Below are 126,490 nucleotides of genomic sequence, written 5' to 3' on the forward strand. Positions count from 1 at the left end.
AAATGTGAGTACATATGCTTGTACCTACACACACACACACACACACACACACACACACACTGATGCCCCAGAAACAACAAATTACTTCCCCAAATATTTTATTGCCTCAACTTGCAAAATACTTCTATTATTTCTGCCCACTTTCTTTCCTAAAAATACATATAATTTATCTCCAAAACTGAATTAGATGTTATATTCTCTATGGGAGCGCTCCCCAGAGTTAGTGTGCATCGTTCCTGCCTGGATCTTGTTAAATGAAGATCTCTTTAATAGCTGAGAATGAAGCCTTCGACTGTTTGGTCATAGCCTGGCTGTGAGGAATTAGGTGCCAGGAAACTTCCTCCATGTCATCCTGGCCTGGGCCAATTTTGTCACCTTTTTCTTAGAGTCTTCTTCGACAGACAGCACTTTCATTGTTTTAACTGCTGTGTTCTAACCTTACGCGATGCTGCCTCTGACTTCTCCGCTAGCAGCTTCTGGTCTTCTGTCTTAGTTTCTGTGAGCATCTGTACCCTGTGCCTAGTGCATGGCATTCGGAAAACACTTGATGACGTGTTGGGTGCATATGACACCACTGAGGGCTGAGTAGTTTTTACTTGTGAAAGATGAGACTGTTAGGTCCTAAACTGGGGACAAATGGCTAACTGAGGTGCCTACTGAAACCGACCTGACCTACCGGTTTCTCTCAGCATCCCTGAGTCTCTGGCACCCCCCCCCCCACTATCCTAAACTTCTGCAGCCCAGGGGTTGGGATGTCCTTCTTTATATAATCCAGCCATTTTGGTTTCCCTTTACTCTCCTGGCTCTTCTGGCTTTCCCCTCTCTCCTCCCCTATCTCCTCGCATGACCCAGCTCAGGGTCATGTTCACTTTGGATTCTCCCAGATGTCTCTGCCTCTGGCTGTGCTCTCCCACATATGTACAATAAACCTTCTCCTCTGCCATAACTAGGAACAGCCATGCCCTTCCTTTTTATTTCTTTACTATGTGACTATTTACATTTAAGCAACAAGCCACAGACCTTACATTTGTAAAACATATAGCTTTATTTTTGCCATATGCTACTGTTGACTTGTGGCCTCTACAGAGGGTAAGACCTATCTGCAGTAATTTTAATCTTGAACACGAGCAAATAAATACTCTTCTGATCCAGGTATAAATATATATTTCCAAACATTACAAATCACAAGACCTACAAAGTACAACTCAAACCAAAACCTTTCATCAAGAATTCTCTGTGAACACAGGGTATCCTTTGCAAAAATGGAAGACAGAAACCAGAAGAAGAGAACCCTGTGTAGCCACACAGGACACTGGAGTGAGCGGTGCCCACATTCCAGCAAAGCCTCTGTGCATCTGAGGTTAAGGAAGACAATTCCAACATAAGGGGGCCAGTTTCCTACACCACACCACAGACATCTCTCAGTTCCATTGTTTATCTTCTAGGTTGAATGTCCCAGAAACTGTCTCCTAATTACAGGTTCTGAAAAGAGAATGCACAATAGGCCAAGAAGTAAACAGGGATGATTGTGGGCCAGTTGAGGAAGATTGTTTTCTGAATGACAGAGCTTTATCTGGACACAGTGATTATGGCCGCAAGTGATGCATTTGTGTCTTAAGCCAGCCCAAATGCCATGTGGCTCTGCTTATTTCTCTAGGAGCACCACGGGGAGAATCAAGTATGTCCGTCTGCCACCAGGGAATAGTCCTCTTCACAAGAGATCTACAGGTCAAGGGATAATTACAGCAAACCTCTGCAGGAGACTAGTTGAAAGCCCCCTTTGAAGCTCTTGTATAAAAGGAAGGCCTCAGGCAATGTGACTCTGGTAGGTTGGGAGAGGGAAGGGGTTAATTTTGAGTAGCTCCAAGGTTGTGAACTCAGATCCAGGTGAGGATGAAAATGGAGAAAGAGAAGAGCTTACGTCCCTAGTGCTCTATGCGGGAGCGACATCACTGGCTGGTGCTGTACTGCTTAAGGACTCTTGTACTAACCTGCTCAGCAATCCATTCTCAGTAGGAGGCAGTGTTGAAATAAGAGGCTGCACTGGTGTTATGTTTGAATGGTATTTCAATCTCTGTCCTTCCCAGGTCTGTCATTCAGGGCAACTGTCTGCCTTTTCAAAGACCAAGTCCACTTTCTGTAAACACCAATAATACTGTGTTGTTGGGTTGGTATGAACTGTGATTCTCCAGGAATGGCTTGTACCCAGGATATATTCATGTCACCTGTGTAAGTGCCAATCCACAGTAGACATCGTGAGCTGTTTGGAAGTACCTCCCAGTGCTTGATTCTATTTCCTTCCAGATAGTCTGGGCAAGAGCAAACTCCTTCTTTTGCTAAGATCTTGAGTGTCTTGACATCTCAACCTTAAAACTGCTAGACCCCAAAGGCCTAAGAGAACCCCAAAGTTTCAAGGCCACACGGACCAGCACAATGCTACCCTCTGTTGGCTCAGATGGGCAGTGCAGAGTATATGCCACTCCTGAGAGGCTGGGACGATGAACATTCTGGAGTCATTGCCTCAGCGTTCTGCACAGAACAGGAGATGTAGTCATCCACGTGGTTCACTACAAAACAGGGTCATTGAATCAGTGACGACCCAAAGCCTTGTTTTGTACCTGTTGATAACCCACCATCAAAGTCCTTCTCATTTCTGACCAACCTCAGACACCCAATGGTCCAGCCACGGGGTTTGAATAGGCCATCCCACTCTACCAACCCAATGAAGCTTACTATGCTCCATTAAAGAGAGGTGGCAGTGTGCTCTGAAACCTCATGACATCCGGTCTCTGGCACAAGCAGCCACTCCACCTCATGTGTGGCAGGAAGCTGTGGCTGACAGCCTCACAGCAGTAGAACACTCTGGCTTAATCACCTCTTGTATTTCTTAGAAAAAGAATGAATCTTCCAATTCTTCCATGCACAAATGGGGATATTGTGCCATTGGGTCAAATAAAAGGTCCCTTGAACATTCGACCTATGTTTAAAATAATAATAAAAAGAAGAATGTGGCCCACATCTGCTTCTCCCTACTGCTAAGAAAGGGAAGAAACGCTTCTAAGAGCAGGCGATGGGGCTTTGAGGACAGCATATGACAAGAGGCTAGGGTGGGGTAGACACAGAGACACTGCTACAGTTGTGGCCTAGCTGTTGGCTCCGTGGCTGGCCATCCAGCCTCATCTAGGATGCTGCAGTCGGAGCTGCATAGGAGCTGGCACCAAGGTCCAGGCACCTCTGGTGGTCCTGCGCTGGTGGCAGCTTTTAATGCTCTGGAAAAAGGTAATTTTTCCTTCACTCAGGATCCACGGCTGTGGCTGGTCAATGAGTCCCTGCTAAAGTCCAGATTCTGCGATTTCAGCCAGGTGACTTAACAGCTGGGAGAAGGGTGGCCGGTCTTCTGGTTTCTGGAGAGTAACAAAGATATCACTGTAAGTTCCTCACATCCGTGCATTGAGCTAAGTGCAAAGCAGACCCAGATTCAAAAGCACTATCCTTTCTAAGTTTAGAATGTGATTCCTCACAGGCTGTATTGAAGGCAGGATGCCCTTACTGTCCACAATAGAAAGTCTGAGACCAGATGACCTAGTTTTAAACTCTCAGCTTCTTCTTCTTCTTTTTTTTAAATGGAGATCAACTCAAAGCTTTGCACATGTAACTCTGAGCTGTAACCCTAGACACTTAAATCTCAACTCTGCCACTTACTTGTCAGTTGTGTGATACTGGACAGATGGACAAGCTTTCTGAACATCAGTTTTCCCATTTGTAAAAAGAAGGTAAAATCTAGCTCATAAGGTGATTTTGGGAATTAAATAAATCATGCATAAAATATTTCCTAATAGCACCAAATAACAAAAGGAAACATTTGTGTTTAAAGCTCACACAGTATGTATGGGATGTATATGAGGAAAATATAAAATTCTGATAAATTAGAGATGATTAAAGTCAACACTAGTGCTAAGTAAGTTGTCACTTCACGACTAGGTCTACAGATTCAATGCAATGTCAACCAAACCTCCCCGCTAGTTATTGTCGGGTATCACAAGCTGACTCTGAAACATATATGAAGAGGCAAAAATCTTAGAGAACTATTACAATGATGACAAAGAAAAGCAGGGTTGCGAGACTGATACCACCCAACCTCAGGGTTTGTTCTAAAGTTAGAATATTCATGATGGCGTGACATTGGTGAAAGAATTAACAGTGGATCAGGGGCCCAGAAACACAGACCACAGTGAGCACAGCAAGAAGACGATGGAATGAATTAGAGGCAACAAAGGGAGCTGTAACTGCTCACCCATATAGGAACCAGCAACAGATCTTAGGCTGCTCACAAAAAGTAGACCCTAGTCTATCATAGACCTAAATGTAAAAGGTAAGACTACATGACAAGTGGTTTAAAGGGGAAATGGTGAAATTGGGGCCATCCCTGACTGGGGGTGGGAGAGGAAAGTCAATAATAGAAAGGATGACAGCAAATAACACCCATGGTGTCTGGACAAAGCCATCAGGAACCCTGTTATTTATTTACCTAGATTTATATGCAATACAACAATGTCTGCGTATATACATACAGTTTAAATGAAGTTATACCACTTGGGCTGGCAATTCTCCCCACCAAGATCCATAGACTATCTAACAAAGACCCAAATACTGAGCATAAGAAACTCTTTTAGAGTTGCTGGTCATGGGGATCCAAGAGACCCTCCCAAACAATGCAGACTTGCTGTTGCCCTTGGTTACCTCCCATAGGTTGAAGGCAACTGCCTATTTCTGAAGAAGACATCATGCACTTTGGACATAAGACCCTGAGAAGTCAAGCTGGATCTAACTTGAAAGATTCCTATGCAACCTTCCAAGGGAGGGAAGAAATGAACAGCACTGGGAGGCAGAGGCAGGCGGATTTCTATGAATTCGAGGCTGGCCTGATTGACAAAGTGAGTCCAGGATAGCCAAGGCTATACAGAGAAACTCTGTTTCGAAAAACCAAAGCTCAAAGCCCACCCACCCCCACAAAACAACAACAACAACAACAACAACAACAACAACAACTATCCCTTTGCAACAGATGAGGAATGTAACAGAAAACCACAAGTGGCCAAATGCAGGGAATAGGTACATAGCCCCAACTACTACATCTATAACCCTAGGACTCAGGGACCACAGGCAAATGAGTGGATGCTGAGAGTGGGAGAATCAGTCTTTCCCAGGCCTGGGTCCCCTAAGTGGTTACCCAAGACCAAGTGGGTCATCCCTGACATCTTATACATACAAGTAACATTAAGTGGGCCGAGAAGGTTTTGTTTATATATTGAATTGAATCTCGTGTGTGTGTGTGTGTGTGTGTGTGTGTGTGTGTGTGTGTGTGTGTATGTGTGTGTGAATTACAGTTAAAAAGAGGCCATGATGCAAAGAGGGAGCAAAGAGGGAGGCATGGAAAGGAGTAGAGGGAGGAAAGGGAAGGCGGAATATGATGAAATTACATTTTAATTTTAAAAATAATAAAGCTAAGTTCCCATGAGATTGTATCGGGAGAGATCTTGGTGACTTGGGTTTTGTGATGAGTTATTAGCTACAACTTCAAAAGCACAATTCATAAAAAAAATGTTGAACTTGTTAAAACTGGAAAAACTTCTGTTCTGTAAGAGAGATTATCAAGTGGGCCAGTGAGATGGCTCAGCAGGCAAAGGCACTTGCCACCAAACCTGACAACTTGAGTTCAATTCAACCCCTGGGACCCACAGGTGGAAGGTAAGAACTAACTCCTGCAAGTCGTCCTCTGACTTCTACAGGGACATACTAACAATGTATGCACACACATACATATACACACACACACACACACACACACACCTGTATACATATACACACAAAATAAATTTAAAATGTAATTTAAATGGTGACAATGATGATGATGATGTCTGAAAAGACGTATCAGCCATTTAGAGCGCTTGCTGGGATCAGGGTTTGATTCCTAGCATAGACATGGCTGCTCACAACCATCTGTAACTACAGTCCCAGGGGTTCTGAAGCCTTCCCTCTTCTGTCCTCTATGGGAACTGCAAGCACACGGTACACAGACACATGTACAGGCAAAACACCCATATACATTTTTTAAATGAAAAAAATTAAAGACATTATTAAGAGAATGAAAAGACAGGCCTTGAGAAAACTGTCGACCCAGAGAAAACATTTGTAAAACATATGAAGATAAGGAACCCTTTTAAAGCCTACTAACTATAGAAAATAAACAATCCTATTGAAATGCAGGCAAATGATCTGAGCAGGCATTTCACTAAGATTATAGATGTCAAATAAACCTAAAAAGGTGTGCAACATGACAAGCCATTAAAGAATGGCGATTGAGACAACAGGAAATATATGCCTTCCCCTCCTCTATAAGAATGGTGAGGTGAGCCGGGCGTGGTGGCACACGCTTTTAATCCCAGCACTCGGGAAGCAGAGGCAGGCAGATCGCAGTGAGTTCGAGGCCAGCCTGGTCTACAAAGCAAGTCCGGGATGGCCAAGGCTACACAGAGAAACCCTGTCTCGAAAAACCAAAAAAAAAAAAAAAAAAAAAAAAAAAAGAAAAAAAAAAAAAAAGAAAATGGTAAGGTGATGCCCCACACCCCCAGTACTGCTGTATACAAGAAGCATCAGGACTGAGCATGGTGGTGCACACCTTTAACCCCTGCACACTGAAGGCAAAAGCGGAGGCAGGTCGATCTCTTTGAGCTCAAGGTCAGCTTGGCCTATACAGTAAGTTCTGGGAAAGCTAAGGATACATAATGCCAAACAATGTGATCCAGCAACCACTCCTAGGCATTTACCCAACTGAGCTGAAAACCATACATAGGCTCACATAAATGGATCTATTTGTTGTTAATCTTTACAGCAGGTTTACTCATAATAGCTGGAAACTGAAAGCTACTAAGATTTCCTTTAGTAAGTACATGAATAAACAAACTATGCCCATACAAGAGAGTACTATTCACCGATTTTAAAAAGCAAGAAAACATACAAAACAACATTAATTGCATATTACTAACTGAAGGAGGCTAGTCTGAAATGGCTACAGTTGTTGAATTCCACTATGGGACCTTCTGGAAAAGGCAAAGTTATGGTGATAGAAAGAGGGTCATTAGCTGCCAGGGTTTGAGGGCAGAGATGAACAGGAGATGCATAGGAGATTTTTAGGACAGCAAGACTATTCTATATGATCTTATAATGGCAGGTATGTGGCACTGTGTGTTTGTCAACACTTCAGTTGAGTGCCAACAGTGAGCCTTAATGTAATCTATGAGCGTTGGTCAACAACAACGTGTCAGCAGGTGTTTCTTAAATGTGCTTCAAATCAACCGAACTCTTAGAAAATGCCAACAAGCGGAATGAACGGAGGTGGAAGGGAAATATGAGAAGAACTTGTACTGTTTGCTCAGTTTTTCTCTACACACATAGAATTCTATGATGTTAGAAAAAAATTAAGAGGAGAGTTGAGTGACTCTTTCCTAGAGCAAGCCACACCTACACCCTCTCTCGGGTATGTCCTTCTTGTGCACCTTCTCCTCTGTGTAACACATCTGTGCATCAGATCTATACTAAAGCTGGGTACTGTGGCTCATGCCTGTAGTCCCAACACGCAGGGAGACTTTGCTGTGAGTTTGAGGTCAGACTGGTCTACAAAGCGAGTCCCAGACCGCAAAGGCTGCAGAAAACCTGTCTCGAAAAATTAAAAAACAAGAAACAAAAAACCAACCAAACAAACAAAAAACGCCAACCCCTAAACCCATACTAAAAGTGTCCGTTAGGGCTGGAGAGATGGACCAGAGGTTAAGAGCACCACCTGCTCTTCCAAAGGTTCTGAGTTCAATTCCCAGCAACCACGTGGTGCCTCACAACCATCTATAATGAGATCTGGTGCCCTCTTCTGGCCTGTGGGTGTACATGCAGACAGAACATTGTATACATAATAAATAAATACATCTTTTTAAAAAAGTGTCTTTAATGAATTCTGCTTCATAAAAAACAAAACAAAAACAGCTAAAAGAGACCTTGAGGTGGTTGAGTATGCCTTTAATCCCAGCACTTAGGAGGCAGAGGCAGACAGAGGGTCTCTGAGTTCAAGGCCAGCTTTGTCTACAGAGCAAGTTCCAAAACAGCCAGAACTATCTTGAAACTTCCAAATCTGTGCTAATAGAGAAAAAAGCCATTGCTAAATGAATATTAGGTACTGTTCTTTCAACATTCAAGATTTCTCCCAGTGAGTAAAATCTGTTTTGTGTTCCTATTTATGCCTTTTCTTCCTTGTTTCTGATTATAAATTCTCGGGGAAATTTACAGATTAAGTGTTATTTAATTGTCTTATAAATGAGAGAAAGGAGGACTGTCCAAGGTTGATGGTAAAGGACTGTTAAGATCGAGCACACCTGTCTCTCCTGGACTTTTTGATACGCTGTCTTGCCGTTGTTCAATAATCTGAGGGTCTTTAAAAAAAGAGTAACCCCCTTATGGGCACACGTTCAGAGAAAAGGATGTCAGTACAGTAAAGACATACATGCTTGCCAACGTTTTTAGTGGCACATTTCACAACAGCTAGCACATAGTATCGACTTAGGCATCCATCAATAGGACTTCAGTCAACACAATGAGCAGATAAGAAAATCATTACATATATATATATATAATGTAACGTGAAATTTTATGAAAGAATGAGATCATGCAATGTGTTGCAACATGGTTGAAACCAGAGGATGTGACACTGAGGGAAAGATCAGACACAGGAAGACCCTCATATCCTCTGTCATATGTGGAAACTAAAAAAAATCAGTGTGAAAGGGGAACAGTGATTACCAGAGGCTGGGAAGCTGTGAGGACAGAGGCAGGGAGAAGGCTGGGTAACAAGCATGAGAACACTGTCCGATAAAGGAGAAAGTTCTTGTGTCGGATGCCCAGTGGGAGAGTGCAGACCACTAGCTGTATTTTATGAGTGGCTAGAAGGGAGGAGCTTAAAGGCTCCACAAGTGGCATAATGATGAGAAGAAATCACTTTGACTCTATCACCCACACATTCAATATACATTGATCATACACTCAGTGCACACTGACCACACACTCAGGACACACTGACCACCACACACTCAGCACACACTGACCACCACACACTCAGCACACACTGACCACCTCACACTCAGTACACACTGACCACCACACACTCAGTACACACTGACCACCTCACACTCAGTACACACTGACCACCACACACTCAGCACACACTGACCACCTCACACTCAGCACACACTGACCACCATACACTCAGTACACACTGACCACCACACACTCAGTACACACTGACCACCACACACTCAGTACACACTGACCACCTCACACTCAGTACACACTGACCACCACACACTCAGCACACACTGACCACCATACACTCAGTACACACTGACCACCTCACACTCAGTACACACTGACCACCTCACACTCAGCACACACTGACCACCATACACTCAGTACACACTGACCACCACACACTCAGTACACACTGACCACCTCACACTCAGTACACACTGACCACCACACACTCAGCACACACTGACCACCATACACTCAGTACACACTGACCACCTCACACTCAGTACACACTGACCACCTCACACTCAGCACACACTGACCACCATACACTCAGTACACACTGACCACCACACACTCAGTACACACTGACCACCATACACTCAGTACACACTGACCACCACACACTCAGTACACACTGACCACCATACACTCAGTACACACTGACCACCACACACTCAGTACACACTGACCACCATACACTCAGTACACACTGACCACCACACACTCAGTACACACTGACCACCTCACACTCAGTACACACTGACCACCTCACACTCAGTACACACTGACCAGCACACACTCAGCACACACTGACCACCACACACTCAGTACACACTGACCACCTCACACTCAGTACACACTGACCACCACACACTCAGCACACACTGACCACCACACACTCAGTACACACTGACCACCATACACTCAGTACACACTGACCACCACACACTCAGTACACACTGACCACCTCACACTCAGTACACACTGACCACCTCACACTCAGTACACACTGACCAGCACACACTCAGCACACACTGACCACCACACACTCAGTACACACTGACCAGCACACACTCAGCACACACTGACCACCACACACTCAGTACACACTGACCACCTCACACTCAGTACACACTGACCACCTCACACTCAGCACACACTGACCACCTCACACTCAGTACACACTGACCACCTCACACTCAGCACACACTGACCACCACACACTCAGTACACACTGACCACCACACACTCAGTACACACTGACCACCTCACACTCAGCACACACTGACCACCTCACACTCAGCACACACTGACCACCTCACACTCAGCACACACTGACCACCACACACTCAGTACACACTGACCACCACACACTCAGCACACACTGACCACCACACACTCAGTACACACTGACCAGCACACACTCAGTACACACTGACCACCACACACTCAGTACACACTGACCACCATACACTCAGTACACACTGACCACCACACACTCAGTACACACTGACCACCACACACTCAGTACACACTGACCACCACACACTCAGTACACACTGACCACCATACACTCAGTACACACTGACCACCATACACTCAGTACACACTGACCACCTCACACTCAGCACACACTGACCACCTCACACTCAGCACACACTGACCACCATACACTCAGTACACACTGACCACCACACACTCAGTACACACTGACCACCACACACTCAGTACACACTGACCACCACACACTCAGTACACACTGACCACCACACACTCAGTACACACTGACCACCACACACTCAGTACACACTGATCACTGATATATCACACTGTCCTCCATACGTATGTATAATGAAAACCTAATTATACACATACACATGTACAAAATCCTGCCTGTTTATTAGGTTGATCCTTGGTCCCCATCGTCCTAGGACATGTCCCTCTCCTTGTGAAGGAGGCCCTGGAAATGTGTGTTATGATCCAGGGGAGCCTTCTGGTGTACTGACCTCCTTCCAGCAATGATTCATGATCTGGTAGACATGAGAGGAGGCCAGGCGGGGCTTGTATAACCGAAAGCCAGTGCTGATGTCTTCCACGACCTCCGAGTTGCTTCGGTTTTCATATGGGATTTTGCCTTCACTGAAGACTTCCCACATCAGCACACCTAGAGAAACAGTGAGCAGAGCAACAGCTAAGGGCAAAGTGTACAAGCACTAAAGAGACTCACAACCTACCAATGACAGAGTCCTAGAGAAGTACAGTATCTGGCCCATCCGAGGCTTATCAGGCCTTCCCTTAAGAGATTTATTTATTTATTTATTTGTGTGTGTGTGTGTGTGTGTGTGTGTGTGTGTGTGTGTGTGTATGAGTGGATACCATATGTGTGCATGTGCTCAAGGAGTCTAGAAGAGGCCACCAGATCTTCTATGAAGCACATGAATATATGTCTAGACTTGGGTTTCCTTTGTAAGCGTGCACACACTCTCTCTCTCCTACATAGCTATAAATACATACATACACACAGACGTGTGTGTGTGTGTGTCTGTGTGTGTAGATGCAAATATTCCCCAATGCAAATCTAAGCCATTTTTGGTGCCAGGCATTTCAGATACGGAACCTTAGTTTGTATTATAAAGACTGAGGAGAACGCATCTTCCCACAGTATGTGTCCCTGTCTGCCACTCGCAGAGAAGCTGCCCCAGCTTGTCTTTATCATGTACTGACAGATTGCAGGCTCTCGGGGAGGTTGCTGGTGTCCTAACCAGAGCTTTGCAAAGAGTTAAGTCTAGAGGACTGGACAATGGAGTTCCCCAAAGTCTGATCCCCAAATACCCAAATAGTGAAGAATCAACCAGCTCCTAAACTTGTTCAAATGGCACATTTCTGGACCTCATCCTAAAACCCTCCTCCTGAGTCATTATCCTGTAGGCTACTCTGAAGTGCCCGAGGACCTGGGAACTCAGAATCTGACTATGAGAAAGCCTGTTCAGTGTCCCAAGGTACCAGGCTTGCTAGTGAGGAGTCTTTTGAGAGTGAGTTGTTGCTGCTGAAACACAGTTTGGGGGTGACTGCTTTAATGTGAGCCTTCTGAAGCATGGGTGAGGCAGAATCCATCAAGGCTACCGACCAGCTCAAGAAGCTGGAGGCAAGGGGTGGGGCGCGGGGGCGTAAGTAACACAGGCTGCACTTACAACAAAAACCCATGGGGCTAAGGCAGGCAGGAGGTTCTCAGCCTGCAGCTTGCTGTGGCTTCCTTCCTTCCTTCCTTCTTTCCTTCCTTCCTTCCTTCCTTCCTTCCTTCCTGTCTGTCTTTTTTTCCTTCCTTCTTACCCCCATGATAGGGTTTCTCTACGTAATGCTGGCTGTCCAGGAACTCTCTAGGTAGACCAGGCTGGCCTCGAACGCAGAGATCTGCCCGCTTCTGCCTGCCGAGTGTTGTGGTTAAAGGTGTGCGCCACGATGTCCAGCTGAGGCTACCTGTTTCTGTTCTTCACCTGTCTGTCTGCCAACCTCCTTCCCGGACTTTCTTTAAATCACACATCTCAGGAAGGGATGTATTTTAGAGTAATCTTCTGGAAAGCAGTAGACTATCCTCAGGCTGACATGCTATGACTTTACCCACTCCATTTTGAGTCTGCAGGTGAAGGTACGGGTGTGGCTAGCATACTAAGCATCACCGTGAGGCCCTGCCTTCGCAATATCAGTAGCTCTAGCACTCATGAAGAGCTGGCCATGCATTGACCCTAGTCATCTATATTTGTGAACAGTTGTGCCAGGATGTTGCCAGAACAATCTCCTCCAAGTTCATTCTTGTAACGTCCACCCTGTTAACAGAGTAACAGCCCAGCCTGAAGACAGGGGGAGGGTGAATTAAGGAATAGATCAGGAAAGCCCTGGGCTCTTGGAAGTGGGCACTCTGAAGTAAAGAAGGTAGCATCACTAGTCTCACCTTGGGATTTTTGATTCGCCAGCATCTCCTTTGCTTGTGCTGCTTAGGTTGTGCCCTAGCAAACCTTTCATATGCAATGGCAAGATCAAGCTAAAACAGTTTCTCTCCAAAGTGTCATCTTTACAGCCATCATATCATAACTTTCATGCACATTGTTAGCGTGCAGAAATTATGAGTTAGTTTGATGTCAAGCCCAGCAAGTCACTTAGCCTTTCCCACATGCTGACGTCATTCATTCATTCATTCATTCATTCATTCATTCACGCCCAACTGCCTTTGTTCTCCCTCTAAATCAGTAACTCTTGTTTCCCTGGACACAGCTGACTTTTTGCACTTGTTGGTCCCTCTTAGGGACACAGCTCCATGATTTTGTGAATGGAGACATTTGTTCAAGAGTTATCTCCTAGAAAGGCCTTTTCAGACCATTCTGGTTAAAACAGACCCTTCCTCCACCCTAAATACTCTCTGTACCATTGCCGTTTTGTTTGACTCACAGCACTAGCTGACTCAAACTTGGTAGGATCTATCTGCTAGCTTGGGTGATAGTCACCTGTCTCCTCTTCCCAAGCATTAAGGTTTAAGAGGACAGAAGTCTCCTCTGCCCCGTGCCCTCCTGTTCCTTCAGATCCTGGTACAGAAGAGACACTCAGTAAACCATTGCTTCCCGAGGATTAAGTATGGGATGCAATGGTGGAGGCTGATCTCACACAGACCCTCAGTGTCTTCTTTCTCCATACATGGGTTGGAATGAAGTAGAATTGTTTGCATTTGAGAAAGAAATAGCTGTTTCAGCTCACACAGAAGTGGGGTCAGGATGACACTTACCAAATGACCACACATCTGACTTGCTGCTATAGCGACTGAAAGAGAACACTTCTGGGGATGCCCACTTCACTGGGAATTTGGTGCCCGTGGAGCTGGTATACTGATCATCAAGGACAAACCTGGGAAGAAGCGAGGAAGAGGTCAGAGCACTCCAGAGCTGAGCCTCATTCCTGATGGTCAGCTGACACCACATCCCTGTGTTACCTCGTCATCCCAAAGTCGGACACCTTGATGACCTGATTTTCTCCCACCAAACAGTTTCTGGCGGCCTAGAGTAGAGACAGGTGGGCAAAAGAAAAATGAAGCTGTGGAGGTTATACCCAGTAGAGGAAGCGTCTCCCATCCTTAATCTTTGTTTTTCTGTGCCGCTGCACTGAGGCATGGCAGAGCCTTACAGACCTTCGGCATCGCCAACAGCCTGCTGAGCTAGCTAGCTGAGTGTGCAAGCCCCTTTATCAGGCTGAGGGGCTTATCTGGATTCGTGATCATTAGAGAAACCCAGCATTGTGCAGCCAGCAACTCACTGGAGTGCAGGCAATGCAGACATTGGGGCTGCCTGCAGTCTCCCAAGTGATTAGTATTTAGAAGCCAATCCCTGTAAAATTTCCCTGACTAGGGAGAGTCCCTGGCCCCTCTCTGTATCCCAGAAGGCAGTCTTGGAAGAGCTCTGGGAGACAAGAGACAACCCGTGGGGGTCTCACACTTAAAAGTACCTCCTTGTTCACATGGGGACTCACATGAATATTCGTGATCCCCCACCGTCGGAGGTTCCCAGGCTGACTCTCAGGTTAGTGTAGTGCAATTTTAGCAGAAGAACTGTGCACATCAATGAGAGAAGGGGTGAAGAAAAGGGGGTGCATATAGACACAGTGAGGTTATAGTCAGCCATAAGGAGGAATGGAATGAAATGATGTCATTTGCTGGAGAGTGGGATGGGACTAGGGATCATCTGGTTGAGTGAAATAGCTCCCCTTAAGGACGAACAGCATGTGTGTTTTCCCTCACACGTGGGATCTAGATTTAAAATAGATAAAACATTCAGGTAGGAGGGGGGCTGTTTGGGATGAGGAAGAGAATCAGAGAGATCAGGGACAGAGATGGTACAGGACAGCTGAATATGATTAAAGCATAAGATACACACACAGGAAAAAGTCATAAGGAAACCCATTACTTCATACAGCTAACGCATGCAGACAGTATGTTTTACAAGTTAAACTGTCCCTGCCCATTTCCTTCATTTTTCCAGGGGGAAACTGAGGCACAGAGAAGCTAATAAGGAGTGCTTGTATGATCTGCTCTGGAAGAATGTGAACTGAGCACAGAGAGCATATGACAGGGAGAGGCTGGGCTTTAGTTCCCATCTGAGCACTTCCTGCCTAGGGACTTCCTGAAGAGGATGGAATAGGGAGAAGATGAAAGGACAGAAGGCCATATGGGCCATGTTACTTAGTGATGCTCTCTCAGTCTAGGCAGTGCCACACTTCAGGGGACTATGTGGTCCTCTGTCCTGTCCTTGCAGGTGTTGGCCCCAGGCCCTAGCTCATACCAGGTCTCTGTGGATGACACACGCCTTTTCCAGGTAGGCCATGCCCTCACACACATCCAGGCACATGCCCAGCAGGGTCTCTGCAGCAAAGAGCCCCCGCTGATTTCGCAGGTAATCTGACAGGCAGCCATGCTCCATGAACTCAAACACCAGGCAGATGGGGGCTTGCTCCAGGCACACCCCATACAGCTGTACCAGTTTTGGGTGAGAGAGTTTCCTGGAAGAAAGAGGCAGAGATAAGATGGCCTAAATTCAGTTTCCACAAGTGCAGAGCATATTATGGCACCGAGGTAGATGAGTCACTTCACCCGATTCATGGTTCTGAGAGCAGAACCAAACCTCTAGCCCAAACCAAGGAGAATCATGAGAGTCAAGGTCTGAGGAGAGCAAGGAGTCAGCTGTATGAATGAAGGTGGACTGAGGTCAGTGTGGGCCAGAGCAGAGATAGTAGTAGAGATCAGAGAGCCAGACTATACAGCAGGTCCTCTAGATCACGCTGTGCTCCCTCCCTCCCTCCCTCCTTCCTTCCCTCCTTCCCTCCCCCTCCTTCCTTCCCTCCTTCCCTCCTCCTTCCCTACCCCCCTCTCTTGTCCACCTTTTCTTCTGTTTAATTTTTTTCTCTGTTTTTGAAAATAGGAAAAAAAATTTAAGACAGGGTTTCTCTGGGTAGACCAGGCTGACCTCGAACTCACAGAGATCCACCTTCCTCGGCCTCTCTGAGGGCTAGGATTACAGACATGGACCACTGCATCCAACTGAAAATAGATTTTTTTCTCACACACTATATCCTGATTATGTCCCCCTCCGGCTACTCCTCCCCTCCCAAATGGATCCATTCTCTTTCTTTCTCTCATTAGAAATCAAATAGGCTTTTAAGAGATAATAATAAAATACAATAAGATAAACAAAAACTAACACATCAGAGTTGGACAAGACACAAACAGGAAGGAAACAGCAAAGAACCACTTGTCCACATGCCCAGGAATCCCATAAAAACACTTAAATGGAAGCCATAATATATGACCTGGTGCAGACCTGTACAGGCCCTGGGCATGCTGCCCCCACCTCTGTGAGTTCATATGAGCTTTGCTCACATGGACTTTTTATGGCAGCATGTATGTGTGTGCCTATATCAATCTCCTGGAACTGTAGTTATACATGGTTATGAGCTACAACCATGCTCTTAACCAGTCTTTCTCCAGTCCCCTACCCTTCCTTCCTTCCTTCCTTCCTTCCTTCCTTTCTTTCTTTTTTTGAGATGGGATCTCTCTGGCTTGGAACTAGCCAAGTAGGCTAGGCTGGCCAGCAAGCCCAGGATCTGCCCCCGCACCCTCCCCAGACTGGGATTCCAAACACATGACATTATGCCCAACATTTTTTTCTTTTTAATAACATGGTTTCTGCAGATTGAACTCGAGTCGTGGTGGCTGTGCAGCAAGTACTTTACCAACTGAGTCGTCTCCATCTCCTCAGCCCAAACAAGGCTCTATTTATCCCTCTGAGTAGTAGGATTCTACTTCGGGGACATAACACACATCACAGAGGAAATTAACAAACAGAGCCCAGAGCCTCCTCCCCAGGATGCCTGCATGCACACCCCTGCTCCAACTCACATCATGACTTCTGCCTCCTCGATAAAGTCTTCTTCCGACATCGCCCCTTCCTGAATGGTCTTGATGGCCACCTTGCTCTTGTTGAGCCAGCAGCCAAGATGCACCAGCCCAAATTGCCCACTGCCAATCTCCTGCACGAAAGTCAGCTCTGAGGGGTGGATCACCCACTTCCCTGGGACAGAGAAAGGGAAAGAGAGAGGGCTCTTAGAGTGGGCAGTTAGATAAGGTGTGACGCAGAAACATACATAGTCTTATCTAGCCCCTGGTTACTACAACTCAAACATGGCTTAGACTGTCACAAGTGATAACTGTAACATAGAATATGTTTTTGAGACTGTCATAATGTGGGAGGGGGGGAGCAAGGACAGGAAAGGAAGATGGTTTTGAGTAGGATAGAGAATGCAGATGAAAGGTCCCAAACACACACACACACACACACACACACACACACACACACACACACACACACACACACACACGTAAACTTTTTAAAGTGATTTTTTTTTTCTAGCTCAAGCCGGCCAGGAACTTACCATCTAGCCCAGACTGGTCTCAAACTTGTAATCCTACTGTTTTATCTTGTGAATATCATGCCTATAATTTTATTGCCATTTTTGCGGAGGAAATTTTATTTGCATTTCTCACTTGTTCATCGATTCATTGGTAGCCCCTCTGTGTTCACAGAAGACGTGGGTTCATAGTGGACTAGCACAGAGGCACAAGTGAGCTATTTCTGGCAGATTTTTTAAAGGCTTTATTTTTATTTTCATTTATGGGTATGTGCATCTGTGTGAGTGCTAGGCACATAAATGCAGGTACTGGCAGAGGCGAGAAGACAGTACTGACTCTCCTGGAGTGGAGTTACAAGTGCTTGTGAGCCACCAGATGTGGGTGGGAAATGAACTTGGCTCCTCTAGAAGTGCAATAAGCACTGTTAACTTCCCAGCCGTTTCTCCAGCCCTGGGGCAGGCTCTTGATAAGTGTTTAATAGACAAAAGGACCTAAGCCTCAATTTTCCTACTGATAAAATAAGCGAGCTGATCAGTGTCCAGCAGGACACTTTAGGATTCAACAATTACGACAATAGCAGTACTTTCATAAGGAGGATAATGATACGTTGTGCTTTCCCGTTGCATAGCCTTCAAACGGCCACATGCCTATCAGTGTGAGGTGTAGATTCAAAAATAGAGAGCATTAGAGTGTCCACTGGGCATCACACATGCTGCTGGCTGGATATAAAGAGTCAGTCTGTGGCATCGTTTCTCCAAGTAGGTCCCTGCCCACCTGGGTCACAGCTACCAGGCTGATTGTTTATAATGTGGACTCCAAGGCCAAACTCTTGGGAGTGCTTTGGTAAGCAGCAGGGAGTGTCCTGGGACCAGCAGTTTTTGATAAGTGTTTGGAATGATTTTGATGCACACTGCAGTTTTGAGAACCACTAATGGATACAAAATGAAGATTAGATTTGTTGTCTTCTCTTCAAACAGCACATTTTGGACCATGGAATTCTAACTGAGATGCCTTTAGGTTCTAAGTAGATTGTCAAGGAGGGAAGCTAATATGGAGGACAGATGTCATACTAGCTCCCACGGTCCTGGAGGTACAGGTCCTACTTAAAAGCACTAAGCAAACGTTATTTTTTTCTGGTGCTGGGGACTGAACTCAGGGCCTGATTCATGCTAGACTGCTGTTTCTGCCACTGAGTTAAAGTCCCAGATCTCAAAAACTTAACTTTATACTATGTAAACCCTTCTGGATGCTGACAACTCATAGCTCTTGCAGAAGACTCAAGCCCAACAAGTTAGATTATAACAGACTTTCCAGAAGGTAGATGGAACACAGTGCTAAGGGTTTGCTTTTCTGATATTTTCTAATAGCATTTAGTACAGTGCTCTGTATAAAGTAAGTGCTCAATCAATGCCTCATGGATGAACCTTTCTTTAAAGCCAAAGGTCATCGATTTGGTCTTATTAAGCATGTTTGGACACAGACATTTCCTACAAAATTGCATGTGATCATTATCCTACCATCTCTCCAAATCACCTGGCAGCTTGGAGAACAGTATTTGCTCTAGACAATGTGAGTTTTAGCTTAAATGCCCAACATCTGCTGCTTACCATATCTCAGCCCTGCTGTGACAGGGGCTTTCTGCCTCCAGGAACAAACTGGATACCTGAGTCGAGTGACCAAACCTAGGTTGATAGAAGAGCCAAAGGCTGTGGTTAGGGCTTTGCCATCGCAACTGTCTAGCATAAACCAGGAAACGAATGATAGGTGAAACAGCACTTTCACACCCAAAAGTTCCACCACTCCACCACAGCCCTTGAGAAGATTCTGAACCATTTGGGGACAGTGACATCACGGCCCGCAGAGCAGATGCTTCTGACGGTAGGTGTGGGGAATCTTAGGCATTTGGAATTTTTTTTTTATTTGTTTGTTTTTTATTTGCATCTTGAGTTACTATTTATGGCCAGCTTGTGTGGCATGAAGAATCTGTTGGGGACTCTGTTATTTCTTCCCAAGTCTCCTTGTGGGGATCCCCTTCTGGCTTGGTTCCCTAGGACTCACCTCCTCCGTTGTACTGGTGATACTTGATGAGGAGAGGGATGGAGTCAAACACATACTTCTCAGCCACGTAGTACCGCTTGGGGCTGTCGTTTGTTTCTTTGATGTGATAATGTTTTATACAGGGGTTGTTCTCACTTGAAACAGATGAACACACACACAGTCGTTACTAAGAAGCAGTACTGATGCATCGAGGCATCTACTGGCATCAACTTCTCACTGTCTTGGTCTGGAAGCTCTCACCAGGAGGGCAGGCACATGGTGTTTCAGTGTGTGTACCAGCCTCAGCATGTTGGCTTTGGTGCCGGTGCTCGGTGAAGAGGTGCAACGGTGCTGAGATGTGTTGGTGTTGATAGTGCTTCATCCACAGGCACAGAATGTGGGAGCAGCACTGTGTGTGCTATGAGTACAAGTGGAAACCACACTGTGGATCCTCCACCCACCCCAGACTGAATGTCTGTCAATGAGTGCTGGTCAGGAGGGTCTCTCTCTCTCTCTCTCTCTCTCTCTCTCTCTCTCTCTCTCTCTCGCTCTCTCTCTCTCTCTCTCTCTCTGTGTGTGTGTGTGTGTGTGTGTGTGTGTGTGTGTGTTCGCATGCTTTGGGGAGACCCCTGCTGGTGGGAATGCAAACTAGTATAGTTGCTATGAAAATTAATATGGAGCTTTCCTAAAACCTAGAGCTAGAACTACCACGTGGCTCCAGCTACACCGCTCCTAGGTGTGTACTAGGAAGACTCTGAGCCAGAATAGCACAGGGATCTTTGAGCATGTATGTTTATGGTTGTACTATTTTACCATAGCCAAGATATGAAGGAAGCATAGATGCCCCTTAACAGAGGAATGGGTAAAATTGTGGCTCATATATACACTGACATTTTATTTATCTGTAAAGAAGAAGTTAGGATATTCACAAATAAATGGATGACTCTGGAGATTATTGTACTGCATGCTTTCCCTTATATTTGGACTCCAGATACATACAAACACACACACACACACACACACACACACACACACACACACACACACGTCTCTGGCACACAGGGCTCTCAATATGGTAGGTAGTTTTATTAGCAGATCAAGAACTGGCATTTATCTATTTCCACTCCTAGGTGAAAGGTCTTTCTTTCACTCTGTATGTTAACTAATATGCTCACCAAATACAGGGGCAAGCATTTGATGTCTCCAGATCTCTGCCATCAGGCCTGGCCAGAGCCAAGAAGAGGATCTGGTATCCATGCAGTTCTGCCCTTGAACTCTGTTTTAATTTTACAGGAGCGCTGGTAGAAACCATACCACTGCTAGTGAGGCCTTGCATGATGCATGGGCAGATGTTGTGGGGCTAAGCTGTCTGCTGTCCCTATTTCTCTGAGCCAAGTGAGTGCCATACCTTATGATGGCCTTGGTGAAAACAGAGACTGTGTATGTCCCAGGTGTCCTGGAATCTCGCACCATGAACGCTCCTTCTTTACCCTGGATTGGGTAGAAAGCACGAAAGGTTAGTGATCCTAAAGCCAGACTCCTACGCCCAGCTCCATCTTCTTGCTTTTGGAAGGAGGAAGCAGTGAATGACACAGAGCAGACTTTCAGTAGCAACGGCCACCATTTCAATTGCACATTCGGCAGGTGTTCCTGTGAAGTCCAGCATGGACAGACATGCTCTGCAGGCCTTCCCACTTACTCCAGCTGCTGGACTCTACAGACATTCCCAGCCCTCAGTGCTGGAGTCTGGACATCATTATCCTCTTAGACAACAAGGACAGTAAGGGAGTGCTAGAGGGATCACGTGGTTTGCTTTCCCATGGGTGTAGAGATAGTGAGCAGTGGGGTTGGACTTTGGCACCTGAGCAATTCCATGAGCTTTTCTTGCTCCTTGATGCTCCAACCTCTTCTACGTGCCACCCTACCCCCAGGTGCACAGAACTTATCCTGGAAGCTCCCTCAGTTCCTGGATGGGGCTCTATTTCTCAGGCCCTGCCCACAAAGCTGATTTCACTGAAGGGCAGAAGGAGAAAGAGTGGGAAGCTACTAGGAGATGGGGTGGGGAGAAGAAAGTGTGGACAATTCTGCCCACACTGATGGAGTAGGTATAAGCAGATGGGCATCCTTGTTCGTATGTTCCTGATGGGATCTGTAAAGTCTGAACTCTTTTAAGAACCATATCCCTAGCTCTTCTCCTACCAGACATAAACATCTGTAGAGCCTGTTAATTACAACATACTTAAATTAGAGATTGTGAAGGCCACAAATGAAGGTCAGGACTGGACAGGAGCCTTGTATGGAAGACATACAGTTTATATATACACAGGGGAAATATCTACAATGCAGAATAACAAAAGCCCCTCCATTCTTCAGTCCCAAAGGTGAGTTTTTGCACACACACACACACACACACACACACACACACACACACACTCACAGAGAGAGAGAGAGAGAGAGAGAGAGAGAGAGAGAGAGAGAGAGAGAGAGAGAACAATGCATTGTAATAAGTATTTTGAGTATAGATTTGCCTATTGTAGACATTTTTTGTAGACTTTGTAAAGTGGGATCATACGTGGTTTTCTGTGAGTGGGTCCTTTCACTTATAATACGTTTTTAAGGACCACCTACATAGTGACTTTACTTCTACTTGTGGTTGAATGACATCCCACTGTCTGGACAGACCACACTTGCTTTCCATTCATCACCAGCTGACAGATACCTTCTGGCTGCTGGGAGTAAAGACTATGTTTGGATTGTTTTCCACAACAGGCTGTTCATGGCGGATTCTACATGTTGCAGGTAGGTTAGCTTGTCTTCAGATTTCACCATTTGCCAACTAATGCAGCTCTGACTATTGGCCAGTTGGAATGAGATGGGTTAAACTTGAAACAGGAAGAAACAGACCTCAAGCTGAGGCAGGTTTCATCTCGTTATGTCATTTATTCTAAAGGAAGAAACACAGACTAAAAAGACCAGAAGCTCACCAACTGTCTGAAGAGAGGGCGGAGACATCTCTTTTATCTAATTGATAGTATCTGGTAGTTTGTGTTGGCGGTACTGTTTCAAAGAGTCACTGTTTCTCTGTAAACAAGTGGTGATTACAGCAGCCCTTAGCTGTAAGTACTCTGTAAACACCAGGTGAAGGAGTGGGAAGGGTCAGGGTCAGGTCTGCAGAGCATGGAAGGCTCCACTTCCCCCCCAAACGCTCTCTTTCTCCATTGCAGTTGATGTCGGTGGCATTTGGTGAAAGCCACCTGGACTCTTACTTGGTGCTGAAGCAGCTAAGAGTTCTGAGGAAAGCATGTGCCTTACCACATACTTCCTGCAAGGGGCGGAGAGATGGCCACCGCCACAGGGCTCCTCAAGAGAGTCGCAGCCCGGGGCACTGGCTTGTCTAATGTTGCCAGGTGGGGCTTCACTTCCTCTCCACATAGGGAAGAGCTCACTGTGATTTTTATTGCTCCACTTAGAAAAATAAAGAGGTAACAACAGAAAAGATATGACAAGAAGTGATGTGTGTGTACGACCCTAGTGGGATGGGACAAAATACTCGTGTCCTTCCTTGTACTGCCTCTCTATTTGAAGACACCTTGCTGCTGTGGTGAGGCCATGCCACTGACCGCTTTCTGGATGTGGCCCCGGTTTACCAGCCTTTAATACAAAGGGGATGGACCAGGTGGTCTTTCAAGAGAATTCTAACTGCGACAGCTTGTAGTATTGTTAATTCCAGATGTTTCTTGATTAAAAGTATATGTGTCAACTTCCACATCTGCAAAATGACCTTTGTAAGGCTATTGGGAGACTTGAATAATATGCACAGAAGAAGTCCTGGGGTACAACCCCAGGACATGGGGTATTAGTTCCCATTATTAGCATGTGCTGCGGTGTGGCGTCTCTTGGGAGCATGAATTACAGTGCTTCATCTGAGACGTGTTTCAGTATGTGTATCTTTCTGTCCATAGGACTTGAAGGTGACTTTGTAGAAGGTAATCTCGAAACAAAAGTACATTGTTGCCAAAGATGGGCTAATGCTCTGTGGTCTTGTCATGCTGAAGTATGCTCTAAGAATGCCCCTGACATACAGCTTTCATTCTTGGACGGGATGAGTTTTTTAAGTCAACAATGGATCTCTGATGACATCGTGGAATCACAGAAGTATAATAAACTTAGGTTAGGCTCCTGCCTAAAGTGTGGGTCACCCAAAGTATAAGGTGCGGCTGCATGCGTGAAGATAGTTATGGAATATCTGCTCACAGGGACTGGCCCTCTCTCTAGATGGGCTGAGGCTGAGGGGAAGTGCTAAGATGGAAGGCGGAGTGCAGACAGAACCATGGGAGAAGTGGCATTGCATCTTCATATCCAAATGAAGAAAAAAGTCACATCTCATGGCCAGGCGGAGCATTGGATTGCAAAGGAGGTGTCACTTGAAGAACTGACAGAACAGGCAGGAGAGTCTTTCCTATGTTCCTAAACTAATTTAAGTCACATAATCACCCAAGTGCTCCCTGGAGAGGTTCTGATTGGATAGGCCTGGAGCTCAGAAGGGTTTTTTTTCAAGGGCGGGGGGCGGGCGGTTTGTCATTTTAAATTTCTTATGTTTATGTGCATGCTATTGCATGAATTTATAGACAGGAGCCTGCAGAGGCCAGAAGAGGGAATTGGATTTCCTGTCACCTGTTATATGGATGCTGTGAACTGAACCTGGGTCCTCTGCAAGAGCAATAAGCATTCTTAATCATTGAGTCATATTTCTAGGCCTGGGTTTTTAAAGGTTCCCTAAGGATACTCATGAGCAGCCAGGTTCCTAGAATAAACGTTAACTTAAAAACACATAGTAAGCATTTGGTGAGATCACTTGTGCAACAAGCCGTTTTTGAGCAATTGCTAACTTTGTGCTGACCAAAGTAGGGACAAGATGCAACAGAGAGGTATACACACACGCACACACACACACACACACACACACACACACACACACACACCATATACATAAGCCTACAAGTTTAATAAATAGCGGGGAATTACGCTTGCTAGACAAGAAGACTGTCAGTACACTGGAGAAACTACACTAGTGAATCAGACAGCGAGCATATAAAGCCAAAAGAAAACCTCTCGTTCTAAGTGTCCAGAACCCAGACTACAGCGCGTAGGCCCCTCTGAAGTTTGCCTTTAGACTTACCTAAGAATGAAGAGAGTATTTGGTAAATGAATTCAAACTATTTGCAAGAATGGATGTCTCAACAGCCTGAGCAAGCAGAGGATGTGTAAATGTCTCAAAAGAACTGCTCAACACCAAGAACTGCTTTCATTTGTCATTGATGTGGGCTGTTTGAAGCTTTCCACTGACTTTATTAAGGATGCGACGGAACATCACGAAAATGTCCCTGTTTAAACACAGCACAACGCAGGAATTACTTCTTATTACTCAAGCTCTACTGTTTTCCAGCAACTTGGGCTGAGGAGTGAGATGAGCTGGCTACACCTACGTCCTGAGACCAGGTCAAGAAAGTGTTCCTGAGAATTACTTTTGGAGGTCCTGTTTCTATAGATCTACCATGGAATCTTAGAATCTGTATTTATTTATTTATTTATTTATTTATTTATTTGTTATTTCTCTCTCTCTCTCTCTCTCTCTCTCTCTCTCTCTCTCTCTCTCTCTGTGTGTGTGTGTGTGTGTGTGTGTGTGTGTGTGTGTGTGGTGGGGAGACAAGATATATGTGGAGGTCAGAGGACAACTGTGGAAGTCAGGTCTCTCCCTCACCATGCAGGTCCTGAGAACTGAACTCAGGCTGTCATGCTTGATGGAAAGATCCTATACTCACTAAGCCATGCCACAGGCCCCTGAAAAAATCTGCATTTAAACACCTGCAGCAATTCAGACACAAGGTCTACTGGGAACCACAAGGAGAAACGAGCATCTCAAGAAGGACTCAGCTCAGCTCCTCCCGCTCTTGGTCCACTTTCACCTCCTTTGATCTTGGTCTCCCTTCCACTCACCTGTAACTATTCCGTGAGTCTTGGTTCCCAGTGGGGTCCAGGTGCAATGGCAGGGACTAGCTGTGCACAGGGCCAGGAGCACATGGTAGCATCCATTGGGTGCAATGGCAGTGACTAACTGTGCACAGGGCCAGGAGCACACGGTAGCATCCGTGGGGTGCAATGGCAGTGACTAATTGTGCACAGGGCCAGGAGCACATGGTAGCATCCATGGCAAAGGTGAAGGGCTATGATGCTCAATTTGTCCTTACTGACTAATGGGGTCCAGAAGGCAGAAGAGAAATTACCAGTCACGCACTGAGTTGATGACAGAACAGAAGCCTGAGCAGGGGTACCCAGCCCATCATACCATGCTGGTACCCAGCCCATCATACCATGCTGGTACCCAGCCCATCATATCATGCTTCCTTTCTTCTCGCCCTTCTTTCCCTCAACTCTGAGGTCCCAAGATGAGGTCAGTGTCTTTGCCAGGCTTCATGACTCAGAGAGAAAACCATACGTGAAAAGTGGGATTTGTGTAAACTAAAGCCCCTCTAGGCAGAATTCATCCCTGAGTGCCAGACACAAGGAAAAGCAGAGGGGCCCTGAGGCCAAGGTCACCGCAGCATCTCCCCAGGTTTCCATACCTGTGCTTTCTAGCCCTCAGAATATCCATCCTCAGTCATCAAAGGCAGCATTAAGTCAACATAGGGATCTACTGGATTAGCACACCCATAGCTTGGCTGGAGACCGTATGGTACGATCTCCTTTTAGTCAGCAGACAGAAGGAGAATACTCACCGTGTCCAAAAGAAGTCTTTCAGCTTTGTCACGGCTGATGCTTTTATTGTACCACCTGAAGGCCAAAAACAAAAAAATGCGTCATAAGAAAAAAAAAGACCCCAAAAATATGTCACAAGAAAAAAATATGTCATAAAAGAACCCCCAAATGTGTCACAGTGTGAAAACTTCATCGCTTATTTATAAAAGATAATGCTTGAAAATCATGTGTTTTGCTCTCTGTTTCTGCCAGTGTCTTCAAACTCAAAAGGAAAGCTATGGCCATTTCCAGGTAGTAAGGTGTTTGTCTGGAGAAGGAAACAAAAATGAAGCAAGAGCTGGCATCACAACCGTAATCACTGAAGCCGAGTTTCAGGGCCTTGTTTGTATTATGCTCTCACTTTTGTGCAAGTTAGAAATTTTCTATGATAGTGTTGTAGAAAACACTCACCTCCCCCATTTCAAATGTCAGTGGGAGGCTGTAAGTAGGAGGGTGTTAGGTAGCCATTAAAAAAAAAAAATAACAAGTTAATACTAATTTGCAAGTTTAGCAAATATCCTTTGAAAACCGTTGCCATATTTTCTTCTTAAGACTGGACCTCCAGACTTTTTGCAAGGCTTTTGTAATTGGTGAATGTAATTAGTAAATGGCAAAAATAGGAATAATTTTTAAGAATGAAGTTTTCGAATGTTGTTACAATGCTGAGACATGTCTTGACTAACCTAATCATTTAGGTAAGAGAAAGTGTGGTGGGGGGAGAAGGGGAGGCTGTAGGGACAAGAAGAAGAAAGGAAATGGCCATGCAGGCTGCTCAATGGCCATGCAGGTGTGTTCTTGTAGGACGTTCAGGAGCCATGCGAGTTGGCCAACAGACCCACATGGATGTGCGGGCTGACCACATCTCTCCTTTAGCCCCTCAATCGCCCATCCCTTCTCATTCTAGCTATTAAAGGTAGTTTAAAGCACCAGCCCCATAACATTCACAGTTCTGTACCACTTGGATAATAGTTCTTTAGAAGCCTGAAGTAATAAGTTACTTTCTGGTAAAGGACGTCTACTGGGTCTTATTTCAGGGTCAGAAAGCCTACAAGCAAAGTAGAGTGATGATCAGTTGACTGTTTATTTTGGAAGTTAATAAGCACGGGATTGGATCTAGGTGGGGAAGAAACAGTAGCCACACAACTTTTTTGGCTACTTGAGAGCATCCAAGAAGAAGAGAACCAGGGGATTCCACTGAGCTTTCCTTAACGTGTTGAATACTCTATCTTGATATCATACACAAACCACGTAAGTGACTTTCAGTGAAAAGGGAGCATCCTTGACATAGGGAATCCTAAGTAAGTTAGCATCGTCAAGAACAGACAGTTGCTTCCTGGTGTTTAGCCTCTGCCTGTAACAGGCCAGTGAGCACAGACTGAACCACAGGTGAACCTTCTTGGTTCTGAGACAGTGATAGTGCTTCCCTACTGTTTAAACATATTCATATGCCCAGTTATATAAATTTAGGTAGAAAACCATTTTATAGGTTTGAGGTGATGCTCCCCATCTTTGTGGAAAGTAGAGCATTACTAATTAAGTCCAATCTTGAGGGAGGGAGAACAGTGAGAGTATGTATGCAACTCAATTGTTATTGTAAAAAGATCATACCCACTTTACTACAAGTCAGGACTGCCCAACAAACATATTGTTAGCTATTTGTGATCTGTATTTGGGGGTGTGAATTAAATTATTGTACACATTAAAAGCCATGAGACATTTGTTTTGTAATAAATAAGGCAGTGATATTACACATTGGTGGCCTTTTAAAGATACACTATTAGGTCTGCCCTTTCTCCCTTCCAGTGAAGATCATTTTTGTTCCAGGGATATACTTTCTGGGATTCTCCAAATACTCCGTCAGGGTATCCTTTCCCCCAGATGATGCCTTTGTTCTGGCTGGCATCTGTGTAGGAAAATCCAGCGACCTGACCTGTCTTCCACCCAAACAGACCATGGAGATTGGGCCAGTCTTAGCTCGCCTCCCTTTCCCAACAAAAATCTTCTCGCTTTTCTCAACATCACCCATTTTATAATTTGCTCTGGGCTGGTAGACACCACAAAAGTTGCCGCCCAAAGACCGACGTCCTGCTCTCTAGCCCAAGGACACACCAGCCCGTGCCTGTGTACCAGTGTCAGTGGCCACTGAGCTTTTAAGACACAGTATGAGAGGGCAGAGTGTACACCTCCACAGGATTCCAGAGGGCCAGCAAGTGTGCTTCGTCCCATGTAAGCTCCAAGCAATGGGTATGGGTTCTAGAGCTGTGCATCTAAAGTGTGAAACGAGTCTGGGCTCAGTGGACAATAGTGTCACCGTCATAGAGTGAGGCCTACTTGAGTTCAGTGTATAGGGAGTGAAGTGGAATTCCCTGCAGTGTAGTGTTTTGCTTGCCTCTGTCTTGTATGAGCCTATCTTTAGCAGAGGGAGGGATCAGAACTCAAGTGGGGCATGCATGGCACAGCCGCCTCTCCTCTACAGTTTTGCTGTTTTGTGACTTATGTTGTCCACAGTCAACTCACGATCATCATGATGAAATTTCACGATGATTATCTAGAATATAAGCATATCTGCTGACATATACTACTTACCTATTAGTCACTGTGTGGCTGTGTGGGTCACTAGATAGACTGCCACTGTATTGGTGTGTCTGTGTTAAAGTGACCCTTACTTTATGCAAGAGTAGTTACGGTGGTAATTTTATGAAAGTATATTGTTATAACTTCTATTTCAACACTAGATATTAGTGTTAATCTCTCAATGTATCTAACTTAAAGTAAGCCCTCCCAAAGGCTTTATATAGAGGAAAAAAGCATAGTATAAACTGAGTTCAGAACTACCTGCAGTTTCAGGATACACTGTGGGTCATGGAACACACTACCAGGAATTAGTAGGCTACTGCAACTTGTCCAAGGCCCCACTTCTAAACTTAAGGCAACCTGAATCCAGTTAAGTCACCAACCCATGATATCTTAGCAGGTGGTATATTTTTTAATTTCTATGCAAAACTCACATGAAAGTTGTTAAAATTAAGTTAAAGAATTAAAAAGTCTGGATAGCTTTTCTATGTCTAGCTATATATTAAATATTAGAAATTTCCTTATGTTATACAATTTTCTTGCTGGGACTCCATAACCCAGGAAATGCAAGACAGCAGTGCATGGTACAGACTGGTTCACAGACCATATGGTTTTTACAGACCATATGGTTTTTATTATGAAAATGACTTAAAATTTCTTTAGGTCGAAGATATATATTTAAACATGCCCCCAGGCTTCCATCAATTCCCTACTGCCTCTTATTTTGTTGAGGCCTTGAATTTGCTTCCTGAACATAAATAAAGGGATTTTGATTAAATCCCAAAACTTGGCTATTCAGCCAAGTAGTGATTTGAAATAAACAACCATTTTTTCCCCTCCAAAGGCATTGACTATAAAACAGGTATTTCAGCACCTCTCATCTATGTTTCATCTCGACACAAACATTCTTGGAAAGGATGAAACATCTTTCAGCCAAGGGGAGGGCTATTCACACACATTTGATCAAATGTTGAGAGAGACTTCTAAGAAAATGATAGCACTTGGTTACTGGCATCTATGGAGATCGCAGAAACTATTACAATTGGTCATCGAATCTTATGCGTTAGTGGAAGTTCTGCTTACCGTATACCGCTTTTCTCTGTTGTTTTATATTTATATATTTATTTATTTATATTTTTGGGGTGCTTATTTCATCTTCAGGCTATAGTACGTCATCAAGGGAAGCCAAAACAGGACCTCAAGGGAGGAGCTTGAAGCAGAATCCACGGGGAATGCTGCTTACTAGCTTAGTCCAAGGCTCACAGTTAGCTATCTTTTTCTTCCTCTTTTTTTATTTTTTGAGATTATAATCTAACTAAAGCATTTCTCCCTTCCTTTTATTCCATCCAAACCCATCCATCTACCCCTTCCTAATCTCTTTCAAACTCAAAGCCTCTTTTTCACCAACTGTTACTGCACACTATCCTAAATACAGCCTGCTCAGTCTGTAGAATGCCATCTGTATGCATGTTCTCAGCACTGCATGGCATTGGACAACCAGTGTTATCTCCACTCAGTTGCCTGTAGTTCTTTGTGCAAGGTTGAGGCCTGTGGGCTTCCCTCCACCCAGTCTCACGTGTTCAATGGTGTCATCCTCGCTCAGTGCCCACAGTCCGACTCTATGGGCATAGCTTCTGACTTTACTAGTAGACACGGTCTCACAGCAAACTCCCCAATACTCTGGCTCTTACCACCTTCCTGCCCCATCTCCTACAGTGTTCCCTGAGCCTTAGGTAGGGGAGTGTTTCCTATGTGTACCCACTGGGACTGGGTGCCACAGCTTTGCATTTCGGAGCAGGCGAGAGAGCTCAGCCAGTGAAAGCAATTGCAGAGACAGCACGATTTGAATCAGTGAACACAGAGGTGGAAGGAGAGAACCAACTCCAGAAAGTTGTCCTCTCACCTCCACACATCCTTTACGGCACAGGCAATCACACTCTCTCACACACAATAATAATAAAGTTTAAAAGTCTTCAAACTAAAAAAAAAAAAAGTCATAAAACAGTTATAAAAAACAGTATAAAACTCCCATTGGCCTTTACCCAGATGAATCAGTGGCTGAAATTTTATATATTTATTATTCTCTCTAGATAATTTAGGTACATGGATAGGCATATTTAATTATTTTATTTATTATTGTGTGTCTATTATGTGTGTGTGTGTGTTACACACTTGCCATGGTGTATGTGTGTGTAGCTCACAGGAGAACTTTGTGGAGCTATTCTTCTCCACTCACCTTTATGCACATTTTGGAATCAAACTCAGGTCATCAGTGAACAGCAAACACTGTGTCCACTGAGCCATCTCATCAGCCCTGGTGTATCTTTTCTGCATTACTTGAGAGTAGACTTTTACTCCTAAATACTCAGTGGTCTGCTTCAATGAATTTTAATGCCTATATTTATTTTGTCTAGTTGCAGACCTTATCAAAATTGCATTACTTTCCCCAATACTGTGTTGGTAACAAAACATTTTTATGGTTATAGATCCGATTCAGGATTACTTGTGCATTTAGTCACTATATTCCTTAGTTTCCTTCAGCAGGGACCAATTTCTCAGCCGTCTATGGCTTTCACCATACTTAGTTGCTTGTGAAGGGTATTTATTTTATAGAATATTACTTAATTTGGACTTGCTACTGTATCCTCATGATAAATGTATATTATGCATGTTCTGGAGCCTAGAAAATGGGCAATATTTTGGAGCCATAATCAGACAAATGTTGATCATAAGGTGGGTCCTACCAGTAATCTCCATCTTGTAGTTACAACTGATTTATGAAGGGATAATTTTTAGCCTATAAATATACTACCATTATATCACATTATTCCACAATTCCCTGGTTGTGATACTCATTGATTTTGCTAGAACTGATACTTTGAGCTACAAATGCTGGTTTTGGAGCTTTGTCATTCTTCTACACCCATTTGATGCCATTCTCCTAAGAAAGAACTTTGTCTTTTTTTTTTTTCTTTGAGACAGGGTTTTTCTATCCTGGCTTGGCTTTGTAGATCAGGCTGTCCTCGAACTCATAGAGATCCACCTGCCTCTGCCTTCCCAGTGCTGAGAATAAAAGCATGCACCACCATCACCTGGCTGTCTTAGTTAATTAATTACTTATCTACCAATATGTTTATTATGAATTATTGTTTTATTCAATGAGTTATAGTTACTACTATCCTTATTTATTTTGATACCCAAATTGTCCCACTCTGGTCAGTAGAAGCTTTAAAAACTTACTTCTGTGCCTGCGATTGCATCACTGAAACAAAATTTCCAAAGTAATTAGTTCTTTACTTTCTAGTGCAACAAGATATTCCAAGTTCGTCTTGTTCTTTCCTTGCCTCAGCCCTGGAGTCTGCATTCTCCACTGCTTCCAGAAATCACAGTTCTCTTTAGTGGAGATTCGTTCAGAAATTTCACTCAGAACGCTATTCAGAAATGAGATCTTAGCGGTCTGTGTAGACCTTCCACCCTCCAAGCTTTGGAGTACATACTCATGGTGGGTACTTTGTATGCTATTATCAAATTTTATCAAACAAACACTTGATCCATAAACTCTTCTTCTGAGTGATAGCTTAGCAGTAAACACTTAGCAAGCCTGTTGGGGTACACTGTGTGAAGGTGCATCTCTGTGTATTCAGTTGTCCATTGCTAAGGCAGAGAGCTAAATACTAGCCGGATCTTGGCACTGTTATTTCTATGGTCTCTCACTGGTCCGATATTTTGTAAATATTTGTCCTTTCTCACTTGCCTATTGGTTATAATAAAGAGCTGGAGAGAGAGGGGAGAGGTGGCGGAGGAGCTGGCTCTGGGGGACGAAAGCAAAGGCAGAGATTCACCAGCAAACACAGAGTGAATGACAGACCAGAGCAGAGTCCCATGTGGTAGGACTTAGTACTAGGATTAGTCAGGTGAAGCTAGGTCCATATCTAGGAATCTGCCCAGCTAAAAGGCCTAAGCTTAAAGTGTTAAAGAGCCCCTGGGTCATTAATTATACCACTATACAGCCTAAGCAGATACTGAATGCCTGTGGGTTTGAATGTTATCCTGATATTGAAAATATTGTGTTTAACCATGTTTTAAGTCAGTTGATGTATAATCCAATACTCATAGCGATTTTCTTTCTCAAGTGACACCAATACTTGAGATTTCCAGTAAAGGACTTCTTTGCTTCTACAGACTTTTTTCAAGGCCCTAAGAACCATCCCATTATAAAAGGGGAAGACTGTGTACTGGTCATACTCCTTTTTCTATTATTTAGGATAAACCCTTACTGTTTTAGTGATCAAAGGCTAGAAGAAAAGAAAGCAGGCCAAAGAAGGGAACTGTTCGGTACTTTTATAGCCAACAAATAATTTATACTTGACTTAAGAAAATTTGAGTACCATAGTTTCAAAAAGATCAAAACTTGGTCTTGTGGTCACACCTTTAACCCCAGCACTTAGAAGGCAGAGACAAGTCAATCTCTGACTTTAGGCCAGCTTGGTCTCCATAGTGAATTCCAGACTAGCCAGGGCTACATGATAAGACTCTGTCTCAACAAACAAACAAGCAAACAAACAAACAATACACAAATAAGTGATTTTTAAAAAACCCTAAAACATCTTACTCATAGGTTTCAAGGTTGTTTGGAGATTTTTCTACCAGGTAACTGCTTGGTGCATATCCTTCATGCCTGTAAAAAGAAAAACAAGTGTCCAGATAAGCAGAGAACTGATTTTCACATCTTCATTTAATAGATTTAATCCATGCGTGTCATTTAAGAATGGGAAACCTCACAGTATTTGGCATGTGTGATAAAATATTTGAAAATTGAAATAAGATAACTAATGAAAATAACGAAGCGATATACTCTGCCAAAAATATAATAAATAAACAATGGCTATTTTACTTAAAAGGCTCTGCTACTGTTCTCATGAAATTTCCCTTACTAGAAAAACTACCTTTCAAATTTTATTTTCCGTAATTATTTTTTGTGATAACCAGTATTTTTCCATTTTATGCCATTACTTCCAGTAAGGAAATCAGAATAATTAAGATATAAAAACCCGAGTTTCCAACCACAGGTCCTTAAAGATTGTTCCCGGCTGTTGCTATAAACATTTACATTTCAAGTCTCCCTAACCGAGCATCTTCAGATAAAGAACACCATGAGGGGAAGAGGAAGGCCAAGCTGAGCAGACGGCCTGTGCCTGTGAGCTTAGTACTCAGGAGGTTAAACCAGCTGTGAACCTGAGGCCAGCCTGGGATACACAGTGAACTCCAGGCCATCAGAGTATAGTGTGAGACCCTGTATGAGATTATAAAAAAAAAAAAAAAAAAAAAAAAAAAAAAAAGGTCAGGCTGGATTCCCAGGTAAAGTGTCACAGTTGAGTTGTAATTAATAAGATAGAAATGAAGCAACATGACAAAAATTAATAAGAGTTCTCAGCACCTTTTATGCTGTGTATAGCTTTGTAGATCTTGAAGACATTTAGCACCAGAGAGCTGGTAAAGAGTCCTTTGGCTCTCTTGGCTTCCAGTTCTTAAGAGCGAAATGAGTTTTTATATGTAAAATACTTCTGGATTCTGCCAAAGTACAAAAGAAATGAGCAAAAGATACTTTTCTTTCGCCCTCTCAAAGCTTAATATGGATAGCCAGTGTTGGCTTTCCTATAATTCTGTTGGTGGGTATGCACATTTGGTAAGATTTTACGAGAAATTATCTGTTAAAATAAAGCATCACATACTCTGAGAGCACAAATCAGCATTCCCACAGTTAGAATAGGGATGTGTGGGTACATATGTATCACCCAAAAGATTGTCATGCTGCACAACCACTCCCTCGTCTTCACTCAGGCTTTGTTCAGAATAACACGGAAGGAACTGCAGACGTGGCCCAGTGGTTAAGAACACTTGTTGCTTTTGCAGAGGAACTGGGGTTGACTCTCAGAAGCATAACATGGTGGTTCACAACGATCTGTAAATCTAGTTTGAGGGGATCCAACGCCCACACATGGTACATGTAAACACATCCAGGCAGAACACTCACATAAAATTAAATTAAAAATTCTAAAAAAAAAAAAAACCCACAAAAAAATGATTTGGAAATGAAATGTCTCCCAATAAAATATTATAATTGAATCGCATGTTCTAACACTATGCAGCTATGTTAGACAGAGGTGAGCTTGTATGTATTGGTCGGAATTAATTTCTAAGAGGTATCATAAGAAAGGCTGAGAAGAGAATGGGTCATCTGCGCCACACACAAGGGTACACTTGTTATACCCAACTCTGGCATCTAGGCACACAGGGATGGATTAGCAGTGACTATGGAGTTGATGGCTTCTATATAAACTTCTCTGTACAGTGAATATATTTCCTAAATTTTTTTTTATCACAGAGGACTGAACCAGCTCTGCTCCCAGGCTCTAGGGTGTCTTTTAATGAAATATTGACATGGGGTACTGATACTTTAGTATTGCAATATTCTTTTTTTGTGTGTGTGTGTGTTTCATGGTTAATAACATCATAACATTATCACCTGACGTTAGTAGATTAGAATGTTGGTCACAGTAATTGTTTCAGATTTGCGAAGGTCTCTTGAGATGCTTTTCGTTCCAGATTCCACAGTAGGCCATCAGTATTTGTAGACCCTTGTGTCTGTGCGTCATTTAACGACTGCTCTCATGACAACATCCCGGTGGCATTGGCGACTTTCTAACGTAACTGCTACTCTGTGCCATCTTTACACAACTTTTCTCGGCACATACTTCACCATGTGGTGCATTTAAAATGTATTTAAAAACCGAAGGACATCACAGAGCAAGTTGACAAGCCCCCAAATCGTCAACATCAGAGGAAAACACAGGGGCTTTAAGACGAGTTGAGGACAGGGGCGGGCTAAGACGAAGCACAGAGAGTAAGTGTGGCGGGTGCAAGCGTCGCTGCTACTCCTCTTCCTTCCACTGTGCTCAGTTGTGTTTTCCTAATTCTGTCTCGGGGCAGCTGAAGGAGTAGGGGCATCCCTTTCCGTACATGCTCTGTTCCCACAGTGGCATGTGCGTGTCTTACCCATTCTTGTCTTGAACCCTCCACCAGTGGATCTCGGAGCTGTCCAGCAGGTAGTACTCTTCATCGCACTGCAGTGCAAGCTCCTGAGGATCATTGGTTTGGTAGTCGTACAAGGCAATGACCAGGGTTTCCTCGGGTTCCTGCAGTGACCGCTGCGGGAGAGACAACAAAACCAAGCAAAGACACAAGGAGGTTGGTGAGTTCCTGGGATTCTGGATTTAGGCTAGGTCAACCTGGCAGCTCCCTCCATCCACTGCGCTCATCTGCAGGAACAGCTGCTTCCCTCAAGCTGGCATTCTTTATGGGTTAGAATTGTGGAGCTGAACAGATACAAACAGCAGCAGAACTCACACTTGTTTCATTCTGTGAGGTAAGCGCTGGTCCTGGTGAATTCCAAGAAGCCATGTAAAGTGCTTTTCACAGAAATCTATTGGTTTCTATATTGGCTCATCTGATTCACTGGTTTGCCCACATCCATCAAATCAGAGGCTACCAGGGTCTCAAGAGTCCATTTTACCACTGCTTTCTCTGACTACACTGACATCTGGGTAGTTAATGGAGCTTGGAATAAGGTAGTGGGCTGGCTCCTTCAGACAGCTAAGAACCTGTGGTCCTGAGGCTTTGCATAGAACTAACGGATGGGAAAACTGTGTGTGAGGCACCCGAAGAAGGTACAGAAGTGATATGTTGTTCATGTTGCTGTAGATTCAATTCACTGCTTATTCCTTTAAAAAAAAAGTCTAGGGCAGAGTCTCAGATGATGGTGGTACATTTCCCAGGGATCATGTAAAGCACACAGTGGGATATTACTAAGTTTGAGGTGAGGTGTACTACATGTATTTAATAGGCAAGGGCCAAGAATGCAAAAATGTTCTGCAGTGTCTCACAGGCCTTCCAACTTCTGAATGTACTAATAGACATCCACATGGGGAAAAGCCTGCATATAATTAGAATACAGAGGAGGCCTCTGCTGCACAGTGGCTAGCTCACTGGACTTTTATAATAGTCAAGAACACCCTAAGGCTAAATCCCACTTCTACCCCCCAAAAAGACCCAGTTTTCCTGGAGTGCCATTACCTATGCATTGGGGGCACTTACATTTGGTTTCCTTTAGGACACTTTTGGGAATTGTTTGCCATTTTGGAAAATCATATCATCGATGGGAACACTAGAACTGAACCATCAGCAAAACATTCCAGTATCTACTGTACTTAAGTTGCCAAATTCAGTGGGTTCCATCGGTGGATTTGGGCATTGGCTTACTTCATCATGACTTCCCATACACTGATGGTCCCATATTTACATTTAGAAATATAATTTAGTCTGTTTTTTTTTCTGTTTTCAATAGTATAATGTATTTATGTATTCTCTTTAAAAGTATTTGTTGATATAAGTTGTACTATTTAAGATTTAAAAAATCTTTTTCTTTATGTGTGCACGTGTGTGTGTGTGTGTGTGTGTGTGTGTGTGTGTGTGTGTGTGTGTGTTGTGCATGCCACATGAGTGCTGGTGCTATCAGGGGCCAGAGGAAAGCATTGGATCACTTGGGGCTGGAGCTCAGGCAGCTGGCTGTGAGGCAGTAGTATGGGTGCGGAAGCAGAACTTGGACCCTCTCGAAGGGCAGGCACTGTTCTTCAGTGCCGAGCCCCTGCTTTTGGATTTCCCCTCAGGGTAACAGAAAGATCTTTACAAAACATTTCTCCTTAGGTCTGATGTGGTTGGGAATCTCTAGATTAAGCCGAGGGCTGGCATCTGTAGATAAAGAAAGCCAAGAGGCCCAAGGAGGACGGGTTAAGGCCCTAGGTGTGAAGGAGAGCCTTGCAGTAGATGAACGTCTCACTTCTTGGTCACTCTACTACATAGCTAATAGCAGTTCTGGTTGTAGGTGAGCAGAGCTCCACTATACCAAGAGACCTCACAGGTCAGGCAGAAGTGGCCAAAAGGCTCCTTGCTTGGCAGCCAGGGAGAAGGGCACAAGCAGACAGACACATTTATGCGGCCCCTTAGGAAGCTCTTCTGGGTTAACTAGGAGAAGACAAGAAGAGCTGCACTCTGTAGGTGAGAGAACCAGGATTCTGGACATCTGACTGAACATGGCCTAATTTACACCCATAGGATAGAAAACCTGGGAGTATGGGCTCCTCTGACCATCAATATCCTCCATCATGACTAAGAACAGCTAGCCTGTTCCTCTGGAGGGCAGCCCTCCATTCTTCCTCAAGTAGAGCATGTCTTGGCTAGCCTTAACTGTCTACTAAATAACAACCAAGAATTGTCTTGAAAGAGAATCTCGATTGAGGAACTGCCTAGATCAGATTGGCTTAGGAGCCATGTCTTCAGGGTTGGTTGTCTTATATTTGATGTAGGAGGGGCAAGCTCAGAGTGGGCAGCACCATTCCCTAGGCAGCAGCCTTGAAAAACATAAGAAAGCTAGCTAGGCAACAAGCAACATCTGTGGTTTCAGCCATATATCCTTGGCTTTGAGGTGAGTTCCTTGGTTGGAGGTAAAGCTGTGTGGACTAGCAAGCAAGCCTGCCTTCAAGTACCTGCCTTAACTTGCATCAATGACAGACTATGACCCAGAATTTAAGCTAAATAAACTCTTTCCTTCCTCACGCTGCCTTTGGTCAAGCTATTTTTCAACAGCAAGAGAAATAACAGTAGAACCGAGCATGAGGCCTGAAAGCGTGATGTAAAATGTTATTTATCTATATGACAACCTGAGATGGCATTGCCCTGCAGGGAAGAGACAGATAAGGGGAAGAGAGAAAGACTTCAAATGGCAAGTAGAAAGAGAAACATTGCAATGGTTCTAGGCATATGGGCTACATGGAGGACTCCAAACCCGTGTGGTGAAAGTGCTCCCAACACTACAGGTGTTGCATTTCTAAGGAACCCTAAGCAGCATATTCTGGCTTCACCTCCACCAACATGGAGGGCAAGAGGACCAGGCTAACTTCAGACAGAGACAGAGCTCTGGGTTTAGGTGGGCTTCCAAGCCACAGATGCAAGGAGGCTGTTGGAGTAATGCTCAGAAGGTCAAAGAGAGTAAGAGACACCTGGTTTTCTGCAACAATGCGAGTGTCTCTGCTCTGATGTTTTAGTGTCAGACAAGGAGAGGTCTAAAATTTATCCTGAGGCTGGAGGATTTAGAGATCCTCCCCCCCCCCCCCCCGAGGATGCTGCCAGTTTTGAGCCATCACTGTGTTGGCTGGAGGAGAAAATCAGAGCTTCATTCTTCAGGAAGAAGCATAAGGGAGCCAAACTGATGCTAACGTAGCCAGAACGTGATGGCTGACCGTTTCCATATTTTTTCTTCTCCAGAGTTGCTTCTATATCAAGTCTTGTAAATCACTTTACCACAAAGCAGTGCTTCTCAAACTTGAGTATATCTCAGAATCACAGGGGCAAATTAATATGCAGATAAGGAGCCTCTCCCCCAGGGTGATGGCTGCAGGAGATCTGGGTGTGTTCTTAGGGCTCTGCATCCTCACATGCTCTCCAGGATGGCTGATGATGGAGGTCTATGGACCATATCTGGAGACCAACCATTCCAAATCCATACACCAGAAGCTCCAGGTCCTGTTAGTACATGAATGGCCTTGGAGGAAACCTCAAGACTTCTTGGTACTTGTTTTGCTAATGTTTGAAAGTGCTTTGGAACATATAAAGCATAATGAGGTGTTCGTCTCTGGCCTGCTCTATGGTGAGTCACAAAGACAGCTTGGTACCGGTGTTTGTGGACTGTGTGTAGCAAGATGGTGCTTGAGGACCTTCGTGGTCCTTTAATTGGATAGACTCACTTAATTAGTGGTTCTAAACCTGTTCCACAATGGTCACAATTGTCAGATATCAGATGTTTACATTGTGATTCATAACAGCAGCAAAATTAGAATCACAAAGTAGCAACAGAAATAAATTTATGGTCAGGGGCCGCGACAACATGAGGAACTGTACTAAAGGGTCGCAGCATTAGGAGGGGTGAGAACCACTGCAGTACACAGCCCCCCAAACCTAATGTGTTAAACATACCCCAGTCACAACTATCTACCCCGTGCTATAGAGCTAAGAAATACAGAGAGACCACAGTTAGGCTTACTGCACACAAGCCCACCTCACTTACCCTGTTGTCTTCAGGGGTAGGAGGAAGAGGCTTCTTTGAAGCTGAAACAAGAAAAACAGAAAAGGGAGATGAACCTGAAACCCCAGCCTTTCAGAGAAAAGGGGCCCAAGGAGAAGGAAGGGGCAAAGGAGATGACGCAAAAGAGACAGACACCGGAATCCATTTGGTAGGACCTGTCTTTCATCTCTTGGACTTGCTAGTTTCCAATTCCTTTTTCTAGAAGATACTAAAGACTTCCAGAATTCAGCATGTTGGGGGGCAAGATTTGGGCTCTCCTGTGCAGGTAGAGAAACTTCCATGAAAATGTTACTGTCTGAGCTCAGGAGTAGGGATATGTGACTCAGAAACAGTGACTCACGACATCCTGATGTCACTGTGGGTTTGACGAGGTGGGAGGGCACTGTGCTTTCTGAGTGGGCTGAGACTGCTTTTAGCCAGCTAGAGGCATTTAAATATATATTCTCCATGCCTCCTTCAAACCACACACCTTCAAAATCAATCTCTCTCTCTTCTTTGTATCTTCATATCTCCTTTCACCTGACTCTCATCTTTCTTGCTTCTTTTCTCTCTTTTTTTTAAATCCTTCTCTGCTTCCTTTATCTTTATATCTATCTTTCAGTTGATCTATGGACCATATTCCTTGTATCACATCACAAGCCAGGCCTTGAGATAGCAGACCACAATTGTGTATATGTGTATGTGAGAGAGAAGGGGAGAGGGGAGTGTGAGAGGCACAGCTTTTAGTTCAGCACACAGATCTCTTTAAGCACTGAGATGAGAGAATGTGCTGTATAGGCGGCTGGAAGGTTTTCATCCCTACACATGGTGGAGTTGAAGACAGCCTACATCATGGACGTGATGGATGAGACTCAGATGTGCATACTGGAGGCCAATCCCATACTGGCTCCTGGAGCAAGGGTAGGTTGGATAACTGGCTTGTGTATACAGTGAACAGACAAAGAGATTGTACACAACTAGAACCCTGCCTTCTGGGCTGGGATTATTAAAATTCAGTGGTAGATCACTTGTATCCAAGAGTGTGTGTGTGCGTGCACACACACACACACACACACACACACACACACACACACACACACACACACACACGGGCAGGGATGGGGATGGAGGGTATATGGTTCTTTTTGGCATAGGCCCTGGACCAGGAAACTGGATTAACTCTAGCATCAGCAGAATGAGAACAAGCCCTTTCTATTCCTGGTTATCTGTGACTGGTCACGGTCTCTTTCTCTAGTGATCTTGCTGGCTTTGGCCCTATTCTCCCTCTGTGTAATATGGGTACGGGATGTAGTTAGAACTGGCTATGGTGGCAGAAATGTGTGTGTTGCCAGGTCATTTCCTCTCAACCATTCTGTTGTTTCTCAGATGCTGCTAGATCTCAGATGCTTTCATGACAAATAAGAAAGATTACCATTTACTGAGAGCTCACTAAGGGCTGGCAGTGTGCTCAGAGCTTTCTACCACCATAATGAGTTTTCCAACAGTCATTCAAAGTAGCTGCCTATTACTCTATTTGTTTATGAAGAAATTACCTGAGAGGCTCGGAGAGGTTAAGGAACATATAAAGTTACATAACAAGAAAAGGATGAGGCTGGGGGGGTTTAAAATATTTTTATTACAAGGCCCTTTACTCATAGACCGTTGATGTGTTCAACACCAGGAATCTTATGAGCCCTTACCCCAGGAATATGGTGTGCTGTGTGCACAGTGAAGTATGCTTCTCAAAACTGCTTGTAGTCTTGCTAAAGCAATGAGAAGGGATGCTATTTAACTAAGTCATAAGAGATGGCCGTGGGTTGCTGTGCCAAAGCAAAGTTATCAGTCAAATGACTGCACCTCACATGGATGGCCATGGCTGAGAGCTGTTCAGCTACTGGGGTTAGTGTGGAGGAGCTTGCAATGATTAGCCCAAGGGTAGTGACAGTGAGTTACTCAACTACTTGTAACACCCCAGTCACTTGTCTCAGGGTGAAGGAAAGCCTGTGAACTCTGTTGAGGAACAATGCAACTTACATGGTGAAAATTGCAAAACAGAAGCAGATTTAAAGGGAAACGAGTGAGCGATTACATCACCTTAGAGTTCTGAGACCTCTGGTAGCACTTTAGAACTGAGGACATTAGGGACCCATGAGCGGGTGACTTCTCTGAGGGTCCAAAGAAGAGTATTGGTAGGGATCGGAGACCAGCTCTGCCTCTGGGAGGGCTTCCCTTCAGAAGCCAGGCACCCTGTCAACCCCTCAAAGAGATCCATGCCTTCTGCTCTCTCTGCTCAGGCACAGCAAGCAGGACCAACAGCACTAAGGAATGGGCACTGACCTCTGCAATGCTAAATATTATTCATGCAGGCCAATGGACTGATGACCTTGAGTTTTCCTTTCCCAAGTGCGAGGTGAGAAGCGGTGGTTTTTAAAGTGGTATTGAGAGGCTGTGACTCAGGAAGCCATGGAAAACCCAACTATGTGTTATATCCGCCTTGTGTTAGGACAGTAAAAAAAAAAAAAACCACAGGATGAGAAACAGTATTTGTGGTAGGGGAGGCTGAGAGATGAGGAAGGCAGAAGGCAGAAGTGAAACAACTAACCCTTCCTATCCCTTTTTAACTGTGTGACCTTGAACTGCTCAAGGCTGTCCATTGCTTGACCTCGGTCTCTCCACAGGAGACTGCTGTGAAGAACCAAAGCACAATGCTGTGAAAGTGCATCTGAGTAGGTGGAGGTAGCCTCCAAGTCACCATGACATTAAATAAAAGTCAAGACACAGTTAGTGCCCAGCACTGGGCTTCTGATGGAAAAGCCAAGCACAAACTCTTTTTTTTGTTTCTACTTTGCATTTAGACTAAGTAGGTCAAGGGCAAGTCTGAAGATCAGACCGGAAGAAGCCAGCGTTCAAATTAAGAGAAGTTTCCCCTCTTCTGTAAGCCTCTTGAGTTAAATTACATAATGAGGCATACACATGGAGTGATGTCACTAAAAATGAATAAATACTGTGTACTTAAAGCTGTCTCTATATTTTAAGATCTAAAAAGACAACCTAGGATGGTGGTGGCACATGCCTTATATCTCAGCAATTGGGAGGCAGAGGCAGGTTGATCTCTGTGAATTTGAGGCCAGCCTAGTCTACAGAGTGAGTTCCAGGACAGCCATGGCTACTAAGAAGGAGGAGGAGGAGGAGGAGGAGGAGGAGAAGAAGAAAGATCTAAGACTGTTCAAATTCCCTAACAGGCTACTGAAGTACTTCTCAAATTTTACTGTCCACCAGCCCCCCGTGGATCTTGTTAATATGCACATTCTGGTCTAGTAGATTAGACAGGACCAGATACACATTTTTATATTTACAACTAGCTCCCAGGCAGAATAGATAGTTGACCAATGGCCACACCTTGAGAGTATCAGTTTTGACACGCAAAAGCATGAAGGGGTTGGTGGCAGATACAGGTGCCTCAGTGAAAATTCTGGAAACAGAGAATCACCCTGGAGTCTTTGTCTCTTTCCCAAAATCTTACCATTCTTGGTTGGGTCATAAGGGGCACAGCCTACTGCAAGCTTCTCTAGCTGGGAACAGCACCTCCAGCGCCCATCCATCCAGAAATTAGGGTGATACTTGGATACCAGGCTGTTGTTATTCCTTGTTTCTGAAAGAAATTGGTACCAGCAGAGGACCCATTTCTAGACCAGTTGACCAAGCACCATCAATCCTTTAAGTCTCTGGGGGAGGGTCCCCAGTCCTAACTGGTGGTCAGGCAACCCACTATGCTGTTTCCTAAGGAAGTGGGGCGGAGGTGGGCGGGGGTTAGATGAGGCAGCAGCAGATCTAGTTTCTTTTCTGGATCTGCCTCCAGTTGGCTGTGTGTCCCTAGGATGGGGAACCCTCACCTGACCATCAGTTTCTCCAGATTCCCCTGGCATGCCATCAGCTGGATGAATGAGCTCTATAACGGAAGCCTTGAGGGGTTAAGGAGAAAGATTTCCATCTCTCTCTTTCTTTGAGTGACAGCAACTTTGCCTTTTTTAAAAAAAAATTAATTTAATTTCATGTCCTTAAAACTGAGGGTGTCCTTACACTGAAGATCTTCCTGCCTCTACCTCCTGGGTGCTGGGCTCCCGGGTGGGCTCCGCCATGTCACGTTTGTACGGTGCTAACGTTAGAACCCAGGGTACGAATTCTACCAACTGAGCTGCTGCGAGGCCCTGCAAACTTGCTTCTGTTCCCTCTAGGCTTGTGACTTTGAAGTTAAAAGTTCTTAGGAATAAAAGGGACTCTATTACTGAAAAACAAGAAGACCCTCAACATTGATCTCTAGACCTCCCTCCAGTTTTAAAAATCAGACAAAAAAACCTGATATAAGATACAGGAAAATGAATGGAGCTGGGGCTCCTTATTAGTTTTAGCCTCATGTCTGTTTTCAATCCATAGCTACTGAGCTTGAGAGTACTTTGTAGCTGGCCTAGTGCTTGCTGGTTCCTGTCTCACTGGAGACTCATTTGACCCTGGAAGCCTGTAAGTTGTCACTTCAGCCTCATTTTCCAGACAAAGTTCTGTGGCTCCGGACAGGGTAAAGGGCTTGCTTCCTTACTCCTCATAGCTACTTGAAGACAGGCCTCCTGACACACCGGGGGCTTCAGATTAAAGACTAAGAAGAGTAATATTGATCAGGTATTGTCTTTAGGTGAGACTTTTAAAACACAGTTTACATGTCCTAACTCATTTGATTCTCACGACAGCCCTATGACTGTGCTGAGGTAACTGGAGACACACAGAATTCCAGGTGAGACGCTAACAACTGGCACTTTCTAGATCTTCACTACAGCCGCCTGTCTCCACATCCCATGGACTTATACACTGTGGGTTCTAATTATGCTGTCAGGAATGTGAGGCTGAAGAAATAGCTAACTGGGTGTGGTGGTGCACACCTGTAGTGTTAGCATTTGGGAAATGGATGCAGAAAGATCAAGAGTTCAAGGTCAGCCTTGGCTATTTAGAAAATAGGAAGTCAAACTGGGCTCCATGAGCCCCTCTCTCAGAAACAAACAACCTAATGCTTCTTGGGTACTGGCTGTAGTTGCTGGTTCTGAGAGTTTTACCCACACAGAGAGAATCTATTACATTTCCCTTCCCATTCTTATTTAACAGCTAGGGAGACTGAAGTTAGCCACTTGCACAAGAGCACAAGGAAGAGCCAGAATGCCAACCCCTGTGATCTAACAGGAGGGCTTCCCACTCTAACCTTACTTGCTCTGCTAGAGGAAGCAAACATTTCTAAAATGCCACATAGTAAATATTTTAGGTTTGACTGGCCAGGAGGCAAAAATCAAGGGTATCATGTGAGTGCTTATACAGTCCTTTGAAATGATTTAAAAACACAGGAACTGTTTTGATCTGGGAGCCTTACACGAACAAGTGGTGGGCTGCATTTGGCCAATTTTAAAATATACTTGCTGCTGCTCCTAGGCCCATGATTAAAAACTCAAAGCACTAACCAACAATAAGTGCGATCAACTTTGAACAGCAGGTGCACACAGATTCCACTGTGTTCCTCCGTGGAGCCCAGCCCAGCCCAGCCCAACCCAGGATCCAGGCACCAGTGACTTAGCAGCACAGGAGCTTAATTACCTTCCTTGAGGGTCAGCACCCAGCGCTGCCGGCTCTCGCAGTCTGGAGCAAACACATACAGGAGGTAGTTGTCATGCACGACCTAGAAACACGCAAGAGGCCCAGATCAGCAGGGCGCCCAGAAGCGAGGCACCCACCGCAGGTACACCTCAGTATTGATCCACCCTTAATCTGGGTGACTTGGGAACCAGCGTATTTTCCGTCTGAATGCGTGGGTGCTGTACCGTCAAGGTAACCCTCCTTAGTGTAGGTGGCTTGCCTTAGGTATCATGTCACCAGTGTGTATATGCCCAGTTTAAGTAAAAAGAGAAAGAAAAGTTGATTTCCTGACTAGAGACCATGTTTATTTCTCATCTTAATTTTTCAGTCATTACAGAAACCTTTCTGGTGTATGTAAGTGTATGTAAAGTGTTATATGACAAACATGGACTGAAGATACTTTTAAAATTCTTACTAAAGTACAGGATCCACAGGGAGTTCCCCAGCACAGACCCTGTGTGTGTTCACTCACCTTTCCTCACCGATGGGATCCTGAAGAATCCAAGCAGATTTCTAAAGCAGGAAACTATTAGCCAAGCCGTGGTCTTTGAAATGCCATTAGTTTGGTTTTGTTCCCACTGACTCATTTGTGATTGATACTTTTAATTACTGGGAATTTGTGTCATTCCTTTTACTTTCATCTTTACAACTTCCAACTCAGATTGATTATGGTGATAAATCCTGTAATCTCAGCACTTTGGGGGCAGAGGCAGGAGGATTCTAAATTCCAAGACAGTCTGGTGATATGAAAAAGAAGAAACAAAGAAAGAAAGAAGGAGAGAGAGAGAGAGAGAGAGAGAGAGAGAGAGAGAGAAAGAGAGAGAGAGACAGAGAGAGACAGAGAGAGACAGAGAGAGAGAAAGAGACAGAAGGAGGGAGAGAGAAGGTCCAACTCATCGGGCTACTTTCCTAGTTAAAAAAAAAAGCTCATTTCTGTGACTCATAAAAATGGGCCATGTGGGCTGGAGATGTAGTTCAGAACTAGAGCGCTTGCCTAGCATGTGCTCAGAACCCTGGGTTCAATCCCCAGCACTGAAAAGAAATAAGCTAGAAATATCTGCCCTTCAGGTGGGCAAACAAGAAAGGTGTGTGGGATGTGGGAAGAGATATCTACTCCACTGGAAATGTAAACACGAAGGGTGGTGAGCAAGATAAAGAGAAAAAGAGACACTGACCAGCCTACTCGAGTTTTCTGCACAGAGAACAGTCTGTGGCCTGTGTTGTCAACACAGGACAGTTTAGTAGCAAGTGGCTACTCCACATTTACAATGTGGCCAAAGTAGTAACTGGCAAGCTGGATTTTAAAATCAACCGATTTTTCTTTTGTTCTCCCCTTATCTTTCACTATATGTGTTGGCATGAGTGTGTCATGGCATGAATGCAGAGGGTCAGAGAACAATTCTCAAGGCTCTTTCCTCCTGCTTCCTGAGATCAGGGGATGGAATGCAGGTCACCGGGCTGCACACAAAGTGCTTCTGCCTGCTGAGCCATTTTGCTGACCCTTCAAAATTTATTATTTATTTAATACTATTTAATTCTGGTTGTCTCATGTTAAGACTCACACTCTGCACCTGGCTACTATTTTGAACAGCACAGCCATCTCTAGATGTTTTTCCGAGTGTGAAATTTCAGGAACTCTGGGTGAGAAACAGGACTTAAGATCTCTTCCAGGCTGCGGCTGTAGGAAGGGGCAGAGCACTGGCATAGCATGGGCAAAGCCCCAGGTTCAAACCCCAGCACTTCGGGGAAGGCAAGAACCTTTTCAAGAGTCTTCGCCCTTGTGGAATGAATGGATGAGTGGATGAATGGATGCCACCAGTTGGAAGAAAAACAGAAAAGCCTTCCTGTGGGTTTGGTCCAAGTCTCAGCATGGGTCAGAGCCATCCTTTCCCCATCTTTTCTTGCAAGGGCTGAGGATTTGAACCATAGTCTAGGGACAGAAAGCTACATAGTCCTGAAGGGCTTACCTGAAAAGGGTATTTATAGTGGCATGGGATGCTGACGTCACTCTTGACAATCTCCACACACTTGATCCTGGAGAGTTCGATGGAGCCCTTCAACGTGCGCTTCTTCTGTGGGGAGATATTATATCCATTTAAGCGAGAGAGAAGACAATGTTTTCATTCTGATTGTTTCCAGAAATTTACTGCTCGGAAATTTTCCCTTCCCTTGGTAAACCAGCTGCAGCATTCCCAATCAAATATCCCGAAGTTGCCCCCTGACTCAGTCTGAGAGGGACTCTGAGCACAGGCTCTTGAAATAAGGGCCTCTGAAGGGTGATGATGGAGACTGACTTTCTATTCAGTCAGCCACAGAGCCACACACCATGGTCCTTTTGACACCCGGTAGTGTTTGCAGAACTCACGGCCGAGGCGGGTTATGTTCTAGGTGGGAAAAGAGCCACATGTGTGACAACGTCCCCTCTCTTTGCTGTCTAGGAACTGATTGCCAGTTGTGCCCCGGCTTCACGGGGTGGCGAGGCATACCATTCATGACGTCTTTGCCGCATCTGGCTTTCCCATGTCCCTTAGTTATTCAGAGTTCCACAGTAACACCCCTACATCATATTCCTGCTCTCTAACTACCTCCTGCCACCCACTTTGCCTTTCCCCAAAAAACTGTGCTGGCCCCGTGCCTCAGTCCTTTGAAGCTTGCTAGATGCATTTTCTGAATAACTGATGATGTCTTGTTCCATAACAATGTTCAATGATACCTGTGTAGGAACACTGTTGTCCTTAGGAAAAGGATCCGAGGAGATGGGCCACGGTACCCAGTGAGACTGATCCGGCTTGGGGGAAGGTGAGTTTGAGAAATGCTTTGCCTCTTGTTAGCTCCACAAACTTGGGCAGTTCTTCTAACTTCCAAGAACCTTTTTATTTATAGCTCACGAGGACAGTTCCTGCCTCTTACGATGGATTAGGGGGATGTGGTAAATCACTTTCCTGGTTTGTAGCAGGAGCTTTAACAAGGGCACCTTCCAAAGAGGTTAAGGAAGTGCTGACAAGTGCAGGAGAACTGTGACACGTGATAGCCTTGTTAGCACCGGGAGCTGTAACACCATCACATTCCCCAGAACTGAAACCAGTCTTTTTTTTTTTTTTTTTTTTTTTAATCCTCTGCCTGGGAACCAATCGTCAGTAACTAGTTGTCGATGCACAGAACTGGAGAAAACAGTCAGGATGTGAGAAGAAGACCTGAACAAACACAGGGAGACTTTGTGGTGTTTCTTTTCAAGTTTTCTTTGCAAAACTGCCTTATTCATTTTTTAAAATACAAACCCAAATCTATTCATGGTTACAAATGAAACAATATGGAAAATTATATATGAAGTAAATATTTACAAGGATGCATTGTCTCACCTCTCTTCATGATCTGAGGCAGCCACAATGAACAGTTTATTTATATGTTTAGTGTGTGTGTGTGTGTATGTGTATGTGCATGCATGCACGCATGTGTGCACAGTGTGTAAGGCCAGAGGTTGACATATGATGACTTTCTCAATTGTTCTCAACCTTACTTTTTAAAGGCAGACTCTCTTATTGAACCTAGAATTCTCAGGTTACCACACTAGCTAACCTGTGAGCCCTAACTGTGAACCCCTCCTGTTGACATCTCCCCTGTGCTGGGAGTACAGGCCCACACTGACACCAACAGCTTTTTCTATATGGTTGCCAGGGGACTGGAACTCAGGTCTTCAACACTGTATGGCAAGCACTGTTCTGAGGGAGCCATCTCCCCAAGGCCTTTATCTTTCCCCAGCACAACTGCAAGGTACATATACACAAAACTGAGCACTTGCTTTACATTATTGGCCTCATGGATGCTTTGTTAATCTAGTGTTAAGAAGCCCACCCTCTGCCCTCAGGACTCCAGCTTACACTAGAAAAGAGGCCCCAGGGTGGCCCATCATCGAGGTCCTCAGGCACTGTCAGTCTTCACTTCAGAAGCAGAAGTGCAGAGAGACCTGCCTGCCCCATAACCACCTGCGGTCCCTGGCCACTGGTGAACTCAGACTGATGGGAGTCTACATTGTTTGACTATTTGGTCGGCCTGATAGGAGGCTCATGGCAGTATAAAAACATCTCTGGCTAACAACTCTTCTCTCTGTGAAAACTACTGAGTTCTGTGCCGTATGCTCAGTGACTAGTCCAGTGGCTGATTGCTTCTGGTGCTCGGCCAGGACATCACACTGGACCCAGCTCCACCAATCTCAATCAGAGATTGAGCTAATATATTTGGCTATCCTGGAAATGTTTATTGAAGGCCAGAAAGGAACAAGGCACTGCTCCGAGTTCAGTAAACAAAGAATGAATAGTGTCGGCTCTCTCACGGGGGTCATGCACAGGCCCTCATTTAAAATGTTTCCATTTACAGCTTTTGACTCCACTGTGGTGTACAGACCCCATTTCACAGCCAGGCACAGTGGTGCATGCTCATAATCACAGTCCTATGCACGCTGAAGCAGGAGGATCGAGAGTTCTAGGCCAGTCTCAGCTACATGGCAAGACCTTGTTTCAAAAATAAATAGCTGAACAATGTAGGAGCTCCAGAACTTGAGCAGAGGCAGGAGGATTACTGCAAATCTGAAGTTTCCCCTACATAGTGAGTTCTAGGCCATCAGGGTCAATATGGCAAGGTCATACCTCAAGATATTAACTTAGTCATCGATAAATAAAAGAAAAGAAACTTACACTTCAAAATTTGAATTTTGCTCTTCTTCTAGGCCAGTGATATCTCATATGATAGTCTTGTCATAATGCTGGGCAAAAGGTCACAGCCACTAGGCAGCCACATGCTCGTGAGAGAGGATATCAGACTACAGTGAGCTGTGCTGCTAAGATGTGGTGTTTGTTAGGCCAGGCGCTCAGCTCACAGTAGGTTTATAAAGCTGTAACTCCTTCATTAGTATGGGAGGCCAGAAAGGAGAAGCAAGGACTGAAAAGACAATGGGATAGGTAGATGTCATCAGAACAGGTCTCTGGAGAGAGGGAGCCTGCGACAGACTAGGAGGTCCAGCAGGGACTGTCTGTGACCAGGTAGGGGTGAGCACTCTTAGTGAGGTGGGCCAGTAGGGCAAGGTGCCTGGGTATCGCAGTTAGGTCATAAAGGGGAGGGGAATGTATCTGGAGCCAAAAATATGGGTGAAAATTCTCTGTGAAGTTCTGAAACAGCAGAGTCCAATAGAAGTTGAAATAGAATGTGAACTGTACATGCAATTTTCCAGTTGGGCATGGTAGCCTATTTCTATAACTCCAGCACTTACAAGGTTGAGCAGGGGAATTTCCACAAGTTTGGAACCAGCCTAGGCTACATAGCCAGGGCTGCCTTTTCTCAAAGTAATTTCTTTCCTATAAGTATTTTCAGAAAAGCAATAGAAGCAAATAAAGCTAATTTTGACAACTATGTTATTTAATCCCAATCATCTCAATCATTATCCTTGTAAAGTGAACCTAAAATCGATTGGCTACATTCCTCTGTAGTCCTAACCTTTGTCATCCTGTGTTTTCCACACACCTCAGCTTGGGCTTGCCACATCTAGGTGCTCACAATTTCCAAGGAGGATTCTTCCGTTCTGTTCAGATGATTCCTAGAATACATTTGTTCCATACACAGACTTGGAGAGACATTTGTGCCTAAACTGTTATCCAGATGAGTCTTTTCAGTCAGAGAGATCTGACTGCACCACCATCAGCCTCACTCTCAGTCCTCAGTAACAGCTTAGGTGCCCCCTCCAATCCATCTGTCTTGTCAATCTCTCTGGAATCCTGATGGAAGCTCTCCCAGAATTTCACAAGATTGGATCTGGGAAACAGTAGGCATTGATGTCCCCCTCTGCCGCTCAAACTGGTCAATGAAAGCAGCAGGTCAGGAGCTAAACACAGTCCAGTCTCTGGAAAATGATAGTTGCCTGCAATCTTCCCAAACAACTGCACTATTTCTGGAAAACATCAGGGTAAGGCCTGCCAAGAAAACCACACAAAAGGCACCGGAAGAGGGAGAGACCATGTTAGCCTGTCCATACTCTTTCTTGTTATTCTGACTGTCTGCACCACACAAGGCCACAAGGCTTTTGGTAGCATGGGCTCTTTCTTGCCATGTTCAAAGCCACACTGATTCAGAAAACAACGTGAACTGTCAACAAATGGAGCCTTGTGAAGTCAAGAAGCTTCTGCACTGTCAAATAATACAATTAACTGAGTGAAGAGAGTCTGAGAAGAAATCTTTGCCAGCCGTATACCTGACATTCTATTAATATATAGAATGTATAAAAAAAAAAAAAAAAAACTAAAACAAAAAACCCAAACAAAACAAAACAAAACACCAACAAAACCTCAACCATAGGAATGTAAACAAACCAACCAATACCAATTATGGGATCATAACAGTACATAGGAGCATAAAATGAACAGATTGTTCTCAGAGGAGAAACTCAAATGCCATTATACACATGAAAAAATGCTCAGCTTCACTTAACTGTCACAGAATTGCAAATTAAAACCTCACTGGGATTCTATCTCACCACAGTCATTAGCAAAACAAATAGAATAAGTGCAGGTGAGGATGTGGCAGAAGGAGCCCTTTTATACCATTGGTAAGGATGCAAACTAGTCCAGCCGCTACGGGGGTCAGCACGATGGGTTCTGAAGAAACTTAAAAGTAGATCTACCACATGGGCCAGCATTTACCTGTAGGACCCCAAGACACTACATCACAGAGAACCTATACAACACTATTCACAGCAACTTAGTTACGGACTCAACTGAGGTGCCCATCAGCAGAGGAATGAGGAAAGACACAACAGAACTTTTTTTCCAGCTACAAAGAAAAAAAAATAGTGATGTAATTAGTAGAAAAATAAATGCAGTTGGAGAAAACCATAGTAAGCCAGGTTCAAAAAGGTTCTATGTTTTCTTTCGTATTTGGTTCTTAGATTTTATGTAGATACATAAAATTACATGTGCATATATGAGATGAAAGCAGAAGTGAAACTGTGTAGGGAACAGGGGTGGCTTGGGGGAGGAGGAGGGGAGAGGGGGAGAGTTAGGTGCATGCACAGAACACAATATATGCTTGTATGAAAATGATCTCATAACATTATACCATGCACAACAAACAACTGAAAAATTAAAAAATTATAATAAAAACATAGGAACATAAAAAATTTAAAAGTACTACACTGTCCTCATGTGTAGTACTATGTGTGTCCTAATGCAGATAACTTATGAGTCAAACAAAATTCAACATGGTTAAATGTACAAAACTGCACAAAGACTATGTAAGCGGCTTATATATCCTCTTTTTGACTCAATAGTTTATTTAAGATAGAATTGGGTTGAGAGTTTCAGAGAGAGACAGGGGAAACTAATAAAAGGCAGTAATATTTTTAACTTCTTTCCATGCTCCACTGCGTTTAACATGACCCAATACAGTACTGTTTCTCTATTACATAGATGAGAAAATTGAGGTTCAGAGATGCCGGCTTCCTTAATTCATAGTGAAGAGATGTCTTTGGTTATGATGCTTGCTCCGATGCTCACAGGAAACTTTCATTACCCAAGCTCAGTGCAGATTAGTTGCATAGCCTATTTCTTCCAGCTCAGTGGAGTATTATTTCTGCTACACTGGCTTGTTTGGAGCTTCGGCTGGGTTTCTGGTATGTTGCCTGGTTTCCCAGCATGACAGCTCCTTGCTACCATCGCTGCTTGCAGAGCCCAGTGGATACATCAGTATGAAGTCGTATGTCTGACACCCTCAAGAGGGCATTTACAAGTGTATGAAAAATAGCAGAATTTCTGCCTTCTACTTTGGTAGGGGAGAACGGAGGAGAAGGCATGTTTGCCGGTCAGGCAGACTAGAGTTCAACCCTGACTCATTCTTCCCTTGCTGCAGTCCTCTTAATAACTTTGTATTAAAAATATTTTAAGGATTTATTATTTTATACACAGGGCTGTCCTGCTTGCAGGAACAAGAGTGCTCTTAACTGCTGAGCTGTCTTTCTAGCCCCGTTGATACCTTGTTTTAACAAAAGTGTTGAACAATGGGTCCTCGGTCACTGAGTAAACCCAGAGGATATGAAACAACTACATAAACATTGCGAGTTAAGACCATACAAGTGACGGACTGTCACTCAAATGTTTCTCATCTCCTTTCTTGCTTCCTTTCCCTGTCCACAAATGAAGCCTGGGTCCTTTTGTCTTTATGTGTCCATACTTTGTTTGCTAGAATGTTCTTTTAGGCACGCAATCTTTTAGGCATGCAATCAGGAAACATCACTGGGGAAGGCAACCATCACACTTCGCTGGTGAGAATGACAGTTCTGACAGATGAAGCATTTGTTTGCCTTGTAATTTGTAAAATTAGGACAAAATCATGGGAGGGTGGCTTCCTTGAGTGTGTCTCTCTGCTCGCCCACCCTGGGATCAGGATGTGAGAGGAGCCATCTGCAACACTTTCAATGTTTGATACAATCAGGATTTTAACAAGGCATTTCAAGAGCTCTGCTCAATGCCTCTTCTGGGTCCAGTTTAGCTAATGTGCCATCAGAAAATTTGCAGTGGTCCAGGACATTAAACCTGACACCATATGAAATAAAACTTAAATGACCGATTTAGAGATTCTGCTTTCCCCACTCACAGCAATTCTCAAATTGGCTTTAGGAGTTTTTCTCCACTATTGTTTCATTTTCTGTGCAGAGCTTGCTTGGGGGCAATCCACACACATTTATCTCTGTTCAAGTGGCAGGAGAGGGATTCCGATCTGGAGACTCAGGCTTGTCGTCGTCCCTACAGTGACAGTAACAACAGGCAGGCTGTGGCAGGGCCTGCAGCTCTCTTCTTTCCCCTGGTCCTGTGGTGCTACGGGGGCGTTGACTGCGGCCACTGAACATGACTACAACCTGAGCTACAGGAAGGCCCTCCAGGAGAGAAGAGACAGTCCCTGTCTCTGAGGAAAAGGCACCCTCTTGTCAAACACCAGTGCACTCTGTCACTAGCTGTTGTTGCTTCTCTCCTTCTCCAGCCTGTCGTCGCTGGACCTAGTCAAAGTTGGAAGGCAGGGTAAGTTAGGGCAGATGTCAGAGCTGCACCAATTGCAAGCTGGGGGATCGTGGTTCATCCCACACCTGCCTTCTTTTCTTTCCTTGTTCTCACAAGACCTTTCACTCAGGCATTAGCTGTAGTTGTCTGGATTTCACTTCAGCAGTGTGTTCATGCTGTAGTTTACTGTGAGGCTGGATGTGGGGGAAAGCATCTGGCTTCTTTTAAGGTCTGCTATCTTTTCAATAGTATTGTCCTGACTAGACAAAAGGTGAGAATTTCACAAAAATAAAAATACTGTCATTTAGCTTTCAGAGGGCAACTGAGGTTCCCCTACTCAAATTATGAACATAGCTTTTCATACAAATATTATGAAAATGAGACCAGTGGGGTAGAGCTGAGGCTTGGAAATAAGGGGGCAGAAAAACAGCATATTTTTTCTTATGATGTGCCAACATTTTACCAAAAGTATGCATTCGCCTTTTGTATTAAAAGTTAGCGAACACTGATATATTTTTCATATAGGATTTATGCCATGGAAACGACTGCTCAAATGTATAATGATATGAGAGAAACGATGCTCACACGATGTTACTTACTACACTGGGAAACCAAGAGAAACATTTATCGATAGGTAACTGGTTGAATTAGTTATGCTTCATGCATCCTGAGACAACTCTGAAGTCATCAGCAAAGCAGAGAGTTGTTCTACATAAAGGAAGGAGAACATTGTTAAATTAAAAAAGTAGGCTGAGAGCAATAGCCAAGTCTTCACTTTTTTTGGGAAAAGATAAAATATATATTAGTTTAGACAATATCTAAAAAAGTAATATAGGAGAGAAAAAAGGATTCCAAGTAGAAGAATTTCATTGTGGAAGTAATATTGTGGAAGCAATAGATTTCTACGGCATTTGAAGGAGTTTTTAAAGTAGTGAGCATAACAAAAGATGGAAGGAACGAAACTCAAAAAGAATATTTTAAAGCAGTCAGAAGCATTAGAAAACCTAAGACTCTAATATAACAGTGACAGATGGGTACGGGAAGTAGGTAAAGGGGTTCCAGATGAAAAACTGGCTGTCTTAAATGACCTCTGCCCTGGTGACCTCACAAACCCATTAGCAAGAAGCTATAGCCAGGCAGCACCTGCCATCTGCCCTTCTGTATCCCTGGAGGTCCAAGTTCATGGCAGTTTCTCTCGTGGTCTCCATGGGCAGCTATTTTCATCATTCATTCCATTCAAGAAAAATCACCTAGCCTTTGTGTGGACATGTGCATCTTCTGAGTGAGGCAAGACTTCAGTAATAATTTCTAAGCCCGATTCACATTAGATAAAAAATGAAAAGAAACAGAGACTGGAACAAAAATGTTGGTTTAGATCTGTTTACAAGAAGTACATGTTCCTGGGTATGCTGATGATAGCATGGTGTCCCAGGTTATTCAGGGCTCCAAAGCAGGAACTAAGTGCCACATGGTAAGCCAGGCCCTGTGCACCATCTCAGCATCTCTAGTCTGTGACTTCTCCTCCAAAAACCCTCCATCTTTCCAGGGGAGGACACTGAAAAACATTACTTTCTTTTCTTTTTAAGCCCTAAAGAGCCTGCAGCTAAAGCACTCAGTGAACAGCTTCGTTGCATTTCAGGAAACTGCTCCACAGAGGCAACGTTTAATGCTATGTTTTACCTGGCCAACTGAGGAACAGCAGGTAAGAGCGCTGCAGCAGTGAATGGTATGTGTGGCCCCTGTGATAGTATGTGTGGAACTCTTGATGGAATTAAGTTAGGATATGAGCTCCAGAATAACTAGCAGATAAATACAAATATTTTGGGACTGGAAAGGTAAGTTAACATTAGCCTGCACCAAGAGCACCAAACACTCGTGCAAGTTATGGACAGCGTTATAGAAAAATGAGTAAAAGGAATGCAAATGTTTCTTAAAGTATGAGACCCTTGATTATTATGACAACACTTAGATTTTTAAAAAAAAACCATCAGACTAGTAAAGATCAAAGCATTAGATAATGGTTGTTGAGGTTTTGAGAATAGGCTTTGCACACATGGCCTTGGGGAAAGTGCAACTTCTGTGGACATAGACTTGGTCACTAAACAGCAACTGTACATATCTTTTAACTCTGTAACTCTACATCTGGATGTGTTTTCTGTACACTGGGGCTCCCTGGCCTTTCCACTATTGACCATTTTGGCCGGTATTCTACCTACTGGCTGTCAGCAGCAACTACCTCTCCACATCTCCAAGTGAGAGCAACTGTCCATAGGTTGGCAAAGTTACCTCTGACTAACAATCATAGTTATAGTCCTTGAAAGTGACATATTCTGCAAGGTTGCTCATTCCTGTTGCTTGTGAAAACAAAACAGAAGCACACTAAATGTACAATGGAAATGTTTAATCCATATAATGAGCCATTTTATATTTGTAAAAGATGAAAAAGTTCTTTCTTTACACAAAGTCCACTATGGACTGATCTCCGAACTAGGAAGAAAAAGTTAAGTAGTGTGTATAGATTATGCTTCTGCTATATAAAAAACAAAGGAAAGAGGCTTTTCTATTTGTTTTACATGTATAAAAATAGAGCATCTTTAAAAAGTCTGCAAGATGGTCATTTTACCAAAAGCAATGTACAGATGCAATCTAATTCCCACCAAATTCCAACACAATTCTTTTTTAAATTTTTTTTATTTTTTGGTTTTTTGAGACAGGGTTTCTCTGTGTAGCCTTGGCTGTCCTAGACTCACTTTATAGACCTGGCTGGCCTCAAACTCACAGTGATCTGCCTGCCTCTGCCTACCAAGTGCTGGGATTAAAGGCCTGTGCCACCACACCTGGCTCCCTCCAACACAATTCTTTACAGACCTTTATGAACAACTATCAATCTCATATGGAAAAACAAAGAATCCAGAATAGATAAACCAACCTATACAATAAAAGAACTTCTGGAGCTATTTCCATCCCTGATTTCAAACTGTACTACAGAGCAACAGTAATCAAAACTGCATGGTACTGGCATAGAAACAGACAGGTGGATCAATTCGATTGAAGACCCAGAAATAAACCAACACACCTACAGACACTTGATTTTTGACAAAGAAACCAAAACCATACAATGGAAAAAAGAAAGCATCTCAACAAATGGTGCTGGTCTAACTGGATGCCTATGTGTAGAAAAATGCAAATAGACCCATATTTATCACTGTGCATAAAAATCAAGTCCAAGTGGATCAAGAACCTTAAACATAAAACCAGAAACACTAAATCTATTAGATAAGAAAGTGGGGAAGAGCCTTGAACTCATTGGCACAGGAGACAACTTCCTGAACAGAACAGCAATAGCTCAGGCTCTAAGACTAATTAATAAATAGGACTTCATGAAACTGAAAAGTGTCGGTAAGGCAAAGGACACTATCAACAGAACAAAACAGCAGCCTACAGACTGAGAAAAGATCTTCACCCACCCTACATTTGACAAAGAGCTAATATCTAAAACATATAAAGAACTTAAAACATTAAACACCACCAAACAAATAATCCCATTAAAAAATAGGGTACAAGCTATGTGCCTCTGAGTGTTGGCCACGATCTATAACTAATGTACATCCTACCTTTATGAGACTATCATTTCATCAAAAAGACTCTAAAACTTACATATGTTCAGAATGTCCTGGAAATACTGCTTTTAGGACTTTATTACACGTAAACTCAGAGTATGATTATAGAAACTTAGTTGTCTGCTTTTTGCCATTCCAACCAATTCTATTCAATTATTGGCAAATAATGTCATATTTTCTTTTTTCCCCTTAGATAAATAGCTAAAGGAAACCCTCAGAGAAACTGTATGGGTATAGTCTATACATAGTATATTGCACCTGGAATAAAGAATACAGTATTTGAGCTTAAAAAAAAAATAGGGTACAAGCTAAATTATAGAATTCTCAACAGAGGAATCTCAAATGTCTGAGAAGCACTTAAAGAAATGATCAACATCATTAGTCATCAGAGAAATGCAAAGCAAAATGACTCTGAAATTCCATCTTACACAAATCAGAATGGCTAAGATGAAAAAACTCGTGACAGCACATGCTACTGAGGATGTGGAGAAAGGGGAACACTCCTCCATTGCTGGTGGGAATGCAAACTTGTACAACCACTTTGGAAATCAATCTGGCAGTTTCTCAGAAAATTGGGAATAGTGCTACCGCAAGACCCAGCTATACCACTCCTGGTTATATACCGAAAAGATGCCCCATCATACCACAAGGACACTTGCTCAACTATGTTCATATGAGCTGTATTCATAACAACCAGAAATTGAAAACAACCCAGATGTCCCTCAACTGAAGAATGGACAAAGAACTTGTGGTACATTTAAACAATGGAATGCCATATAGCTATTAAAAACAAGGAAATCATAAAATTTGCAGGTAAATGGACGGAACCAGAAACAATCATTCTGAGTGAGCTAACCCCGACCCAGAAAGACACACATGGTATGTATTCACTTATAAGCAGATGTTAGCCATACAGTACAGGATAACTATACTACAATTCACAGACCCAAAGAAGCTACATAACAAGGAGGGCCCAAGGGAGGATGTGTGAACCTCACTGAGAAGGGGAAATAAGATAGACAGAGGAAGTGACTTGATGTGCTGGAAGGAGGGGCTCTCCTTTTCTGAGGGGAAGGGGACAGGAGGGGGATATGGGGAAGAGGGAAGGAGGGTGGGACTTGGAGGAGAGGACGGGAGGAGGGAGGGGGCCGTGATTAGGATGTAAAGTGAATAAATAAATATTTTAAATGTCTGTAAGAAATTGATTATACTTGTTAACTTCTTTTATATTCTCTCTCTCTCTCTCTCTCTCTCTCTCTCTCTCTCTCTCTCTCTCTCTCTCTCTCTGTAGGTGTCGAAAGTACAATTATGGGAGGTGGCTTCCTTGCTTCACCATCTCTGTCTTGGATAGAATTCAGGTCGCCAGATGTGGCAGCAAGTGCGCTTACCTCCGGAGCCACCTTGCTGGCTCATATTGGTTGATGTGGAGTTAGAGAAGTGGAGTTTGGGACAAGGATGGGAAATTTTGGTTCTACATAGCATCTGCTAACTTTAAAATATGTGGATATATTATGTGCGGAAGCAGCTTTGTAGATGGGTGTCACCACAACATTTCTGCTTCTGTCTGTTTCTGTGTGGAGATGAGGATGGCCAATCGAAGGTACACAGGTGGGAGGAAGGGGCAGGGCCCGCATCCCAGCAATCAGTTCTATCACACGATCCACCTGGATCAATTTGAAACACAGGTAAAAAAGGCGCCAAGGAGCCGGGAGGTGGTGGTGCACGCCTTTAATCCCAGCACTCAGGCGGCAGGGGCAGGCAAATCACTGTGAGTTTGAGTCTAGCCTGGTCTATCAAGTGAGTCCAAGACAAGCAACGCTACACAAAGAAACCCTGTCTCAAAAACAGAACAAAACAAGGCGCCAAGGCAAGTCTTGGCCTAATGCCCCCTTGGCCTGATACTTTGAAGGGGATATTTTTAGGTTTCAAAGGTCTTTTATTTTTTTCAGTGTGCTATATTACGATGGATAAAAACTAAGGGATGCTTCCTGGTGCAGGGTTTACCTTCTACACAATTCCAATTTGTGTGTGTGTGTGTGTGTGTGTGTGTGTGTGTGTGTGTGCGTGTGCTAACAAAGTGAGAACTCCCTTTTCTTTTTTCATTAGACTTGCTTTTCTTGAGAAAGATCTGAGGTCAGTATGTGGCTGCAGGTTCATCCTCTCCCTGCATCCAGGGGCTCAGGCAGGCATCTTTAGGGTTGAAGGTGGGTGAAGGGCACTTTTCCTGTCTTCCCCGCCTCAGTCCTTACACGTCAGTATCCTGGACCCTATACCTGTTCAGCACATCTGTCTTGGAACTATTTAAACAGACAAGTGCATTGTGATTCCTGGTATCAGTGCCTGGATTCTGTCTTCCAGGCTTTAATTTCTTGATTTCTACTGTTCTTCCATTCCCTCAAACAGGACTGGATAGCACTTAATAAACTGACATGCATACCCCAGACTCCACACACATAAACGGACTCGCTCCAAAGAAAATTTGAAACCACCTTTCTCACTTTAAAGAGTCGTTCCTCATAGCAACTGTAGTGATTAAAGGCATGGACGAGAGCTCTATATTTTAATAATCTTGGGACTGCGCTGATCTAGTTCAAATCCTTGATTTTATGGGCAACAAAGGTAAAATCCAGACACAGTGAGGAAGTGACGAGGGCTGCTAGGTGCTGGTCTCTTTCCTGCTGAGTGGCTCTGCAGTTGCTCCTTACCTCGGCCACTTACCTAGAATTACAGCCTGTCAGCCATGGTCAGTGCTTTAAACTCCTCTGAATGTAACAAGACACCTCTATAGAACAGACAGAATGGCTTATAGGACAACTTCCAGCTTTTTATCATTCCTTGATTAGATGCTGGCTGATGTATCTCAAGAGCTCATCCAAGTGAACCTATCAGAGCTCTTGAGATCAGCAGTTAGTCAGTAATTGTTAGTGAGCCTGCTGTCATGCAGGCAAGCAGGCTTCACTTTTACTGAACAGGTACATATACATGACTGACCTTAAATCAAATTATTTCATCCACATAAAAATATAACACAAGAGCTAGGTGCGGTGGAGCATGTCTTTAATCCCAGCACTCAGGAGGCAGAGGCAGGTAGATCTCTGTGAGTTCGAGGCCAGCCTGGTCTGCAAAGTGAGTCCAGGACAGCCAAGGCTAAACAGAGAAACCCTGTCTTGAAAAACCAACACACACACACACACACACACACACACACACACACACACACTGATGCCTATAAGAGCAAAGTATTTGAAAATCATAGCAATGAAAATTTTTAAATCAATTCCTTCTTAGAAAAATAAATGGTTCTTAGAAAATACAAATGGTTCTGCAATAAGTATGGAGTTCCTTTTGGTGGCTTGTCCATTGCTTTAGCTCTTTGGAAAATGATACAACAACAAATGCTGGAGCCCAGGAAGTGTTCTTATCCTGGGCGGCTGGCTCAGCAGGTAAAGGCACTTGCTGCCAAGCTGACAGCCTGAATTTGATCCCTAGGACCCACGTGGTAGGAGAGAGCTAAGTTCCAAAAGTTGTTCTCTGATGTCACTTGTGGACTGTGGCATGGTTGCACCTACTGCTATACTAAATAAATACATGTAGACAATGTCTTATCCGATGATATAGTTATTCTACACATAGAAATCCACCCTAAAGCCTTAAAAAAAGGAACAATACTCTATTATACCTGTGTTTTCATTATTGCTTGAATGCTGAGCCATAAGTGCTAGGTATGTCCATCTATATATCTGGGTGCATAAAAATAAACTACTTTTAGCAATATAATAGCTAAAGGCTTTCTATTCTGTTTTGTAGTAATATTCCATTGATATAATTGAATTCTAACTTGTTTTCTGTCTTCATTGCTAGAGAATTCCTGATCCTGACCCAGGTTATAAAACAGGCCTTGTTTCTAGACAAGCCCCCAGAAAGACACAAGAGAGTTAAAATATGAGATAAGTACAGGACGCCATGCAGAAAGAGATACCACATGTTGTTGGGTCACTGGCCTTGGCCTGGCTGCCTGCCTTCCCTGCCTTCCCCGTATGTAACCTGCCATCCTTACAGCACTCAGAACAACCACTTCCAAATGGAAAAAAAAAATGGTGTTGCATACCTGCCTTCACCATTTGGTAGCTTCCTGCTGCTGGAATAAAGTGCAAACTCCTTGCCATGGCCCACAATGGCTCACACAGCTTGGCTTCTGCACCCTCAGTTTGCTGCCTTCTTTTGAACTATGCCCGAGTTTCTCTCCTCACATGGGCCAAGCTTTTATTTACTCCAGGCTCCTTGAGCTTGCAGTTCCCACTACCCAGAATGCCGTTCCGAGTTTTTTTTTTTGTTTCACTTGACTGGCACATCCATTGTCCCTCAAACTCTGACTCTGGCCTAGACACAGATTCCGTCTCTACCCACACTTCCTTCCAGCTCTGCCCCCCGCTGCTCCCGAGGTCTGCCTTAGAATCTGCCCATCTGTATCTAACCTGTGCTGTTACATACTTCACTGTAGACTGTCTCCTCCACTTGCTTTTTGAGGGCAAACACCTCAACCGTATTATTCACCACTGTATTCCTCACACCTACCTCATTGGTTGTGACCTAACAGGTATTAAGAAATGGTTAACAGACAACAAAAAAGAGAGGTTACACAGAGGGTGCTATGCAAGCTTCCAAGGCGGAGGAGAATTTGGTAGTCACACCCAGACGCTGAGCCTACAAACTACAACAATGGCTAAGCCAGCAAGATAATCCCCTTGTGCAATAGTGACACTTTTATCTTAGCAGTAACCAACACCTGTTTAGCTAATTTAAGCCAACTTGATGGGACAGAATCCATGCTTACTACTGTAAACCTAGCCGCCTCCCCTGCTGGGGAAGCATGGATGCTGGAGCAGAACCCAACGCTGCCATTTTCTTAACGTAATTTCTAGCAGGATTCTAAATACTTATCTTTATGCCCACAGATAAGCGTAGCTTTCGTCTTTTGTTAAAAAAACAAACAAACAAACCATTTTTTGTAGCAGATAAGACACTATTACAAAACTCCACAGCTGGTCAGAATGCAGAAAGTGTCAGGGGGCTACGCAACCCCATTGATACATCGCAACACAAGCCCTACAGCTAAGGCTTTTAGGTGACAGTTAGGGGTAGTAAATGGCTGCTAAAAGAGGGAGAATCAGTTTCCTCCTGGATGAGTTCCTCTATAGGTGGTCTAATCCCCAGAGGTCAGCCCTGACCACGTGCACATGCTAAGTGGACTCATTAAGTTGTATGTAACAAGAAGAGGTCATAAATTGGGGGACGGCATAGAAAGAGTTGGGAGGGGCACAGACGGGTAGGAGTGATATAGACAGGGTCGTCGTGTATAAGGCTCTCGAAATAGTAATTTAATAACAATGGAAATGAAGTTGGGATGTAGTTATATTTTGTGGGTTTTTTTTTTTTTTTCTGTTTTTTCGAGACAGGGTTTCTCTGTGTAGCCCTGCATGTCCTGGAACTTTCTTGTAGACAAGGCTGGCCTCCAACTCACAGAGATCCACCTGTCTCCGCCTCCCGAGTGCTGGGATTAAAGGCGTGTGCCACCACGCCCGGCTATATTTTGTGTTTTTGATTTACTCTGATGACTAATTAAGCTGAGCACTTACCCCAGACACTTGTTGGTCATTTCCAGAAGGATCTATTTTGTATCCTTTAAGCATTTTTGAATTTACTTGTTTTGCTGTTAAAGTTTTTAAGTTCTTTAACTAGTCTGTATGCAAATCCATTTTTAAATGACTTATATAAGCTTGTAAATATCAAAAACTTAAGAATAACTACAGATTGATGGGGATTCTGTGGAGACATGGCATCATGTGCCAAGCTCTATTTCTATTAAATCTACAAACTCTGTGTTGACTTTCAAGGACACACAGGTGGTCCACATGGGGAGTTTTATGTGCATTCAGAAGCATTTCACAGCAGTTTCTTCCCTTTGTAAGGCTTCTGAGCATCCTGAAAGCAAGCCCTGACTCACCTCCTGATGAAAATCACAAACCCAGAGACCCATTTTTATTTTTTTTGGTGTCCAGATGGGAAATTTTATTATTAGTTAAGGAAATTAGATGAAGGTATTGCAGGTGGCCCATGAAAATTTGAGAAGCCCTTTAAGCTAAGTTCCTTAGGATTCAAGTGTGCTGGACCTCTTGTCTGTAACTCACTGTGTGAGTCTTGTTTGGTTCCTGTAGAGATGCTCTGGTGCTTTCCAGTTAATCCTTTCTTCCAAACTAAGTTCTCTACCTGACAGTATTTCTTGCAAGCTGAATTTTTTTTTTTTTTACTGCAGGAAATATGAAAGAGTGTGACAGTCTCAAACTCATAGAGATTTTCCTGCCTCTATACCTGAGTACTGGGATCAAAGGCATGCCACCACACCCAGCTTTTTAAAGATGAAAAGGGAAGATAGGAGATAGGGAAGAGGTGGGAAGAAAGGATCCACCAGCCCTACTGCAACCTGGGCTGTTCCCCAAAAGCCACTGCAGAGTCCGTACTGGGGAGAGAAGCAGCACCCCCACAGTACTCATTTCAACTGCCTCACTCTAGTCCTGAGTGCAAGGGCCCCAAAAAGAAAGTGAACTTGAAGCACTGAAAGTTCAGAAAGGGAAACCAGGTGTGGTGGTGCATGCCTTTAATCCCAGCACTTGGGAAGCAGAGGAAGGCGGATCGCTGTGAGTTCGAGGCCAGCCTGGTCTACAAAGTGAGTCTGGGATAACCAGAGCTACACAGAGAAACCCTGTCTTGAAAAAACAAAAAACAAAAAACAAAACAAAACAAAGAGAAAGAAAGAAAATTCAGAAAGGAAACAGATGTGCTTGAGGCACACAGAGCAAGGGTAGTGCCAGGAGAAGTCAGAAAGATGGGCCACAGCTAAGAATTAAGTACTATAAACAGTTGCACAGAGCTTTGAGGTAGAGAGTGGCATATAAATAGTAATTTTAAAACTTCACTCTTGGTGTTGTGGGGATAACAGATTGGTATGGCACTTCAGTTGTCCACGGGACCCCAGGGAGCATCAAGGAAATCACAATGGGACAAAGAGGAAGGGACTGTGGTTGGTCACACTCTCCAGCAGAAATGCTCGGGTACACGATCAGGCAGCAGTGGCGCACACCTTTAATCTCAGCATTCAGGAGGCAGAGGTGGGTTCAAGGCCAGCCTAGTTTACAGAGAGAGTTCCAGGACAGCCAGGGCTACACGGAGAAACCCTGTCTGGGAGGAAAAAACAAAACAAACACCCCACCCAAAGAAACCTGCCTGCAGAGGGTCAAGCTATAAACCCACTGGGAGGAAAGATAGTCACTCAGGGAGATGGGGAAAAGAGAACTGAGTCGACAGCTCTCTGGAAATATCTGGGGTTTTCCCGTAGGTGTCCTTCTGACCTAGCTGAGAGTTCTGTCCACAGAACTTCTCATTCTTGCTTAAGACAAGACATGATTAGTCCTTCCAGGGAATGATTTTCATTTATTCTTGTATCCTAAACTTTCCCTTTTGACCTAAGTTGTGTGTTTACTCTTTGAGTATCGAGCCCTTTTGTAATGGAGCTCATTATGCTATGCTAACCCTGCTCTGGATCTACATGCTCTTTCTCTCTTCTCTTCCTCTCGCCTTCTATTTCCTCCATAAGAAAAACAACAACAACAACAACAAGACTAAACAAACAAACAGCTAATGAACGTTAAGAGGCAGGAAGCATTGTGGAGACTGATGGTATCATTGGATGCCTGTCCTTGTAACACTTTAGTCTAATGGAGGCTCACATGAGTAAATGGGCAATTAAGACTTTGTTTGTTTGTTTGCTGTTTTGTTTTTAGAGACAGGGTTTCTCTGTGTAGCCTTGGCTGTCCTGGACTTACTTTGTAAACCAGGCTGGCCTTGAATTCACAGTGATCCCCCTGCCTCTGCCTCCCGAGTGCTGGGTACGCCACCATGCCTGGCTGCAATTATGACTTTGGTATGGATCCTGAAGGGTACATGTTGCCATGGCAGAACATAATAGGAGGATGACCTAGTCTGAAGAATTCAAGGAAGGCTTCTCTAAGGAAGGCGCATTTAGAGCTGTATGATTGAAGCCCAGAGAGAAGACAAAGACATGAGTGCTAAATTGTGGTGCCTTTGGTCAGTGGGAATAACCCTGTCATAAGCATGTTTGCTTATGATGAGACCCATGCCAATGGAGCACAGTCACCCTGGCTTCTGTGTGGAGTGTGGTGGGTGAGGTGCTCATCACAGGAGCAATAGTACTGCATGAGACATGTGAACTTCTTCCGGGAAGATGACCTGGGAAATGCAGGATCACTGCAGCAACTTTAGCAGCAAGTGTGGTCAATGTCCTCATGCTAGTTCAGACATGAAACTGTCTCCAGACAGTGAAGGGGAGAGGTATGTCCTGGAGTGTGCACAGAAGGGACAGAGCTCATAATGTACATCACTGTGGCAGGCCTGGAGAACATGAGGTGTCAACTGTTAGAACCTCCTACAGAGTAAGAGCACATGGCGTTTTGTAACCCAGACAGTAACACTAGCCATAAGAAGTGCCATGTATCATGGAACTATGTAAGCTCTGGAGAAGTAAGGGCCCTCAGGGAAGATATTTATACCCTTTCACTTTCTTCCCTGGTTTATAAATGAGGGAATAACAGTTCCTACTTACAGGATGATTGCAGTGTGTATTCAAAACAATCCACATGGACACACTGTTATATAGGATGTGCCCAGACAATGTTAGTTAGTGGCTACTATTAGAATCGTGGTGACCTCCACCTCATTAATAAGAAAACAAAAAGGAAGATTCAGTAGTTCAAGACCATGGCTGTTTTGCAATCTCACAGCATTCTGTGGGCATTCTGTGGTTTATAAAAGTCAGACAGCTCAAGTGGTAGGGCTGATCTTTGACCCAGATCTGTCGGATATCAGAAAGTATGTTTTTGATGATGCTGCATAACGGTTTCAAAAAGGAGGAAGGGGCCATCTCCCACCTGTCCTCTTTCATTCAGGAAGTCTGCCTGTGTCACTGCAGCTCAGGGAGGGGAGACCCTCCTCTGGGAAACAGCTGGGGTGGTGATCTTGACTGTTCATTCCCACCCTCATCAGATGGTAATGTATCCCATGCCATGGGAAGCATGGCAAGATTGACCCTTAAAGTGCAAAGCATCATTAGAATAAAGAATCTTTCTTTCCCTATGGCCTCGCAGAACATCATGATGGTGCTTGGCGGGTAATGACCATCTTTCCATGTCGCAAAATGAGCATGAAACTTGTAATACACTTTTCTTAGAATGCAATCATCATCTTGTGAGACAGGGGGAGAACCATTAGGGTCCTCATTTTGCAAATAGGAAAATGCCTTAAATAGATGAAACGTGTTGCCTGAGATACTATACCTACAAAGGAAGAGAGGTAGGAGTTGAACCCAGCTCCTACCAGCTACACTGTTTTTTTCCCAACCTGTAATGTTTGTCTCCATGTATGCTGTCCCTTCCATTTCATATTCAGGGTCCTCTGATATTTTCTATGGGTCCTGTGGTTCAGTTGTCATCAATCTCCCTAGAGACCGCACTTATGTCTGCCAGTGGTATGCTGGGTTTGCCTTATACTGGCTTATGAGAGCAAGCTGCTACACTTTCAGGAATTTATGATCCACATTGATTGATTGAAATGGCCAAAGGGATACTTCTTTTTTTTTTTTTTTTAAGTGGAATTTCATTTTTTGAAGACTGGCCTTAAACTTATAGCTGAGAGCAACTTTGGACCTCTGATTCTCTTCTTCTGCCTCCTGAGTGTGGGGTTGAAATATTGCACCTCCCCCATGCTTACTTTATGCCAAGCATTGAACTTGCCTCACTCATGATAAGCAAATACCCTTCAAGTTGCCCTCTATCATAGCTACATGAAGGAGTTATTTATAACAGAGAGATGAACAAATGCTGCTAACCCGGGCTCCGCAACTCCCCTATACTAACACAGCAACTGTCACATCTTACCAACATGCTACCAGGCTAAAGAACTGCAGACCACTTTACAAAATGCCTGGCAGGTGCAGGGAACATCTGAAGCTATGTGCGTGTGTGAATGCCACCACCTGCAAGCACCCTGTGTTGTTCTGATCCACTATTTCAGTAGGATGAAGACGGTTCTGGGAGCCCAGAGCCACTTTCACAGCACAGATCATGGGGATGGGCCTACAATCCTCAAACTATATTCATATTTAGTGTAAGACAGCGGCCATGGATATCTACAGTTGGACTGAACACTTGCTTTGTAAAATGACATTTGTTCTTGAGTATTTTTCTTGTGGTGTTTACAGTCTGACAGAAGATTTGAACTTTAAGGAAAACAATTTTGTATATGCAGAAAAGAGAAAAAGAAGCTAAGAGCTTAAAGGGGCGAGCCTGGATTGTGTAGCTCTCGATGGGTGTGCATCTCCCATCAAGGTCCCTCCTTTTATCTGGTTTTGACCCTTAGCTCTAACTTTCCCCATCATTTGAAGATGAGTAACTTACGCTAGCCTGCAAGTTCCTTCAGAGATGTGAACATGACACGAATAATGGTGGATGTTTCCTAGGTGCTGACGAGGTAACAGTATGCTATCTCTTTAACCGAACTGTGTGAACTTGCCAATGTCTGACTGCTTTTCTGTTTGCCAAATGGTAATTTCAATAGCTCAGCTCACACACACTGTGTCTGGGCCACATTCTCATGAACTGGGGCTATCATTATACCTACTTCACAGATGAAGAGGATTAAAGCTTTTATAAAAAAAAAACTTTCTCATACAAGTACAGAACTATTTATTTATGAGTGATGCATTTTTGTGCTCATTGATGGCCCTGGGTAATATATTATATGTAGGGCAGATACAATAATAATACAGTGACCTTGAATAACTAACTAATAAATTTCTGTAATGCTTAAAGAAATGTTTCAAAATGTTAAATATAAATATAAGCCATTGGTATTAGAACACAAAAATTCTCTCTCTCTCTCTCTCTCTCTCTCTCTCTCTCTCTCTCTCTCTCTCTCTCTCTCTCTATATATATATATATATATATATATATATATATATATATATATATATATATATATATATCCATTCATCATGGAAGCATTAGATAACTACAGCCAAGGGCTATAAGACGAATTATTTGGCATGGAATTTTTCTTCCTTTTTAAAAATTCTTTTGTTTGTTTATTTGTTTTGTTGAGATCAAGTCTAGCTATGTATCCAAGGCTGACCTAGAATTCATCAAGTATCCCAAACTTGTACTGAGCCTCTTGCCTCAGTCTCTTTAGTGGTGGGATAACAAGCATGTACCACCATATCCAGGTTGTGTTAGAATTTTTATGATTCTTAAGAGATAAAGCGGGTGTGGTGGCACCTACCTATAATCAAGGTACTCTGGAGGCTGAGGCTAGAAGATTTCAAGTCCCAGCTTGGGTTATATAGTGACATTATTGTACACACACACACACACACGCGCACGCGACGACGACAACCACCACCACCACCTCAACAATTAAAGAAGAAAGGGATCATGAATTTGAAAGAGAGGAAAGAGGATACATGGAAGGGTTTGGATGGAGAAAGAAAATGGAGAAATAATGTAGTTGTATTATAATCTCAAAAATTAAAGAACATTGAAAAAACTGGTGAAAGTGTAAAATCCATTTGATAAAAGTTAAAGGTGCATGACTACACTTTCATTATGAAACGTGAACTTCATGTTTCATTCACAGAGACACAGAGTTGATGCCATGTGATTTATTAGTTCTATGTGGTGAACCCTCCAAGCTCAAAGCTTGGCACCTGGCCATTGACCAATGGGTCATGCACATATGTAATTCCATATGCCTTCTAATCTATTGGTAAGTTATCAGTGAGACCCTGCTGAAGGCAAGTGATTCTCTTCACTGCAAAACTACAGAGAGAGAGAGAGGCAGCACTATTTCACCAGAAACTACAAAGGCTAGGCACCCCTCTACACCCCCAAGTGATCTGCTCCAAGTCCATGGAAAGCTTCAAAGACTGGATCTCACTCCGCTCACCTGACTCTTTTAATAAGACACCAGCAGGGAACAGAAGCATCCTTGTCTCAGTGACCACCAAGCTAAAACATCTCTGCATCACTTCTCTAATGATGTAAAAATAATATGATATGACAAAAATAATCACACAAGCTTTGAAAAGTGTTTGAGGAGGCCTAAGCAAGAGCCACTGCAGACAAAGAAAGGTTTCTGAAAGAAAGAATGGAGCTTGGGATTGACGTCTAGTTCTTTTATATATGCAAGGAAAAGGAGCCTGATGGAGAAGGGCATTTGCCCAGGCTCTCAGTGGGAAGCACAGCGACTTCCTGACCCCCATGCAGTGCTTCTATCAAACTACATTGTTAACACATACTCACTTGCTTTTGTTGTGACTGCTGCTGCACAATATTAGAGACATGTAGCTGAGCAGCCACACTCTAGGAAGGATCCCTGGTCTGCGGGCAGAATCTTTGCCATCCACACCCCTAGTCTCCTGAGAGGTTTTTTTTTTTTTTTAAGACTAGGGATGAAGAGGGTTGCCATGCGTGCCTTACAACTTTAGAATACTACATGAATGGAGGTATGATGTCATGGCCCCAGGGGAGTGATGACCATTGAGACATAGAGGGGTCAAACCATAGGGGTTTTTCATAAGACCTTCCCATCAGCATTCTAAGAACCATTTCTTTTGTAAAACAGGGAAATTGGGCTAAGCTGCCCCTTATGTCTTAATGAGCAGTAATTAATGTCTTTACTGCCCTACAGCCTGGAAATGCCACATACTTCACCATGAACTTCAAGTTCTGTCCGTAACACTCACTGCATAAAATATTTTCATGCTGAAAAATTAAACATAACCTTGTGGAGAAGAAAATTGGGTGAGTTAAACCTATGGATTTTAGAGCTGAAATAGCCAAGTCTAACTGACAGCTGACCCTCAGAGCTCTCCACGTTTGCTCTGAGCTCTCTAACTTTGCTCTGTGGTCGCTAAACATAATGTGCCTGTGTTCCAGGTGTTTAAGTTTATCCCATGAATCAGCTCAGTCCAAACACAAAACAGTAAACAAACAAAGCCAAAAGTAAGTGTTTCCATACCCCATGGCGATCCTCGAAGTACGCTAGGCTGGCTTTCGTTAAGACAAAGACGCGAACTTTAAAATTAGAGGGAGAAGTCCTTCTCTTCTGCTGGGATTTTTTGATCAGCTGTTCTTCCAGAAGGATGAGGTTGTTCATGGTCCAGTTCTGAAAAGTGATGCGTCTTGGGCATCACCCCTCAGTGCAACCGAAGGAGAGAAACAGCCGGGAATGCAACAGGATGCAGTTGATCTTTAGAGAGCCCTTCAAAGGCGGCTTGCCTCTAACCTTATCTTTCTATCAACACCAGCCAGCCTCATCGCTGAGCTCCCTCCTCTGATGTCACAGGCCACGACCACATCCTTTTAAAATTCACCAAGCTAAGAGGCACATGAGAAAACATGTGTACCCTTAGCTACACGGTTTGGCAATGAGGTTTGAAGAAACTTCGAATTGTAAAAAGGAATTCAAGTTTAATTTTTCCAGCTCCTGTGAGCTCCTGCAACAGTCAGGACATGGAGAAAAGGGAATGAGAACAGGGGTCCAGGGGTTGGTGGAACTCACCTGGTGGATAAATTTCCCGTTGCTATTATCATGGATTGACACAGCCTTAGTGGCTCAAAGCGCCGTGGATTTACCTTACAACTCTGTAGTTTAGAAGTCTGAAATGTGTCTCGCTGAGTGAAAATCATGGTGACTGTGGGACTGCGCTCCTGTCTGGCAGGTCTCTGGGGGGACTCCATCTCTGTGACTGTCTTACCTCCTGAAGGACATCTTGGTGGCCTTGGTCTTGGCTCTCTCCCTCTTCAAATCCAACAACTCTAGACTGAGTCCTGCTTCCTCCAAATTGCTGAAGGCTCTTCTTCCTCCTACCTCTGCCACATCCAAGGATCCTGAGAAACTCACTGGGCCCATCTCACAGTCGTCATCTAGGACGGGCTCCTTATATTAAGGTCAGAGGATGGGCACTGTAACTCCATTTGGTACGTTAGTTCCCCTCTGTCACCCAGCCCCTCACAGTCACAGGTTGTGGGGATAAGGGAATGGGGAGACTTTCACAGGGCTATAATTCTATCTATCCATTTGAATTCCATCTCTACTACCTACCACCTGCCTAGTGGCTTATGACTTCATTGGAAGCAATAGGGGCTTTGTTTGAGACACTGAACCACGGCACGGCTCCCTCTCAACACCTCTCTCAGCCTCAGAATGCCTGGCTTTCAGGGTGTCATGTTAGCCTCTTGTGTATGCCACTTGACAAATGTGGTGCCACGCATCTGAAGACATACTCATGTCTCTTTCTTTTCTGGGTAACTCCTAAGTGATATTGCCAGCCTCAGCCAACATGCAACTTCCTCTGGAAGCCTCTTGGACTTTCCCACATGGAATCTTCTAACCTATTTTCCCCTGCCTATAAGGACCCTTAGAAGGAGGCAGCACACATAGACAGATAATGGGCTACCTCCTCGTGAGGATTCTGTGGGAACCTTGTCTGCCCTGTGAACAATGCAGAGCCTGACCTTAGAGTCAGGACTACATGATGGTGTGGTACTTATGTGAGGTTTACTGTGACCAGGAAGTTAATGACCGAGAAGTCCCAGTGCAAGCAGAAGCAGCACAGAGCAGAGAGGACAAAGGATGAGACAAAGGGAGGAAGCATAATTATCCAGTTTATTTTTAGTTTTAAATTGCTAATTGAAGCTTTCTTTTACACTATATATTGAATGCTTTTGAATAATGAAGGTGAAAGGATGGGATGGGTAGGGAAGGGAAGAAGGGAGATATCCTGAGATTCTTAAGACATGAAAATATAATTTACAAAAGAGGTAGACTTTTTAAAATATAATTTGTAGCAATGATTACTACTTTTCTTTTCTTTCCTTTTTCTGGGGCAAATGACTGTCTGAAGATTACCTGGACATCTGGTCAACCTGAATAAAGACTATATTATTTTCAACATTTCCTGTAACTTGGTATGGCCATGTGAGACTTTTCTGAACAAGAGACTACGGCAGATGTGGTGTTGTACACTTCTAATATCAGCTCGTGGGAGGCTGTCTCCAGAAAAGAAAGGGGTTCCTTAATGGGACCCTCTCTTCCCATCTCCCTTTCTCTTCCTATTGTCTAGGGTATTGACATGTTGCTTGGAGCTGGAAGAACTATTTCATATGCAGTGGAGGCTACATGTTGAGCATATTAGATCCCATGATAGGAGGAGTCTGGGGTTATACTGATGGATAGGATCACCCATGCTAGTTGTGGAGTGCCTTTTCTGTACTCCATCTTAGACAAAAGGCTGAGAGCAGGGTATCATTTTCTTTTCTATAGCATAAACTAAATACACCATTAGTATTTTCTAGGACCCTTTTATTTTCGTTTCTGTTCCTAGTAGCACACCCAACTCTAACATCATGTAGTATCATGTACCATCTTCTTAGCTATACTGTAAATTACTTCGGAAAGGGTAGATTTATGCCAGATTGACTCAGGTACAATGATTTACAAATGTTATATAGCACTTTCACCTGAAAAAGCAGAATATGAGACGTTATTGTCTTTGAGTTGCCAAGTCTCTATGTAGTACAATAAAACATGATTTTATCCTCTACCACACAGAGCACTGCGAACCACTTACTGGGACTAGTCTATGTCCACTCTTAAAGATAGTGTTAGAACCCTCAATATTTTTTCTCTATCATGTGAAAATAAACAGTCTATTTTTATTTTGGTTATGAAAGTTTGGTTTATAGGAAACAAATTCCAAAAGCTCATGCTGGTGCCTATAACCACCATTATGCTTATATGGTGATGCCTTGTCTGCAAGAAAAGCAAACAAAAATGCAAAGGAGGCGGAGGAGATGGCTCAGTGGCTAAGAGCACCTGCTTTACAACATAAGGACTGGGCTCCACGTAACAAGCCTGGTATGGTCTATTGCATGCCTGTAACCTCAGCCCTTTGAAGGGTGGAGCCATGGAGATTCCTAGGGCTTGATGGCTGCCAGCCTAGATGAAAGACTTGAGTTCCAGCTTCAGGGAGAGACTCTGTTGGAAATGAAGACATAGACAGTCATAGAAGAGGACACCTGAAGCCTTCATCTGGCCTATGCATGTGCACATGCACAGGCATGTGCATCTGTACACACATATGGATATAACACACACACACACACACACACAGAGAGAGAGAGAGAGAGAGAGAGAGAGAGAGAGAGAGAAAGACAGAGACAGAGACAGAGAGACAGAGAGAGACAGAGACAGAGAGAGACCGAGACAGAGTGAGAGAGAGAAAAAACATAAGTGACCAATAACTAAAAACCCAACAATAAAAAAATAGAACCATTTTGGACACCAAAAATATAACTGTGATGCGTTATTAGAACCACAAGTTCAAAAGAAAATAGTCCATCTCAATGATTAAGAGGATGGTGAATGACCAACTTATTATTCTGGAGACTGAAAACAAAAATAAATTATATCCTGTCTTTCATGACAGATTTCATTTCAGCTTAGTCATCAAATATTTAATAATGTGAGGTGAAGAAGGAGTGACAGAGCATCACTACTTCCCAAACTGACTACAACAATGAATGTGGGTGATGACCCTGTGTGACTGTTAAACTCACTGTGTCAAAAGTCAGTAGGGAAGTGTACCACCACTATGAAGCTGACAGCACAGTGACAAGCTGACCACTCGTTACAGGACAAAAAGAGACCAGTTGACACAACATTATGTGGCTTCTGTTGTAATGTGCTAGGGAAAAAACAAACCACCCATACAGATGCTTTGTGGCTAGAGAAAAGAGTCACATATAAGTCTGGTTGGAGATCTAGATTTAAATCTGATCTACCAAGAAGCTCAAGAGAGGAAGGAACATGGCAAAGAGCAGGAAGAGACGTAACTGGGCAAGCCCAGAACGTACCAAATGCTAAGGGCAAATGACACAGGATCCTCAACAAATACAGTGTGTGGGAACCTGCAGCTGAGAAAAAGACTTGAGGAGATGTTTCTAGTGTGGGAGGATTTTGGATTCAGAGCCAAACAAATCAACTGTATAAAGGAATCATGAGCCTTATGGGGGAATTTAAACACTGACTGGGTGTATGATGAAACTGAGGGACTGTTATTAGAGTTTAAGGCATGCTAATGACACTATTGTGCGTTTTACAGGTGTGCACTAAGTGATTGATAAAATGGGCAGACATCTGATTTATTTGTAATGCTTTATTATAATGCAGTGGAGGCCAGGGAGGAGAAATAGGGAGAGAGATGCTATTCCTGAACTGATGATTGCTGTGACTGCGTCATGAATACTGGGGTTTGTTATTGGATCCCTTACACTGGCATCTGTTTGAAAGTTTCCATAATGATCACTTCAAAAGAGCCAGACCAGTTCTTGCTGATCGTCCAAGCTCTCAAAGCACAGGGCTGGAGAAATGGCTCAGTAGCTACAGGCATGTATTTGGACCAAGAAGACCAAGTCTGGTTTCTAGGATCCAGGACAGGTGGCTCACAACTCCAAGGTATCAGGCAATCTCTTCTGGGATCCATGGGTATCTGCACTCACAGTCACATATCCACATACAAATCGCACCCCCCTCCACCATGCATGCATGCGTCATGTATGCGTGCCCGCTGGCACTCACTAAAATAAATGGCAACAAAAAGGAACTCTGGGCACATATCCCGTGTACTGCTTTCCTTCAGTGTCAGCTGGGCTTGCTTCGGCCTATGAAGCACACCAACTTTCCCCTGGGTCCTACCTCCTCCCTGAAGTACCAGCTGGATTTCTGCTGTACCCCTTTAGGCTCAGGCTGGAGGGAAGGGGAAAGAGAAGCAAGGGCAGAGAACACAGTATGATGAGGTTGCTACTCCTGGGCTGGGACCCTTAGGATGTGATGTAGACACACAATGTTTCTTTGTGGAAAAGTCTAGTCCCGAGTTTTGTTGATTTCCAGTGCTGAGGGCCCTTTGGGAGTCCACTGGCCCCACTCTCTCTTGTTCTCCGCCCAGAATGCCTACACTCCTGTCTTGCCACTGCAGATATGCCACACTTCCCAAGGGCACCCTCTTATCTCTGATGACAAACAGCTGCCCACAAGCTCTTGCTATTGTATTATGGGATGACTTTTACATTTCCAAGGTTCAGTGTGTCCACCTTAAAAAGTCCTGTTACCCGCCTTCCGGGGAATACAAGCATTCAGGAGTCTTCCTCTGACTGGAAGTAAGAAGAAATTTACAGCTCACAAGAATTCAGTGCCCCATTCTGTTAAGCCTTGGCTTCTGAAGGGTGGGGGGTGGGGCGGAAATTTACAAGCAGAACTGGTTTTGCTTCTTCCCATGTCTTAGTGCATGAGACAGTACCCATACTTTGGAATACAGAAATATTTCACTTCTTTAATTATACTTTTTATGAGTCTTTGAATTGAGAAAGCTTCACTTAATGTCTTTCAACAGAGAGAGAGAGAGAGAGAGAGAGAGAGAGAGAACACATATCAGAATAAAACAAAACACTTAATTCTGTGGGGTCCCACAATGATGTCTGGGATTCTGCTTGCCATTCCTTGGTTCTGTACTGGCTCTGTGTACCAGAGCTGCCTTCTATGGCACAAAGGTGATCTGACATTTTACCATGGGAACTGGATTTTTCTCCTAATACTTCCAGGAAGCATCTCAGAGAGACAAAACGGAAAAAGCCTAGATGTCCATTAACAGATGAATGGATAAAGAAATGTGTATACAATATACACACAGTAGATTTTTATTTAACAGTAGAGGAAAATGTCATTTACAGGAAAATTGATGGAACTGAAAATCACTGTTCTAAAAAAAAAAGGACTCAGATTCAGAAAGACCAATGCCACACTTCTTTTTCTCATAAATGGATCCTAGATTTAAATGTGTATGTGGGGAGGTAGGAGGGGTGCAGGTCATGAGACTAGGAGAGGAGCCATGAGAGAAAAGAAGAGGTCTAAAAGGAGGAGGGTAGTGAACACATGCTGCAAGAGGGCAGAAGGGGTAATCGGATATTGGAGATGTGGGGAAGAGGGCCCATCAAGAAGTAAGAGAGGTGCTGGAGGGTGGGAGGAGATGAATAGGAACACAGTAGGTATGAAGACCATCACTTTGTATATTAAGTTGGAAAGCTATTTTTTAAATTAAAGAAGAAGAAATGTATCCCAGTGATACAAATGAGGAGGACCTACTTCCCTGTGGGACACTGGGTAGGAAGGGGGAAGCCATTGTTAGAGCACAGTTAAGGTTAACATCATTGCTAGAGTTAGTCCCATGCCCTTCACATTGTCCTGTAAGCACTGCTACATTTATTTTCATGGGACGATAGAGCAACTTAACTTCTTAATTTGCAACTGTTGCTCTTTTTCTAGCTGCCTTGAGCAAAACGACTGTTGCTTAAATAGCCACCTGGCCTGCCCTTACGCCAGCACCAGCTGTTCTGAAACAGTACAGATGCCATGAAGAAACCACACCGCAGTCATAGGTGCTTGCTCTGCTTCTTAGAGGTGTAGCTCCAGCCAGGGCTGTTCAACTGGCACTGTGGTTCTTTTTGCTGTATTACAAGCCTTGGTGAATGCTAAATGGTTCTTAACTCTTTCCACCTAGGCCAGGGAGGGAAAGCACTGACCATAGTGGCCTAGCGCTGCAGCAGGTACAAAGGGGATGGTGCTGAGGTTGTTGTAAATACAAGCCTCCACTTGCATGGGAAATTTGCTGTGATCGGTGCAAACATCCATCTTAGTTTATATAAGTAAGTTCCTCACCTCACTTGGACTGGGCTACTTGCTCTGGTGTTGCAACACTAGGCCCCACAGTGGTTTCTCTGGAGGGGTCTTTTCTTTCCTAGCGGAGTGCACTGAGCCGAGCTAGTTATGGGAGGAGAGAAGCCGTAGAAAGTGGAGTGGCACCGGAGGAGATGGGTGCAGGGTAAGAGCAACTGTGACATCAGAGTAGCTTCCATGCCGATTGCAGAACTGACAAGCTCAGCAGCTGGAGGTGGGGCAGAGCCACAAGACTGATGGACAGCAGCAGCTGCGGCAGGCAGGCAGGCCGGAGGCACCAGTGAACAAGCAGCAGGGGCTGCCTCCCAGAGGGTGGCAACTGTGACAAGGACTATAGTGACAAGAGGAGGCTGAACAAGTTGAGGGACCTTCCCGGGCAGGAGTAGGAGGGATGGAAGAAATATCAACAGGGCAGAGAGCTGAGGCTGAGGAAGGGCAGAAGGCCCAAGGAGAGAAAACTGCAGGCCCCAGTTCCTGCAAGGGTTCCAGAGAGCTCTCAAGCCTTTAGCTCCAGTGTCTGTCTCAGATATACCAGGCCTACAAACTGTAATATTGGCCACTTCTAAAAGCTGACGAATCCAGACTTCTAAGGCATAGACAAGAGCTGTAACACCTGTAGAGCTAAGGGTCCTACTGCCGAGGCCAACATGGGAACTGTAATGCTAGAGGGTGCCACCGGCTGCTGCCCCCACCTGCTTGCTGTTAAATGCTGAGGGATACAAGAGCTGCTGAAGACCTGGGCTTGAAATGCTCCATGACTACCTGTGGTGACTACCTGGGAAGAGCAAAAGGACCCTATCCAGTTGGTTTGATAACACCAGTCATTGGCTTAGCTTGGGGACAGTACTTACATAGACCATAGTCAATACAGCCAAGACCACGGAATTTGCTTGTGAAGTTCTAGGTCTTCATGGATTTGGGGTGGGTAGGAGTTAACCCACCTGTCTGGGTTGAGGGCGGGGAGGGGGTGATTCTCTAAGGAATACTAGAGTGCCACTTGGAAAGGAAGAACACACACACACACACCAACACACCCGTCACATACATACATGCCAGTGTCAGAAAGTTTACATAGCACACTTCAAACAAATGGAACCAAAATGGGAGAGATATCTTTTTAATTTACATAAAGTAAAAATTTACATTTCTAATTTAAAACACAAGAATAATTATTTCTTTATCAGAAATCTTCAGTTTGATTAGAGGTCAGCAATAGGGACTGAGATGGATCAGTGATTGAGAGTGCTTACTGCTCTCCCAGAGCATATATCTGTTCCCAGCACATGTATCAGGCAGCTCACTATCACTTGTAACTCCAGTTCCAGGGGATTCAATACCCTCTTCTTTCCTTCACGGGCATCCACACCCACATGGCATACTCTCACTCAGGTATACATACATACACATAGAAGAAAAATAAAGAAGAGGAGGAAGAGGAGGAAGAGAGGAAGAAGAAAGGAGGAGGGGAGGAAGATGAGGAGTTCAGAAGGAAGAGGAAAAGTTATTGTCAGTAATAAATAAAGTGGCCAGGAAGCTTAGAGTTAAATTGTTTGTTGTTTTTTAAGACAGGGTTTCTGTGTAGCCTTGGCTGTCCTGGACTTCCTTTGTAGATCAGGCTGGCCTTAAACTCATAGAGACCCATCTGCCTCTGTCTACCTGAGTGCTGGATTACAGGTGTGCATCACCATGCAGGGCTCTAAGGTTTTTTTTTTTTTTAATTAAAAATTATTTATCTTATTTTATTTTTGAGACAGGGTTTCTGTATGTAATCTTGGCTGTTCTGAACCTGCTTTGTAGGCCAGGCTGGCTTCAAACTGACAGAGATCCTCCAGTTTCTGCCTCCCAAATGCTGGGATTAAAGGTGTGTCTACCATACAAATATAATTGGGGCTAGAGAGCTAGCTTGTCTATTAAAAGTAAAAGCTGCTTCTCCAGAGAACCCAGGTTCAATTCTCGGAACCTACATGGTGGCTCACAACATTCAGTAACTACAGTTCAAGGGAATTCAGTGCTCTTTATTGGTGTGTGAGGGCACTGCATACAGGCAGTACACAGACATACAGGCAGGTGAAACACCTATACAAATAAAATAAAATAAAGGTAAAAAACAAAATCTAATCTAGTTACAAAATGTCTCATTTTTAGTATAAAAATCAAATCAGTAAATGAAATTTAAGATCTCTTTTAACCTTACTTTTCACAGATAATCAGTGTTAATGTTTATACTTTCTGACTTCTTCTCAGAGTTAAATTATTTGCTGGATTGGTAACATCTATTTCTTTGTAGCTTATTTCTAATGTATGTGTGCATGTGCACACATGTATGTGTGTGTGTGTGTGTGTGTGTGTGTGTGTGTGTGTGTGTGTTCAGCTGCAGTCTTCTTCAGTGTTAACATCAAATAAACATATGACTTGAGGTGGGCTATCGTACATGGCATGAATAGAGCAAAATAAGAAATTCAGGAAATAGTTCTAAGATTCAGATGACCAGGGAAGAATTCTGGTAAAGAGCACAGCTGAGTACAGCCGAGAAGGGCAGAAGGGAGGAAGAAAGGAAGAGGAGGGAGACCGGCGGCACATAATATTAAGCAATGCAATTCTTTTGATCAGCTGCCTGTGGTCTTATATACCGGCTTCTTTCCTTTCAGCGCCAAGGCAGGAGCGAGCTGATTTGCATGCTGACCCTCAAGGGGAAGATTTAGGTACCTGTGGTCTTTCCAGACAGCAAGAAGGCAATGCAGAAATCAAGTTGGCTTCCTCAAGTCCTAGTGCCCAGGGCAAAGTGAGGCTCATCCCACGCCACCCGCCTTGCAGCACCCAACATGAAAGTACTGTGGAGTATATTTTAGGCCTGGGGATTTACCCAGTAGGTACGTATTGTGTATAGTATGGAAATCTCCCCACCCTCACATCCTGCCAAGCTCACAACATCCCCTCCCCAGGCTGCAGACTCATTGAAAAGGCTATATATAGCTGCCTCTCTGACCAGCTGTTCAAAATAATAACTGGGAACAAACTCTATTGCTTTGTAACCTCTTCTCACACTAAATATTCAGACTCCAGTTGTCTGTAACCTGCAGTTACATATGGTTTTGTACTCTCGCTCTACACCTCATTTGTACCTTAGCCCACTTTAAAATGGATAGAGACAAGTACTTTTAAAATCAGTTTTTGGTAGTGTTCTTTCTTACAAAAAGTTATTGATTTTAAACAGTGATAAATATTAGATGCACTTTCTGTTCTACTCATCCACCATTATTCTACCATTTACCCTTTGTCTGTTTTTCCTTTGTCTTTTATGAATGTTCTGCAGCTTATAGACTCTCTGAGGACAGCTCATACATGTGCCACAATGTGCCTTTTAAAGGCAAAGTACATTAAAAACATGTGTACTCACTGTGTCTTATTAAAACTTTAACATTCCCACCCAAGAGTTTCAGTTATTCCATAGAATGAATGAAAATAATGGTATTTTATTGATTACTTAAGAATTAAGCATTGAATTCTATTATAATTTTTTAGAATAACATGATTTATTAAGAATAACATGGGGGGGCAGTGAGATGGCTCAGCAGGTAAAGGTACTTGTGTAATCTTGGGGACTTGGATTGCTCTCTAACCTCCATACGCATGCCATGACTGTATGTCCACATTTGCTTTATTTACATGAATGTGCACACGTGCGCGCACGCGCGCGCGCACACACACACACACAAACACACACACACATACACACACGGGGGTCGGGGGAGAAGCACTAAGTTTAGGGCCTGCATGTATAAGTTATTTGGCAAGGCGAGACATTCACGAGCAGCTATCTGGTAAGTAGTCTCACATGCCAAAAAAAAACTGAACCAGTGAAAATGCACAATTCAACCGTTTTTTAGCATATTCATGGCATTGTACAGCCATCACACTTCTCCTTTGGGGAAGGCTATGTATTACTGCGTAGTGTCAATTCCATAGAGCTCCTTAATAACCTGTGGATCTTCATTCAAGAGACACAAATATTTCTGATCAGCAGAAATGGCAAGCCCGAGGCTCACAGTTTCAGTACACAGGGACAATGAACTGGTTTTCTATCTAGCCCGGCAGCATCACTCTGAAATTCTTTTCTCTAATGACAGTGTCTTTTCCTAGTTCTTGCCTGAACCAACTTCAGGATCCCAGACATTACCCCATTAGTGAATTACACCGATTCCTATGCTTGCATAAGAGTCGTGGGTCACATTTTCTGAAACGTGGTTTTACAACCTGCACCCTTTTGGCATAATGATGCGTGCAAGAGGGTAGGAAATCAATAAATGTATCTCAGACCCTGGGCGAGCCATCTGGTTTTCAATTCTGGGAGGAGAGAGTACCTTTTCATGCAGCTTTTTAAAATCAGGAAGCTAACTGAAGCATGATTTTGGATTTTTATTCTTAGATTATTGAATTCTGTGCCAGAGTCAGATCTGAATAAAGCTATTTCTTCTATCTAGGCTTGAACCGTGGAATGTAGTTTTATTGGCATAATATTCTTGAAAATCTGTAAGCCAGAAGTGTTACTTCTTTTTATGTGGGTTCTAGGTACAGTGGAACAAAATGTGTCCATCTTACCTTTGGCTCATAAACCAAACTACTTTTTTTCCTCATATACATTTATTTTATTACACATGCATTAAACAAACTACATTCAGCAGGGAGAACCATGTGAAAATCCTGAGTTATATAAATGTTACATTCCTAGTGATTTGGGTATTTGTTGTTGTCAAACTTGAAGTAAACATCTTTCCTATCTTGTTGGGTCTAAATTTCTGAATGAAATTCAGTATCTATCATATCTCATCTTTATTAACTTAAATCCTTTTTCTTGATCTAAAAAGATCTTATCCCCTAACCAACTAAACTTGGTTGTAAAATTAAAATATCTGGTCTTCAACCCCCCTCAGAGACTTGAGAAGGAATAAAACTTAAATGCCTGACTGAACCTGTAGTGCAGGTTAGCAGTTTCCAAAATGAAAAAAAATGACTGAGACATTTTACTGCCTGAACAGTCACCCAACACTATAACACTGGAGTCTCATCTTTGGACTTCTAGCCCAATATCTCTGCCAGACTTATTCATGAGGCTGAAACTATTGAGGACTTGCTTACCCCGTCTTGGCAGAGTTTGGCCCTGACTCTGCCTCCATCTAAACTGCCCATTTTTAGGCAGAATTATGTTTGTGGCAGAAACGAGGCCTTAATTGTTACTCATAATGAAGGTTATTTCTAAGTCATTGGTATAGAATTTTGTATACTGATGCAAAGCATGGGCATGTCAAATACTAGTCAGATTTTAGCACAAGAATATATATCCTAAGTCTAACAGATTAAAATAGTTAATAAGGTCTTTAAAAGCCTCAAAGACCCACAGAATATAGCATTTGAAGATGTTTTTATTATTCTAAAGTTTCTTTGACAACAAGACAAGTTAACTCCTGACAACACCCAGCTGATCTCAAAGAAGATGATGAGCATCAAAGAAGCTCCTTATGAAGTTGGCTTCAAATGTGGTAAACCAGCCACTGGGCAAAATGTCCTCATTTCTGCCACAGTCAAACTACTTTTAACACTTTAGTAAGATATGTTTCACAGGCCAAAAGGTTGAACCAGTAAAATGTGCAATTCAATTATTTTTTAGCATATTCATGACATTATACGGCCATCACACTTCAACCTCTCCGTGAAGGATGAATATATACTACATATACATATATGTATACACACACACACACACACACACACACATATTCCTTGTAGATAGGATAAAAGGAGGGGAAAATTAGGAGGACATGGGAAGAGAAAGGAGTCTAGGAGTTCCTCACTCTGGAATCTAGATGAGAGCCTGAAACTTTAATACAATAGCTAAACTTGAATTGCCAATGAAGACAGTGCTTACCCTCCTAATAAGGACTTTAAAAAGAAGCCACACTTAGTGCCAGAATGTCCATAACCTTGAGTTTGTCATGTTAGCACTCCTCTCTCATCCCTAAATGGAAACGATGCATTCCCCTCATTTTAAGAGGGAATCCATTAAGGTAAAAAAAAAAAAAAAATATTATTATTATTTTAATTAAATAATTAAAATTTAAATAATTTAAATAAAATTTTAAATAAAAGCACTTGCTGCCAAGCTTGATGACCTGAGTTTGATCTCACATGGTAGAAGAAGGGAGCTGACTTTGTGTCCCCTGACCTTCACATCCACAATGTGGCAAATGGGCACAAAAATAGTTTTTTAAAAAGAGGTGTACCAGCTCATGTATTTAAAATTTTTAAACGTTAAGCCATATTTTACTTAAGTATTAAGCTCTGCTTAATTATTAACTCTTATAATTATATACCCTGGGAACTCAATTTGAGAACCAAATCCTAGACATATTGATTGCAATGACCACCCAAGCATGGCTGTATCTTGAGAATTCTGCACCCATGTCGCGGATGTAATGCCCTAGCTAATAAGCCCATTGTCTCTGCTTCACTATGGCTCACCCTGACCGTCCTCTGTGGCACTCAATGACCCAGCAGCTACATCTGAGTGGGAGTGGACGTGCTCAGGCTGCAGCAGCAGCTGCTGATCCTTCTGGGCAGTCAGTCTGTCTTTTGACTGTCTGCCTCTCAGTCTCAGCTTCAAACCCCCTCCCCAGCTTCTCTCTATTCCTGGCCGTCACCTCCTTGGTGTGTCCTTAAACATGCCAAACGTGTTCTGCTCCCTGGCTGTGGATTCTTGCTATGCCTTCGGGGAGCTCTTCCTCAACCTTGACTCCTGCCTGGCTTCCCCTTGAACCTCTTTATGCCTTTGCTCAAAGGTCATTTCTTCTTCTTTTCTTTTCTTGAAAATAGATTTTTTTCCCCCTAGCACTTGGGAGGCAGATGCTGGTGGATTGCTTGGAGGCCAGACTGGTCTACAAAAGTGAGTTCAGGATAGCCAAGGCTACACAGAAAAACCCTGTCTTTAAAAAAAATAATAATAAATAAACCAAACAAAGAAAACAGAAAAAAGAAAGAAAAGAAAATATTTTCAATAAATATATTCTAATTCTGTTTTCCCATCCCCTCCCTCTTCTCATTCACTCCCCACCTCTCCTCCCGTCCAGATCAACCCCTTTCTGTCTCTCCTTAGAAAACAAATAGGCATTGAAAGAATAATATAAGATAAACAACAAACAAATCAGACTACAACAAAACAACCAAATAAGAAATAGAGCCAAAGAAAAAGCACAAGGAATGCACATGTCTGCATGCTGTGTCAGGAATCCCATAGCAGCCCAAACCTGGCTCTCGCTGAACTTTCTTTAGCCCCCTGCTCCTCCCCTCCCTGGCAGCACTCCTATTCCACAGGCCTACTTACCTTTCTCCGCAGTTCTTATCAGCATTGGACATACTGTATCACACACGTGCTAACAGTCCCTACAAAGCTCCACCAGACCAAGTGCATGTGTCTGCTTCATCCATTGATATTTTCTCAGAACAGGGATCGGCACAGAGTGTGCTTCTAATTATGTTAAATTAGGTACATATTTACCTTCCACTAGTGTGACCCAATCTAGTATAGTTTTAACTTTAAGCATTGTCTGTTTGGGGGATTTTCACTTCTCTCATTCCCTTGTGACCTTAGTTAAGTTGCCTAACTTCTTTGAGCCTTCATTCCCCCCTGTACAATAAGAATGACAGCCAGACTGACATTTTATAGGGATAGTCTAAAGAGAAATATTAACACACACTGATTAGGATGATGCCTGGCTTACAGCTAAGATCGCAATAACATGACCACGATGTATCTCAGTTTTAAATTCTTTACATTTATTACGTGTGTGTGTGTGTGTGTGCACGTGAGCATGTGAATGTTGTGATGGGGATGTGTGGAGGTCAAAGGGCAACTTCTGCAAGTTGGTTCCCTCCTTCCAGCATGTGGGTTCCTGGGATCAATCCCAGATCACCAGGTTTAGCAGTAGAAGCCTTTGGCTACAGAGTTATCCGACCAGTCCTGTCTCAATTCAAAAAGAAATAATAAAAATGTTCAGTGCTGGAGATCCCACTCAATTTTATACATGCCAGGCATATCTCTCATTTTAGCAGTACATCTGTGGTGGACTTATGTGAAGAATATATTTTATAATATGTAATAGTATAATATATAATGAGCATTGCGGGCTTGGTGGCGCACGCCTTTAATCCCAGCACTCAGGAGGCAGAGGCAGGCAGATCACTGTGAGTTCGAGGCCAGCCTTTTCTACAAAGTGAGTCTAGGACAGCCAAGGCTACACAGAGAGACCCTGTCTCGAAAAAAAAAGTTTAATTTCCCTCAGCACACAGTGGTTAAAGCTGTGTGCCCCTCCCAGTGGCTGGGATGGTGACAGTGACATCCATAGTAAACAGATGAAGGTTTTTTGTTTTTTGTTTTAAATGAGCATTATATGGAGATAGGACCAAGTGAGAGAAAGTAAGGAGGGAGAAACTAGTATCTTATTTCTTTGTCATTAAGATCTAATATTACAGACTTTTAATCATTATCCCCTTACAAGTCACTTTGGTATTCCTTTTGGAGAAGTAACAATATCTTTAGAGAAAATATTCTAGTTCTGTTGTAAGCTGTACTTTTTCAATTGCCTTCCCTAAGTGGTAATGAACAAAATGCATGTTGATTACATTTTTGTTGCATAAATGCGTGAAAGAGTGAACCTCAGTGGACACAGGTCCATACTCATCGAAGCTCTATGGAGCACTCTGCACTGAGGACAGAACGGAACTTACAGAGTAACTGGAGGTCATTTCAAGATCTCTACATAGTAATCTCTGGGTCTGAGGGGTAGAGCGGGGAGGGAGGGATGGATGGGTGGGCGTGGGTTTATTTCAGAAGTACTTTTCTAACTGGAGGAGGGGGATTTCAGCTTTATCACCTTCTGCCAAGTAAAGAAAAAAAGAGACTACAGAAAGACACGTTTGCTACAGTTTCTCTGAAAAACTATTCCAAGAACCCAAACATCAGTGGTTTATGAGGTAGGCACTGCGGCGAAGCAGCAGGCACGCCAGTTTGGGGAATCCCTGCATTTCCCAGTAACAGCAAATCCCACCAGCTGCCGAACACCAAGCCCCTCTGCCTGTGGAGAGCTGGCCTCAGGCAGGTCCACAGCCTGGTGTGGAGATAAGCTCTCTGATGGCAGTTACAAGACTGGCTTGGAGCCCAGCTCTGAACTCTGACCCCAAGCAAGACAGTCTGCAGCCCTGGTTTCCTGCTGTAACTTAAGGCTTTGAAAGATTACCTTTCTCTGAAGGGGAAAATGGCCAAAAGGATGTAGAGATCCTAACTGTATTGCTAAAACTCTAACCTTGACAGGTCGCAGGAGCTGCTAAGGGGCTATTCACACCACAGAGAGCCTTCCCAAGATTGTGCTGGTACACACTGAGGCCTTGGCGAAGGAGAATCCAGACGGGGTCCTGCTACTAGCAAAACATATTCCTCTACTAGGATTGTATCCCCACGAGGTCATTCAGGTGAAGCAAAAATGTCTTTGCAAGAAGACAGTCCTTTGAAGAGTATCTGTAACAGACCAACAGCAGAAATGGACATAGAGGCTGACAGAAGCAGAATGGCTTATAACGTAAGCATTCCAACTGTCTGATTTTAAAATGCCCAGCACACCCACACCTACACTCCAGAAGGGTTCTGCCTGTTCTCTGTGAAGAGAGTAGTGTGGCTAGGGTAGGAGCAGGCTGCTGAGGGGATGCCTGTTTGGAGGCCGGGACAAAGGGGTGTGTGCGGGCGACAGGTCACAAAGGACAGCAGAGGATAACTGTGGAGGTGTGAGGAGTCGTAGGCAGAAACCTTGCTGGGAGATGGGCAGTTGCCTTCACTCCCTCCCTCTCTTGGGGAACACGATTTGTGGCTGGCAGGGGTGCCTGGAGTTAACAGAACCATGAACAGTGAGTGTTTGTTACCTTATTACACTGCCCACAGCTACCGATCCATGGGCGTGTTCAACACCTCCATGGGAAACCTACAACGACAGCTGTACAAGGGAGGAGAGTATGATATTTTCAAGTATGCACCAATGTTTGAGAGTGACTTTATCCAGATTAGCAAAAAAGGAGAGGTGATTGACGTTCACAATCGCGTCCGAATGGTGACTGTGTGCATTGCATCCACCAGCCCGGTCCTGCCACTGCCTGACGTCATGCTCCTGGCCCGACCAGCTAAAGTCTGTGAAGAACATGCCAGACGGGCCCGATTCGTCAAGGGGAGAAGTCGAAAGCCTTCCAAGATGTTGGAGCTCACCAGGTTGCTTCCTTTGAAGTTTGTCAAGATCTCCGTTCATGATCGTGAGAAGCAGCAGCTGCGCCTGAAGCTTGCCACAGGCCGAACTTTTTATCTGCAGCTGTGTCCCTCTTCTGACGCACGTGAAGACCTCTTTTGCTACTGGGAAAAGCTTATCTATCTCCTGAGGCCACCGGTAGACATTTGTGGCAGTAGCCCAGCACTTCACACTGCTGACACCTCTATCCAGGGGGACTCCAAAAGCCTACTTGTAAGTTTCTAAAGACTTGAACAGGGTGGGGAGCTATGGGGGGGGGGGAGAGCATCTCAAAGCAGGCCCCACAGAGATGTAGGTACTTTCTTAGGCCCACCTGGGAAAGGTGCTAAATTTCAAATGGGTCCTCTGTAACCACTGGGGACTTGGCTATCACTCTGGAAGGCTGAACTACCCTCAAAATGTTTCATAAGTCCTGCCTCACTTCCAAGACTGTATTTAATCTTATGTCTGCCTGATGTTTCCGTCTTAAACTCCTTACACACCAATTCAGCCTCATTTGTTATGGAATATTACATAGTATGTATGACAGAGGGAATATGTTATATATATATTTCCTTCTTTTGGATGCAAGAACCCATGATGTAGCCCAGCCTGGCCTTGAATTGGCCATCCTCCTGCCTCAGCCTCTCAAGTGCTGAGATTGCAGGCAGGTATCACAACACCTGACTAAAATACATTTTTAATTTTGATTAATATATTAATATACATGTTAACATGGTACAGTGTGACATATTGATACTGGTATCTAATATGCAGTGATTAAACTCAGGGGATTGGTTATATCTATCACCTCTGATATTTCCTTGTGTTGGGGATGTGCAAAATCCTCTTTACTTGTTATTTAGACGAATAGGATTAATGCTTGTCAGTTATTGAAACCCTTCCGGAATATAGGACATAGGAAGTTGTTTCTCTTATCTAACTGCATCTATTAGCCATATTCTCTCCATTCCTGCTCCCCAGTAGCCTGCCCAGGTCCTCATAGTTACTAATCTATTTATGATATCAGTTTCTTACTGTAGAACACTTTAGCTTCCTTCCCTTGAGCCAGGATCTGTCACCCTGCACCGTGTGTGTGTTTGTGTGTATGCGCGCGCGCGCGTGCGCACATACACGCATGTGTGTTTAATAAGCACAATCCCCATGTTTCAAGGCTATCAAACACAAACATGGAAAATACACTCTACAATGGTGCTTCCTTTTGCCCTAGAACTGCTCAGGTGCAACTAAATGGCCATTGACTGAAGTTCAATGGCAGAGATCTTGTAACGGGAATTCAGACATGACTTTAATAAGGAGTCCCTGGGTTTCTGGGCTCCAGAATGAGGGAGGAAATGAGAATTCTGGCTTCTCTGTCAACTCGATCTCACCGTTTCTCTTCCCCTTGGCACAGGGCTCAGAGATCCACGGAGAAGGAGATCAGGATTCTAGGCATCAAAAGCTCCAAGAAGTGTCAGGAGCCACTTCTGCTGCATTTGCAGGAGGAGAGGGAACACAACCAGCTACTATAGCTTTTGCAGCCCTTGGTACCCGGGGATCTGCCAAAGCAGGGGCAGCAGGTGGCACTGTGGCTGCAAGAGCAACAACAGGCTCCTCAGTGGGTGTGGCGAAAGTGGGGACAGCTACAAGCTCAACCTCAGATACCATAAGTGTGGCAACAACCAAGTCTCCAGGTTCAAGCCGGGTAGCCACAGCCCTGGCAGGAACAGCCAGCACAGATGAGGGAGGAAGTGGGTCCAGCAAGGCCCTGGCAGCTGTTGCTAACATATCCTCAGAAGGTATAGAAGTGATGTTGTCTGGAGCTGCCAGCTCTTCCTCGGAGTCGACTTCTGCAGATGGTGCTGGCAGTAGCTCCCCAGAAAGCAGCCTGAGTATGGTGTTTACAGGCACCATGACTACCAAGGGGCCTGCTGCAGATAAACCTGAAGCTCCCCTCGTGTCAACCTTGCAGAGTGAAGGCTACATGTGTGAAAGGGATGGGAGCCAAAAGGTTCCCCACCCTGGCTCTGAAATACGGAAGGAGAAAAGAGAGAGACGAGAAAAGAAGGACAGAAAAGCAAGCAAGAAAAGTTCCCATTACCGCAGGACAGGGGCAGGTCACCACAGTTCAAGCAAGGAGAAGACCCGGAAATCATCTTCCCACCGGTCTGTATCTAGCCATGGGAAAACCAAAGAGGATAAGAAAGGGAAAGGGCGGGGCAGCTTAAGGGGCAAAAGACACAGCTCCTCTTACAAAAGTGAGTCCCGGATTGCTCGCAAACCCAGGAAGAGCCGGTCTGCAGCTAGCTCGGGGTCTGTGGTTAAGAAATCCAGTAAGATTAGCTCTTTCTTGAGGAGCTTTATCATAAGGCCTACTTCAAAACCAGGAGCCGCCTCAAGTGATAGAGGAGGGGTAGACATTGTGACGAAGACGGTGGAGAAACACAACATAGAGACGAAGATGGAGAAAGTCGAGGACTTAGGGTTCACTGGCACTGTGACCTCCGAGACAATGGAGAAGATCGTCTTCGAAGCCAAATCCATCTAGATAAGACCAGAGCAGGAAGCAGCAACAGTGGCTAATTCTAGCTTCTGTAATGGCAGTTTCAATAACAGAAAGTCACAAAACCCCAAAGGAATTTTGTCTTCTGTTTGCGTTCTGTGTTGCACACCCTGGCAATGACTTCACAGTGGCTCCTGTGACATCAATTGCTTCAGTGAAGTGACCCCTCCCACCATAGGCCCAGGGAAGCCAGTGCTGAAGGGAGAGTGTTTAGCCCCTTTCTGTCTTTGGTTCCCCAAGTGGGGGTCCTGGGACCCTGGAGGAACTGTGTACCCATTCTTCCCTCCTTCCCAAATGGTCATTCATGAATGAGAACCTCCAGTCTAGTTCATATTTGAGGGAAGACAGGGCAAGATGATGCAGTGGACTTACCATGCAATTGGCACAGGGAAATCTATGATCTAAAGCAAACCTTCATGAACTGTAGGCGCAAATCCTGAACATAGAGTGGCAAACAAACAAACAAACAAACAAACAAAGCCCCCAAATTAGCAACTGTTAGTTTTCGGAATTTATAATAACCAAAAGATTTAAAATAAAAATTAATAAACCTGAGATAACCTTGGCAAAGCAGCTTAGGCTCTGATTATACAACACACACACACACACACACACACACACACACACACACACACACACACACACACACACCTCAGTGTACCCGCTATCACAGCATGCAACACCAGTGAAAGGTGTCCGAAACACCACTTAGATTGAAGGGCACTGTAAGTTAGGAACTGCTTTTTACAACATCCTTTTCTGCTTTCATAAATACAGGGATCTAATTACAGAAAACAAAGACTTTAATCATTTTCTTCAGCATATAAATATCACTGGACTGTATTGTGTGAATGCCCTTGATTTTGCTGATATGGGTTTTATAAAAAAAAAAATGATAAATGCATTTAGGCTTGAGACCACGACAAATTCCCCTCAATTTCTGAAATAGCCCTGAACTTATTTCTGTCATTTTGTAGTAAGTATTTAGGTGAAGTGTCTGTGTAGTATATATTTATGTGAAGTTACCTGAGCAATGATTATAAAATCAAAGACAGGTTGAGTCTGAAAAATGTTGAAGGGGTTCCATTTTGCACTATCAAATGTTCAGTCAAGGTTAGACTTTTTAGAGGTTTGTTTTTGTTATTTTAAATCATGTGTGTCTATGTGTGAGTATGTGGATGTGTGTGCAGGTATACTTGGAGGCTGGAGGCTATATCCTTACAGAGCTGGAGTTTCAAGCAGTTGGGAAGTTACCCAACATGAGTGCTGGGGTCTAAACATAAGCCCAATGCAGATGCAGAACACACGTAACTATTGTGCCATCTTTCCAGGCCCAATATTTAATTTCTATGTAAAAATAAATAACATACGCATCTCATTGATATGCAAATTTGCTTTGCTCTCTAATAAGCAACAAAATTGAATATATTACTTAAAAAATGTATTCTTTGTGAATTTCACATCATGCACCCCAACCCCACCCATCTCTTCATTCCTTAATATTCACCTCCTACCCTTGCAACCTCCCTCTCAAAAGAAAATTAAAAAAAAAAAAAAAAAACAACCAAACAAAATATATTTCATTGTGGAAGCAGCAGCATCTCAAAAGTACACCCTTTTGTCCATGCATCCTTACTTGCAAATGTTCACTGCAATGAGTCACTGGTCTGGTTTGAGGCCTCTGACTTCTGCTACACTATGAATCCTGGATCCTCACTGGAACTCCTCTCAGATATCCTGGTGTTGCCCTGTGCCATGGAGATCCTGCAGCTTTGGATCTGCAGGATCTGCCCCTTCGCACACTCCAGCAGTTCCTAGATGGGTTAGATGTTGGGGTGGGCCAATCCAGAGTCCTGGATCTGGGCCTGGGTAGTAGCTAAGCTGGTCAGCCCACCAGCTCTCCCTCACCCACACCACCAGGGTGAGTTCTCTGGCACTGCCGCAGCTAGCTCACCAAAAACTGAAGCCAGCAAGGGGAAGGGCCAACTTTCTTGCTTTCACATTCTTGGGGCCATATCAACCATACCTTTGCCACCAGTGCCAGCTTTACTGTGCTGCCCAGGAAAGGTGCAGGAACTGCTCTCCCAAGTACTGCAGCAAGCAAGGGGCAGGGCCAGCTCTCCAGCCTGCCTCTCTACCCTGTGGCAAGGGGTGGGGGTGAGAGTGAAGGTGGCATCTCTCTGAGGACCCCATGCCACTGCATGACCAGTGACGGGTGCGGCCAGCTCTGCATAGCCCTCAGACATCAACACGGCCCCAAGTAGCAGCCCAGTCCAGGGATGTCCATTTGGCCTTTGGTGATAACAGACCCCGCTGCTGCAGGGCTACACACATGTTCTGCTTTCCTTTCTCTTCCATGCCTCCCCCACATGCTCATTTTAGTAGTGCCTCTGTCCTTTGGCTTCTGGGGTCATCTCAGGAGTGCTATGGCCTGCCTGTGCTATATGGCCCTGGTTGAGGGTTGTCTCGGGCATGTTCTGCCAGCCTGGGCCTCATGGCACAGAGTTGGGGTCACCTCAGGCTTGCTCTGCTCACCCAGCTGTGTGGCACTGGGTGGAGGCTCCAAATTAATGGTTTAATTTTTCTTTTCTCATGAGATTTCCTACCTGTACTGTCCCCTATTTTTTCCTCCAACTCCAGCCATATTGTCCCCAACAGGTCACCCTCTCAACTTCATCTTTTTTTTTTTTTTAATAATCTAGTAAGTTTAGTTAGTGATGCCCACATCTGCATGGGTGTGGGGCAATGCATTGGAGCACAGAAAAACCTACCAGTAGACACATCCTCCAAAAGCAATGATTCCCCCTTCCAAGCAGCCATCAGCCGCCAATGGCTCTTCAACAAGGAGTCAGGCCCAGAGAGTGTCTATGCCTCCTTCGCCTTAAGATTGTGTGGCTTGACCATGTGCAGGTAACCACAGCTGCCGTGAGTTTACAGCTGTGACACCAGGCCATGCCCAGAACGGTTTTGAGCCCATCTTCCGGCTCTTATACACCTTTCTCTTCTTCATACACACTGTTCCCTAAGCATTAGAGGTGGGGTCTGTGGTATATATATATCCCACATAGGGCTGAGCACTCAGTCTCTTATTCATGGCACTTTAACTAGGAGGGCATCTCTCCATTGACTACTGTCCATGGCATAAAGAGCCTTCTCTGACCAAAGTTAATAGCAGCCCAGGTCTATAGGTGTGGATATGAATATGTAGAAGGCTTCTGTAGCATGACCATTTAGCCATGGTTCTACCCTAGGGCCTATGACCTCACCAGATTTGACCAAGATTCCAGTACCAGACATGAAAATTTCCTTGTTTTATCTCTCTGCTGTGGAGCAGGCCTCAAATCCAATCAAAGAGCAATCAGTCACTCTGTAATAAGCGTGTAACTATTGCATCAGTGGGCACACCTTGCCTACGAGGCAGGGTCTAGTGCTGGGTGAGACCACTGATGTCTTTTGTCTCCCAGCAGCCTGTAGAGCACCATCTGGGGCTAGAAAAGCCAGCCAGCTAGCCAGGACACAGGAAGTTTCTAAGTCAGTTTGAGAATGGTTTCTCTGTGTCTTGTAGCCAAAGTATAGAGTCTTCAGTGGTAGGTTCTTACTATATAGTCATGAAACACAGACAAGGGCAACGGCAAGAGTTCGTGTTCCTTAGAAGACCTCTGAGACTTCCTTGACCCGAACCTCTGAGACTTCCCTGACCTGAAGGCAGATATCCGTGTGCCTTGTGCTGTGATTTACACTTAAAACCCTTTGTCTCCTAGTAGCAAGTTGTCCACCAATGCAGGGCAATTCCATTAATACCTTTTAAAGTTATGCTTTGAAATTAGTTTACTAAATCATAGGTTTCCATAAGGCCTTTTCATACATCCTTAGTTTTGGTTAGCATGCTGTTTTAGTTCTTTCCTGTTGCTGTGATGAAATGCCATGACTACAGTCAACTTATAGAAGAGTTTATTTTGCTGTACCCTTGCACAGGGAGAGACCGCGAAAGCAGGGAAGGTATAGAAGCAGGTGGTGCGAACAGAAGCAGGAACAGGAAGCGGGATGACTACATCTTTCATCCACACACAGGAAGCAAAGAGAGGGAGAGCAGAAAGTGAGGCAAGGCTCTAAAGTCTCGAAAGCCCCCTCCAGTGACGTTCTTTCTCTAGCAAGACTCCGCCTCTGAAAGGTTCCACGCCCTTTCCAAGCAGGCCCACCACCAGGAGACCATGTGTTCAAATGCACGAGCCTGTGAGGGAAATGTCTCTGTCAATGCATCGTACCTATCCACAAGTAAAATAAATTTACTTATGAAGTATTTTTAGCAAAATTTTTATGTGCATGCCTATTTTAAATATTTAAATACACACTTGGGAGTCTCATAGAATTTCTTGGCCAAAGAGCAGAAAAAGTTAAGAAGGTTTCATCTAGATTCGGATTGGTAGGCCACGTTCAGATGACCAAATCTTGCAGACTGACTGGAAAAAATAAATAAATAAATGAAGGAAGGACATGACTGCTCCTAGTTGTGTTGGAGGAGCTCTACTGTAGCTTTGAGGGATAGCATAGCCAGAGGCAGAGATCTGGGAGAGTCCGGAGTGAACATGACCCTGAGCCAGGCCACATGAAGGGGTGGGTGTTGGAAAGGGGAGAGCCAGGAGACCAGAAGACCATGAGGCCTGGAGGGTAAAGGGTAGAAAAAAGAACCAGGTAACCAAAATGGCTGGGCTATACAGGCAAGGGCAGCTGGGAGAAGTGCAGCCCAGGCCCTGGGATGCACAAGTTTAGGGTAGGAGATGGTTTGCTAGCCACACCCTGTAATGGGAAGAGACTAAGGGATGATGGGAGAACCTGGCAGCCAGCTCCACTTTGACATGTTAAATAGGCATCTCAGCCATTTGCCCTGAGTTTGAGACCTAACAGAGATCACCTGGGTTTTTGGTTAAAGTGAACCAAGTTTGTGTGTGCATGTGTTTGTGTATATGTGTAAATGTGCATGTTTGTGTAGGCCAAAACTTGAGGTCAGGTCTCTTCCTCAATCTTCCTCCACCTTATTTTCTGAGGCATGTGTCTCACGGAAAATGATGCACGTCTGTTTAGCTAGATTAGCTGGCCAGTGAACTGCAGGGATTTCCTGTCTCAGCACCTGGCTTTTACTGTCTTTGCTGAGGATCCAAATTCAGGTCCTCGTGCTAGTGAAGCACTTTGCTGCCTGCGTCATCTCCCTGGCCCTGAACAGTGTCTGGCTGGAACTCAGCTATAGCCAGTGCTGTCTATGGCTGTTTTCATGTTAAAATGGGAGGTCTGAGTTGTCGCATGGAGATTATACAGCCCACAGAGTTAAATATTTACCATCTTGCCCTTTAGAGAAGAAGGTTTGTTGTCTTCTGGTCTGGGAACTGTTAACAATTCTCCTCTCTCTGATGTATACACACCCTGGTAAGACCCTGAGAACACTTATCCGGAGCCAGCCAGAAAAATGTCTGTAGAAAAACGGTCTGTAATAACAAAAGCCTGGACACAGGCCAAATATTCATCAAACAGGAAAATTCATAAACTGTGATGCATGGCTTCAGGGCTCTATTATTCGACAGTGAAAACAAAAAGCAGCTATGCATGCTAGCATGAATGAATTTTATATAACATAGACTAATAAAATTCAGACAGAACGATTACATGGCATTCCTCTTGTAGAGTGGAATAAGCAAGAACAGAGGTTGGGGAGATAGCCCAGCTGTTCAGAAAACTTGACTGCTCTTTCAGAAGACCGGGGTTCAATTCCAAGCACCCACATGCCACCTCACAATCATATGTAACTCCAGATCCCTGTCATCTGATGGCCTCTTCTGGCCTTTGCAGGCACCAACGCATGTTGTGATACATAGACATACATGTAGGCAAAATACACATACACATAAAATAAAATTTAAAATAGAAAAAAGAAACAAAAGCAAACAATGACTTGAAGACCATATTTGTTGAAAGCATATAGAAAAACAAAGAAATGATAAACACAAAATTCAGGATAGAAATGACTTGCAGAGTGAAAAGGAGAATGTGTGACGTGAAAGGCAAATGCAGAAGTATCTCAGCAGTGGCAAATGTCCTATTGCTTAAGCAATAGGGTATCATAAAGCTCTCTTCTAGATGCAAAAGTTTATCCTTTTATGACAAAACACATTATTTTGAAATGTCTTTCATAAATATAAACAAAAATAATTTCATTCACAGCACTCTCCCCACAAGGAAACAGAATACTCCACAATAACGTATACTAATTAACTGTATGTATTATGTATACATTCTAAAAGTTTAAGGTACTCTATATTATATATATGAAATTATAGAATTTAAATATCTGTAGTACAAATTTCCTTATTTAATTTTTAAACAAATGATGAACTCACATCCTACATGGAATCAGATATTTTTAAAAAATAATAAAAGGTGAACTTGAGAAAAACTGTGGCACCCACGTGTGCTCCTATTGTTTGCATGGTGAAGCTGGGTTTCCAGGGAAGAGTAAATGCGTCAAGGCAGGCGTGAAGGCTTTCAGAGCACTTGTCCTTGAACAGGACTTGGGTTTGATTCCCAGTACCCACATAGCAGCTCACAACCATCTGTAACTCAAGTTCCAGCAGATCCAAAACTCTCTTCTGACCTCTGAGGGCACAATGTGGTACAAACCCATAATCTGTACAAAAGCAGTAGTTCTCAACTTGTGGGGCGTGACCCCATTGGGGGTGGGGGTTAATGACCCTTTCACAGGGGTTGCCTAAGGCCATCATAAAAGACATATATTTACATTATGATTCATAACAGTAGCAAAATTACAGTTATGAAGTAACAACAAAAACGATGTTATGCTTGGGGTCAGACAACATCAGGAACTGTATTAAAGAGTTGAGGCATCAGGAAAGTTGAGAGCCACTGATCCATACACATACAATAAAATAGGTCGAACTTAAAAAAACAAAGGCGTTTATAGAAGTGGAGAGAGAGAAATAAGGTATTCTAAGGGGAGTGGTGGTCTTGTGGTATACAAGGATCCCTGCACTGGACGGGGGGGACTTGCAAAAATCTAACCTTGTGATTTTCAACATTCAAAAGTCAACAAATACTGGAAACCCACATGGCCTTGGAGTTGATCCTTCAGCAATGGGTACAGATGGAAAGAGAGAGGCCATAAAGGTCTGAGCAGGGCTTTGGAAAAGCCTTTGGGGAATGAGAGGCTGGCATACTGGCAAAAGAAGAAGATAAGGTAGGAGCTTTTCCAAGTCTTCACTCTGTAGCCCAAATCTGCAGAGGCTAGACTGTCTTAGCTTCCCCTTTTCTCCTTCTCCTCATCCTGTTTTGCCTCTCTTGTCTTCTGTGGGTCTTCTTTAACATGATTATACTTTATCCAGTATGCAGGGATGCAAAGCAAACCCACAGATGACACACATGTCACTAACATGAAATGGAGGCAGGGACTGGCCCACCGCAGCATGTTCTGCCAGGCATCCTCTCTACATTTCCTCTTCTATCTTGATATGCCATCAAAGGAAATGTGAGCAAATGTCTATGTATTTCAAAGCTACAGGTCTCTTCCTCTGGAGAGAGCTATCAATTGGGCCATCAGGTTAAATCCCCATCAGATAAAGGCTGATGTTCTTAGCAGCAATATTTATCACCACAGCAGCAATTCTGCTGCAAGTGCAATGAAACAACAGGCAGCTCATTACCAACCAATGTTCCAAGCTTACAGCACATACGCACACAAGTGCAAAAATAACAAAGGATCCTTTCCCAAGGGCAGTAAGTTCACTCAGATGCTGTAATGTTGGAGTGGTGTCTTTACATTTAGTTACTTTTGTTGTGTGGTTTCTTTGTACAGTTCTCACTGTGTTGACTAAGCTGGTCAGGAACTTGTTGCATAGTTCAGGGAGTTGGGAAGTCATGCGCCTCCCATCTTGATGTCTTAAATGCTGACATTTTAAGCATTTATTGCTATAATCCAGTCATGGAAGGGAATGCTTAAAGCAGAACAGACATCTGCTAAAAACACAACACAGGCAAGATACGGAAGTGAGCCATCATGTCTATCAGGGTGAGAATGGTGAGAGAGATGCTGGGGGAGGGGAAAGAAAGAAGCAGGTGACAGGAAATGTAAAACTTTGAGATCTATGCAAGGGAAGTCACTAACCCATTATAAATTGGGCTATGTAGTGAAACATGAAGGAAGAAAAAAGAAAGAAAGAAAGAAAGAAAGAAAGAAAGAAAGAAAGAAAACAGAGTGACCAAGAAAACAACAATCTTACAATTATATTCCTCAAAGAGAAGAACTATAAAATATGGGGAGGAAAAATTAATTGAACTGAAAGAAACAAATTTATAGCTGTAGTTGGATTTAGATTTGTAGTTCCACATTCCTCTCTCAACAATATAATGAGCAACTTAGGCAAAGACTGGCCCGTATGCAGAATACATCAATGATACTATCTACCCCAAGGATCCAGGTAGTGTTTACTGAACACTCCACTCATCATTGGTAGAAATGCATTACTTTCAGGTTGCTACAAAACATGTATCAAGACATTCATATCCTAAGCCTTAGAGATAACCTCAACTAAGAGAGTTGAAGTTATCCTGTATATTATCTAACTGCAATGAAATCACACTGGAGGTCAACAACAGAACGATAACAGGAACCAAACATTCCATATATTGAAAATTTCAACAGCACACTTCTAAGTACCCATGATCTTAAAGAAGTCTAAGGTCCAGTTTTTGTGTGTGTTTGTTTTCAGTGCTGGAGCTTGAATTTATTTTACCACTGAGCCTCGGTCTTTATAAATCACAAAGGGAAATAAGAAATACATAGACTTCAAAATAAAAATGATATTGGAATTTGCAGAATATAGCCAAACCAGTGTGGAGACCAATGTACATGTCATCCACATACAGCAGAAGAAGGAAGTCTCAGTTAAGTGACTTAAGTTCTCATCCTAAGACTGAATCCATAAAAGAAAACCCAAAGATAATATTAACCCCCAATAGAGAAAAAATAGTATAACAGAAGCAAAAAGTCAATAAAATTGAAAACGAGACAACAAAAACTTTCACATATATTCAAACACAGATAGATATTAAACTTGTATTTTAATTTAACACCCTCTAAATCAAACCTAATCAAGATGGTTTCAATGGATAACACTGCCAGTTAAAAGAAATAAGCACTGAGGTAGAAGGTGAGGCTGAGGTAGAAGAAAGGAGGAGTGGAGGGGAGAGTATGGAGGAAGATCCACTTAACACAGTGCCTTCTAGAAGTTAGAATACTGTTCATTTATCACACAAAGCTAGTAGTGTTGTGATTCCAAAACAAAAGAGACCAAGAAAAAAAGGGCTAGGTATGGTCATGCATACATGTAGCCTCAGCACCTGGGGGGCAGAGGCATCAAGATATTGAGTCAAAGGCCAGAGAGAAACAGTGAGACTCTGTCTCAGCAAAGTAATAAAGGAGCTGGAGAGATGGCTCAGTGGTTAAGAGCATGTGCTGCTCTTGTAGAAGACCTACGTTCAGTTTTTAGCATCTACATGGCAGCTTATAACTGTCCGTAATTCCAGAGCCAAGGGATCTGATACCTCTTCTGTCCTTTGCAGGTCCCAGGCATGCATGTGGTACGCATACATACATGAGGTCAAAACACCCATACCCATAAATTTTCTTTTAAAAAAAAATCTAAAAAGGTAAAATATTTTTTAGAGAAGAAAAATGGAGGAGAAGCTGGGCAGTGGTGGCGCATGCCTTTATAATGCCAGCACTTGGGAGGCTGAGGCAGGCAGATCGTTTGTGTGTTCAAGGCCAGCCTAGTCTACAAAGCAAGTCCAAGACAGCCAAGGCTACACAGAGAAACTCTGTCTCGAAAACAAACAAACAAACAAAAGACCAAACCAAACCAAACAAAAAAGCTTTAAAAAAGAAAAAAGAAATAATGGAGGAGAGAGAACAGTGAACTAATATCCTACATGTGTACGGACATTGCTAGGTTCTACAATGTATAAAATAGTTAGATACTATGGCCAAGTGGGTTTTATTCTAGAAATAGCTTAAATCAACTGCTAAAATTCACTACATAGGCTACAGGGGGAAAACCCCCACATAATCACATCAATCATTGAAAAAGAGTAAATGACGAAATTCAACACCTGCTCACGATGACCTCTCATATAACAGAAATGGAACATCCATATGACACAGCACAAAGATCCTTGCGCTAACACTTCACTTAGTGATGAAGGCCCAAGCTTCTCTAGGACCAAAAGCAAAGCAAGAATGTGCACTCATCACACCTCCTCAGCAGAGCGCTGGGAGGCGTGGGAAGAGCTCTAAGCAGTACCATAAAATCCTTGGGTGGAGTAGTGTGAGTGCTACACAGGAACACGCCAGAGGCATTACAGCAAGGTTCCAAAGACTGATAATGTGCTCACCAAGTTCACAGAATACAAAACACAAGTATTTACATGTAAACCTAAAATAACTGTCCACAGCATTGAGGGAAGAATCAAGAAATCTAAGTCAACGGAAAGATATATCCAGTTCATGAATTCAAAGTTTCCGTATTTCTGTCTTTCCCAACGTGACTTATAGGCATAATGTGCTATCAGTTAAAACCCTAATAAGATATTTTGTAGAGAAAATTATGTACAAATTTATGCCTATGAGACACAAATACAATTACCCGGAATAACTACTAAAAATAACTAAGCAGTGGGGATAGTCAGCCTACCCAATTTCCAGACACTGAACAGTCGTAGTCACCAAGACTATGAGGCTTATGTAGAGGATGCACACGGTGCTGAAGAAAACACAATGAGAAAGGTGGCTCTCATACTCCTTATGAAGGGACAAAAGCAATTCAATGGGAGAAAGAACTCTTTCAACATACAGTACAGATAGCAACAAACAAACAAAGGAAACATAAATTTGATTTAACTTTAAACCTCATAAAAGGCATTCAAAGTGAATCAAGAATTACTCAAAATATACCTAAATAAAAGAACCATAGGAGATGTTGAAAACACAGACAAACATAAAGAAAAACAAATTGAACATTTGTACTTCTTCAAACTTAAAAACACTAGTCCTTTGAATGATCTTATTAAACAAATAAAAGCAAGTTGAAAGCTCAAAAACTTTTAATATTTTAAAACCAGATAGCCCACTAAGGACTAGTTTTTATATTTTAAAATTGTTAAGTATCAGCATTAAGGAAACAATCTGGAGCTGGGCACCGTGGCACACACCTTTAATCCCAGAACTCTGGAAGAAATAGGCAGGCTGATTGCTGTGAGTTTGAGACAAGCCTGGTCTATAAATTGAGTCCAGGAAAGGGAAGGCTACACAGAAAAACCCTGTCTCAAAACCAAAACAAAACAAAAAAGAAAGAAAGAAATGAAAAGAATCTGGGGTTGGGGCTGGAGAGATGGCTCAGAGGTTAAGAACACTGTCTGTTCTTCCTAAGGTCCTGAGTTCAATTCCCAGCAACCACATGGTGGCTCACAACCATCTATAGTGAGATCTGGTGCCCCCCTTCTGGTGTGTAGGTATACATGCAGGCAGAATACTGTATACATGATAAATAAACAAATCATTAAAAAAAAAAAAAAAGAATCTAGGTTGTAGAGATGGCTTGATCTCTTATGAGCTCATACTGATCAAAGAGAGGACCTGAGTGTGGGTCCCAGCACTCACGGCAGGGGGCTCACAACCACCACCAACTCCAGCTTCAAGGGACCTGATGATCTCTTCTGGCTTCTTTGGGCACTGCATTCATGTGCATAATCCCCGTATACGTAACTAAAAATAAAAATAAAATATTTCTAAAATGTAAGCAAATCATCCAATAAAAAATGAGCAAAGCCGGGCATGGTGGCACATGACCTTAATCCCAGCAGAGGTGGACCGCTGTGAGTTCAAGGCCAGCCTAGTCTACAAAGTGAGTCCAGGCCAGCCAAGGCTACACAGAGAAACCCTGTCTTGAAAAACCAAAACCAAAACGAAAAAGAAAAATTTCACAAAAAAAAAAAAAAAAAAAAAAAAAAAAAAAAAAAAAGCTTAAATAAATCCATAGAACCTTTTAGGGATGTGCTAATTAAAATCACAATGTTATAATTCTATGTATCTATAAGAATAGTTAAAAAATAAATAAATAAATAAGGGAAACACAAAAGAGTGATACAGAGCAGGAGAAATTATGTCATTCATCTGTCAGATGTTGACACTGAACCTGTAAACAGGTATGTTTTCCAGAGCCAATGTGGAAAACATTTAGCAGTTTTGTTTTGTTTTTTCAAAACAGTGTTTCTCTATGTAGCCTTGGCTGTCCTGGACTTGTTTGTAGACCATGCTGGCCTTGAACTCACAAAGATTCACCTGCCTCTGCCTCCCTGAGTGCTGGGATGACAGGTGTGCACCACGACACCTGGCTCATTTAGTAGTTTCTTAAGTACCAAACATGCAAATATAGCAATTTTGCCTCTAAGTATTTATCCCTGAGAAATAAGGATGCATCTCAATATAAAAATCTTCACCCAAATGTTTATGGTAACTTACCACATAATAAAAAAACAGCCCTGAATGATGCCCTTCAGTGGTTAAAATAGCCTGTTACAACCATGTCATAGAATAATACTCAGAAAAAAAAAATTAGACTATCTATGAAACAACCTACTTGACTCTCCAGAGAACTGTCCTATTTGGAACGCTAACCCTAAAGGTTACTTACCGATTGGTTCCATTTATGCAATGTTCTCAAAATAAAACTGTTATAGAATGACAGCTACGGGTAATGGATATGTGAAAGGGCACCCCGAGAGGTGACGGAAAGAGATCTTGGCTGTAATGTATCATGGCTCTCCTATGATAATGCAAGAGGTACCATTAGGATAAACTGGACAAGGCACACGAGGGACCTTATTGCATTGCTTCATGTAAACACCTGTAACTGCCTCCAATTTTAGTAGCTGTTTTATTTAGGGGTTACTGTGTGGATACCAGCAAACTGATTCTAATGTTCATAAGGAAAGGCAAGAAAGAGTGAACGCAGCACCCACTGCAATACTGGGAGAAATAAAGTCAAACATTTAACAGTGCCAGACATTAAGATTCATCACAATTATTCTAAGGGTGTGAAACAACATTGTTGAAACAGTAGACAAACCAATGGAAGGGAAGAGAAAGCCCAGAGAGAGACTGATTTGTGGTAAAGAAGCAAAAACAGTTCCCGAGGCAGTACATGCTTATTAGTAAATAGAAGCAACTAGACACCCAAAGACCTTAACTCATCATAAAAATGAACAAAACCCAAGCCACAGACCTGCCTGTAAAATGTGAAACTATATCACCGTTAAACATACAACCCATGAAAACACAAGCCAGTCTTGATTAAAACAACAAGAAACCATCTGCTTTATGAAAAACACTTGAAAAATGAGAATAAGCTACAGAATGGGAGAAATGATTTTCAAAAGATGTATCAGATAAAGGTTATTACCCCAAATATTAAAGAATTCTTAACTGCAAACAGTAAGGGTGGGTGAGATGGCTCAGCAGGTAAAGGGGCTTGCTGTGCAAGTCTGCTGGCCCAGGTTCAATCCCTGTAGGCCACAGAAACATAGAAGGAGGGAAACCAGCTCCACAAAGTTGTCCTCTGACCTCCATGTGTGCTCTTGGTATTCAAGCACTCACCCACCCACACATCATATATACACATTTATCAATAAATAAAATAAAGATGAAAAGTTAAAGTAAACAATAAAAAATGAAAACGTTCTGACTAAAGAAGGAGCAAAAGACCTGACCATATACTTCAACAGAAAAGATTCACAGGTGACAAATAAGCACAGGGAAAGATGGTCAGCCTATGACATTACCAAGTTACAATAGGGAGATGCAACTATGGATCTACTAGAGGTGCTAACATTCAAACCATTACCAGCAAATACCACAGCTCTTGTTCACTGCTGTGGGGGATGAAGTTGTACAGTTACTGTGGAAGACAGTTCAGGTTTTTTGTTTGTTTGCTTTAACAACGCTTAAAAAAAAAATGCTTAAACTATGAGCTCCAACAACCACACTCTTTGGTATTTACCAAAATAAAGACTTCCATCTCCACAACTGAGAGACTGAGATTTACAGAAGTTTCACCCATGATTTCTAAAACCTGGAAGGACCTAGGATGCTTTCCCAAAGGTGAGTGGACAATGAGACATGTCCACATGGTGGAATGTTATTAAAATGGTAGAAGAAGAAGAAGAAGAAGAAGAAGAAGAAGAAGAAGAAGAAGAAGAAGAAGAAGAAGAAGGAGAAGGAGAAGGAGAAGGAGAAGGAGAAGGAGAAGGAGAAGGAGAAGGAGAAGGAGAAGGAGAAGGAGGAGAAGAAATAAAGTCACAAAAAAGAAATGGAAGAATCTTAAATCAAGTAGAAGAAAGCTACCAGAAAATACTCCAACTAGATGACATTTTAGGAAAGGACAAATCATTCATATAGTAAAAAGGTCAATGGATTCCAGAGACTTGGAGGGGGAGAGAGGGAGGGTTGGCAGAGTTCAGGGGATTTTTAGGACAGTGAAACTATTTTCTTGGGTATTAGGGTGGGTGTATGCCATTAAACATTTGTCAGAACTCACACAATGCACAACACCAAGTGTGAGCCCTGAAGTGGACTGTGGACTTTAAGTGTTGATGATGACAAATCTGGCTCACCAACCTCAACTGTGCTGATCTGGGGTAGGATCTAGACGCTGGGGAGGTTGTGGGTATGTGCTAGGAAGAAAGGCATTTCGACTCAGTTATGCTGGAGCCTAAAACTATTCTACAAAACCGTCTAGGGCAGTGGTTCTCAGCTTGTGGGTCATGACCCCTTCGGGGTTGCATATCAGATAGTTATATTATGATTCATAACAGTAGCAAAATTACAGTGATGAATGTAATGAAATAATCTTATGGCTGGTGTCACCACAGCATGAGAAGTGTATTAAAGGGATGCAGGTCAGGAAGGCTAGGGTAAGGGATGTGCTTAGTGATAGACAGCTAGCCTACTATGTGCAAGGCCCTGACTCCAGTCCTCAGCACTGGGAAAATAACTAACTAAATGAATGAATGAAGAAAAACTAAATACAACCCAAATAGAAAACTGATCAGAGAATTTCAGCGTCTTTTCCTTGACTCCTGGGAAGGAAAGGTTTTCTCTCCTTTAGACATGACTCTTCAAGAGCCCTATGAAGTTTCTGAGATTGCAGTGGTTCTCTGTTATTAATAACACATACACGGGCGCTTCTAATAGAATGAACCAACATCAGATCTCAAGGACTGTAGGTGATCAGATAACTTTTAAAATCATGAAATCTTAAAGAGACAGTAAAGGCACTAGTGCTCAAAGTAGGCACAAGGAGAGTGCCCTGAGCTCCAGAAGACACCTGGATAGTACTTCCTGGACTTATGGCTGGCTTTGTCTGACTCTTCTTTCTCTGAGAGGAGATGCGAACATTAGCGGAAGTCCGGTCTCCTGAATCTCAGGCCAGGACTTTCTGTACTTCGTTCCACCTTGACTGAATGGGAAGTTTCTCAATCCACATTAATATAGATATCAGAGGTCAAACTGGTAATAAATTGGTGGGAAATAAGGATAGTATGGAAAGTGGATACAGAAGCCAAATCCTGAGCATGTTTTATGCTGGAGTCTGAACGGACTAAACACACTGTAAGGGTCTGTATCATAAAATCTGTCTTTGTCCTTGGGCCATTGCAAGTTCTAAAGAAGTTGCATCGCAGACCTGAAACAGAGTGGATCAAAGGGGGTGAGGATCCCCAAGAACTGCGGAGAAGTAGCACTGGGCTTGTAGTGGCTGGGACACTCCATCTGCACCACCAAGAACAGCAGCTGCCATTTACTTGGTGAGCAATAAATACTTGATAAATGAACACTAGAGATCAGTGCAGTACGGAAACCCTAAAAGCCCAAGAGCCCTGCCACCCACGCCGTCTGGAAAATAACTCCAGTCTTCCAGTGTGAAGGGTTATATAGAGTCCCCTTCAGTGGTGGCATTGAACTAAATATGGAACCCTTCCTTATTTAAAATGATCATATTTTGTCAGATGTTGAGGGGTGGTCTGATGTATTTTGATGTTAATTACTGCTTGGTGTCTCTGTGACTTACCTTTTGCTTAATAAAAAGCCATCCCACCTGGGCAGGAAAAAGGAGATAGGTGGGGCTAGGAGAGAGAGGAATTCTGGGAAGAAGAGAAACCACCACCAGAAAAAGGAGAGAGACCTAAAGTGAAGAGAGGAAGGCCGCCATGGGTTAGATGGAGGAGAAGCACATGGCCAGTGTGGATGGAGAATCCAGCCCAGATGAAAAACATGAGCAAGTATTTGGGATTATGGATGGGAGGTAGCTTGATAGAAGTTATTAGAAACAGATGGCATGGGATTCAGACAGGGATCCATGCCTGCCCCACTATGGGAAGTACTTTAGAGGCTTGGTATCTGCCCTGCCCCAGGTTAACTAAGGCTATTTTAAAATATAACAAGTGTCTGTGTCTTAATTGTTCGCTAGCCGGGCCTATAGATAATACATGTAATATTAAAAACAATAAGTGGTACCCCATCAAAATACATCAGACCATCCCCCAACAGTCACAATTTTTTGTCTTAAATTTAATTTTTAAAATTTTTAATGAAAATATTATCTGTCTTAATTATTGATCGTTGTCCCTTGCCCCTTTTTTTGGTTGTGTTGGAGAACCTCAAGCATGGTGATCAATGCTACAATTCTCCCTCCCCTTAAACTGAGGCAAAATGGCACCTGATGGAAAGCTGCTCGTCTTTGCACACGCCTGCTAGTCAGGACACGTGGAAGTGTTTTCTTCTCACTTTCACTTTTATCCATAATCCATCTCTCACCAAAACAATATTCCACCCTGGCTGTGTGTGCTGTGTGGCTATGTTTGAGACTGTCTGAGCCAATGCCCAGGTAGGTCAGGAGTTGCTTGTCCACAGCTGTAGAAATAAAACAGGTGCATAGCCACAACTTAATAAAAACAGGGAGTGAGATGCGACGACAATACAGGGAGCCGTGAGGGTGTCACCAAGGCGTGTCTAGTGCTTTCCAGTTTCTCTGCATTTGGAACCAAAAAGGCAGAGAGTAACTTCTCTGTGCGAGGAATGTCTGAGGGGATTCAATGGAATTTATTACTGCGTAGACAGTGGAGAGACCCAGAGAGCCTGGTTACCCCTGTAGAAAGTGAGAAACAGCACATCAGCACCAAGCACACACCAGCACCAAGCAGGGCAGTGCTGTCTCTAACAGATGGAAAGTAGGAAGAGTGTAGGAGGAAATGAGCAGAGATGCCCCACAGGGTGATTTTAGCCTATCTAGTTACTGCTGCCCCCTGCTGGTAAGAAAAAGCAAGGAGCAAATCAAACAGCCAGTCCCAGCAACAGACTGCAGCAGGTCTGAGTTGTTGAGGTTAGTGCTGTTTGTTTACATCAATAAGGTAAGAGTAACAAAAACTATTTTCACTTGGTACCTTCCAATTCTTCCACTGACGCTGATTAACAGTCTGAAAATACAATGTAACTGACAACCCACAAATTGTTATTTATGTTTTTCTATCACTTGTACTACAATACCAACAAAAATCAGTGAGGTGCTGAGAAAAATTAAATTTCTTTCTTTTTTTTTTTTTTAAAGATTTGTTTGTTTGTTATTATTACAGTGCTCTGCCTGTGTGTACATCTGCAGGTTAGAAGGGGGCATCAGATCACATTATAGGTGGTTATGAGCCACTATGTGGGTGCTGGGAATTGAATTCAGGACTTCCGAAAAAGCAGTCAGTGCTCTTAACCTCTGAGCCATCCCTCCAGCGCGAAAACTTAGATGTTTATATACAAAAATAATGTTTGTTTGTTTTGTTTTGCTTTTTTTTTTTTTTTTTTTTTTTAGACAGAATTTCTCCGCATACCTTGGCTGTCCTGAACTTGCTTTGTAGACCAGGCTGGCCTCGAACTCACAGAGATCGCCTGCCTCTGCCTCCCTAAGTGCTGGGATTACAGGCGTGCGCCACCACACCTGGCTGGAACCCTGATTCTTACCTAAACTATACATGAAAATAAATCTGCCCAGAGTTAGAAACCTGAATGTAAATCATAAAATCCACCTTAAAATCACAAAAACAACCCTTTACAATGTTTGGTTAAGCAAAGATTTTTGTATGGGACACACGAGGTATGAGCTGTGAAAGTACTAAGTGTTAGGGCTGGAGTGTTGGGTTCAGCTGTTATGAGCACATGCTCTTCCATGGACCTAGATTCGGTTTCCAGCACCCACATGTGGCTCACAACCATCTCTATCTCTAGTCCCAGGTGATCTAAAACCCTCTTCTGGCCTCTGTGGGCAGCAGGCATGAATGTGGTGTGCATATACACAGGTAGGCAAAGTACCCATACACATAGATAGTAAAATAAGTAAATCTTAAAAAATAAGAATTGATAGGATTTCACTGAAGCTAAATACTCTTGCCGTTTAAAAGATACTATTAGGAAAGCTAAAAGATCAGCCGTAAGTTCTAAAAAAATATTTAAGAGACATATATTCAGTAAATCAATCACTATACTCAGAGTGTAGGTGTGTGTGTGTGTGTGTGTGTGTGTGTGCACGCGCTCACACAACAGAGAAGACAAGGCAATTTTTCAAAAGGGTAAAACACTCACAGTTCACAGAAGAAAAGAAGCATATGGCAAATACGCAAAGGAAATATTTCTAACACCAAATGACAATTAAACCACTGCTCCTCTATCAGGACAGCAAAGCCAAAACACAATCAACAAGGGCAAGCTGATGATGCAGAGCAAACTTCTAGCCAAAGGTTTTAACATTCCCTCCACTTACTTCTGTGTTTGGGAAGCAGGCACGGATGTGCGTGCTGCAGTGAGAGCATAAGTTCCTTAACCCAAGATGGCCGTGGAGACCTCGGTGTGGAAACTGCTCTTTCCACTACCCCTGCAACACTCACTTCTTTCCTTTGTTCATAACCTCCAAAGCCACCACCTGTCCCTTCCCTAAATGCCTTCTGCAAAGCAGCTGGCCTCAGCCCACACCGTCACATTGGTCTGCACTCTTGTGTCTCCACAGCCTTATCACTGTTTGAGGCTCTTCTGCTTACATCCTGTTGTCTATGTCTCTCCATTAGAAGGCTGGATATGTGTCTTTCTTTAACCTTCTCAAACAGTGCCTGGCATAATGGACACTCCAAAAAAAAAAATGTACTGAATAGGTGTATCCCTTGTTAAATTCAAGGCTTAAATTTTCCGTTCAGATCTTGCAAATATAGTCAGTAATAGATAAAACTGTTTATTACACCCATCTTTTCACCAGGTCCTATCATGACATGGAGTTCTTAAGCACTCTTCATTTGTATTTTACTGGAAAGAACACCAAAATAAGAACCAGAAGACTGACATTCTACCTTGATTAATGTCACTAGCAGTGAGACATTTACACTCTGGGCCACTTCTAGAATTTTAACCTAGGGAGAAAAAAATGAGTGCAAAACCAAGTGTGAACTGAGATGCTCATAACCCAGTGATTATAGTAGCAAAAACTGAGAGGAAAGTAAAGACACATTGGAGCTATAGCTATGTAGATGTGGTCGATCTATGAGGCTCACACTATAGCGTCATTTGAAACTGACGACCATATGGTAGTCCTCACTTATCTAAGGTTTTGCTTTTAATTGCTCATGGCAAATTGTTATTACCAGATGGGGTCGGCTGAGACATGCAGCCTCTCGCACTGAGCAACTATAGGATTTCGGCTTTTCAGGCATGAGACAGCCATTGTCGGAGTACTTGGACTGCATCCTGTAAGGCACCCTATTAAGTCATGTATGCATACAGTTATGTACGTATACACACATATGCCTTCTATCAGTTTTGTTCCTTCAATGACCCTTAATATACTTTCAGTAGGATAACAGTTTTTATGGGTGTATGGAAAAGCAAAGGGCCCTTACCTTTTAGAGGTGCAAACTGGACTAGCGATGAAATGATGCGAGCATATTACTATTGGCGTTGGTGGTGAGTCACTGTCCCTTTGCCTTCAGGCCTGCATTTCTCCACATATTTAAAGAAACTGGGAGATACTTTTTTTGCAAAGCTGTTTTATCAGAACACTCTTATCTTACTTTTAACTTGCAACTTGCATTCTTAAGACTCCCATGAATTAGGACATTTGTTAACAGTTCTTGTGGGAGGAAAAAAAAAAAAAAAAAAGGCCTAAATAGAAGTTTTCTTGCTGGGCCTGAGGGCACATTTCTGTAGTCCCCAGCTCTCATGAGGCTGGGAAGGGACATTTGAAGCCAGCCTGGGCTACACAGTGAAATTGCCTCCTTCCTCCATTTTTAAAAATTACATTGATCTCCCCTCCCCCACTCTTTACTTTGTGGAAGAATTATGATAGACATCTTTGAATTCCTAAGTGAAAATAAAAATGAGTGAAAGCGAGGAAATGGAGATTTAGGATCTTATTCTCATGTTCACATATATCTTCATATAAGTAAATATATAATGAAATATATCAGAGTACAACCACGTTTTTAAAAAAACACTTTCGATGATGATAGCATTGATGTAATTTTAAAATGTATTGCTTATCTGTATTTTCTGACTTTTACATAAGGCAAGAGGATTTCTTGTTTAATTTTGAGTCTCATCTAAAAGAGGAGGCGGCAAGGAATGGAATTACCAGACAGTTCTTTCTTTCACTGACAAAAAGTACGAAAAAGGACGCCCCTGATCTGACCTAAGAAAGCGGACAGAGATCTCCCTTTCCCGGGAGAAGCAGGAGACGCGGAAGTGCGCGTGCGCGATACCTTTAGGGCGGGAGCAGGACTTGCTATAGGACAGCCTTGGTAGCCAATCAAAGGCCAGAGTCACAAGGCTTCTTCCTGAGAAGGCAACCGGAACTTGTGCTTCCGCTGCGCTGAGGAAAAGTCGCTACCGGAAAAGCTCGCGCTGAGGTGAGCCCGCGGCGGCGGTTGGCGACCACAGCCTTAACCTGCCTCCCCGCCTCCGCGGTTGCGTCTCTCCGGGCGTGGGGCGCCGAGGTCCGGCGCGGGGCATCCTGGGAAGCCCGGGCTCACCTTCCTCCCAGGTCCCTCAGCGGAGCCTCCTCCGGGCCTGAGGTGGCCGGCTGGCCGGAGGTACGCCGATTCCCGCGCCTGGGACAACGAGCGGGACTGGAGGTTGGGAGGCCGGAGTTCTCGTCCCCACGCCCCCGGCTTTTAAACTCTCGAGGCTCTAGCTTGTGCTGTGCCCGGTCGCCATTGGTAAAAGGAGAATAGCCGCCTGGGAGCGTGGGGGAAGGGAGGGAGAGCCCCGAGGGGACCCGACCGGGTTTCATCACTTCCCAGACCTTTGGAGGGATCCCAATTACGGGGGACCGAGTGAACCAAGTCCCTGAGCCCCACCCCTCAATCTCCCCCCAAAAGACCCAAACACTAGAAAGTGTCAATTTGCTTAGTGTTACTGAATTACGACTTCCAGCGGCGTTGAAAAGTTCGGTTTAAACCGGTGATGGGCAGTTTCTTTTAATGCGGCAGGCTGGTCCACGGGATGCTTTCGAGACTTGGTGAAGTTATGGGGTTTGTACTTTGGCGCTTGAAAGAAAGGGAGGAAGGAAGGAACCTGGAATAAAAGTTATCGCTGTACCGTTTGCCAGCATTTTGATCTAATGTCCTTAGTTCTGCACGTTGGGAATTGACTTGTCTCTAAAAGTCAAGTTGGGAGTAGTTGTACCGTTAATGAAGACTAAGAAAAAGTGTGAATTACCGGTGCAGATCACTTATTAGATACCTTTGGGAAACTGCGGGGTTTTGTGTGGGCGTGGTGACGGGAAGTGCAGATCCCCAACTTCAAAGGCCCCCAGTGAATGAAATTTAGGCTCAGGGTTGATTTGTTGTGGCTGCCCATATACACCTTGAAATACTTAGTCCAGACGGTTGGGCAGTCTGAAGAATTTGAAGTGGCTGCCCTTAGACTTAACTGGTACATAGCCCATATGTTACTTGTCCCAGTCGATGAAACACAGATCAATGTGAAAAAGCACTCAGGAAACCTCTCGTTGGGTAATATACTTAAACTCAGATTGGAATAAGCAGAGGTTGCGATTTAGGTTTTAAATTTATACAGAAAAGATGCAAAACTGCTAATGTGTTAATAAAACTGTACCATAATATTAAGATAGGGCTTCCTCGAGAAATCTTGGCTGATACTAGAAGAATGAAGTTTAACAGTGGTAGTTTTTGTCAAGATGTTTTTAGAGTTTTAAGTGTTTGGTTTTGGGAACCAGTGTACAATGGAAAGCAAAGTGATCGTGCTATGAGATTGATCTTATGTAGTTTGGCTATGGGAAAGAGTAGTTAAAAAGGCATATGACATTTGCATATAAATGTTCCTTCCCAGAGAAGGCTCCAGCAATGTGCCTAGTACCCCCCAAAAAAATCAAACAGGAAGAATAGTTTATCATGTACCATACAAAAGCGCCCCAAATATAGACCCCTTTTTCTGTTTTTATTTTTTATTTTTATTTTTTGATTTTTTTGAGACAAAGTTTCTCTTGTGTAGCCTTGGCTATCCTGGACTCGCTTTGTAGACCAGGTTGCCGTTGAACTCACAGAGATCTTCCTGCTTCTTCCTCTCCAGTGCTGGGATTACAGGCGTATGCTACCACACCTGGCTCCTTTTTCTGTTTTCAGAATGAAAAAAAAAAAAAAAAAAAAAAAAAAAATATATATATATATATATATATATAGTGTATATATACATATATATCATGAATATATATATTTGTAGAATTTTATAAGCACACTGTGCTTTGATCATACCCACTCCTCACTCCTTCTTTAATACTTGATCACCACCATATCCTCCCAACTTCATATACTTTTAAAATATTTAGTTTTTAAAGATGGATTTTTAGAGCCAAGCGTGGTGGTACACGCCTTTAATCCCAGGACTAGGGAGGCAGAGGCAGGTGATGTGAGTTCAAGGCCACCCTGGTCTACAAAGCCAAGGATATACTGTCTCAAGAAACCAAAACAAAATCCCCCAAAACAAAACAAAAAAACCAACCAAACAAACAAACAAACTCTTTAATGGGTGAGAAGGATTTGAAGAGATTCAAAGATTCAAAATAATTTTAGGATTTCTAAGTGACCCTCTCTCATGTTCTTGGAGTTTCCTTCATAGATGAAGTTTGCATACCCAACCCTTGGATATATTTAGATACTAAAGATTGTTTCATGGCTCAACTGCTGTTATCTTTACTGCAATGAAAATGATGACTGCAACATTTTTAAGTCTGACTCAGTTAAACAACAAACTATCTGATGAAAGCCTACAGTGTTTTGGGTGAAGAGTCAAGAGCTGGGACACACTGGCCATAGGACCAGAGTATATGTTAAGAGGGCATGGTACTAGGGGAGTCAAACTAAGTAGGTTTAAATGGGGAAAAACCCAACATATTTCCATGTAAGGTAAAAAAGAGCTTGCCAGTGTCCATTATCAGTTACAGGATTTGCCTTCATGTTTGAAACCTATCATAACTCTAGTGCCATCACCAAGTGGACATAGGGCAGACATTTGTGGAAGACAGTCTTGGGTGTGCAGCTTTCTGCACCTTCCCTGCTCTATCCCCTGAGCCTAATGAGGAGTTCTTTTTTTGTCAATTCTTCATGAAGCCACAGCTTTGCTTTATTTTTCTCATTGCTTCTTTCTCCTCTGCCAGGGTCACCTGCCCCTCTAGGGTGAAATAAGCACACCTGTTCTCTTGACTGGCCAACAAGTTCTCAATTTTCAAGGCGTACCTTCCATCAGGAAGCTGGTGTGAACCTACAGTGAACTTCTGAACGTCGTATTTGGTCTTGACCAGGTTGCCCTGGTCATAGGTTAGTAATTTTTTTCCTTTTCAGTGAAGCTTCGTGAACAGTAACGAATGTCACAAGAGCCTCCTCCTCTTACCCCACTCCCCCTTTTCCATATACTTTGCTCGGGTCTAACTCCGAGAAATAGGCAGGTGCTGGGGGTGTTCTGTGCTATTTCCCCCCTCTGCCTTTACTGTAATTGTGGGTGCTTGCCTTCTGCAGAAATGTGGCCTCTCTGGATGTCTCTGCCACACAGGTACCCCACCTACCCACCCTTGGAGTGGCAACAGCAATAGGAGATCCTAGGCACAAAGCAAAAACAAGACCCAGAATGTCAGTCAGAAGGCTTTCCTTTTGGCCTCAGCAGACACCCAGCTGATGTGGGCTGCTCCAGTTGCCTCAGATTTTCTGTAGAGATGAAAAGGTGTAGCATTTGTTTTATTAACTACTGTGGAAAGAATCAAGAAGATAAAGGAAAATATATGGGTGTTAACAATGTAATATTTAATTAGAAAAGAATTGATAACCATTCTCTGTAGTAAATGTTAATTTTAAAATCTAAGCTCATCTTGTCTTGGATGCTGTACTGTCAGAAGACGGAAGAACATAGTCTGAAGTTGCTAATGGGAGCTGGGGCATTATGATTCTGTTCTGAATCTCTTCTGTTTTTTTTAAGGGTCTTGATTATCTACAATGGGTGAACCTCAGCAAGTGAGTGCACTTCCACCGCCTCCAATGCAGTACATCAAGGAATATACAGATGAAAATATTCAGGAAGGCTTAGCTCCCAAGCCTCCCCCTCCAATTAAAGACAGTTATATGATGTTTGGCAACCAGTTCCAGTGTGATGATCTTATCATTCGCCCTTTGGAAAGTCAAGGCATTGAACGGCTTCATCCTATGCAATTTGATCATAAGAAAGAACTGAGAAAACTCAATATGTCTATACTGATAAATTTTTTGGACCTTTTAGATATCTTGATAAGGAGCCCTGGGAGTATAAAACGAGAAGAAAAGCTAGAAGATCTTAAGCTTCTTTTTGTGCATGTGCATCATCTTATAAACGAATATCGACCCCACCAAGCAAGAGAGACATTGAGAGTCATGATGGAGGTCCAGAAACGTCAACGTCTTGAAACAGCCGAGAGGTTTCAGAAACACCTGGAACGAGTAATTGAAATGATTCAAAATTGCTTGGCTTCTTTGCCTGATGATTTGCCCCATTCAGAGGCAGGGATGAGAGTAAAAAATGAGCCAATGGATACTGATGATAACAGCAATTGTCCTGGACAGAATGAACAACAAAGAGAAAATTCAGGTCACAAGAGGGACCAGATTATAGAAAAAGATGCTGCCTTATGTGTTCTAATTGATGAAATGAATGAAAGACCATGAAGATTATTTCTTTTCTTTTAGTAAGTAGCATCATGTATTAGTTTATTTTTCTCAGACAGTCTTAAGAGGTATACTAAAGATATAAAGAGACTTTTTAATTTTTTCTTGAATATTTAACCTGTACACACACACACACAGACACATCATCATCATCATCATCTATACAGTGAAAGAGAACAAGGATTATTGTTCCTGGGAAGTTGGATCTTAGACCAGTTGGGATAAGATGGAGAAGCTCACTAAGGCATTCATCGTCATCACTAACTTGTGGCTGGGTTGATGGTCCAGGTTGAGCAGCTGGTCTTCTTAAGTTGGGTGTTCTGTCCGCGTCAATCACTCCAAAGACGTCCTTGAGAGCCTTTATGTCCTCATTGCTGAGACGAGTGCTTTCCTTGGCAGCTTGCTAACCACTTCTTCAACCTCAAGATCTGTTAGATGTGACAGTCCATCCTTAGTGGCCTTGTAGTCCTTGAAAGACCCATCCAGCGTATGCTTCCAAGAGTTGGCCAGTTTGGCCAGGTTTGGAAAGCTAACAGGATTCAGTTTCTCATGGCCTCTTAGCTTAAGAGCCTTGATGTAAGGGAATTTGTCATTGGTATGGTTTTTTTTTTTTTACAAGCTCAACTCTGTTGCCTTAAATAGTTGGGTCTCTTGGGCTACTCCTGGCAACATTGATGTATCTGACAGTCCTGCATTGATGAAAGATCGGATGGTCATCTAAGTTGTTTGTTATGCATATGCAGAGACCATCTTAGTTTGAGTGATGAAGACTGTCTCAGTCCCATCAAACTCTTTACTATTTCTAAGCTTCCTACTCAAGAATACAGTGTCAAGGTCTCTGATTAGCCAAACAGCCATACCTGTTAGGACAGCGTTGTTTACAGTCTTGGTGTTTGCTGGTATTGACCCAGGGAAGGTAGTGACATCCATAGTGTTGAACCACTTTGCCATTTGCTGAGTTGCTGGCTGCTGTGGTTTATGTACAGCATCGTACATAATACCCATGACAAGCTTGTGCATAGTGTTTGGCATAGTTGGAGTCTCTTTAGCCTCTGGGTTGATCCTTAGGGCACACTTGTCATCATAGGTCATCTCCCAGTGCTGTCAAATCTGGTTAAAGGAAGAACCACAGACTCTGACTTCATAAAGGCCCAGAAAGACAGCAAGGAGGCAGCAGAGAGATATAGTCCTTCCATTCGTCTTGCTGTTAATGTGTAGAGATTGGTAATAACTGCATCAGTGACCTTATCAGGTGGTGGGATGACTATGTCATCTTTCTTGAGTGTGCCAATGGGGCTTCTGAAGATGGGCCCTGAATCCTTGTGCATCCAAGCTCATCTAGGTGCTGAGCAGCCAAGCTTGAATTGATTGCAATGAGAGTGCACTGTCAGGCTCAAGTTGGTCTTGATGGGCATATGCCATGAGCACTGTTTGTCAGGAGTCCAAGAGACTTTAATTGAAATGCTGTAGATGGTAATTTAACAGTAAACATAGGCAAGCAAGTATATTTGAGTAAATTGCCATAAAAAAGCGGAATGTTTGCTATTGGATAGTCCTATTTTTGGAGTTGGAATAAAAACTTGAAATAATAGTGAACTGTCATTCTTGGGGGGAAAGTTACTTGTTTTTAAGATGAATAAAGGGCATTAAAGTGTACATGTGAAGTTATAAAATGTTTAGACTTGTTGTAAAACAATATGGTAACTTAATTTTTTCTCCTTGTTATTCTCCATAGAATATTTACTAGGTGCCCCTCTTTGCCCCAGTCAGATAAGCCTTTTGTCACTAAGTTTATTTCTTCATTTAGTCATTAATATATCTATGTACTATTAATTCTCTCTCTCTCTCTCTCTCTCTCTCTCTCTCTCTCTCTCTCTCTCTCTCTCTCTCTCTCTCTCTCTCCCTCTCTCTCCCTCTCTCTCTCTCTCTCCCTTTCTCTCTCTCATGCAATGCTTGCAGAGGCTATAAGAGAGTGTTCAAGTCCGAGTCCCTGGGGCTGTAGTTCTGGAGGTTGTGAGCCATTTATGTGGGTGCTGGGAACCGACCTGATGCTCTACAAGAGCAGTACATACTCTTGGCCACTGAGCCATCTTGCCAGCCCCTACATTAGTCCTTTAAAGCTGATCTCAGCTCTTAAATCTGAAAGCTTGCAATGGAAAAAGGTTTGGTGACAGAAACTGCTAAATGTTTACCAAACATTCTGGTTATCTTTTGAGATACATGGCTGAGATGTAGCTGGTCTGCCGTGTGCCACATTTTCCCACACAGTGCCATACATGTTTGTGAGGCCATGTGGCTATATTCTACTTAGAATGGTAAAGGTTAAGTTTGACTCCTTGCTTTGAGTGACTGTGAGGGATAGGTCTTGCATTAACTCTATTTCTTTCTTAGCTAATTTACTTTTATGTGAGCATGAAAATTTTTAGAGAACTGATTTTTTAAATTTCTGCCCTTCTAATTGATCCTCTTCATCTAAAACATGCTCTTCAACTGATGTATTCAGAGGGCAGCAGTTATTATTAAAGGCTGCCTGCCTGTCATTCTCTTAATGTAGGCTAGTGGCTTTCAAAATGTAGTAACTGGATCTGCAACATAACTTCTCTTGGGGCCTGTTTAGAAATGCAAAGTTTCTCATGCCACACCTGAACCAAAAACTCTTGAAATAGAATGAACAAGCATTTCCTGTGATTTTGGTATAAGCTCGAAATTAAAACCTACCCATAGTGTGTGTGATGTGTGCAGAAGTCAGAGGACAACTTCCAGAGTCCATTCTCTCTGTCTACCATGAAGTCCAAGAAAGCACCTTTACCAACTCAGTAACCCTGCTGATTCCACATTGGTATCTCAAATGAGAGTGCTTCAGGATTTAAAAATAAACCCATCAGCCCATCAGCCACATCCTCTCTAGTGTCAGATTTTAAACCCCCAGTGTATAATCAGCTAATAATCCTCACCACTCCCTTTTAAAATTTTTTACTTGTGTATTTTTGACACTTTGAGACAAGATCTTCGTATGTAGCCCTGGCTGTCATGGAACACACTATGTAGACTGGGCTGGCCTCAAGCTTTTCAGTAATTGCTGCCTCAGCATGCTGAGTATGGGAGTTCCAGGCAGGGGCCACCACATTCAGCTTCGGGTTCTATTTTTCATTTGCAAATAATTGGATATATTTATGGGGCTCAATGTAATGTTTCCACACAAGTATACCCTCTCTGCTGAGTGTTTTGTCTTTTGCAGACCATTGACATTTAACATTAACAATTTAAGAACTGGCTTCATACTGTAATGTGATGATCCTACCAATAAGTGGCAGTCTTACTCAAGTTTAAGAGGCTGTAGCCACTTGCCTAGAGGACTGACGTGAAAAACCCAGAGGCACGGCTTATGAATGTATCCTCACTCTTAGTCAGAACTGAATTAGGTTTTACATATCTGGTTGGTTTTACATACCTGGTTGGTACCTGTTGAATCAGAAATGGCTATTGAAACATACCCATAATGCAGCTGGGAGTAGTAGTGGCTAACACCTGGAATCTCAGCATTCTGGAAGGTGAAGTGGGTAAGAGGATTTCCAGGCTAATTTCCAGCTAAATGCTACCTTAAAAGACATCTCAAAAACAAACAAACAAACCAACCCATACACAAAAAGCCGTCCTAACAAAGCAAATTTGGGCTCTACTATTTCTCAGCTGGGTAGCCTTGATTTGGTTTATTAGTATCCATGGATGTTCATTTTCATTAACCCAGGTAGCCATTCCAGAGTGGAATTCTGTCAGTGGAAGACAACATCCATCTTAATTCCTAATGAAAACCATTTGACCTCAAGCAATACACTCAGTCTTCGGGCAAACTAGTCATGTGTGCAGAAGCCTCTGATCTGAAATGGCATATGGGTGCCCCAGGAGGTGGTGCTTCAGCCTGGGACTTGGAGGCACTACTTTTTGGTATAGGGGACTCCCCCCCCCCCCCACACCAAAAAAAAAAAAAAACACCACCACCGCCAACAACAAAACAAAACCAAAAATCTAAAACAACAATGACAAAACCCACCCACAAATAATAGAAACAAAAAATAAAAACAAAAAATATATAAATATAGGCAGTAAGTAACAAAACATGAATAACTTTATCCTAATGCATTTGAAGATTGGGAGAAAATGGGCAAATTCTTAGGAAATCAGCACCGATAGGAAACCTGAATAGTTCTCCAAGCATTAAGAAAAATGCACTAGAAGTGGAAATCTCAATGCTTCAAGTTCTAATAGCTTCTGTGGCAAATAAGCCTGATAAACATTGGCAATCTATAAAAGACCTTTGTGCTGTGTACATACACAAAGAATAAAAACTATCATTTTGAAATATCACAATGATGTTACAAAGTGAGAGAAAAATGCTGAATTTCAGCAGGTGAGGTTGGAATAAAACCTGCAAAACTCAGCTCCAGAATTAAAGACTTAGCTCTGAAATAGCTATTACTTCTTTAATGAAACAAGTTATTTATGTTTTTATAAAAAAAAAAATTGAATGACAGTTGGAAGAGATGACTCAGCAGGTCAGGGTGCTAACCACTAACCTTGACTACCTGAACTCAATACCTGAGTCCCTATGGTGGAGGGAGAGAAGTAACTCATGAAAGTTCCCCTCATACTTTCACATGTGGGGTCAGCTCAACGTGACCAAGAAGCCAGTTGGCCTTAGGATGCTTCAGGCCTCCATCTTTGCTCCTTCTCATATCAGCCATTTTTTTAAAAAAAGCCAATATAGGCAACTATTTTTTTTAACCTTTGAATAAGAGAAGAAATGCTAAAGTAAAATACAAGATATACTAGTCACAAAAGAAATGCTCGGTTTATTCCATTACAATAAAATTGAATTGTTGAGGAGCTGGAGAGATGCCTCAGTAGATAGAGAAACTTTTTGCTTTTCTCAAGGACCCTGGTTTATTTCCCAGCACCAGTATGGTGGCTGACAACCATCAGTGACTTCACTTCTAGGGGTCTGATACCTCTGACTTCTACAGATAGCAGACATGCACAAAGTGTACATACATATGTGCAGGCAAACCACTCACACACACACACACACACAAAGAGAGAGAGAGGCACACACACAGATTGTGTTCACAAAATAAACCATACAGTGAAAATATTTGTAACAGATGAAATCAGTAGATTACTAACATCCAAAAAATAGAAATTATTTATATTAGTTAATATAAAACACTGAAACTCAACAGACTGCATAAAGGACTTGAACAAGTAATTTCTCTAAAATTAAATTCAAATAGTGTATAAACCAAGAGGTGTTTAACTTGTTAGTAACTAAGGGGGCATGCAAGTTAAAGTCATGTGACGTGTTTTCACATCCTTACCAGTTTGAGGGGGAAAAAAAAAACATATAAAAGTCACAAAGAAAAGCCAATCCTGGCAATACCTTAACTCAAAAAAAAAAAAAAAAAAAATTGTAATTGTTTTTTCTTGAGACAGGGTATTTATTGCTTTGTAACCCAGCATGCCGTCAAATTGTGTTCCTTCCTCAGTCTCCCTGTTTGGATTACAGGTGTGCACTGTGCCACCCAGCAAAACATATTTTATATGCTGTTGGCGAGAAATATGGAAATTAATTGGACATTATCTAACAAGATTCAAGATATATATACACCCTCTGATCCGTTAACTCTCCTTTTGGAAAGACATTTAAGGACTCATGAATACCAGCATTTATCTACGAAAATGTCCAGACTGGCATTGTATGTAGCTGAAATGAAAATGGACCGTCTAAAATAGAAAGAACAGCAACTCTTCAGAAGCCCACACCCATGTCCAGTGCTGTGCCTTAGTTACTTCTTGGACATCTTTCTTGTCATTATTATTATTATTATTATTATTATTATTATTATTATTATTATTATCATCATCATCATCATCATCATCATCATCATCATCATCATCATTAAGTTTTTCAAGACAGGGTATCTATGTATGTAACCCTGTCTGTCCTGGAATCATTCTGTAGACCAGACTGACTTCGAACTAAGAGTTCCACCTGCCTCGGCCTCCCAAGTGCTGGGATTAAAGGCGTGCACCATGTCTTTTTTTTTTTTTTTTTTTTTTCAAATTCACTTTACATCCTGGTTATAGCCCCATCTGTCTCTCCTCTCCTCCCAGTCCCACCCTCCCTTCCTCTCCCTCCCCACCTCCCCTATTCATCAGAAAAGGGGAGTCCCCCTTCCCATCCGCCCCAGCTCATCAAGTTGCATCAAGACTGAGCGTGTCCTCTTCTGTGGCCTGGCAAGTCTGTCCCGCCAGAGGGAAGTGATCAAAAAGCAGGCATCAAAGTCCATGTCAGAGAAAGCCCCACTCCCCTTACTAGAGGACCCACATGAAGCCTGAGATGCACGTTGGCAACATCTGTCTGTGTAGGAAGCCTAGGTCCAGTGCATGCAAGGTCCTTGGTTGGTGCTTCAGTCTCTACAGGCCTCTCTGGGCCCTGGTTGGTTAGCTCTGTTGGTCTTCTTGTAAAGGTCCTGTCACCTCCATGTCCTTTTCTCCTCCCACCCGCCCCCCACTTTTCCACAAGACTTCCAGTGCACTGGCCAATGTTTAGCTGTGAGCCTCCGCATCTGTTTCAAAGCACTGCTGGGTGGAGCCTCTCAGAGGACAACTCTCCTAGGTTCCTTTCTACAAGCCTAGCAGAGTTATCTTTAACGGTGTCAGGGGTTGGCTCTCTCCCATGGGGTAGGTCCTGGGTTGGGCCAGGCATTGGTTGGACATTCCCTAAATCCCTGCTCTGTCCCTATCCCTGCACATCTTGCAGCACCTTTCTTATTTTTTTTTTTTTTTTTTTCTTCCTGAGACACCACACCACACCCGGCCACCTTTCTTATCTTAAACCCAGTACTTAAAACCTATTAAAATCTGTTAAACTCCCAACAGTGCTTAAAAACAAACAATTCCATTAACCCCTCCCTGCCCAAAAAGGCCCAGAAAGAATGGCCACATCTGCCTAGCCTAGATCTTGGTGTCAAGAGACCTGGACTGCTCTAAACCTTGGCAAGAGAAGCATTTCTTTGCAGTGGACGGCACAGTCAAAATGGGTATAACAGGGTCAAAGAGCTGAAATTAAAAGGCTAAGTGTTCAGCTTTAAACAGCCCATCTGCATTAACAACTGCCCCCACCCAAGGATCAGGGAACATCTCAGAAGAAGGGACCGAAAGACCCTAAGAGTAAGAACGAGGAGAGGCGTTGGGTGTTGTCTTCTGGCCACAAGATGGCTGTAGCAATCATGAACTCAGAGCATCAGCCAGAATCCCAGCATGGATAGGGTAGATGTCTCCAGGTCCCACGCCTTATTGAGTAGCCCTGGGCAGCTGATCGCTGCTGAGAGGGGATGTGGCTGCTAGTACGTCTCCTATGCTCCAAGGATGGCCCACACCCATGTGGATGACATCACTAACTGGGCTTAATGGATTATCAAATGGAACAAAAGCCTAATGATGTTTCATTTTAAGGGAGTCTCATTAAAGAAATGAGGGAATTAGAAGGGGGTGTGGGGAATAGAAAAGATCATATTTAATCGTATATGTGTATGAAATTCTCAAAGGTGGAGAAAAAAAAAAAAAAAGAATGGGAAATTTGAGATATATCCATTCCCAGAGAAACTTTTCAGAAACAACCTATATGGACACAAATAGCCAGAAAGGATTCTAGAGATACACTGTCCAGTTAAATGAATGACAAAACATCACAGTTCACATAATTTCATTCATAAATCATTCAAAACTGAGAAGAGCTATATGCATAATTTTGAGACAAAGAGAGGGCTGGTGATTGGTACTGGTAGTGGAGTGATAGTGTAAAATTGCTAAAAGCCCTGGATCTCGTCCCTAGTACTGGCATTTGGTGGCACGTGTCTATAAGCATTAGAGGGGTAGAGGAAAAAGAAATTCAAAGTCATCTTAGGTTACATAGGGAGTTTGTGGCCAGCATGGGATATATTAGACTGCAAAAAAAAAAAAAAAAAAAGAAAGAAAAGGAAAGGAAAAAAAATGAAAAGGGGAAAGGAAGATTATCACTACAAAATTGCAAATCAAGATAGGATGTGCTGAAACCACACTGGGGGAGGTGGTTACTAGCAAGGCAGGAATTTGCCTTTGTAAAGCATGTCTAAAATACCTCTTTCAGTGCTGGGCCCTTGTGGAGGGGCAAATGTGTTGAAAGCAACTAGACAAAAATGAAGGCAAGAGATGATAAAGTAATTCCATCTGAGTATAGTTAGTGGGTGTGGAGGGGGCTGTATCTTTTCTTGGCTTTATGTGTGTTCTTAATGTTCATAGTTGCACAAGAGTGAAACTCGCTTTCTTTCAGTTAATCAGTAGGATATACATGTGTTTGCATACAGAGAGGGACATAGAAAATCATCTGAAGGAAGGCCCATTGTACTGAAAAAGGTTATTTTGTGGTAGTGGGGCTAGGTATCTTTATTGATGGTTTTCAGGAATGTCTTATGTAAGACATGCTCACTCTGTGTAGGATGGGGGTTGGGGGCTGTGGAGTTAGCCTAGTAGGTAAAGTGCTTGCTTCATGTCTGATCCCCTGTACCCATGGAAAAAGCCAGGCACAGGCATGGTAGTGCATGCTTGCCATCTTGGTCCTGTGGAAAGGAAGACAGGAGGAACTTCGGTGAGTGACTGGTCACTCTTAGTGATCTCAGGCCAATGAGAGACCCTACCTTAAAAGATACTTTTTCTAAAGACGACAGCAGAGGTTCTCCCTCTCCCTCTGGTCTCCACACTCAGAAAACACATCAGGTATGTGCAAATTCACTAGCACACACACGGGCATCCATCTCCATTTGAACATGGACACACATTAACACAAGAGAAAAATTGAGGCACATTGATTGGTATTAAACCCTCGTAGAGGGAAGTCACACAGCTAGCTGCCAGCTGGACATCAGAAGTGCTGTCTTAAATGTGCCTAGTTTACACTTTTATCCTCAATATCAAACCTCTGTAGCTGTGAGAGTGTCCATGTGATCCCTAACCTGATCTAAACATGAATGGTTTGTGGATTTAAGTGCGTACAGGAACCCCCGCTCTCAGTGGTCACTGAAACAGTCAGCCTACACAATGGCTTTCCAGGTAATCCCACTGGGTCACACCAGGTTTCCCTGTGTCCTCAACTCGGTGAAGTTCGCATGTTGTCAAGTGGCCCTCAGTTATTTATTATTGTGTAATTCAAACGATAGATAATTTTAGTGTTTTCACTTAAAGCCTGGAGGCTATCTTTCACAAGTCTGAGGTTTTCTTAGGCTAAACAGAAACTCACACTTAATCTGTAGTATATCCATTCTTCAGATAACTACAGCCAGCACACGCCATCTGCCTCTTAACGTTTATGACACAGAGTTCCTTTTCTTTCAGCTCTTCAAGACAGGCTTCACTAGATGCCTCAGGCTGGCCGCGAGTCCACAGTCTACCTTGCCCAGTTTATGACACAATCTATAATAAATTATAAAAAGGCTTAAGTATCTTAAACCAATTGAGAGACTCTTCAAAACGGCACACTCTTATTGCACATAGTCACAGAGTCATTGTGTACAGAGGGGTCGTTTATGATTTCCTTTGCAAATGAAGACAGACATGAAGTGTGTGAATTTCAAAGGAACAAACCTTTTCTTTTGAGACAGGTTTCATGTAGTTGAAGTTGGCCTTGAACTTGCTATGTACCAGAGGATGGCCTTGAACACTTGATTCTCTCCTTCACCTTCTGAGTTGTGGGGTTGCAAGTTTCTGATTGTAGGCCACCATTCGTGACTCACGTAATAGTAGGGATCAAGTAGGCAAGCATTCTATTACTGAGCAA

At 43.3% G+C, this 126,490-nt stretch overlaps 3 protein-coding genes and 1 pseudogene across 3 annotated transcripts; 2 read left to right on the plus strand and 2 right to left on the minus strand.

Annotated features, from left to right (window-relative positions):
• Nucleotides 1–1,946: 1,946 nt before the first annotated feature.
• Itk (IL2 inducible T cell kinase) lies at nt 1,947–71,901 on the minus strand. Its single transcript, XM_051167309.1, has 17 exons — nt 71,629–71,901; nt 47,798–47,902; nt 45,792–45,873; nt 43,684–43,812; nt 40,164–40,204; nt 36,041–36,192; nt 33,597–33,662; nt 26,392–26,446; nt 21,024–21,106; nt 19,637–19,770; nt 19,186–19,260; nt 17,069–17,240; nt 15,456–15,672; nt 14,114–14,178; nt 13,910–14,028; nt 11,142–11,299; nt 1,947–3,404 (listed from the first exon to the last, which is right to left on the minus strand). The coding sequence occupies exons 1-17, from the start codon at nt 71,764–71,766 to the stop codon at nt 3,333–3,335; spliced, it is 1,863 nt and encodes a 620-aa protein (XP_051023266.1). The 5' UTR covers nt 71,767–71,901; the 3' UTR covers nt 1,947–3,332.
• LOC127208585 (cytochrome c, somatic-like) lies at nt 28,156–28,684 on the minus strand (annotated as a pseudogene).
• Nucleotides 71,902–88,210: 16,309 nt separating the features above from the next.
• Garin3 (golgi associated RAB2B interactor family member 3) lies at nt 88,211–91,460 on the plus strand. The gene is made up of 2 exons (XM_051167307.1): nt 88,211–88,952; nt 90,133–91,460. The coding sequence occupies exons 1-2, from the start codon at nt 88,344–88,346 to the stop codon at nt 91,264–91,266; spliced, it is 1,743 nt and encodes a 580-aa protein (XP_051023264.1). The 5' UTR covers nt 88,211–88,343; the 3' UTR covers nt 91,267–91,460.
• A 20,776-nt stretch (nt 91,461–112,236) lies between these two features.
• On the plus strand, nt 112,237–116,719 carry Med7 (mediator complex subunit 7). Its single transcript, XM_051167308.1, has 3 exons — nt 112,237–112,323; nt 115,092–115,251; nt 115,904–116,719. The coding sequence occupies exon 3, from the start codon at nt 115,921–115,923 to the stop codon at nt 116,620–116,622; it is 702 nt and encodes a 233-aa protein (XP_051023265.1). The 5' UTR covers nt 112,237–112,323; nt 115,092–115,251; nt 115,904–115,920; the 3' UTR covers nt 116,623–116,719.
• The last annotated feature ends 9,771 nt before the right edge of the window (nt 116,720–126,490 follow it).

This window comes from Acomys russatus, chromosome 25, assembly GCF_903995435.1.
Source record: "Acomys russatus chromosome 25, mAcoRus1.1, whole genome shotgun sequence".
Lineage (NCBI taxonomy): Eukaryota > Metazoa > Chordata > Mammalia > Rodentia > Muridae > Acomys > Acomys russatus.

Coding starts and splice junctions, on each gene's coding strand:
- Itk (XM_051167309.1), bottom strand. CDS start 71,766: ATGAACAACCTCATCCTTCTGGAAGAACAGCTGATCAAAAAATCCCAG. Junction 47,903..71,628: donor ACTTCGAGGATCGCCATGGG/GTATGGAAACAC, acceptor ATCTCCCCACAG/AAGAAGCGCACGTTGAAGGG. Junction 40,205..43,683: donor TTATGACCCAACCAAGAATG/GTAAGATTTTGG, acceptor TTCTTGTTTCAG/CTTCAAAGAAGCCTCTTCCT.
- Garin3 (XM_051167307.1), top strand. CDS start 88,344: ATGAACAGTGAGTGTTTGTTACCTTATTACACTGCCCACAGCTACCGA. Junction 88,953..90,132: donor GGGACTCCAAAAGCCTACTT/GTAAGTTTCTAA, acceptor CCCTTGGCACAG/GGCTCAGAGATCCACGGAGA.
- Med7 (XM_051167308.1), top strand. CDS start 115,921: ATGGGTGAACCTCAGCAAGTGAGTGCACTTCCACCGCCTCCAATGCAG.